The following is a 144,179-nucleotide window of genomic DNA, read 5'->3' on the forward strand; positions in this document are numbered from 1 at the left end:
ATGTGACACAGTGCATTATTGGATTTTAAACTGTATAGGCACTTATTTTTAATGTTTAACATAGCTATACCTTCAAAAGGGGCCAATGATCTGTCAGGACTTAATTTCTGCATGCCATGTGTTGCCAAGCCAAGTGTTATGGCAGATTGATGAATAAAACTTGAGGTTCAGTTCAATATAACAAGATAAGTATACTTAAAAATTACAGTTATTAGATTTTGAAAATTACAGTTACTTGGCTCATACAAATATTTATCCCTGTGTTAAAGCTTTGTGAATCAAGCCTATGGTCCTGATACAATATATGTAGACAAGAAAATACACTCTATTGCCAAAAGTGTTGGGACATCCCTCCGAATCATTAGATTCAGGTGTTCCAATCACATCCATGGACACAGATGGATAAACTCAAGCACCTAGGCATGCAGACTGCTTCTAGAAACATTTGGAAAAGAATGGGTCACTCTCAGGAGCTCAGTGAATTCAAGCGTGGTACTGTGATAGGTTGCCACCTGTGCAATAAGTCCATCCATGAAATTTCCTTGCTACTAAATATTCCACGGTCAACTGTTAGTGATATTATAACAAAGTGGAAGCAACTGGGAAAAACATCCACTCAGCCACAAAGTGATAGGCCACGTAAAATGACAGAGCGGGGCCAGCACGTGCTGAAGCGCACAGTGCGCAGAAGTTGCCAACTGTCTGCAGAGTCAATAGCTAAAGACCTCCAAACTTGGTGTGGCCTTCAGATTAGCACAACAATAGTGCGTAGAAAGCTTCATGGAATGGGTTTCCATGGCCGAGCAGCTGCATCCAAGCCTTACATTACCAAGTGCAATGCAAAGTGTTGGATGCAGCGGTGTAAAGCACGTTGCCACTGGACTCTAGAGCAGTGGAGATGTGTTCTCTGGAGTGACGAATCACGCTTCTCTGTATGCCAATCCGATGGACATGTCTGGGTTTGGTGGTTGCCAGGAGAACGGTACTTGCCTGACTGAATTGTGCCAAGTGTAAAGTTTGGTGGAGTGGGGATTATGGTGTGGGGTTGTTTTTCAGGGGTTGGGCTTGGCCCCTTATTTCCAGTGAAGGGAACTCTTAAGGCATCAGCATATCAAGATATTTTGAACAATTTCATGCTCCCAACTTTGTGGGAACAGTTTGGGGATGACCCCCTTCCTGTTCCAACATGACTGCACACCAGTGCACAAAGCAAAGTCCATAGAGACATGGATGAGTGAGTTTGGGGTGGAGTAACTTGACTGACCTGACCTCAACCCAATAGAACACCTTTGGGATGAATTAGAGTGGAGACTGCAAGCCAGGCCTTCTCGTCCAACATCACCTGACCTCACAAATGCACTTCTGGAAGAATGGTCAATCATTCCCATAGACAGACTCCTAAACCTTGTGGACAGCCTTCCCAGGAGAGTTGAAGCTGTTATAGCTGCAAAGGGTGGGCCAACTCAATATTGAACCCTACGGACTAAGACTGGGATGTCATTAAAGTTCATGTGTGTGTAAAGGCAGGCGTCTTTTGGCAATATAGTGTTTATTTTTGTAATTAATTCAGGCAAATAAAGTTCTGTTTCATTTTTGGTAAAAGCTATAACATAACTACAGCTATTGCAATCCTATTTCTTGTTTATCAGTTCAGATTATAGCAATGAAATATGATCGTTGTACATTCCAGTTTGCTTTATTTAAAAAAGCAGACACAATCTAAAGCTGGCCACATAATTTTCTGTCCAATTTCTGCCAAATTTCCTTTAGATTTACCGTCTACTATGTAGTGCAAGGCCCACCTAATTGGATACAACTGAAAATGTTGTTTAGGTTTGACCTATGGTTTTTGGTAAATCTAAAGCAAAATTCTCAAGAAAATTGTAATATGTATGGCCAGCCTTAGACTGGCCATACACTATACAATTTTCTTGAGATTTTTACTTTAGATTTACCAAAAACCGTATAATATGAGTGTAGCAATCGTACCCACAGAGATAGATGCGGTTCAACCATTTTGCTCCAACCTCCATCTTGGCAGAATTGTATATTTATATATATATTGGTTACATCTTTTTTCTGTAAATATTTTTATTGCACACTTTTGACTTTTTAGTAATAAATCCTACTTTCTGAAAGTGTTGAACTGTTTCTACAGCTCTTTATTGCAACTTACAAATTCTGTATAACCTGTCTGCGGTGACAGTGCTATACAGACAATTATCTCAACCATCATAGTGTTATTGCTGAAATTGCCGCGTTTCCTCTTTCTCTGTACAAAAAGGAGGTGGTGGCAGTGTGAAGGGTCAATTGCGTAATTAACCTTTCCCAGTAACAATCGCACCCAGGTTGCCGGTACATCGATTTGTGGTCCATTAGCTGGAAAATCGTTGTGCAGGGTGCAGCTGGGCGTGGCATTGTTACGCACGTGACATTGCAGTTTTAGATCGGCTAGTCCTTAGGTCACGACTTTGGTGAGAAGGGCTGGGGTCTGATGCGCAATCGTCACAATGAGGTCAAACATAAACAACACTTTCAATTGTATCCAATTAGGCAGGCCCTTGCACTACATAGTTGAAGATAAATCTAAAGGAAATTGGGTAGAAATTGGACAGAAAATTGTATAGTGTATACATTATACAATTTTCTTGAGATATTTGGTTTAGATTTACCAAAAACCATATAATATGAGGTCAAACTTATCAACACTTTCAATTGTATCCAATTAGGCAGGCTCTTGCACTACATAGTTGAAGGTAAATCTAAAGGAAATTGTGCAGAAATTGGAAAAGAATTTTGTATAAGATTTATTTGGAAAAGAAAATTGTATAGTGTATGGCCAGCCTTAGGGTCACAATATATGGGCACTGCATGCTTGGTTTGTACTCTAGAAAACAGTCTTTTGTTTTAAGAAGCGTGCATTCTTTTATTGTTGGAATGACAAAAATAAAATATCCAAATCTAATAACAGGACAAGTTATAGAAACTGTTCTGGCACTAGATTTAGTTTTCGTATGATGGGTTTTCCCTGCTGCAAAATGTGTAATTCAATTCTGAACATAATCAAAAATAACTTGTTTGTACAGTAGATCATTCCGCAGAATTCAGTATTGAATGGGTCAAAGAAGGCGACAGCTTGTAGTATAGAGAGGCCTCTGATGGGTCCTTTATTTGTAGCCATATTTTAATTTATTCTTTAGTATTGTCAGCGGCATGAGTCAGATGAGAGCTTCCCTGCTGTTTAGCCTCTGACAAATGTCTCCTGCCGGGTTGCTCCTTTGGATGCCTCCTTTATCAAGGCCGCAGGCGTTGTCCCTGCTTGTGATGCTGCGTTACCACGGAGACAGCTGGCACATCCCAGCATTACTGTCATGGCGAATAATGAGTGACCAGCTATATTAACCAGCCTTGCTACACCGCACTATACAGAGCATGGATTTTTGAGATGATGTTTTTCAATAGAACATATTTTATTTTACAGAATACAAAGCACATTTACATTTGCATTGTTATAGTGGATGTATATGTACAAATGCATCTGTGAATCAGAACATAATTGCATATATGCATACGCTACACGTAAAGAACTTAGGGAGAAACAATCCACTTTTCATATGTCAAATACCATTTATCTGAAATAGCGTACATTACCAGTCCTTAAAATACTTTTGTATGCCACATGTCTAATTAGATAGGGTAATGGATAAATCCTTTCACTAGATGCTTCAGCTGCTCAGCCTGGTTGCAGCCATGAGCTCTTCTATGCTGTAATGTCTATAGTTCCACCCTTGATTATTACTGTCACAGTTCTTCTTGATCTTCCTCTTTTGCTGCTTCTTATTATATACCGCTGGCAATTACACTGTATAATGAGGGAAATGTGTTCATATGAGTACATGCTATGCTGGATGCCGCTATCTACTGCTTTAATAATTTGGATCTCAAGGGGGGATTTTTTTTTTTTTTGTTCAGTCTCTGTTATCATCAATTACATTTTATTGCATTTGTATTATGTGTGCCCATTCATTTTTGGCTAAATGGTTTCTGGCCTTTGAGTGATTCAAACACTTTTAGTTTTCATTACTGAAGTCAGTGGCAGGAATTACGTTTCAATCAAACAACAATTTAGCCCAACATATTTTTTGTCAAGTTTGCCCTCTCATTAGAATTGAGCATGATGGGGACAAAGTATAAACTGATCATGGGGTGGGTGAGGGGATCATTCCGTGTGTGAAGTTATATCTGGAGCTGACAAAGGACCATAAAGATAGCAAGCAGAGGCAGAATAACGGATGAGCATGGATGAGTAGAGTGGAAGTTATTATTATTATACAGGATTGGCAATAGTTTGCTCAGCGCTTTACAATATAAAGGGAGACAATACAGCAACAATACACTTCAATGCAAGAGAGATAGGAGCAGGGGCGGACTGAAAACTCATGGGGCCCCCGGGCAATAGGGGATCATGGGACCCCTGTGTCCTTGTCCAAACTCAAAAAAGCCTATGAAAAAGGTACCAGGGGCATCTCATGGGGCCCCATACTGACCCCGGGCCCTCGGGCAGTGTCCAAGTTTCCAAATGGTCAGTCCGCCCCTGGTCTGTACACAACACATCTCCCAAAAGGATTTTGGCTTCCTCAGGTAAGTTTTGGCAAACTCCAATCTGGCTTTTTTATGTTTCTGTGTCAGCAGTGGGGTCCTCCTGGGTCTCCTACCATAGTGTCTCTTTTCATTCAGACTGTGACATACTGTAAGGTGCGAGCTGACAGTACAGATATCCCCCAAATGACCCCTTTTTGCAAAGTAGACAGTCCGACGTACTTCATAAGAGACATAGCGAGTTTTTTTAAGTTGTATTTTTTTGGTCAGAATGTTTTTTTGTTTCCCCGGAGTCAGAAAGTTGGGTCTCCGTCTGGGGTCATGGGTCTTACAGCAGGACAATGACCCAAAGAACATGTCAAAATGCACCCAAAAATGGTTTCAGACAAAGCGATGGAGAGTACTGAACTGGCCAAGAATGAGTCCAGATCTCAATCCCATAGAGCACCTGTGGAGAGATCTCAGAACAGCAGTTGGGAAAAGGAACTCTTCCAATCTGAGAGACCTGGAGCAGTTGGCAAAAGAAGAGTGGCTCGAAATTCTAGTAGAGAGGTATAAAAAAAATAATTGATGGTTACAGGAAGAGACTGATTAACTTATTTTTCCAAGGGGTGTGCTACCAAATGTTAAATTGAGAGTGTCAATAATTTTGTCCAGTCCACTTTTGGGGTTTTGGGTGGAATGTGTCAGATTTTGCTTTTTGTTTCTCCAGTTTTTTATGTCATACCAATACAAACAAAAGAAATAAACTTGAGAATGCCTAAACATATGTAATTGCAACAATTTTCTGGGCGAAGTGGTGCATTATCTGACAGAAATGCAGGAGTGCCAATATTTTTGGCCATGACTGTAATCTACTCATGGCCCTTTGGAGCAGACGATGTGTGGGGTGAGAAGAGGCAGAGCGAGAGCTGAGTGTTGTTGAGGGGTGGAAGAGGAGGTGAACCCCCCAAAAAGGGAATCAGTGTGTGGTCAGCAGAGGCATCCATTAAATAAAGACGTGCTTCTTGATTTATTCTTTAAAAAACTTAGATAATTGCTGACATAGGTAATTGGTCATTGATGACCATACACCAATTCACTTTTTTGGGGGCTTACCTCCACTAACATCACAAATCTGAATCCTGACCACCAATTCGTAAGGGGACCTCTGGATAACCCAGATAACATCAGGTGTGACCTTCTACATTCTGCACGGGGACAATAATAATCCCCACATGAACCAGGTTGCTTGACCTAAGAACAGGTTTCCAGCAACCTCATTTATGTAAGTATACATTTTGTATATGCTCTTTGAACATACATCATTTTTCATCCATTGATATCCAATACTAGACTTAAAAGGATCTATCTCATGGCCTTTTTACCATCTTTTTCCCCTTCATTGTTTAATCTGCTATTCGCCTGGAGCATCTTTTTGATTCTTCTAGATACTTGCCTATGAATGGAACAGTAAAGTTGTTGAGGGGTGGAGGGGAGAAAGGAGCAGCAGCTGCTGGGAGAGGATGCAGAAGATGAATTGGTCATGGACTGAAGGGTGAAGAGAAAGGAGGCAGAGAAAGAGCTTATCATGGACTGGGACCAATGGCGTTGCATAAACTGCCATTTCTCTCTACTGAAGCAAGAATAGCAATTCAAATGATTTCTCATGATGTGTAGTATGTAGTGGTGAGACTCTTGGCACTAGACATAAAATGTTTATGGGTAGTTATCTTTAATACACAGCGATGTAATCCATTTTTCAGATCAACAGTACCTTCTTCTAACAACTGATAAATCATCCAATATTTTTATTAAATATGACCAATCCCATTCATACCCAGCAAAAAGTGTTCAAAAACAATGAGTTATACAGTCCTCCAGTGATTAACAAGTTCATCCAATACAAAGTGCTCTTTTCAAAATAGTTCTTAAGTGCTGTGTTGTGTTACATTCTATGCACTCTTCTTTGTGTTGCACTACCCTCTTAGGAATTGCAAAGCAATTTTGGGTCCCCCTATAGCTCTGCACAGCCAGGCAACACACATTTTCATGCAGGAGTCAGAAATCAGTCCTTGAGCTTTGTTTTTGTGATTTTATTAGGGGTATTTGAACTGGGATAGAGTTAGGGGTGTACAGGATGCCCAATGGAACCAATGAACTGAGGGCAACTTCCTGGAACTATAGTCAAGCCTCCACTGCAACACAGTCTCTGCAGGAGAGCAAGCCAGCATCTCCTAATGTACCACCCCAGACTCTAGATGAACTCCTGCTCCTTCTCCCAGCAATCTGGAGGTATCCCTGAACAGGGGATCCGGTGCTTGTTGCTTTAAGAAATAGACAGTCCGAAATAGGCGGCACATCTGGTTTCCCACCAGAGTGCTCCTTTCACACAGGGTGTTCAGGGTACTCAGATCCTCTCCTGTATCGCTGATGGGTTGGTGGCTGCTACCAGGCCTTCTAGCTGGGCCGCTCTTTCTCTGCTGCACAGCTGGTCCTTACTCTGGAGGCCAGTGAAGCTTTGGGCTTTCCTCCTTTCCAGCTCTGCTGCCTGAAGGTGAGCCCCTTTCTCCATCTAGATCCCCTCCCAGGCTCCTGTCTTCAGGCTCACATCTTCTCTGTCTTCCACCCGAACTCTCCTGCTGCTGAGCAGACTCAAACACTTTTAATTTTTGACCTGGCCCTTGCCAAGCCTCCTGTTGGAGATTCGCCAGGATCCTTTAAGAGTACAGACCAGCTACTCCCCAGATCCACCCACTGCTTCTAGACCTTTTCCCAAAGTTCTAGAGCAGGGGGAAATTCCAGAGGGGCTGACCTGCAGAGCCTCTCAGCTATGACCACAATTTGACCTCCAGACTATTGCACCCAGGCTGCTACTCAGCCATCCTCTCTAACAATCCAGACTCTAGCTCCCCCTAGCTAACTTCATGCAATAAAACCTGTGCTCTCCAATCACTCACCAGAAAACAATTGACCCTATTCTATACAGCAATGAGTCAAACTGCACTTGTGGATTTCACCCTCCCAGTTAATGATCTGTAATGGTCACCACATGTCACACTTTCTCCACTGCTAGAGTGGGTCTTCCTTTTCTCCAGCCACAGCAGTAGAATGCCCTCCTGGGGTCTTTATGTTTCTCAAATAAACAATAGGGGAACACAAGGGGGAACCACCATAGTGTAGTACTTTTTATTAGTTTAAAAACAAAGTTGCCATTACACTCACATAAATGAAGCAAAGGATTGCATGTAGACCTGGAAGAGCTGCGATGCGTGTGCTCCACGGGCCGGAAGTGATATCACCGGAAGTCCCGCCCAACACGTTTCGCCCATGCCAATCAATGTCTTTAGGAGCAACTGTTTTGATAAGAGCTCTTTATATTGGATGAATGGGACTTTTTTCGGGGGAAGACTGCATAATTCATTGTTTTTGAACACTTGTTTGTTTGGTATGAATGGGATTGGTCATATTTAATAAGAATATTGGATGATTTATCAGTTGTTGGAGGAAGATACTGTTGATTTGAAAGAGGGATGACAGCGCTGTGTATTAAAGATAACTACTAGATTCCAATGCCCAGTAGGTGGTTGATGAGCACTGGCAGTCATAGAAACATATTGGAGTTATTTTGAGCAAGGGAAAAACAGTATACCATAGTGCGGGTGTTTATATTCACATAAAATATTTATGACCAGGAGTGGAACATTGCCATTTTATGGGAAGGTCCAGGGCTTTTGACATGCAGGAGTGTTACATATTTAAAATACCAGACGGCATACATTTCTGCTTGGAAGTTGTGTCTCCACTATGGCAACCAGAGGACAGTGTGGACATTGTTTCGAGACAACATACCATGGAAAAGATAGCATTATGAATGGGGAGCACAGAATGCCAGAGATATTAGAACACAGAAGCAGTAGCCTTATTTTGTTATGTATCTGGATTTAATTCCTAGTACAGTATATGTTAGTACAGTATGTCTTTATGAACACTGCATGATACCACTTCTCTTGCATTTGATGTCAACATTCTACAGAAAACTGATAACATCATGCAATTCAATACAGCACAGAAAAATTTTATGAAAGTGGGGAAGAACAGAGAAGCTACCAGTGAGTGGTGTCTGGGTGGGTAAATGTGAGTATTTTGGATGGACGAGTGTGGGAGCGCCCAGAATATAGTATAGGGATGGGTTCTACCAGAGAAAATAGTATAGAAGTGGGAGGCTGCCAGAAAATGTAGTGTGGACAATAGCGGGAGAGGTGCAAGTCATTGTAATATGGAATGAGTTTGAGTGGGGGGGTTAAGAGAAGCTACAGAGGACATTGTGAGAAAATCTAGTGCAGCCAATAAGGTAGAGGTCCAGTTAAAGCTCCATTTACCCATGTGCTACTCAAAGTCACACGATTTCCAGTGCGACTTTAGAGTGCAACTCTTGGTGTGACTTTCATGTACATTTACAAATTCTGACCCTCCCGTAGCATGAAAGTAGTGCAGGAACCTATTCAAGGCCACTGTGATGTTAAGTCATGTAGATCCAAACGGGTACTGATGAAAACAATGGGCTTGCAACATGACAAATTCAACTTGTAATGCAACTTTAAGTGTCCAAAATCACATGACAAGAGTGAACAGAGCCTTAGTGTTTTGCAATGTGTCAACTGCTGTGGGAACAAAGTATAGTGGAGACACTACTGTTAAAAAAGGCTCTACTAGGGAGTGGGCCAAAGACTTGTCACTGTTGCAGTAAAAAACTCTGAAAGGGATCAGATCTGAGAGGTGGCTTGTGTGCTTTCGTGCTACAGTCATTGCTAATGGCAAAATCCTGCAGAAGTGCGAGTTGCAATCTCTTAATTTAGCTCATGTTGAAAGGGTTGCAACTTCCCTGTTCTGTAAATAGCTGGTTTTGGCTGGGAATTACCATGCATTGTAGGCAGCTTATCAAGGCTGAACGAATAGATCTGTGTTCTGCTCAACGAATAAAGCAATAAAAGATGTCTCATCCGCTTTTTAAATTTTTAATACCGATGGGATAGGAAGGATAGGATAGGCTATGGGATAGTATAGGAAGGATATAATGTAGCGTTGGTTACACACTGGGGTTGATTTACTAAAACTGCAGCACTCAGTATCTGGTGCAGATGTGCATGGTAGCTAATCAACTTCTAACTTCAGCTTGTTCAATTAAGCTTTGACAATAAAACCTGAAAGTTGATTGATTTCTGTGCACAGCTGCACCAGATTTTGCACTCTCCAGTTTTAATAAATCAACCCCCTGTCTCAGCTCCTGTTGCTGCTTCCAATCTTGTGGAACCTTGCCTCTAATTCATGGGATTCCATCTAAAGTGTTCCGCAGAAGTTTGCCATCTTGTGGCTTAAGTTTCTAACTGCTCTTGTATGTTCCACAGGTATGCACCCCTGATATCTAGTGCTTTGGACTATTACTATTCCTCACACCTGTGGATGGTTACCTTGAGTGCTATATGGGAAAATGCTCTGCTCCAACAAAACATTTGAGCAACCGGATCTGTCGAGACCTTGTTCCCAGGCTCATGATTTCTTGACCCAATTTCTGATTCTCATTGTTGCTCATTGTTACTACTGCTTGCCTCTCACATGACTCATGCCTGCTGCCCACCATAGCCTCTGACATGATTCATGCCTGCTGCCCACCATGACCGCTGTATGTTTTTGGCATCCCTGTTCACCACCATCTGACCTTTTCCTTGTGTAGACTGCAATCTTGTCTCCTCAATTTATAGAATAGAGAAAAACAAACAGAGGGCGCACCGGCCTAGTGCATTACCTTAAAAATGTTTAATGAATGTAAATAACAAGTATTATACACACAAATGATCAATAAATAAAAGGCACATCATAAAGGAACAACTCTGTCCAATTCACACTGCGTGTCTATCTGTAGTGAGAACTCTGGACATCCAAAAGGCTGACGTGTTTTGAGGACTAGCCTCTTCCACAGAACCCCTCAATTTATACCCTGTGTTAGCTGTTGCCTGTATGGGTGTATCCAAAAGCCTGAATCCAGGGGGCATGCACAGAAAAATATATCACTCCTTGCGAGGTGCATTAGTGATCACCTGGCGACTTTATAGGACGTTGTGGTGACGAAACGCGTAGGGCGGGGCCAGTTGGATGCTGACGTTCTGATACTCCTCCTGTGTCTGTCCGAGGGGATCTGCGGTGAGCGGTGCCAGTGATTTATGCCTATGCCTTTGATGCTGGTGTCGGTCTAGACACCTTGTTTGCAAGTGTGTTATTACATTAAAGTATGTTTTGATTTTAAAACACTATTATGCCTTTTTCTTTGCCTTTGAATATGGTCCTAATGCCTATGGAGAATTGAATACTCATCTAGGAGAGAGTGGTCATGGAAGATCTGGAATCAGTCCATGATAGAGTGGCGTTTCTTTTACATCCAAAGGGATTCAATACTGCAGAGTATTGCACCCATTACCTGGAATTGAATACTCGTTGCTCCCAGAGCAATAGCACTGATGCTGGTCTATGAATTGATCAGCATGTAGCTCTGGTGAGTGATTTCATTTATTCCGTGGTGGATTGTGCACGGTGTTTCCATTTTACTTTTACTTTTATCCTTTGGGACTTCCTAAAAGTGTTTGGACTTTCACATATTGTTTTATGGACACTTTAATGGTTTATTTTTATCAGATTTTTTGTGCTTAGTTCATAATGGTCTGATTTTTTCACATATTGATTCATGAACACTATATATTTTTTATGATATTTTTTATTTATGAGCGCATTCCTATAATTTATCTATTTTGGACCAAGATATATGATTTGGGTTTAGAGTTGCTGCTATATTAATTAAGGGTGTGGCGCTTTTATAGATAATACTCTGATTATTATTATCATGCCTTCTCAGTCACTAAATATTGTTCAACCATTGAGCAAAATGGGTGGATTACTGGCAGATGTATTGGGCATACTCTGTAAGGCATATACCAAGTACAGAACCTATAGCAACCAATTAGAACACAATAAATATGCACAAATTTGCACATTATTTTTCCAGGTGTCGGTTAGCTAGTGCTCGTCTCTTTTCAGAACTAGCTGAGAGTGGCCCCATACCAGTACTCATCAGTTCACACCGATCATATCACTTCCTGTTACAACATTAGAGATTAGGAGGCACCCACTTACTAAGAATAGCCCCTCGGGCTTTACAAGAGATTCCTCTCTAATATACTCTTAAAGGCTTCAATTGTCCCTTTTATTTTTAAGACGCCTTTGCAACTGCGCTTGTTACAAAGTATGATATGATGCCACTAATGTGTATGTAGGACATGTGTTACCAGATCTGGCATAAGGCTGAGATACAGTACATATGGCTTTAGCAATACTTGCTCTGCCATATCTACTTCTTTCTGATGTGGGACGCAATGGGGTTTATTTACTAAAGCTGGAACGTGCAAAATCAGGCTCACCTCTGCATAGAAACCAATCAGCTTCCAGGCTTTATTGCCACAAAGCTTAATTGAGCAAGCTGAGGTTAGAAGCTGATTGACTACAATGTACAGCGGTACCAGATTCTGAGTGCACAAATTTTAGTAAATCTACTCCAGTGAGCCCAGTCATCTATTGGTGGATCATCAACCATGGACTCTGAAACTGCTTACCTGAGTGTCAACTGTGGAGTTGTACTAATTGTTGCAACTTTGGAACTGCCAGACAACAGTGTCATTCCTAATGTGACTTAAATGAGCTGGTAGCATAGGAATCAGAGTATCCATTACTGCTTTAGGTAAACCACTGAAGACCAATAAATGGTGGTATTTAGACATGTGAAATTCGTTTTGGTCCAAATCTAAATTTTGACTAATGTTTGGTTATTTGGAGATTCAGATATATTGGAATCTCCAAATGGCAATAGTAACAAATTTCATTGAAATTCATTTAATTTTTGTTTTGTTTATTTGTTTATTAATGATTTACAAATTGTCAGAAGGATTAGAATTTGAATCGATCAAAAATTGATCAACTGATCTGAATTCTGTGTGAAGAATAGCTGGTTGTTAAGGATCGGGCTGGCAAGCCAGCTGCCGTGTCCTTAAAGCAGAGTTCCAGTTGGATAAAAAATAAATAAATAAAAGTCAGCAGCTCCAAAAACTGTAGCTGCTGACTTTTAAAATACAGACAGTTACCTGTCCCTTGGTGCAGCAATGTCCTCACCACCGCTGGTTTTACCAACCGTCTTCTCTCCCTGGCGCCGGCATCTTCCGTGTTTGCATCTGGCCGTGATAAGGCTTCACACCTGGGTGCCCATTGCACATGCGTGAGTAGTGATGCGTTTTGTGAATGGTCCCGTAGTCTTCTGGAACCTGTCACGTGTCCCAGAGGACTATGGGGAGGGAGGACAACTTCCTGTCAAATTCGGGTACCTGCTTCCCTGCTCCCCAAAGGTGCCAATCCTCAATGGGGAATGGGGGACAAAGCCTTAAAGCGGAACTTCCCCAATGACTCATCAGCTGCCATCAGGTTTCCCCATTGATGGCTGAATGTAAACAAAAGAATTGCTAGCAATTAAACATTCAGAAAAAAACAGTGTGGAGTCCCCCCTTAATGTTTGGTATGGATTTTAAGGGGAACCCCATGCCAAAATTAAAAAAATGGTGTAGGTCCCCCCAAAATTCATAGCAAACCCTTATGTGAGCATGCAGGAAGGGGGGAGATGAGCGAGTGCACCCTCCCTCCTGAACTATACCAGACCACATGCCCTCAACATAAGGAGGGTGCTTTGGAGCGGGGGGCAGGCCCAAATCACCTTTTACCCATGTTGATGAGGACAAGGGCCTCTTCCCCACAACCCGTGGCGGTGGTTGTGGGGGTCTGCGGGCAGGGGGCTTATCAGAATCTGTACAAGGGCCCCCACAGATCACGCCCCCCCCCATGTGAATGAGTATGGGGTACATAGTACCACAAAAAAGTCAAAGCTGGTTACATAGTTACGTAGTTAGTCTGGCTGAAAAACAAAGTCCATCCAGTTCAGCCATTAAAAAAAAAGTTATAATCCTATACCCACAGTTGACCCAGAGGAAGGCAATAAAACCCAGTAAAGCATGGTTCAATTTGCTCCAGCAGGGGAAAAAATTCCTTCCTGATCCCCCGAGAGGCAATTGGATATTCCCTGGATCAACTTTACTTATAAATATTAGTATCCAGTTATATTCTGTGTATCTAGGAAAGAATCCAGGCCTTTTTTGAAGCAATCTACTGAACTGGCCAGAACCAACTCTTGAGGGAGTCTATTCCACATTTTCACAGCTCTTCCTGTGAAGAAACCTTTCTGTGTTTGGAGATTACATTTCTTTTCCTCCAGACATAAAGGGTGCCCCCTTGTCCTCTGTGATGACCTCAGGGTGAATAACTCTACACAGAGTTCACTATATGAACCACTGATGTATTTATACATGTTGATCATATCCCCCCTTAATCTCTTCTAAATTCAGTTCCTCTAATCTTTCCTCATAGCTGATCTCCTCCATGCCTCTTATCAGTTTGGTTGCCCTTCTCTGTACTTTCTCCAGTTCCCCAATGTTCTTTTTGTGAATTGGTGCCCAAAACTGAGCTGCATATTCCAAATGAGGACTTACTAATGATTTGTACCGGGGTAATATGATATCTCTCTCTCTGGAGTCTATACCTCTTTTAATACAAGAGAGGATTTTGCTCTCTTTAGAAACCTCAGCTTGGCATTGCATGCCATTATTAAGCTTGTGATCTACCAGAACTCCCAGATCCTTCTCCACCATTGATTCCCCCAGTTGTACCCCCCCTAGTATGTATGATGCATGCATATTCTTAGCCCCCAAGTGCATAACCTTACATTTATCAACATTAAACCTCATTTGCCACATAGTTGCCTAAGTAAACAGTGCATTGAGGTCGGCTTGTAAATTGGAGACATCATGTAAGGACATTATTCCACTGCACAGCTTGGTGTCATCTGCAAAGACTGAAAAGGTATATTTAATCCCAGACCCTATATCGTTTATAAGTATATTAAAAAGTAAGGGTCCCAACACTGAACCACCCCTCTGTCCAAGTATACCACATCCACCGCCACCCCTCTGTCCAAGTATACCACGTCCACCACCACCCCTCTGTCCAAGGTCTTGCTCACCTCCTCATAAAAAGAAATCAGATTTGTTTGACAACTTCTGTCTTTCATGAATCCATGTTGTCTGTTGCTTAAAATATTTTTTTCCAGCCTCAGCTCATCTATGTGGTCTTTTATTAAACTCTCCAGTATCTTCCAAACTATAGAAGTTAAACTAACAGGTGTATAATTACTTGCTAAAAATTTTGACCACTTTTTAAATATTGGCACCACATTGGCCTATGCCAATCCAGTGGTACTATGCCAGTCATTAAAGAGTCCCTAAAAATGAGAAACAATGGCTTTGAAATGACAGAGCTCTATTCTTTAAGGACCCGTGGGTGTATGCCATCCGGTCCAGGTGCTTTATTCACCTTTATTCTGTCTAAATATTTTTGGATCATATCAGTTGCGAGCCAATGTGGATCATTGGTAAAAGCACAATAAAAGTTTTATATTAAAAATACTGAAAAAAAAACGCCACCCACCGAGCTCAACTGTTCCCATCCAGGGACACAGCCATCTGACAGATAAACATGGGGGTGGGGTTACCAAGTGACATCATCAGGTGACCCCCTCCCCATGTCTACCTCTCATTGCTGTCAAGTGACATTATGGGGCAGGGTCACTCAGTGACATCACCGGGTAACTTCCACTTCTATATTTACCTGTCAAATGGCTCTGTCTCTGGATGGGAACAGTCGTGTTTGGCGAGCAGTGTTATTTTTTTCTTTTCGTTTGTCCTACGGGTCTGGTATGGATTTTGGAGGGGACCCCATGCAATTAAAAAAAAATTGGCATGGGGTTCCCCTTAAAATCCTTGCCAGAGCCAAAGGACCTGGTATGGATAGGTGGGACCCCCACGCTGTTTTTTTTTTTAAACCGGCATTTGCTTAATTTACATTCTGCTGTCAGCAGGGAATCCTGCTGACAGCAGATGAGCCATTATTGTTAAGGATGCTGGTGGCTACCCACTCCTTAACAACCAGCTATTCTGAATATACAAAAGGAATGAATTCCAAAAAAGAACTGATCCAATATTGAGTCATTGGACCAATTTGTTTTCCGAAGTTTGGAATTTGTTTTGTAGCATTGTTTATGAAAAAGAGCATTAAAAAAAAAACAGCGTGGGGTCCCCCCCTATCCTTACCAGGTCTTTTGAATCTAGTATTGTCTTTTAAGGTGAATCCTATGCCCAAATAAATAAAAAAATTGCGTGGGCCCCTACCAAAATCCATACCAGACCCTTATCCAAGCATGCAGCCCAGCAGGCTTGGAAATGAGCGAGCGCCCCCCTTCCTCCTGAACCATACCAGGCCACATGCCCTCAACATGAGGGGGTGTTTTTTCCACACCTACTGCCTGAATTCTAAAGTAACATGGCACATAGAAAATACATTGCTTTTTATGTACCCTTGTAGAAACATGCTGATCTGTGCACAAGTGTGAACTGGCCCTTAGGCTAGGTTCACACCTATGCAGGTTGTGTTTGATCCGTTTCTGCATTGCGTATTGAGTTGCGTTTTGCATGGGTTTCCATGGCTGAGCAGCTGCATCCAAGTCTTACATCACCAAGTGCAATGTAAAGTGTTGGATGCAGTGGTGTAAAGCACACCGCCACTGGACTCTAGAGCAGTGGAGGCGTGTTCTCTGGAGTGACGAATCATTCTTCTCTATCTGGCAATCTGATGGGTTTGGCGGTTGCCAGGAGAACGGTACTTGCCTGACTGCATTGTGCCAAGTGTAAAGTTTGGTGGAGGGGGGATTATGGTGTGGGGTTTCTCAGGGGTTGGGCTTGGCCCCTTAGTTCCAGTGAAGGGAACTCTTAAGGCCCCAGCATACCAAGATATTTTGGACAATTTCATACTCCCATCTTTGTGGGAATAGTTTGGGGTATGGCCCCTTCCTGTTCAAACACGACTGAGCACCAGGGCACAAAGCAAGGTCCATAAAAACATGGATGAGCGAGTTTGGGGTGGAGGAACTTGACTGGCCTGCACAGAGTCCTGACCTCAACCCAACAGAACACCTTTGGGATGAATTAAAGTGGAGACTGTGAGCCAGGCCTTTTCATCCGACATCAGTGCCTGACCTCACAAATGCGCTTCTGGAAGAATGGTCAAACATTCCCATAGACACACTCCTAAACCTTGTGGACAGCCTTCCCAGAAAAACTGAAGCTGTTATAGCTGCAAAGGGTGGGCCAACCCTACGGACTAAGACTGGGATACCATTAAAGTTCATGAGTGTGTAAAGGCAGGCGTCCCAATACTTTTGGCAATATAGTGTATGTTGTGTGAATTGTCAATGAGTGGATAGAGACATAGTAATTGCTGAGGTACACAATAGCTTTTGTGGAGTTTGTAGTCTAAACCAGGCTTTCATTTTAATATTTTTCATGTTACAGATAGTACTGCTGACTCCTCCACACAGTTTTTTCTATATGTTTGAGCTTTGAGGTTTTAATTTTTTTCTTTGCCACATAGAGAACACAATTAAATGGATACACTTAAAGCTGGACTCCAGGAATCTGAAAAAAGCAACCCTTGAATCGACCCCTCCCCTTCCCTGGCATTGCAAGTGTTAATTGCTTTTATTTTAGAGGCATACAGATAAAGAGAAATACTTACCGTACTCCTGGCTCTGCCAGGCTCTATCAATCTGTGGCTGCGGTTGCATGCTCACCTCCACCATGCATAATGCAGGTTTAATAGCTCTATATTGTACATGACGATGCCAAGGCCCCATCCACAGGCCTGAGCTTCAGGTAGAGGAGGACAGCACCAAAGCCATCTGGAATGAGGAATTAGATATGTAGTAATGCAGGTTCAGCTTCCTTTAGACCAGCCATTCTCAACCAGGGTTCCTCCAGTGGTTGCCTGGGGTTCCTTGAGCTGTGGCTGATTGAACTCCCTCCCCATATGGAGGAAAAACATATTTGAAATATATTTTAAAAATATTCTTCCCAAATATATTTGAAATGCTACAATTTTGGCCATATTCAATATATTTCAAAATATATTTCAATAAATATATATTATATATATATACTACATGTTGAAATGCATCTTTATTACAAAATATATGAAAAATATTTTTAAAAATACATTTCAAATATACTGTATGTCTTTAAAAATACAAATATACATTTTTGGAATGCATTTACAAATATACCGTATGTAAAAATATATATAAATGACTTTTGTATGTTAAAAAAAAATCTGAAGAATATATTTAAAAAATATATATTTTTAATAATATTTTTCAGATATTTTGTAATATATAAAAAAAGCATTTCAACATGCAGTATATATATTGTGGCAGTGCGGTATCCTGCCACGGTGGAAATCACGGTGGTGACCCAGGATTCTCAACCATATAGGTTGAGGGGCTCCAGGCAGTTCTCATAATGCAGAGGAAACTGGTTTATTGGTTTCCTCTTTTGTTGGTAAAGCCTGCTTGGGACCTGTGGCCTGGAGATTTCTAAGAGATTTGGGAGGGATGAAATCTCCAATCCTGGGCCCATATTTTAAGAGCAGGCGGCGCGCTGATTTCACAGGTGTGTGCAGGCCTTTTTGTGGAGGCCAGGCCATGATTCTGGGCTCCACCCCGGCAGACAGATGGAAGAGAGATGGAAGCCAAAATAGCTGTCTGCTAGAGGTTAGCTGTGTGCAAAAATAACCTTTTGGAAGGAGTCTGTAGGAGACAGACATAAAGCAGTGTACCTGAGAGAGCCAGAAGGCTGAATGTCATTTGCATTGGTTTGATGGTAGATACCCCTGCGTGGGAAGCATTTTTGTTGAATTTTTTCTTTTAAATAAAATTGGGCAAAAAGGCCCTTAAAGAAGCGAGTTGCTGTGTGCTTTGACAAGAAAAGCTCTACCACTTTGAAGCAAGTTCCCACAATATATATATATATATATATATATATATAAATAAATATATTTGAAATATATTGAATATGCCCAAAATCATAGCATTTCAAATATATGTCAATATATTTGGGAAGACTATTTTTAAAATATATTTCAAATATATTTTTCTTTCATGTAGGTGCCTGCATAGTCCCAGGTCCAACAGCACTTGCAAGAGCCAACGGCATGACATTAGTCTTTTTTTTTTAGCTGACTGTAAGGGTGATATTTTGGCAACCACTATAAGGGGGTCATTCTTCCAACTGACCACCAATGTAAGGAGCATTATCAAAATGCTCCCTGATAGACTAATCATAGTAGGGGTTCCCTGAGACCAGAAAATTATTTCAAGGGTTCCTCTGAGATAAAAAAGATGGAGAAAGGCTGCCCTAGACTAAACAAGCCCACTGCAGTGGTTGTTTTTGTTACATTCCTGAAGTTCAGCTTTGACAGCAATTCAGTTTTTCCTTTTATTGATTAGCTTAATTTACTTTAAAAAATTCAGCTGCGTTTATGTATTTTTGTTTGGTGTGGTTTGAAATAAATGTAATAGAATAGCATGTATATGGATATGTACTCTCACAAGCCTCTTAGGAGCAGTTCATAATTTCAGGAGAACTCATACTTCAGCCAAGCAGCTACGCCAAAAGTGATTTCACCTATTTGAACTGCAAAGCATCCGTAGTCATTATGACAGGGTGAAAAAGTTATGAGGGGAACTCCTTTATCCGCAATAACCATGCACTAATTCTAAGTCAAAAGTACTTATATTAGCAGCTTTCAAATAATATTAAAACAGATAATTTCTTATAAAAATATAAATGTACGTAAATAGTATTTCCCAAGTTCCAAAACATTATGTCTGGATATAATAGCTTGTAAATTTCTCAAGAGATCTTCAGATAACAAAACTATAACAAGACTCACTAGTTTAGAGACAGGAAAAATGCTAGAAGTGTGCAGAAAGAAAAAAATTATTTAGTTTCTGATCAATCCATTAAGTTACTAATTGAAGTTAGTTTTGTTTGTTCATTTTCAACTAGATTCAAATGTTTTCCAATGGATTTGAAGTGTTCTAGTCACATTCAAACTGAAAATATTGAATCCATTCGAATTCATTGTGAAGAAAAGCTGGTTGTCAAGCAGCAGAGCTGCCTGCCAGCTATGATATCCTTAACCACTCGCCCTCCTGAGGATTTACCCCCCTTCCTGACCAGGCCATTTTTTGCGTTACGGTGCTGCATTAATTTAACTGACAGTTGTGCGGTCATGCAACGCTGCACCCAAATGAAATTTACATCCTTTTTTCCCACGAATTGAGATTTCTTTCAGTGGTATTTGATTGCCTGTGCAGTTTTAATTTTTTGCGTTATAATAAAGAAGTCCGAAAATTTTCAGAAAAAAACAATATTTTTGACTTTTTTGATATTAAACATGTCCAGTAAAAAAAATTAAAAAATCAAATTTTGTCATAAATTTACATCAAAATGTATTTTGCTACATGTCTTTGCTAAAAAAAATCCTAATCCATGCAAATTAATTGGTTTATGTGAAAGTTATAGCGTTTACAAATGGCGATATAGATACTGTATTTTTTTTAATACTAGTAATGGCGGAGATCAGTGACTTATAGCAGGCATTCTGACACTGGGGTTAACTGACTTGGTGTCACTGACATCCCCAGTGACACCAATACAGTGATCAGTGCTAAAAAAAAGCAATGACACCGTACTAATGGCACTGGGCAGGAAGGGGTTAACACAAGGGGTGATCAAAGGGTTAACTGTGTGTTGGGAGTGTTTTACTGTGTTGGTGCTTCACTGTAAGCAGTGCCTAGCAGAGCAATACAAAGCAGCATGCTCACATACTAAAACATACACAGGCCACATAGTAACCCTTTGATCGCCCCAGATGTTAACCTCTTCCTGCCCAGTGTCATTAGTACAGTGATAATGCTTTTTATTAGTACTGATCACTGTATTAGTGTCACTGGGGATGTCAGTGGCAGTCAGTTCCCCTCCCCCCAGTGTCAGAATGCCCGCCGCAGTCTCGCTATAATTTGCTGATCGCTGCCATTAATAGTATAAAAAAACAAATAGCAGTATATATACCGCCATATGCAAACGCTATACCTTTCACGTAAACCAATTAATTTCTACGTACTGGGATTTGTTTTAGCAAAGACATGTAGCAGAATACATTTTGGCCTAAATTTATGACGAAATTTGACAAAAATGACTAAATGTAGCAGAGGGGGTTGTTAATCAGTTTCACCTGCTTTGGTGTTAAAGAAATTAATAACAGGTGCACTAGATGGACAACAATGAGACAACCCCCAAAACAGGAATGGTTTTACAGGTGGAAGCCACTGACATTTTTTTCCCTACTCATATTTTCTGACTGTTTTTCACTAGTTTTGCATTTGGCTAGGGTCAGTGTCACTGCTGGTAGCATGAGGTGATACCTGGACCCTACAGAGGCTGCACAGGCTGTACAACTCTTCCAGGATGGCACATCAATATGTACCATTGCCAGAAGGTTTGCTTTGTCTCCCAGCACAGCCTCAAGAGCATGGCAGAGATTTCAGGAGACAGGCAGTTACTGTAGGAGAGCTGGACAGGGCCATAGAAAGTCCTTAACCCATCAGCAGGACCAGTATCTGCTCCTTTGTGCAAGGAGGAACAGGATGAGCACTGCCAGAGCCCTACAAAAATACCTCCAGCAGGCCACTGGTGTGAATGTCTCTGACCAAACAATCAGAAACAGACTTCATGAGGGTGGCCTGAGGGCCCAATGTCCTCTAGTGGCCCTGGTGCTCACTGCCCGGCACCATAGAGCTCGATTGGCATTTGCCATTGAACACCAGAATTGGCAGGTCCACCACTGGCGCCCTGTGCTTTTCACAGATGAGAGCAGGTTCACCCTGAGCACATGTGACAGACGGGAAAGGGTCTGGAGAAGCCATGGAGAACATTATGCTGCGTTCAGCATGACCATTTTGGTGGTGAGTCAATGATGGTCTGGGGAGGCATATCCGTGGAGGGACGCACAGACCTCTACAGGCTAGACCAGCAATGGGCAAACTACGGCCCGGCGGACCTTTTAATCCGGCCCACGGAGCGTGATCAAAAAAAAAAAACAGCCAGGGCAGGCAAACATTGGCTGTCAGGATGTGTGTAGGCGGGGCAGCGTGACGAACGTGAGGGGAGCTAGGCTCCTCTCACAGTCCGCCCTGAAGACCGGAACGGCACGGGAACACGGCGAGAGGAACGCGCGGAGCAAAGGTAAGTAAATTGACACAGGGGGGACTTGGCTTACTACTTGGGGGGGAATAGTACTATGGGGGATGAAATACTATATGAGGGATGAATTAATATGGGGGATGAATTAATATGGGGAATGAATTACTATATGGGGGATGAATTACTATAGGGGGGATGAATTACTATAGGGGGGATGAATTACTATATGGGGGATGAATTACTATATGGGGGATGAATTACTATGGGGGATGAATTACTATATGGGGGATGAATTACTATATGGGGGATGAATTACTATATGGGGGATTAATTACTATGCTTACTATGGAGGAATATTACTATACTTACTATGGATGACATGGTAGTGGCTGGGCCGGCCAGCAGCTAGTGGGGGGCATAAAAGTTTTGTAAAATAACTCTTTTTATGCTTTTCTACCTTAAATTAATCTAAACATTTAATGTTACAAATTTTTTTTGGTCCGGCCCCCGGGTCCAATATATGAACCCATTGCGGCCCTCAAGTCAAAAAGTTTGCCCACCCCTGGGCTAGACAATGGCACCCTGACTGCCATTAGTTATCAGGAAACCTGACCTAAATTCAATAGAACACCTCTGGGATATCATGTTTCGGTCCATCCGACACTGCCATATTGCACCTCAGACTGTCCAGGAGCTCAGTGATGCCCTGGTCCAGACCTGGCAGGAAATACCCCAGGACACCATCCGTTGTCTCATTAGGAGCATGCCCCGACGTTGTCAGGTATGCATACAAGCACGTGGGGGGCATACAAACTACTGAGTACCATTTTGAGTTGCTGCAATGAAATTTCAGCAAAGTGGATTAGCCTGCTGCATCATTTTTTCACTTTGATTTTTCGGGTGTCTGAATTCAGTCCTCTGTAGGACTTTAATTTCTATCAAACAATGTGGCATCCTTACATTCCTAACACATTCCCCAGTCCATATCAGTATAGATATCCAGTAGGATATTTTTCCCCTTTGAGATCTGATGTGTTTTCAAAGTGTTTCTTTAATTTTTTTGAACAGTGTATATAACCTTGATGGGTTTTTCTTAACCAAAGATATGTAGCAGAATACATTTCCCCTAAATTTATAAAGAAAGATTTATTTGCAAAGTTTTATAACAGAAACTAAGGGAAATAAATTTTTTCAACATTTCCCTTAGTATATAAAAAAAAACAGTGGTGAATAAATACCACCAAAAGTAAGCTGTCTGTCTAAAAAAAATATCAAATTCTATTAAATAATAATTGTTAATCAGTGCATTACAATGCCGAAAACTGAAAAATGGCCTGGACAGGACAGGTTTAAAGTGTAATTAAGCCCCGGATCAGGGGCGGACTGACAACTTATGGGGCCCCTGGGCAATAGGGGATCATGGGGCCCCTGTGTCCTTGCCCAAACTCAAAAAAGCCTATGAAAAAGGTACCAGGGGCATCTCATGGGGCCCCCTACTGACCCCGGGCCCTCGGGCAGTGCCCAAGTTTCCAAATGGTCAGTCCACCCCTTCCCCGGATCACACTGGATCCAACTTTGGAATCGTGCAACTTCACTTGAAGTCTTACGATTTCAAAGTCAGATTGCAGAGTGACTTCAGGTGTGACGTGATAGACATCTGTACAACTTCATGCGCGGATGTCTATGTAAATCGCACCTGATATCGGCAAAAGTAGTGCAGGAACTACTTTTACTTTTTTACCCAAAAGATGTTCATGGTCCAGTTCAACTGCAATCTGTAGACATCCTTGATATTTTTTCATAATTTCCATCAGGATATATTTGGAATGTTTTACACCCCCATCGTTAATTGTTGAGGACTGCACACTGCTTGACATCTCAGTTGCCCCAAAGAAATGAGAGGTGCAGTAGCTAGTTTTTTTTGATGAGTCACTAGTAAGACACGTGGGACCTACCTATTAAAGTCTATAAACAATATGGAAAAAGGACGGAGGCGTGATGACGTCAGATCCGGCGTGGACGGCAGCCGCCATCTTGCTACACCCATCCAAGTACACCCTGAGTGTTCTATGCTGATTTTAAAGCTTGTGGGTCTGCAGACCCTTTTTATTTATTATAAGTGCGTATTTGGCATTTGTTACCTGTAATAAATTGTTAAACTTACTACACTATGGAAGTCCATTTCTCTTACCTCTTTATGGGGATCGTTTGAAAGGCTATCCGATTTACCATCGCTAGGAGGGGGATACCACCACTGTTCCTGGATTACTGGAACGGTTACTATACGGTTCCTGGATTACTGCCAAAAGCCCAAATAGCATTTAGAACACTCTGCGGAGCGCTGGTTTGATGTGTTTTGGCCCTTAGGGGTCACAGCACGGAGGTGAGCGGGCATGCTAGCCTTGTTAAGTTGATAGAGAGAAAACAGGTGGCGCACACACCTAGTGCATTATCCAAGGTTTATTGTAGGAATGAAATAATAAAAACATACTCACAGACGAAGCATGTATCTAAAAAGCATAGAAAAATGCCAGGCATCAACAGCGAGTCTCTTTCTGTCCATACACCATACATCAGCATCAGAGGCTGGTCATTAGCTCTGAGGAAAGGGATTCATCCCCGAAACGCGTCAGCCATTTGACCGCACTGACAGTGAGAACACCTTGCCTGCCGTTGTGGCCATTGTCATTTTTCTATGCTTTTTAGATACATGCTTCGTCTGTGAGTATGTTTTTATGATTTCATTCCTACAATAAACCTTGGATAATGCACTAGGTGTGTGCGCCACCTGTTTTCTCTCTATCCAGTGGCTGATTTCCCCGTCTGAGGAGGGCTGCACCCCTGGAACATTTCCTTTGGTTGTCGCTGTCCTGGTACCCTTGGCTTCCCTTTTGGCTGTGCATATCCTGAGGCGCTGGAGAGTACATACGATATCCGGTTCGGTTGTTAAGTTGATCACTGTATCTATCACCTATCAAGGTGTACACGGAATCATTTTTTGGATCTTTCACGGAATTATTTTGGACTCTACACCTTTATGTCAGTTTTCACTGTTTTGTTTGTCACTTTTTTATACGTTGGTTTTATGTTATTTCTTTCACTCTTCCCATTTGTTGTTATTTACCCACTTTATTGCCCATCACATTTTGGTTTTTGTCCGATGTGTTTCTGGATGCATTTATGATTATGTTTTTTTCTGTTACAATTTCACGTTTATGATTCCATGTGATTTTATATTTATTTGTTCACCTGTGTTTCTTTCACAGTTCTCTGTTTTTTACCATTTGTATATAAGTAGTGCAGCACCCTATTTATTCAGTTTTTCATTATTGCTTAGTTGGGTGTTCCCCCATCATGTTTCACATGACTGTTATATGCCTTTAAGTGTTCTTTGTATTTTGTCTTTGCTCCTCCCTTTCCTTTGGTTTAGTTCATGCTGTATAGATAGCCCCACTTTTTTGTTCATTTTCCCAGTAATGCACCTCAGCTTCAAGCCTCATGTCATGAAGTAGAGCACATTATGATCTTTTGACCTATCCAATGATTATTGTTGTAAGCTTCTCTCAGTTTATGGAAAAAACTTCACAAGATCTAAAATTCAAAACATTAACAATAACATATAAAGTCATTTATAACTCTGCCCCAAATTACATAACCAATCTTGTCTCCAAATATCACCCAAACCGTCCTCTCCGCTCCTCCCACGGCCTCCTGCTCTCTAGCTCCCTTGTCTCCTCCTCCCATGCTCATCTCAAGGACTTCTCCAGAGCTTCCCCCATCCTCTGGCACTCTCTACCCCAATTTAACAGACTATTGCCTACTCTGCTCACTTTTAGGCTATTTCTGAAAACCTATCTCTTCAGGGAAGCCTATCCTGCCCTCAGCTAATAATGGCATCTTCTATTCCTTCTACCAGTCCATCCCCCACAGTTACTACCTTTTGTACCACTAGCCCCTCCCTCCTAGATTGTAAGCTCCGAGGAGCAGGACCCTCAAATCCCTCTTATATTGAACTGTATTGTTGCTGTATTGTCTCCCGTTATATTGTAAAGCGCTGAGCAAACTGTTGGCGCTATATAAGTCCTGTATAATAATAATAATAATAAGGTGTTGTCTGGATCGAGTCACTGCCTGTGTTATTCAACTAAGATTGGAGTTATTGCTATTTCATCACTCATCACAACTGTAAGTTACAGAGATCACACTTTCAATGCTTAGATTGGAAAGACAGAACACTCCCTCTTTTTTATTTCATCCCACCTAGGAGTCTTGTGATATATTTTCGGATTCATGATCACATATTTGTTGACACATCTTTCTTCCGCATTCATGTTTTTCACCTTCATTTTTTTGGTTTGTTTTTGTGTGGACTAATATTATTTGGCATTTTTTATTTATACATAGGGTTAACGCAGCACTTTTTTTTCTATTGGTTTCACTATCTGGTATATAGTCAGGTGCTAGCAGCCAGTCCTGGGTTTTGTTTTTTTTGGGGGGTTTAGTGGAAACTCAGGAGGCTCTTTGTGTTCAATGTGGAGAAATAGTCCTTCCACCCTTGCTTGAACTATTTTAGAGGTGTTTGATACAGAAACATACCCTCTCTCTGTGTACGAGGCTGCCATTGCAGAGCTTCCTAAAAACCATAAGGATCTGCTCAACACAGTCTCATATTGTCCCATCTCATTATTTCCTAGTTAAAATTCTCGCAAAAGTTCTAGTTAACACATTATATATGGTTATTCCCTCCATGCTACACCTAGAGCACACACTTTTTTATACCTAAGCTCCTCACCACATTAACCTCCACAAAGTATTTCTCAATATGCAAACCCTGGTGGATGTCACCAAGGATTTTTCAGAATTTAATGGCAATATGTCTGGGCTGTTATGGAAAGATTTGGGTTTGGTGAATGTTTCTATAAACTGGTCCGGCTATTACAGGGGTGTCAAACTGGCGGCCCTCCAACTGTTGCAAAACTACAAGTCCCATCATGCCTCTGCTTTTGGGAGTCATGCTTGTAACTCTCAATTTTACAATGCCTCATGGGACTTGTAGTTTGGCAACAGCTGGAGGGCCGCCAGTTTGACACCAATGGACTATTATATGCTTGACCAGTAGCCTCACTTAGAGTTAAAGGGTTGCAGTCCTCTATAGAGAGTGCAGGGAATCTCTGGGCATGCTGTTATTTGCTCATTTGGAAATGTCCTGAACTCAACAAATTAGAGTGTACCTTTTTTGGAAGCTTGCAGGTATACTTAACATGGAGCACTTATCTCTGAATGGCTACTTGAAAACCTTCCAGCAGCAATCTGAATTTGGCCTTCATTCCAACATATTATTTCGCAAGTATGACACATGCTGTTAGCACAACATGGCACTATCTCTCTACCTATATCGGCCACACCTCTGTTCAATTCCCTGACCCCAAGTGCCTCCACACAGAGACCTATACACACTTACTGACCCCACATCTGCATACATTTCCTCAAAATTGGGAAAAAGATGTGAGACCTATGCCTGGTGAAATCTGCGAAACAATTTTACAATCTGTTCAACTGACATCACTTTCCCCCACACATACAGTCAGGTCCATATATATTGGGACATCAACACAATTCTAACATTTTTGGCTCTATACACCACCACAATGGATTTGAAATGAAACAAACAAGATGTGCTTTAACTGCAGACTGTCAGCTTTAATTTGAGGGTATTTACATCCAAATCAGGTGAACGGTGTAGGAATTACAACAGTTTGCATATGTGCCTCCCACTTGTTAAGGGACCAAAAGTAATGGGACAGAATAATAATCATAAATCAAACTTTCACTTTTTAATACTTGGTTGCAAATCCTTTGCAGTCAATTACAGCCTGAAGTCTGGAACGCATAGACATCACCAGACGCTGGGTTTCATCCCTGGTGATGCTCTGCCAGGCCTCTACTGCAACTGTCTTCAGTTCCTGCTTGTTCTTGGGGCATTTTCCCTTCAGTTTTGTCTTCAGCAAGTGAAATGCATGCTCAATCGGATTCAGGTCAGGTGATTGACTTGGCCATTGCATAACATTCCACTTCTTTCCCTTAAAAAACTCTTTGGTTGCTTTTGCGGTATGCTTTGGGTCATTGTCCATCTGCACTGTGAAGCGGCGTCCAATGAGTTCTGAAGCATTTGCCTGAATATGAGCAGATAATATTGCCCAAAACACTTCAGAATTCATCTTGCTGCTTTTGTCAGCAGTCACATCATCAATAAATACAAGAGAACCAGTTCCATTGGCAGCCATACATGCCCACGCCATGACACTACCACCACCATGCTTCACTGATGAGGTGGTATGCTTAGGATCATGAGCAGTTCCTTTCCTTCTCCATACTCTTCTCTTCCCATCACTCTGGTACAAGTTTATCTTGGTCTCATCTGTCCATAGGATGTTGTTCCAGAGCTGTGAAGGCTTTTTTAGATATCGTTTGGCAAACTCTAATCTGGCCTTCCTGTTTTTGAGGCTCACCAACGGTTTACATCTTGTGGTGAACCCTCTGTATTCACTCTGGTGAAGTTTTCTCTTGATTGTTGACTTTGACACACATACACCTACCTCCTGGAGAGTGTTCTTGATCTGGCCAACTGTTGTGAAGGGTGTTTTCTTCACCAGGGAAAGAATTCTTCGGTCATCCACCACAGTTGTTTTCCGTGGTCTTCCGGGTCTTTTGGTGTTGCTGAGCTCACCGGTGCATTCCTTCTTTTTAAGAATGTTCCAAACAGTTGTTTTAGCCACGCCTAATGTTTTTGCTATCTCTCTGATGGGTTTGTTTTGTTTTTTCAGCCTAATGATGACTTGCTCTCTGAAAGTGACAGCTCTTTGGATCTCATCTTGAGAGTTGACAGCAACAGATTCTAAATGCAAAAAGCACACTTGAAATGAACTCTGGAACTTTTATCTGCTCATTGTAATTGGGATAATGAGGAAATAACACACACCTGGCCATGGAACAGCTGAGAAGCCAATTGTCCCATTACTTTTGGTCCCTTAACAAGTGGGAGGCACATATGCAAACTGTTTTAATTCCTACACCGTTCACCTGATTTGGATGTAAATACCCTCAAATTAAAGCTGACAGTCTGCAGTTAAAGCACATCTTGTTTGTTTCATTTCAAATCCATTGCGGTGGTGTATAGAGTCAAAAATGTTAGAATTGTGTCGATGTCCCAATATTTATGGACCTGACTGTAGGCTGACTTAAAGGAGTTATAAAGGTTCGATTTATTTTCCTTTAAAATAGTAAACACATTTATTTATTTCAGGTACTTATATAGCGCCGTCAATTTACACAGCGCTTTACATATATATTGTACATTCACATCAATCCCTAACCCTCAAGGAGCGTACAATCTAAGGAGCCTAATTGTTAGGGATCCGGGTATGACCAGAAATGTGTGGACTGACACAGGGAAATGCAGACTTCAGGTATAGTGTGAATAAGGCAATTTATTAAGACTAAACAAAACATAAATGCAGTGCAAGACTAAACAAAAACACAGTGCAAACAAACCAACCCAAACCTCCAACAGATAACAATAGAAACAATACTAAGCGTAGTCGGGCGGGCCAGGTCGGTAGCAAACGGGCAGGCAGGGCACAAGGAGCAGGCGGAAGAGTAGTCAGGATTAGCCGAGGTCAGGACAGGCGGAGTTCATTTGGAGTCAGGGATCGAAGCAGATTCTGGATCAGGCAGAAAGTAGACAGGATGCAGGTACAGGGGCCCATGAGAAACATACACCAAGGCCCTGATCACAGGCCTGGCCATTCCTTAAATACACCTGCTGTAATTAGCCTCAGGTGATGGCTCATTGCAGAAGTGATCCTCTGGTTTCTGAGAGCACCCGCTGGCCAGCCCTGGTACTGCAGCCCACAAGGCAGGTGAGTCCCACCACCACTGGCAAGTCCATTCCTGACACTAATGTCCCGTACACATGATAAGAAAATCGTACAAAATATTTCATTGAACCACTGATCGAATGATTTTCTCTTCATTGATGAGCAGGATGTTTTAACCACTAACAATATTATGAACGAAAAAATCCAGTTGGACAACAGTGAAAATATTTTTCGTTTCGCATACAAACGACCGATTTTTTTATGCGGTGGTATGGCGGTCGTATGAAAAAAATCTATCAAGCGCTATCACACATGAGCGGAAACAGAAGATGACCCAGATGTTTATGTCCAAGGAATCTTCGTAAACATGAACAAAAAATCCAAATGTGAAAAGTAGATTGGCCTAATGAGATAATGAAAGCAGAATTCTGCAGATTATATTTTATGTATCACTATTGATGTATATAGGTCATGTAATAAACGATATTATACTCATTGCTGGTAATTGTTGTGTATATCACCTGTTCTGGCCAGAAGGGTGTGGCTACAAGGTCACATGCACACCGCATCACTTCCACTTGTGCGGAAGACATCAACACTACGTATTGCATGACGAACAATTTTTTTCGTTTGGTTAATGTGGGCCACGATTTTGACCAACGAACGAACACCTCTTGGTTGTCAGATGTCCGATCAGTTGATTTTCTAATTGTGTATTCCCACCTTTACTCACATTCATACATACACATACTAGGGCCAATTTAGACAGGATCCAAATAACCTGCCAGCATGTCTTTGGAGTGTGAGAGGAAACCGGAGAACCCAAAGGAAACCCATGCAGGCACAGGTAGAACATGCAAACTCCAGGCAGGTGGTGCTGTGGTTGAGATTCAAACCGATGCCTCTAGTACTGACAGGTGGAAGTGCTAACCACTTAGCCACTGTGCTGCCCACACACATCATACTTACCTGCCCCTCCCATGTCCCAATTGTCTTAAGAGCATGCTGCTTGCTCTGCGGAAACTTGTGCATGCTCGCTCGAGTGCCACCCAGTGTAACACACAGAGCATGGCTAAGTTTTCTCCCATTCCCTCTTCACTGGCTTGATAGCAGCTGGATCCAATGGCAGGAGGAGAGACCCGGGAGAGCAGCTACCCCCTGGATCGAGATCAGACTCAGGTAAGTATTGATGGGGCGCCAAGGGACAGCCGCATTTTATTCCCACCATGACTGTACATCACTTGCCATATTGAGATTCCTATTTGTAGCCCACATGATAATTGAACTTAAAAAAATAGTGTTCTTTAGCAAGAAACATGCATAACACATTAATGATTATGCTACCAAAATGAGTGTATGCTGTAAATGTAGGCTTTTCTTTTACAAAAGGTGATCTTATCATTCAATGCAACGCTGTGTTTCTACCTGGATCTGCTTTGGTAGGGCCATCTTAATAACATCATTGGCCCCTAGTAGTGGGGTTACCTACCAGCCTGCCCCAATTTACATACCTGCTCTCAAGAATTAAAGTATATATAGCTGGTAGAACTAAACATATTTAATAGTACTCTCAATAAAATTGATTTTAAATAATAAGAAAACATGCCATAAATCAAAGACTAATCAACACATGGGGTACAGTATGGGAGAAGGGGGGCAGAAGGAATCAGTACCAGAGGGAGGGGGGGTTACAATACTGGAATCAGTAGGGCAACGGTTCTGAGACGCTGCCGGAGCCACTCTGGGACAGCTTAGTAAAAAGCGTGACTGTCCCTACAAATCCTGGACAGTATGATGTAATGCAAGATTACCATGTGGCCTTCATGCACTTAGGGCCCCTGGGCTGCGCATTAAGACAGCCCTGGCTCTGGAGTATGATTTCTATGTTTTGTTTGCATGACAAAGATATTTGGAAAACAAAAAAAATGTCTGATTAAATCTTGGCAATGTTTGTTTTCAAAGATCTGAATTTGAGGGTTGCCAGGTTATTGAACTGTACAGACATGTGTTGTTGGTATTATACACTGCTGTTCACTTATAGCAGAGTAAAGGGAGCCCCCATGTTTTAATTGCTTCCGCGCTGCCCTATAACAGAAATACTGCTACAGGGCAGCATGGGTGCGCAAAAATGTCATATTTGCGGGTAGGGGGTGCGCAAGCCCTACCGAGCCACCATTTTCGGCCGCTGCTGTCAATCTCCGGGTCCCGGTTGGTTAATAATCACTGGGGATTTCTGAGGCTCTCTGATGGGGAGGAGAACTGTTTTATTTACTAACAGTTCTCCCTGTCAGCTCGGGCACACTGCTTTGGATGGCTGTGCACAGCACAGCCATCCAAAGCAGTACGATTGCAGTGAAGCACACAGACACCGCCCCCTAGTAACACTCCCAGCACACAGTTAACCCTTTGATCACACCTCATGTTAACCCCTTCCTTCCCAGGGCCACTAGTACAGTGTCATTGCTTTTTTTAGCACCAATCACTGTATTGGTGTCACTGGGGATGTCAGTGACACCAAGTAAGTTCCCCCCAGTGTCAGAATGTCCGCCGCAGTCCCGCTATAAGTTGCTGATCGCCGCCATTATTACTAAAAATAAAAAATCCCAGTATCTATGCCCCCATTTGTAAATGCTATAACTTTCATGTAAACCAATTAATTTACACGTATTGGGATTTTTGTTTAGCAAAGACATGTCGCAGAATACATTTTGGCCTAAATATATGACCAAATTTGATTTTTTTTAATTTTCTACTGGATATGTTTAATAACAAAAAGTCTAATATATTGTTTTTTTCTCAAAATTGTTGGTCTTTTTTTTTTCTTATATAGTGCAACAAATAAAAAACGCAAAGGTGATCAAATACCACCGAAAGAAAGCTCTATTCGTGGGGAAAAAAGGAAGCAAATTTTATTTGGGTGCAATGTTGCATGACCACGCAATTGTCAGTTAAAGTAATAAAGTGCCGTAATGCAAAAAATGGTCAGGAAGGGAGGTAAATTCTCAGGAGGGCAAGCGGTTAATAATATGTGTTGGTTTGGCTTTTATTATCCCATGTTTTTGTTTTTGTACTGGTCCCCTAGTGGTTATAATTGAAACTTCTTTTTATCTTGAACTGTTATAGGACCAGACTCATTAGTTATGGGACAAGCCTCAGTTGAGGTTGTCAACAAACACACCGGCTACCAGGGGCGGACTGACAACTCATGGGGCCCCCGGGCAATAGGGGATCATGGGGCCCCTGTGTCCTTGCCCAAACTCAAAAAAGCCTATGAAAAAGGTACCAGGGGCATCTCATGGGGTCCCCTACTGACCCCGGGCCCTCAGGTAGTTGCCAAATGGTCAGTCCACCCCTGCCAGCTACATACTATGAAAGAACAATAAACAATGACGTCTTTTTTTCAAATTTGCAATCGTTTTTAACATTTGCCAAGCAGCTCGGTGCTGCCTGCCGCTAAATTATTTTTTACATGATTTCCACAGTTGTTCTTCAGCCCTGGTTCACGCTGATGCGGTGCGGAATTCGCAGCGTTTTCTGTGAAATTCCGCACCGCGTCAACATCGCACCCCGTTTATGCGAACCGCTGTGGGTGTGTATGTTAAGTTAACAACACCCCGTAAGCGGTCCGCAAAGCATGGTGTGATGTGCAGAATCGGATCACATAGGTGTGAATACCCATGCGATCTGATTCTAAAGCAGACCAAAAAAAGGATCCTGCGCCTTTTAGGTGCTTGTGCGGTGCGATCAGAGCCAGAGTATGGCTCCAATCACACCGCACACAAATCGCATGTGATTTGCACAAGAATGCAGTGCGGTTCCTGTGCGAATCACATGCGATTTACCACACCGCATATATGTGACCTCAGGCTCAAAGAACAGCACCAACACAATTTTGTGCCCTGGTGACAACCTGTCATAACTTACAATCTAACAAAAGTTTAGTAAAAGTTGAGCAAAAAGGCTAAATATACAATTGAAATACATACTGTATATAATAATTGTTTTGCCTTTCCTTGGGATTTCCTTGGTCACCTGACTACATCCTGGACAGAGGTAATGATGTTGATTTAGCCACTGGTCACACCGCCGTGATTTCAGGTGCAATTTGGGAATTGAAGTCGTACCTGAAATCGGATCTAATGAATGTGAGTGTCTTAACATATGCGATTTGCTGCAGTGCGATTTCTAAAGTAGTTCTTATATTACTTTTTCGGCACTTTGTTGCAATTTCACATGGACTACAATAGAAATTACGCAAAGGAATACGCAAGAAATCGTTGGGAAATCTTCAGAAAATGCAGCAAAGAAAATGTGCAATTTTTAATCGCATCTAGTGCAAACCAAGGCATAGTCTCCAGTCCCACCGATGCGATTTTAAATGGTGTGATTTGCGTGCAATTTCAGGTGCGCTTGCTTAAGATTTTATTGCTACGTGTGAAGATTTTCAGCGATTTATTGCAATTTGCAGTGCAATTTTCATGTCTAGGTATGTCAAATCGCAAAAAAACTTTAGAAAAAGTAATGCAAGAACTACATCAGAAATCGTGCTGCAACAAATCGCACATGTTAAGACACTGACATTCATTAGATGCAATTCACGTGCGATTTTCATGATATTCTATGTATGTGAAATCGCAACAAATCTGTAGAAAAAGTAATGCAAGAACTACATCAGAAATCGCGCTGCAGCAAATTGCACAGGATAAGACACTAACATTCATTAGATGCAATTTCAGTGCGATTTCCATGATATTCTATGTATATGAAACCAAAACAAAACTACAGAAAAAGTAATGCAAGAACTACATCAGAAATCGCACTGCAGCAAATCTTAAGACATCGACATTCACAATCATTAGATGTGATTTCAGGTGCAATTTGGGAATTGAAATTATACCTGAAATCGAATCTAATGAATGTGAATGTCAGTGTCTTAACATAAGCGATTTGCTGCAGTGCGATTTCAAAAGTAGTTCTTGCATTACTTTTTCTGCACTTTGTTGCAATTTCACATAGACTACAATAGAAATTGCACTGCAAAACGCAAAGGAAAACGGAAGAAATCGCTGGGAAAATTCAGAAAACTTGGCAAACAAAATGCGTGATTTTAAATCACATCCAGTGTGAACCAAGGCTTAGTCACCAGTTGCACCTATGTGATTTAAAATTGTATGATTTGCGTGCAGTTTCAGCGCAATTTCAGGTGCGATTTTGTTACGACTTTATTGCTACTTGTGAAGATTTTCAGCAATTTCTTGCAATTAGCAGTGCTATTTCCATGATATTCTATGTATGTGAAATTGCAACAAAACTGCAGAAAAAGTAATGCAAGAACTACATCAGAAATCGCGCTGCAACAAATTGCACAGGTTAAGACACTGACATTCATTAGATGCAATTCCAATGTGATGTCCATGATATTCTATGTATGGGAAATCGCAACAAAACTGCAGAAAAAGTAATGCAAGAACAGGGGCGGACTGACAACTCATGGGGCCCCCGGGCAATAGGGGATCATGGGGCCCCTGTGTCCTTGCCCAAACTCAAAAAAGCCTATGAAAAAGGTACCAGGGGCATCTCATGGGGCCCCCTACTGACCCCGGGCCCTCGGGCAGTGCCCGAGTTTCCAAATGGTCAGTCCGCCACTGTGCAAGAACTACATCAGAAATCACGCTGCAGCAAATGTTAAGACACCGACATTCACAATCATTAGATGCAATTTCAGGTACGATTTGGGAATTGAAATCATACCTGAAATCGGATCTAATGAATGTCAATGTGAGTGTCTTAACATACACGATTTGCTGCAGTGCGATTTCAAAAGTAGTTCTTGCATTACTTTTTCTGCACTTTGTTGCGATTTCACATAGACTACAATAGAAATTGCACTGCAAAACGCAAAGGAAAACGGAAGAAATCGCTGGGAAATCTTCAGAAAACGTGGCAAACAAAATGCGCAATTTTAAATCACATCCAGTGCGAACCAAGGCTTAGTCACCAGTCACACCTATGTGATTTAAAATTGAGTGATTTGCGTGCAATTTCAGCACAATTTCAGGTGCGATTTTTGAAGACTTTATTGCTACGTGTGAAGATTTTCAGTGATTTTTTGCAATTAGCAGTGTGATTTCCATGATATTCTATGTATGTGAAATTGCTACAAAACTGCAGAAAAAGTAATGCAAGAAATACATCAGAAATCGTGCTGAAACAAATCGCACATGTTAAGACACTGACATTCATTAGACGCAATTTCAGGTGCGATTTCAATTTTCAAATCGCACCGGTGTGACCAGACACTTACTGTATTGTTCAGTGAGAGTACTGGAAGAGGGGAGAAGTGATACTAAAAACGTCAAATCAGAAACAACCCTCCTGGTCAGGGGCGGACTGACCATTTGGAAACGGTGTCAGTAGGGGGCCCCATGAGATTCCCCTGGTACCTTTTTCATAGGCTTTTTTGAGTTTGGGCAAGGACACAGGGCCCCATGATCCCTTATTGCCCGGGGGGCCCCATGAGTTGTCAGTCCTCCCCTGCTCCTGGTTATACTGCGTAACAGAAGTGAGCGCATTACAAGACTGAGGTCCCCCCCATTCAAAATTGCATGTAATGTGGGAGAGGAGTGAAATCTGCTGTCCTCCCGTCGGAATGTAAGTCACAACCAAAGATATGTGTACGTGATATTTCCTTCTGTCTGAACCTAATCTTTTCTTACAACCCATCCCCCATTCCCTCTTATCAAAATGTAATGCAACAAACAGAAGAAAATTCCAAGCTTGCAACAATCTATTTCCACTGTAACAATAACAATTGCTCCAAGAATGTGAAACCTTCATCCACACAGCACATCGCTGGCTTGATAACATCACGTGAATATAATAAACTAAAGCAGGCTATACACTGATCCCAGGTTCTTATGATGTGATTTCGGCTATAAAGCTGGCTGGGTAATCATTTTAAAGTTAGGCTCTGAGGAAGAACGATTTACCTTTGAAACGCGTCAGTCTTCAGCCCTGGTTTACGCTGATGTGGTGCGGAATTCGCCGCATTTTCAGTACGAATTCCGCATCGCATTAGAATTGCACCCCGTTCATGTGAACCGCTGCGTGTGTGTATGTTAAGTTAACACCCCCCCCCCCCCGAAAGCGGTCTGCAAAATGCAGTGTGATGTGCAGAATCAGATCACATAGGTGTGAATACCCATGCGATCCGATTCTAGTGCGGACCAAAAAAAGGGTCTTGCACCTTTTTGGTGCAGGTCCAGTGCGATTAGAGCTATACAAAATGCATGGCTCCAATCCAGGGGTGGACTGACAACTCATGGGGTCCCCGGGCAATTGGGGATCATGGGGCCCCTGTGTCCTTGCCCACACTCAAAACGCACCCAAAAAAGCCTATAAAAGGGTACCATGGGCATTTTATGGGGCCCCCTACTGACCCTGGGCCCTCGGGCAGTGCCCTAGTGCTCGAATGGTCAGTCCACCCCTGTTCCAATCACACCGCACACAAATTGCATGTGATTTGCACAGAAATGCGGTACGGTTCCTGTGCAAATCACATGCGATGTACTGCACCGCATAAATGTGAACCCCAAGATGGCTCCCCTGTGCCCGGGATATGGTTCCATTTGGCCACGGAAGCGTGGCTTGATGTATGTGTTATTCTTCTATGCTTGTGAATAGTTTTTATTTGGTGGTGGATATATATATTTATTTATTTTTTTGATTTAATTTAGGATTGCGCTATTATTTGTGGTTATTTGGTTTATCACATTTATTATGATAAAATCTGAGGCCCTAAGAGCACAGTCACAGTTCATACAGCAACTTCTGGCATCTCACCCTCAACCCCTTTACGCCGATGTAACACAAATATGAGGCCTCACATGAAACGGCACAAAGACCGCGGTGTCTAACGATCTGGACCCAGAACTCCCTATTCTGGGTCACCTGATCGCTGTGATAGCCTCTGGCTATCATAGTGATCAGTCACTGTACAGCCCAGCCCCCTCGTTTTCTTTCCTCTCTATTAATGGAGGAGAGGGATACCTTGTATCTCTCTAACTCCTGGCATAGAGGGGGAAAAAATGTTTGTAAAAAAAAAAAAAAGAAAAGATAAATAAAGAAATATTAAAAAACAAAGAAAAAATAACTAGATCAAGGTTTGATCTAGTTCAGTGCCAGAGTAAGTGTTTGGGTCAAGGTCAGGGTCAAAGGTGAAGGTCAAAAGGTCAGGGTCAAAGGTCAGGATTAAAAAAGAAATTGGTATCAGTGTCAGTGTGTTTTCGGTAAAAACAAAAACAAAATGTGCACTATTGTTTCTGGGTTGTACTACGGGTACAAACAACAAATAACATACACATATATGGTATCACTGCGATTGTCAAGAGCTGGAAAATTTATTTTGGGTTGTTATTTGGTGGTAGGTTATGGTAGTAACAAGAAACACACAGCTAAATTTAAAAAAAAGATTTTTTTTATTACTATTTTGGGCCAGTTTTCCTTTGATAATAAAAAAAAAATCAGGAGATATCCTTTACCATTTACCACCAAATGAAAGCCCAATTTGTCCTGTAAAAAACACAGTATAATTCACCTGGATGTACAAAGTAGTTGTGATGATATGTACGGTTTTACTAACACGAGTCAAAGTTGCAAAATTGTGCTTAGGCGTTAAGATTTGTTTTACCCTTAGGATGAAGGGGTTAAGAAGTACTTCCACACCTGGAGCTTCAAGCGAAAGGCACCCACCTGTCCAGCAGAGCTTTCACAGGTAAGGCCGGCCATACATGGGTCCTAAGAATAATCGGTTGATTTTTGCTCTGTTAGTGGGGCAATGGCACTGCCCGATTTTCGTGGTTCCTCCCCATTTCGTTTATTGGGCATGCTGGAAAAATGCATGAAAATGATTTTCGAAATCATTGGTGGCACCATCAGATTACAGAACGAACAATGTTTTCGATTTTCGATCGAAAAATTGTTCGGAATTCGACCCATGTATGGCCTGCTTAAGTTTCTTTCAGGTAAGAATTATATCAGGCCCTCAGCCCATAGCACATGCTGAGGCCTGTTAGCAGTAGTTTTCTAGAACACACACAGGCTCCGTTCCAGAGGGAAATCCTCAGGGGAAGAGAGCTATGATTACATGTGATTAGATCCTCCCAAACATTTCTCTTTTCTCCAGCCACACCTACTGGGCCAGCCTCCCAGGAATTGGCCAAGGCCAGATAACTACTCATAATCCAGGGACTGATCCTCCCATACTATTTCCGGAATATTCTTCCAAAAGCAGCCAGAAGCAATTAGCCACCAGGTTTACGGAGAAACCTGATCAGACCTAAAAAAGTAAATGGCAGCCCAGCTGGCTACAGCAATGAACTAAATATCACCAGTCCAGTGCAGGGGGCGCTAGATTTATTTTGCATGGCAAACACTTGAGGCATATTTAACACGGTGCTGACAGGTATCTGATTTATGTGATTACAGACCCACTAAATGATATATTTTTCAATCCCATGATGAGCTGGACCATCAGAGAATGATTCAAGGATCAACATCACTAAATCTGCTTGAATAGTACGTTATGTATTTTTGTTGAATAACGTATTTTATTGCCAGTTCTAACCAGCAAAATGAAATTCATGTTGGGGCCAGTTTAGATGGGGTCTTGTTTGCTTTATTATTATTATTGTTATTATATTATTATTATTATACAGTATTTATAAAGCACCAATGGTTCGCTCAGCGCTGTACATTACAAAGGGGGACAGAACATGTGACAGAACAATAACAATACAATGCAAAACATGAGGGGATTGAGGGCCCTGCTCTTTCGAGCTTACAATCTACGAAGCAGGGGATGGTGGCACAGGAGGAGATAGCTGTGGGGGATGGAGTGGTAGGAAGAGTGGAGGAGGTCAGCAGGTTAGCAGGGGGTGGGGTAGGCTTCCCTGAAGAGATGGGTTTTCAGGGTGCGCCTAAAGGAGAGGAGAGTAGGTGATATTCTGATGGGTTGGGGCAGGGAGTTCCAGAGGATGGGTGACACCCTGGAGAAGTCCTGGAGATGGGCATGGGAGGAGGAGACCAGGGAACTAGAGAGAAGGGGGTCTTGTGAGGAGTAGAGTGTGCGTGCTAGGCGGTACTTGGATATTAGGTCAGTGATGTAGTTCGGGGCAGTATGGTGGACGGCTTTGTACGTCAGTGTTAGGATTTTGAATTTGATCCGTTGCGCAATCGGAAGCCAGTGGAGGGATTGGCAGAGGGGGGTGGTGGAAACGGAGCAGTTGGAAAGGTGAATGAGACTGGCAGCCGTATTCAGGATCGACTGAAGCAGGGATAGCCAGTGGCGAGGCAGGCCAGTGAGGAGGGAGTTGCACTAATCGAGTCGTGATATGATGAGGGAGTGGATGAGCTGTTTAGTGGTTTCTGGGGTTAGGAACGTGCGTATTTTGGCGATGTTGCAGAAGTGGAGTCTGCACGAGTTAGTTAAAGATTGGACTTGGGGCTGGAAGGATAGGTTGGAGTCCAGAATGACACCAAGTACTCTGGCCTGCGGGGCATGTTTGATGGTGGCGTTGTTGGACATGATGGAGAAGTCAATGGGGGGTGGGGTCTGGGCTGGGGGAAGACCAGAAACTCTCCCCATGCAAGTCTAAAGTAGGGCTGCCACCTCGTCCCTTTAAAAACGAACACTTGCCCTCCAGAGGATTTACCACCCTACCTGGTCAGGCCATTTTTTGCATTATGGCGCTGCCTTTAACTGACAATTACGTGGTCATGCAACACTGCACCCAAATGAAATTTACTTCCTTTTTCCCACAAATTGAGCTTTCTTTCAGTGGTAGTTGACCACCTGTGCGTTTTTTATTTTTTGCGCTATAAAAAAAAAGACTGACAATTTTGATTAAAAACAATATTTTGGACGTTTTGCTATTAAACATGTCCAGTAAAAAAATGTTAAAAATCTAATTCCGTCATAAATTTAGGCCAAAATGTATTCTGCTACATGTCTTTACTAAAAAAAAAATCCCAATACGTGTAAATTAATTGGTTTACGTGAAAACTATAGTGTTTTCAAATGATAGTATAGATAATGGGATTTTTTTTTTTCCACTAGTAATGGCGGCGATCAGTGACTTTTACTGCGGCATTCTGTCACTGGGGGGAAATAACTTGCTGTCACTGACATCCCCAGTGACACCAATACAGTGATCAGTGCTAAAAAAAGCACTGACACTGTACTAATGGCACTGGGCAGGAAGGGGTTAATGTGAATTCAAGCGTGGTACCATGATAGGTTGCCAGCTGTGCAATAAGTCCATGAAATTTCCTTGCTACTAAATATTCCACGGTGAGCTGTTAGCGGTAATATAACAAAGTGGAAGCAACTGGGAACAACAGCAACTCAGCCATGAAGCGGTAGGCCATGTAAATAAATAATTTTCTTTATTATACAAAGCACATGGGGACACACCTTTTTTCAAGATACATGCCTAACCTTAAATACATGATCCCCCCATTATGAATAGAACCCAGGGGCAGACTGACCATTTGGGAATTCGGGCACTGCCCGAGGGCTCGGGGTCAGTAGGGGGCTCCATGAGATGCCCCTGGTACTTTTCATAGGCTTTTTTGGGTGTGATTTGAGTGTGGGCGAGGACACAGGGGCCCATGATCCCCTATTGCCCGGGGGCCCCATGAGTTGTCAGTCCGCCCCTGAGAGAACCTACATATCACCCATCACAGATTACAGTCAGATATTGGACAGTTTATTTGCGTCAAGAATTGTAAGACTGACATCTACACAAACTATCCTCAGCTGCTGGACCCAAGCAACTACATTTACAAACATACAATAGAGCTATTATTACAAGAGCACCCACACACAAATTCACAACCAAAATTTCAGCTTTCATGGCAAGAATCTGGCCCAATTGTGTCCTTTGACTAGCTATCAAATCACATTGGTGGTGCTGTGGACATGCTAGATGTCCTCACGAGTACATGCCATATAGTCCTTATACTATCTAGGGGCATAGACATAGGATTTACACACCCTTTTGGATCATGGCTTACCCCTCCTACTCCTGATGAATGTACACCTTACAACAACAGGTCATAGAAAGGGACATGGCTAGTTAAGCTGGCCATACATTATACACTTTTTAAAATAAAATTTACATGAGATTTACCCAAAATATATATGAGGTCAAATAAACACCTGCAATTTATATGCAATCAGGCAGACCCTTGTGCTACATCTTTGAAGGTAAATGTCAATGAAATTGAAGAAAACTGGATACTGTATGGCCATTCTAGACCCTAGTCCAGCAGTGCCTAACGCCAGTGTCTCTAGAATTGTCAATAGCTCTAATGCCATTGTACATGACATCAATTGTTGTTGTAGGGTCCTAATACCAGAGAAATCCTTTCACACACCTTATGAGATACATGCATGACTGCATTCAATACAGTTAGTCAGAATTTGATCTTTTTCAGCTTTTTATTGTACTTTGAAATAAAGGGGTATGTTCAAATCAGACTGAGTCCATCTGAACTAGCTATAAAGCATCAAATGTCCTGATTGCCTTAGGAGCACAACAGAGGTCATCTTTATGTTCCACAAAATGTTAAACCCAAAGCTGGACTGAATTAAACAAAATAGGAACTTGCATGGAACAGATTCAACCAGGACATTTATTTATTTATGTCAGGTACTTATATAGCACCGTCAATTTACGCAGCGCTTTACATATATATTGTACATTCACATCAGTCCCTAACCCTCAAGGGGCGTACAATCTAAAGTCCCTAACTTACATTCATACATACACATACTAGGGCCAATTTAGACAGGATCCAATTCACCTTCCAGCATGTCTTTGGAGTGTGGAAGGAAACCAGAGTACCCAGAGGAAACCCACGCAAGCACAGGGAGAACATGCAAACTCCAGGCAGGTGGTGCCGTGGCTGGGATTCGAACCAACGACCCTAGTACTGCCAGGCAGAAGTGCTAACCCTTTAGCCACTGTGCTGCCCATAATTCCCATAATGACCATAAAAATGCTGGACATAATTGCATATGTGTCCAGTAGAGAAGGAGAATCCCCCCCCCACAAAAAAAAGCCCTGCTCTTCGCTAACACATGGCACCTCCACATTTGGAAAGCATGGGGACTCCAATATCCATGCCAGATTGTTGTTGAAGAGGGAAGCAATTATGCACCCCCACCCAGCAACATAGAGAAGAGGGATGGTGAAATAGCTGTGCTTCTTCCAAACTATCTCTGACATGCCAGGGTGTTTATACTGGTCCTTGATGCCAGTTCTTGCCTTGCACCACAACAGATCCACTGGCCACAAATGAAGGTGAGTAGAGGACATGAAGATGGCTTTCTTCCACCTGCACCCGCAAGCAGTACCACTCCTGTAAAATGACATAAAAATATAAGTGACATTTCATCCTGACTTTGTCAGAACTTTAGCTCTGAGAAAATAATCAGTATATAATTTCTGAAAACAGATGAGGAACTGGAATTAAGAAGATTCCCTACTGAGGGGCCTGACCATGGAGCCGACAGGATGCACAGGATAGGTGCTTCTCGGATCCCCCTTGAAGGGAAATGTATGTTCCTCGCCCTACATTCTGTCTTTTTTATATATACTCCATTTTGCTTCTCTATTTTATATTTTGTCTAGATAATCAAATGTATAGTTTGCTCAAGGCATGAAAAGTAACCAATTATTTATTTGTACTAACAGCACCTGCTTCTGCTATGTTATAGTTAAAAGTTAACCACTTTTGCTTTAAGTGAAAATACCGTTGGTTTATTGTAATTGATTCAAGATCTGTGCGATATGAATTGTAATTGATTCAAGATCTGTGCGATATGAATTGTTACAGATGTCACGTACATAGCCTTAACAAATTACTCAGTGAAATTCCATTCCATGTTCTCCTGTTACAACTCACTGTATATAAGGAGGAAATTGTGAATAAAAAAATCAGATTGCTCTCTGGAAGACCTGGCGTGCATGTGTATTTTTCTTTCTCCCAGAGAGCAGCCTCATAGATCCAACAGGGCCTAAACCTGCCAGTGGTCAATAAAGAAAAATCCCTTTCACCACTGAAGGGAGAAATGCCTGGGGATAATTGCATCTGAGTAAATTCAGTCCCCTGCCCTTCCTTATCCCACAGCTTGAGAAGCATATTGCTGGCCCTTGGTTCGGCTCGGAGCTGGAGGCTCCGGCGGTGTGTACCGGGAGGAGAGGAGCGCTTGAGCGGCTGTGTAGCAGGACGGAGGAGAGCAGCACTGGTGCACGCTGGGAGCGGCCATGTGACAACACCAGGAAACCTGGCGAGCTGCCGCTGTATGAGCAGAGGGAGCCGGCAAAGGACGTCAGGCAGAGATCTCCACGGAGGTGACCTCCCCCTGCATGTGAGTCCACCCCAAACAGAATTGACAGGCGGAGGAGCAGCCAGAAAGGCGAGCTGAAGGAGGAACGATCTGTTTGCACGAAGGGAGGCTGGAGGTGTTGAGTCACTGCTGAAGCAAGGAACACACAAAGACTGTTTTGTATTGAATTTTGTGGATGCTATAAACTGTTGCCCCCACTGAGGCAAATGTTTTGATGGGGGGAGAGTTAGTAGAAAGTGGGGGTCACCCAGTGGAGACAGAAGAAAAGGAGAGGAGGAAAAGTCATATGCCTAACTGTGCACTTATAAGGCTTAGCAAATCTTGTGAATATAGTGTATTTATTTGTTAAAGCAAGAAATAAATTGAATAAAATGAAGAACAAATCTGTGAAAAGTGGAGGAGTCAAAACAACACAAATAAGTATAAGCACAATTAGAAAATACATACCACCTCAAGAGAAAAGCCCTGAGGATCAAACTCCAGAGAGGCAGCAGGGAGCAAATGGAAGAAGTGATCTGGGAAAAAATAAAGACCAATCCAGACTGCCATTGGGAACTTTGAACTTGAACCAGGAAGAATCCTTAATTATGGAAAATGAAAGGGAAATAGAAAATTCAGAAGAACAAGGAGTAGGTGCGCAGATGCCCACGAAAACGGAGATCGCAGAAATGTTCATAAAACTAGAACATTCAATAAAAAATGAAATGGAGATATTACATAATGACTTGAGACAAGTTTTAACACGAGTAGAGGAAACAGAAATACAAAAAGAACATAGGAATATGAATAGGAATAGGAATAGAGATATAACATAAGATAACCCAAAAAAGGGAAGAGTTAAAAGATCTAATCTAATGGAATATGAAACGAGAAGAGTTTTCAATATGGTAGCTAAAGCGATATCAGTGAGGGAATAACAATGAAATCGCTAAAACATTCCAACAATATTATAGTAATCTATATGAAATTAAATCCAAAAAAAATAAGTTGGAAGAAGAAAGGAAGAGTAAAATACAGGCATATCTAAAAGAGGTGGGATTGCCTAGACTAGAAGAAGGGAAATTAACAGTTCTGGATAAGCCTATTATGCAGAAATAAATTTATACAGCTAATAAAAGTACAGCAATAGGAAAGAGCCCAGGACCAGATGGATATACGCTGAAATATTATAAAAAATGTAAGGACCTACTTATACCTAAGATGCGTGTATACATGAACAGAGTAATTGCAGGCATATATTACAATTTTACCGAAAGAAGGGAAAGATTTGTCCCAATGTACTAGCTACAGGCCCATATCGCTATTAAATATAGATACAAAATCATATGCAAAGGTATTAGCAAACAGAATGAAGGAGTTGATGCCAGAATGGATTCATACAGATCAAGTGGGTTTTGTTCCAATGACAGAAGGAACAGATAATGGTCTAAGAACATTATTGCTTTTGCAAAAAAGTAAGAAAGAAAATCAATCGGTGATTGTTTTATCAATTGATGCCGAGAAAGCTTTTGATAGTGTAAATTGGGGACTTATGTTTAATACATTGGAAGTCTTGGCTATTGGAGCTAAGATGATGCAATGGATTAAAGCATTATACAGCTCCCCAACTGTGCCGGTCAAGGTAAACAGCATGTTGTCGCAATTTTTTAAAATGCATAATGGAACTAGACAAGGATTCCCAATCTCTCCATTACTCTATGTGATATCATTAGAACCATTATTGGCAACCGTTCAAAGCAATATAGATGTAAAAGGAATTGGGATAGGGGATGTAGAGGATAAAGTAGCGGCATATGCAGACGACATGCTGTTCTACATGGTGAATCCTAGAGTAACCTTACCCAATTTAATTAAAACTTTTAAATTTTATGGCGATCTATCAATCTTGAAAATGAATCCCACGAAGTCAGAGATACTAAATATTAATGTTTCAAAGACAGAAAAACAGGTTTTACAGGAAGCTTGAGGGAGGGAGAAGGAAATGAGTTATTTAGGTGTAAAATTAACCCCCGATGATAGGAATATTTATAAGGCAAATTATATCCCATTAATAAATGAACTGAAGGAAGAACTGAAGAAAATAGCCAATGGAACAATCTCATAGATTGGCCCTATAAATTTGGTAAAAATGACAACAGTCCCCAAGGTATTGTATAAATTCCAAATTCTCCCAATATATTTACCAGGGTCATTCTTTGAGATAATAAAAAAGATGATACTAAAATATATATGGGCAAATATAAAAGTCAGCTATGAGGTATTGTGTAGGGATAAAACCAATGGGGACCTGAACGTACCACATTTTAAAAGATATTCTTATACAGTTTTGCTTTCATCAATAGCAGACTGGATATTTAATTCACAGAGGAAAAGTTGGGTAAAGATGGAAAGTACACTTAGTGAGACACAGTTAAACAAGATTATATGGCTTCCACAACAGTTTGGAATATTATGAAATAATACAAGCACTTTAACAGATAATGTTTTTAGGATTTGGAATAGAATTTATACACAAATGGGGCGGGAATATAATTCATTGATTGGCAGGCTCAGGAAGTCCCTAAAATTACGGACTGGATAAATAGAAAATAATTTATATATAGGATGGAGGAGTTATAATACAGGGGAGAGAATAAAATTGATAAATTCAAGATTACCTGGGACAGATGGGTATTCTTTAAAACATCAAGGAGATATTCAGAACTGACTAATGCAAATATCAAAAGGGAAGGATAAAGGCAGGGGCAAATAATAGCTGTGGAATAGAATAGAAAAGTGGAATAGGAAGAAAGAGGCGTAGAAATAGGGGATGACCACTGGGAAGAGGAGGGGAGGTTAAGGGAGGGAAATGGGTATATGTTTATATATATGTTGATTTGGAAAATGCAAGATTGAATAAATGGAAAATTGTTATATTAATATTGATGATAAAATTAATAAAAATAAAATAAAAAAAAAAGAAGATTCCCTACTAATTTTCATAAATCAACAGATAATTCGAGTTCTTTATTTGCGCTAATTTGAAGAAGAAATAAAAGCAATAGTGTGCAAAAATATATACTTATTAATGATAAAAATCAGTACAAAATGGTAATGAACTCTAATAGGTGATGATAAATAATATACAATTCAAAATAGCAATACAATGATCTAATCAAAAATAATGGTTAGAAATTCAAACCAGCAATTATTTTCAAATATTAATGAATTCGAATCAACTGTCTAGAAATGCAGCGTAGGAAACTATCAGTAATTTAGCAGCATATGACAACGGCTAAGCAAATCGACTACGCGATCTCTCTACAACCAGACATTCAAAGCTCAACGTATACCTTGGCATGAATTGATTTAGAATACCATGCACAGGCCAATCCAATAAACTGAGAATCTATCAAGCTCAAGAACAAATGTTCCACTAAATTGTCTACTTTGTCATATATACCCAGCTAAACCATTGACTAGAAGCTGGAATTAGCTTAGGGATTTTTAAAAGAGAATTCTCTCCCCAAAGAATTGAAATGGAAATAATTTATACTAAAGTTAAGTTATACTAAAGTTAAGTTATAAAGTTACTAAAGTTAAGTTATAAAGTTAAGTTATACTAAAGCCCTTCCCTCCTCCTACCACTCCATTCCCCACAGCCATTTCCTCCTGTACCACTACCCCCTCCCTCCTAGATTGTAAGCTCGAAAGAGTAGGGCCCTCTTACCCCTCGTGTGCTGTTTGATGTTACTGTACTGTTTCATGTATTGTCCCCCCCCCCTCTATTGTACAGCGCTGAGCAAACCCTTTGGCGCTATATAAACTAGATAAATAAATAAATAATAAATAAATTTCACATCAACTCCAGTGCTAACCATAACCGAGATCAGACTAAACAGTTTAACTGAAGATATAAGACTCGTACAAGTTGTACCAATATAGATTCTATGGTGTCAGCTTTCAGTCAGCTCACTTCAGTGTGTGTCTGTGTCCATCTCTTGTTTTATTGTCCCCTTTCTTGTCCTTGTCTCGCTCCGTCCTCTTTTATCACCCCAAAAATCCTAGGCGTGCACAGCTTATCTCGCCTAATTATGACATCACACTAGGTGTTATTTTTTATTCCTAATTACCCGAAGGGGGCAGTATAGGATTAGGAATAATCTTGGATTCTTCCTTAAAACTTCTGGGCCTTGTCAAAAGTTGATCTATGATCTACAGCTTGTAAGAAGTCTCTAAATTTAAAAGCTAGCTGCTTTTCTGACAGGACTGGTTAGACAGGCTGGGACCAGTGTCACTGAAAATAATATATTACCTAAGTAATTCTGGAGAAAAAAAAATTCTACCTATACATCTAACAGACATTCGTTGAGGTCCTTTGTACTGAGATTACTTAATTATCTAACCTCTTCTGTAGCATACAGACATTGTGAAATAATGGACTCAAACAAATTATTTATAATGTTGAAAACATAATATCCACAATATATACCAATCTGTATTAATTGTTAAAAAACAATTAATATAGATTATATATATACCTGTGTGTATTGTGACAGTAGGCAGGTGAAATCACCTGGTTGCGTCCTAGATGGACGATACATTTGTCCGAGGTTCAGGCTTTATGGGGATTTGTTCCACTAGAGGGAAGTGCTGAGTCCTTCTGCACGGAGGTAATGAGCCCAGATGAAGGTAGTGGGCTCATTAAGACCTGTATAAAACTTCCCAGAGTGCTTAGGGAGTTGCTCCAACCTGGAACCAGATCTGTGTCTGAACTGACTGGGGAGCTGACATCTTATCTGTGTGCAGAGAGACCAAAGTCTGTGTGGCTAGCCTCCAAGTACTAGCAACTAGGTATAGCAGCAGGCTGTACCTAGTGGGTAGCTAGGGAAAGCTGTTGTTGCAGTAAGTAGCCAAGTTGGCCAGGATTTATTTTGATGTTTCTTTTTGGTTTACCATTTTTCTGTAATTATTGTAAATAAATTGCACCTGTTTGTTTTCACCTCCACTGTTGTTGTGCTGTGCCTGTCTTTTTGTGTTGTGCACCCATCCAGGGGGTCACACACACCCGCTGCCGAGCTAACCCCGTTACATATGGTGGAGGACCGCGGGCAGTTGTGGTAACTAAAGGCCAGCATGGAGGAGATAATAAGGCAGTTGGCTCTGGCAAATGCCAATCAACAGCAGGCAAATGCCAATCAACAGCAGGCAAATGCAAGTTTCCAGCAGAGCATTGCAGCCCAGCAGAAGGCCTTGGAACAAGCAGAGGTCCGCCATAGGGAATTGCTGGTGCAACAGGACCAGAAACACCAGCAACAAATTGAGGCTGTTTTGAAGCAGCTCCAGCAGAGGCAGCAGACTGAGGCTGGTGATGATTCTGGTAAAACACCATCATTTTTTGTGGGCCGTTTATTGCCAAAAATGACTGGAGAGGATGATCCGGAGGTGTTTCTAACCACCTTTGAAAGGACTGCTGAAAGGGAAAAGTGGCCTAAAGAACAATGGGCTGGATTGATGGCCCCATTATTAACTGGAGAGTCGCAAAAAGCTTACTATGACCTGGAGCCGGACCAGGCCAAAAACTATGATGTGCTAAAGGCGGAAATTTTGGCCCGATTGGGTGTTACCCTCGCTGTCCGTGCTCAGTGGGTACATAATTGGACTTTTCGGCTTGGGAAACCTCCCAGGTCACAGATGTATGATCTCATTCACCTGAGCAGGAAGTGGCTGCAGCCAGAGACTTTGACCGCCCCAAAAATTGTGGAACGTGTCGTCATGGATCGGTTCCTAAGGTCTCTGCCTATTGCTATTCAAAAGTGGGTCAGCCATGGAGACCCAGAGACCGCAGACAAGCTGGTGGATCTAGTGGAGAGATACTTGGCTACGGAGAACCTGACCTCCTCTTCCAGAGACTCACGGACTTTCCACCCTAAGACCAGACCATCCCCAGCGGCGGGTAAGATGATTCCATGGGGTGGGGGTGGAGAGAGTGAGAGGGTGGGAGTATTACCCAATGTCTGGCAAGAGCAGCCAGGAAGGCCAAGGCCGCAAGAAGCGGCGAAAAAAATTATTTGTTACCGCTGCCGGCAAGAGGGACATATTGCAGCTAATTGCCCAGTGGTGGATGAGCCTATGCAGTGTGACTTTCTGAGCAATAGATGTCAGTCGCTGTTTGCGACAGTGGTATGCACGGCCAGCCCGGGCACTGAGAAACATTTGTGCAAGATGACTGTTAATGGAAATAATATTGTGGGGTTACTGGATTCAGGTAGCCTGGTAACCTTGATAAGAGAGGAGATGGTCACTACAAAGGTCTCTGGGCATAAAAAGGTGGCGGTGATTTGTGTGCATGGGGACACTAGGGAGTATCCCGTTCGGGTTACAGAATGCACCGGCCACCTTTCAGCGCAAAATGGATCAGATTCTTCGTCCCCATCAGAAGTATGCTGCAGCGTACTTGGACGATGTGATTGTCCATAGTGCAGATTGGGCCTCACATTTGCCAAAAGTTCAGGCTGTGCTAGACTCAATACGGAAAGCTGGGTTTACGGCCAACACAAAGAAGTGTACGATTGGACAGGAGGAGGCCAGGTACCTGGGGTACACTATTGGGAGCGGGGTAATAAAACCTCAGATAAACAAAGTGGAAGCAATACAGAATTGGCCACGCCCAAATAACAAGAAGCAGGTACGGGCTTTTCTAGGAATTGCTGGCTACTATCGGCGATTCATTCCCCATTTTGCTTCTATGGCAGTACCCCTAACCAACCTGACAAAAGGGAAGGAGTCGGTCATGGTTAAGTGGTCCCCTGACGCTGAAGCAGCCTTCCAGTCTTTAAAAAGGGCCTTATGTAGCCAGCCAGTCCTATACTCACCAGACTTCTCAAAAGACTTTGTGGTCCAGACGGATGCATCCAATGTTGGCTTAGGAGCAGTGCTGTCCCAGATTTGGCAGGGGGAGGAGCACCCAGTAATCTATCTCAGCCGAAAGCTAAAGTCTCACGAGGAAAATTACGCCACGATTGAGAAGGAGTGTTTAGCGGTAAACTGGGCCCTAGATTCCCTTCGGTACTATCTGCTGGGCAGACATTTTGACCTGATCACAGATCACGCTCCCCTGAAATGGATGGCTCAAAATAAGGAGACCAATAGAAGGGTAAATAGGTGGTTTCTGGCCCTACAGGAATTTACCTTCACGGTGAAGCATCGCCCTGGTGTTCAGATGGGAAATGTGGATGCTTTATCCCGGGTACATGCCTGCCTGGCTACTGGTGTTACAACCCCAAGGTTGAAACAAGAGGGGGGGGGGTATGTGACAGTAGGCAGGTGAAATCACCTGGTTGCGTCCTGGATGGACGATACATTTGTCCGAGGTTCAGGCTTTATGGGGATTTGTTCCACTAGAGGGAAGTGCTGAGTCCTTCTGCATGGAGGTAATGAGCCCAGATGAAGGTAATGGGCTCATTAAGACCTGTATAAAACTTCCCAGAGTGCTTAGGGAGTTGCTCCACCCTGGAACCAGATCTGTGCCTGAACTGTCTGGGGAGCTGACCTGTTATCTGTGTGCAGAGAGACCAAAGCCTGTGTGGCTAGCCTCCAAGTACTAGCAACTAGGTATAGCAGCAGGCTGTACCTAGTGGGTAGCTAGGGAAAGCTGTTGTTGCAGTAAGTAGCCAAGTTAGCCAGGATTTATTTTGATGTTTCTTTTTGGTTTACCATTTTTCTGTAAATATTGTAAATAAATTGCACCTGTTTGTTTTCACCTCCACTGTTGTTGTGCTGTGCCTGTCTTTTTGTGTTGTGCACCCATCCAGGGGGTCACACACACCCGCTGCCGAGCTAACCTCGTTACTGTATATATATATATATATATATATAATATAATAATATAAAACACAAATTACTTAATTATGCAAGTCTTCACTACCCCTACACTGCTCCGCCCCTAGTTCTGCCCCTAAACATGCCCTCGGAAATTATCTCATGAAATGACACTGTTAAATGTTACCCACATTACATCAGGGTCCCCAGAGTCCCCCCACATTACATCAGGGTCCCCAGAGTCCCCCCATATTACATCAGTGCCTCCAATGTTCCCCTAAGCACTACATCATACTTAGACCATGCACCGCATACAACCATAATCTCTCACTCACCAAACCATAACTCTACCAACCATATCCTACCTTCTATCCAACCTAGCAGTACCTGAAATGCCCCATCCTCTAACACCCATAATAACCACATCATTCTGAACCTGACCAAACCAGCCATACATGTATGCTTAAACACACACATACAGACACATGTACACACTCACATACACACACACACACACACACACACACACACACACACACAGAAACATGTACACACATGTACATACACATAAACATATACACACACACAGACACATGTACACACACACATGTACAAACACATACACACACACGTACATACACACACGTACATACACACACACATGTACATACACACAGTCCTATAACAAGTTGCAGTACAGTACTTTGCCTTCACGCACAGATCCGGGTATTGCACTCTTGGGGGAGGCAGAGAGCACAGCATACACTCCTTCCTTTGCTTTCACTTTGCTCAACTATTGAGCAGTCTGACGGCTCCCAGTGCGAGTGACGGAGCCAGCCCTGAGTTCCAAGCCTGCTCAGCAAGACGGCCCTGGGGGACACACTCACTCCCACCATAATTTCCACTCGCCAATGTGAGGAGGCGAGTGGAAATTTCAAGGCCTGGTTTAGCACATTTGTTTCCTCCTTTTTTCAGAATTTCTTTTCATTTGGCTGCCTTCACTCCAGAGTTGCACCTTCCTCTTGAGATTCCCCCCATTTTGTGTTGAAAGTGAGTACTTCTACCTTCACCTATAGGTGGCATGGTGCATTTCTGTTCATCCAAGACTGTTTAGCACATGTGTTTCCTCTTTTTCAGAATTTTTTTTCATTTGGCTGCCTTCTCTCCAGAGTTGCACCTTCTTGGGTTTCCCCTGCCTCTTGTTTTGAAAGTAACTACCTTTACCCCAAAGATGGCACGTGTGTTTACATTCATCCCATCACATTTTTCAACACGCGTTCTCTCTCTTTTCAGAATCTTTTGGCCTGCCTACTCCTTTTCCCACCATCCACAACACTTGGCTGCTGCTGCCTTATCAATACTTGCCTGCTGCTGCAAGCACCACTAGGCCAGACCACTTGCCTCCATTTTTTTTTGCCATGGCCCCCACAAGAAGGTCCAGGGGTTGCAAGATGTCTGGGCATGGTGGGAGAGGGACTTCAGCTGTAGGTGGGAGGGGACAGTCTTCCTCCAGAAGACATTTAGACAGGGTTGGAGTTCTGGATCCCGATTGCCACCATTCTCCTGTGAAGAAAACAGGGTCCTGGTATCGACACATCTGTTGCGTTGGCTCTTCCCACTGGGGAGCTCATCAGAGAGAGCTGTTGTGGGAGAAGATCACAGTGGCTTTAAATGCAGTGGAAGGAAGGGTTCGCCACGAAGCAGACAAAATTCAAAAGCATGTGAATGATTTAGTGCGATGCATCAAGAATTTGCTGACTCAGTGGGCTCATGCTGGGTATGTGACCACTAAAGGTGTGGCTCCATCCCATTTGAGACTCCTGAAGGATCATGAATGGGCACTGCTGGATATCATCAGTTTGAATAATATTTTTGGAGTGGATTAGCGGGATGACACTGATGATATCCAGCATGGTATGTAACAATTACATGGACCAATTACTATTTATTTGAAGATTGCTCAATTTTCCTAAATTAGAAGAAAATGTAAATTTAAATTGATGAAAGTTCTAGCACTTTTTAACCTTTTATTGTAGCCTGTTCATAGATTCCTGCTTCCTCTGCCCCTATCAACCCCCTGGACCAGGAGCAATATGCTGAGGTTGTGCCTCCCGCACATGCTGAGGTGGAATCTGTGTTTCCTCCTGGTATTCATTCAATGTCTGTGTCCTAATGTAGATATGTAAAGATAATGGCAACAACAACCATGATGTACATTTTATATTCCCAGCACTACACCAGCAGGAAGAGGAGGCGGCAAGACCCGAACCACTGTCGAGAAGCCTGGAGGAAGATATACACTGGCCACTCTACCTGTTCAATTGCTTGGTAGCACAATTTGCTAATCAAATGGCAGAAACTCAATGTATTTAGACATCTTGACGTGGTGAAGATGACTTGTTGAAGTTCAAACCGAGCATTAGAATGGGGAAAAAAGGGAATTTAGGTGACTTTGAACGTGGCATGGTTGTTGGTGCCAGAAGGGCTGGTCTGAGTATGTAAAAAACTGCTGATCTACTGGGATTTTCATGCATAACTATCTCTAGAGTTTACAGAGAATGGTCAGAAAAAGAGAAAATATCCAGTGAGCGGCAGTTGTGTGGACGAAAATCCCTTGTTGACGTCAGCGGTCAGAGGAGAATGGGCAGACTGATTCGAGATGATAAAAAGGCAACAGTAACTCAAATAACCACTTGTTACAACCAAGGTATGCAGAATACCATCTCTGAATGCACAGCACATCGAACCTTGAAGCAGATGGGCTACAGCAGTGAACACCACACCGGGTGCAACTCCTGTCAGCTAAGAAAAGGAAACGGGGGCTACAATTTGCACAGGCTCACAAAAATTGAACAATAGAAGACTGGAAAAATGTTGCCTAGTCTGATAAGACCTGATTTCAGCTGCGACATTCAGATGGTAGGGTCAGGATTTGGCATAAACAACATGAGAGTACTGATCCATCTTGCCTGTTTCATGGTTCATGGATGTGCAGCTGACAAATCTACAGCAACTGCATGATGCTATCATGTCAATATGGACAAAATTCTCAGAGGAATATTTCCAACACCTTGTTGAATCTATGCCACAAAGAATTAAGGCAGTCCTGAAGGCAAAAGGGAGTCCAATCAGGTGCTAGTACGGTGTACCTAATAAAGTGGTTGGTGAGTGTAGGTATGATGTGCTCAATTTTTCTAAAGGTTTTGGGATATATACTCTGGATTATGCAAAAAGAAACCTTTTGCAATGTTGTCCTCATTAAAATATAACAATCATAGTTGTTGTTGTGGGAACCCCATGCTCAATACTGCCAGAATGAAAACAGAAAACGCCCCATATGCTTCTTGATGGACACGAATGGGGGGGAGGGTGGAGTAATGTGTATGCCCCCTGCTTCTGAGCCATACTAGGCCACATGGCTTCTACACTAGGATGTACCACTGGCAAGACCACCTTGACAAAGTACATTGTTCTCATGTTTAGGGCAAAGGCCTCTTTCGAAAACCCAGGTCTGCTAGTGGTGGGCTGTAAGTGGGACACTTGTCATGCTAAACATGGGCCAAACTAGTTCAAATTCAGTTGTTTGTCCACATGCTTATTACACACATGCTTGTTACCAAAAATGGCATCTTTTCTTTACCCAGTTTAACCTATAGCAGTTTTACTGCTACAGGGCAGATTCCCTGCATAAAATCACATATATGTACGTGATCCGCACTCCCGCCTTGTCCCCAAGCCGTAGGCATCTAGGCGGTGATGTGATTCAGTACAGCACCAATCACTCACCAGATCCAGGCCAATGATGGACCTGCTGATCGGTTGTACCGAATCAGAGCTCTTTCTTTGCCTGTGTTTACAGAACACAGGCACAGGAAATGATGCAGTCTTCCCTCTCTGGAGCTCATTCCATTCCAAAAAAGAAGAAAGCAGAACTATTGTGAGAACAAGCAGCACACTGACACTAAAACACACTGATATCACTATATTAGTGTCACAGGCGACTTCAGATAGCGTTAGCAACAGTTAGCGTCCCTCCCAGATAGTGTCAGATTGCCCATCACCATAACCATCACATTTATCCCTTTGATTGCCATTAACACGCTCACTTACACAATATAAACCTCCATTGTTAGTATAGTGTCTGAACGGATCAATATCTTTGATCAGATCAAAAGAATATCAGCGTTCACAATAGTATAGTGTCCTTAAAAATGCAGCTTTAGCAGGATCAGCCCCGACACTTGTTAGCACCTGCGTTTAGCACCTCAGCCCCCCTCCCCAGCAAGTGTAGTGTCAGTAGATCACTGTCACTTCACACATTATACACTAAACTGCAGCTTTAGCAAGATCAGGTCTGATCTCTGCTAGCACTTGCAGGTAAAATTTTTTATACTGTTCAAGTAGTTCCTGACAGCCTGTTTCACTAGGTACCTATAAATTTAGTGGCCAAAATGTCCAACAAAAGGTACACCAGTGAAGAGGCCTACAGGATTCAGAGTATGTCCAATGCGAGCAAAGAGAAAACCTCACTGACAGAATCAGGCTCAGAATATGAACCTGTAGAGAGCAGCGGCACCCTGACAGATAGCTCAGATGATGGAGAAGAGGTCCCTGATGAGGTCAGGCGTACCCGGCCCCATGCCCAGGTTGCTGAGGTGTTATAAATGCATGATGATTCTCATATGCAGCAGAGTGCCAGTCCTAGTGCCGCACTACCTTTTGATGAACTGGCAAGCACCAGTCGCCTAGTACATCCTGGTCTTTTACACACCAGCACTGCAGTATCACTAGGTGAAGTGGCAAGTCCCATAAGTGCAGTACAAGCTGGTGTGGTTGGGAGCACAAGTAGTGTCTGGCAACCACCAAGAATTCGAACACAGGCCTATAGAGCCCATAATGTCCTTCCAGATGTGCTTGCAAACCCTAATTGACAGCCCACAAATTCTGCAGCACCTATACTTCACCCATTCACTGCCCAACCCAGAATTCAGGTGGAAACAGCTAATTTAAGTACTCCATTTGATTTTTTTGGAGCTGTTTTTTACAGAATATTTGTAAAGATTGTGGACCAAAGCAACTTATACGTACAGCAATATATCGCCGCAAACCCAAATTCAAACCTTGCCAGAACTTTTGCATGGAAACCTATTATGGTTTCTGAATGTAAAGTTTTTTTGGGCCTAACACTCAACATGGGCATTACTAAAAAAAATGACTTGCAGTCATATTGGTCCTCCGACCCAATTCATCATATGCCTCTCTGCTGACATAGCCAGGCATAGATACTGTATGAGAATATAATACGATTTATTCATTTCAGTAACAATACATTCTGTTGTGCTCGGTGTGACCCTTAGAATGATAGGCTCTACAAAATTCAGTCCCTCGTAAATCACCTTAACCAGAAATTTACATATGTGTATATGCCCCAGCAAAACATCTGCATTATTGAGTCCCTCATTCATTTTTTTGGCCGCCTTGTATTCAGTTTCCCCCCAGCAAGCGTGCCAGATATGGGGTCAAAATGAATAAGCTCTGTGAGAGGGCAACAGGCTTTACATGTAATTTTTAGATTTTTGAGGGAAAAGATAGTCATGTGGAGCCCCCCAGATGTCCAGACTACATGGGGAGGAGTGGCAAGATAGTTTTGAACTTGGTGTCACCCTTTTTCCATATGGGGTATCACATATATGTGTACAATTTTTATACAAGCGTGCCACTATTTAGACATTTGTGCAAGCTTGAAATTGCCTCATGTGTCACCCTGTGACCTAATTGCCGGAGCTTCCCCCAACAGCTTGTAAATACCCAATCTAGAAAGGGGGAGAAAGCTTGCCTGAATGATGAATTGCTCACAGTGAAGTGGAAGGAGAAACAGGATGCTTTTATTGGACACGACAATCCAAATTTGCACGGCAACTGGTGTTGAGAAGCCCCTCTATGTTCACGACTATAACCTTAACATGGGAGGGATGGACTTCAACTACAAGATGATAAATCCATACTTAGTTTCCCATTAAGCCAGATGCTGGTACAAAAAAGCGTCTGTATATTTATTTCAGTTGGCTCTGTATAATGCTATTGTGCTTTACAAAGCAACTGGATGAAGTGGATCCTTCCTACAATTTTAGCAAGAGATCATCATAATCCTTTTGTATCCAGAAGGTGCTGTGGCCCCAAACCTCGAATCCAGATGCAGTGAGCCGGGTGCATGAGCAGCATTTCCTGGATGTCCCCTCTAGTACCCCAACCCAAAGATCACCCCAAAGAAGATGTTGTGTCTGTAGCAGACACATAATTATATGTGACACCCGCTTTTATTGTGCCTCTTGTCGTTGACAACCTGGTCTCTGCCTCATGAACTGCTTGCGTTGCTACCACACACTAGTGGAGTATTAGTATAGGGTACAGCATAGCACAGTCTAGGGTACACATTTACACAGGGTTTTGAAAGATGTTAGATGGTCAGGAAACTGGCTATTGCATTTTGAGAGACTTTGCAATCACAGTTTGCAATGTTACAATTTAAGTTTCCCCAAAAAAAAATTTTAAAGTTTAAAAAACCCAAAAAAGAAAAAGAAAAAAAAACCCACACATGCTGCTCCTTTGCTTCAGCATATATATTTTTCATATTTTTGACACAGATTTCTTCATCCACATCGATCGATGTGAATGGAAGAATCTGTTCAGTATATGTTGTTGGTGGGCATACCACACACTTTTTTGCCAGAGATTTCTTCTCTTTTTTTATTCATCCCATGGGCTGCATAAAAAAAGAACAGCATATACAGTATGCCCAACAAGGACCAGTGACGTACTGGCACATCACTGGACTTTGAGTGGTTATATCAGGATGATGCCTGCAGCTCCAGACATCATTCTGGTATGGCTTTTTCAGCCAGTGGTCGGTTTTCATGTAAAAGCAATCCTAGCAGCTAATTAGTGTCTCAGATAGTCCTGTCCCATCGGAGAACCTGAGAATGCAGCTGGCATTTCTGCCAGCTGACCATAGAGCTTATTTGTGGACTGCAATGGCTCCATTCATCTTCATAGTCTAAGAAACTGGAAACTACAAGCATTTTATCACTACGGTTTTGCCTGATATCAACAGCGCCATGTTAAAATTGGGAAAGCATCTGATCACATCAATCTTGTTGTGATCAGATAATTTTAGGGCAGAGGTGAGATCTAGAGTCTAATAGACACCAGATTCCTCAGAAAAGAGTACCTGTCACTGCCTATTGCTATCACAGGGGATATTTACATTCCCTGTGAAAACAATAAAAGTGTAAAAAAAAATTAAAGGGATAGTGTAAAAAAAAAAATTAAAGCACCATGCATGTCAATCACCACAAACGTCAGATTGATGGCAGTAATTCTAGCATTAGACCCCCTGTGAAAAAAAGTGGTAGTCTGTAAAGGCTTTTAAAATGTCGCCTATGGATATTTAAAATGTATGTGGTTTGTCACCATTGCACAGGGGAGCACAGTTTTAAAGCTTGTCATGTTTGGTACTTATTTACCCAGCATAACATCATCTTTTATATGTTACCAAACAATTGGCCAATATATTGTGTTTTTGTGCAATAAAATTCAAAAAAGTATCTTTTCCAAACAATTTGTGTTTACAAAATCGCTGTGTAAGTACTGTGTGACATAAATAATTGTGTCACCCACCATTTTATTCCCTAGAGCCTCTGCTTTAAAACAATATATAATGTTTGATGGTTCAAAGTAATTGTCCAGCAAAAATACTGATTTTGTTATCATGTGAACAAAGAGTGTCATAAAAGGCCTGGTCTTCAAGTGGTCTTCAAGAGTGGGTGATGTATGGCAACCCCCCCAAAATGACCCCTTTTTGGAAAGTAGACCCCCCCAAACTATTTCCCGAGAGGCATGTTGTGTCAATAGAAGAATTTATTTTTTACAACAAATTTTTGGAAAATTTCCCAAAATATTTTTTTTACAGAAAGTTGTCACTTAAATGATATATCACTCACACATGTCATGGATATATGTGGAATTGACCCCAAAATGTGAGAGACTTGGTAGAGATGGTTGAGAGTAAGTTCTGCGCATGTTAGAAATTTGCAGTTTAGCACGGAACTTTTACAAAATCCAGGAGCTGCATTTTCTTAGTCTGAGATCATGCCCAAAAGTAGTAAGAAAATGTTCAGCCATCTTTCTCTTTGTCATATAAATGTAATGTAAATGCCTCCTCTACTAAGTGGCCACGCCCTAGCAATATGAACATGGTCTAGTACTTTGGGAAACACCACCCACCTCTCCTACTGTGTGTGTGTGCAGCCTTATAAACTCACACACACACAGTAATTCATAATAATTCATTTTTCTTTTTCTTTCAGCCAACATTGGAGGCAGCTGGATCAGCACCCCTACCACCTGGATGCAGTAGACTTGCTGAAAGGACATGAGGTGGGGACGGCTCTTGCTGTAGCTCTTCCCCCTCCCCCTCCTCAACAGAACGTTCAGCTCAAGAAACTAAGAAAAAAGAACACCTTTAAAGTGATTGTAAAGTCTCCACTTTAATTTCTCAAAATAACAAATATGTCCTACTTAGCTGTTCTGTGACATACATTTGCACAGAGCAATCCCTATCCTTCACTTCTTGGATCCCCATCTGGCACTCCTGGCCCCTGTGGGCACTCATGCATACTTGCTCACAAGCTGGCTACAAAAGTCCATAAGAAACACAGATTGCAGCTTGGCCCCAACCCCTGCTCTCTACTCACTGGGTGTGTTTGAACCATTCAGGGGAGAGAGCCTCTGCTGTATAGGCTGCTGTATAGCACATTGCTGGATCCAGCTCAGTCTCTGCTCAGTATTTCTGTGAGCTGGGGGGTGAGCTGCTTAGTTTTGAACATCAGTGTTGAGAATACAGAAAAAAAAACCTTCTCCCTTTAGAACCACTTTCAAACAAAGCTACATACCCTACACACAAACTCAAGTAAATGCACATTACTTACATTCATTGTGAGGTGGGGGGCGTCTCCTGCTGCTCTTCCCCTTCCTGCAGCTCATTGTCCTCTACAGAGAGATCATAGAGAGTACGTATACAATATATACACTTTGCCAAAAATATTGGGACGCCTGCCTTTACACGCACATGAACTTTAATGACATCCCAGTCTTAGTCCATAGGGTTCAATATTGAGTTGGCCCCGCCCTTTGCAGCTATAACAGCTTCAACTCTTCTGGGAAGGCTGTCCACAAGGTTTAGGAGTGTATCTATGGGAATGTTTGACCATTCTTCCAGAAGCGCATCAGGCACTGATGTCAGACGAGAAGGCCTGGCTCACAGTCTCCACTCTAATTCATTCCAAAGGTGTTTTATCGGGTTGAGGACAGAACTCTGTCAAGACCAGTCAAATTCCTCCACCCCAAACTAGATCATCCATGTCTTTGTGGACCTTGCTTTGTGCACTGGTGCACAGTCATGTTGGAACAGGAAGGGGTCATCCCCAAACTGTTCCCACAAAGATGGGAGCATGAAATTGTCCAAAATGTCTTGGTATGCTGATGCCTTAAGAGTTTCCTTCACTGGAACTAAGGGGCCAAGCCCAACCAATGAAAAACAACCCCACACCATAACCCCCCTCCACCACACTTTACAGTTGTCACAATGCAGTCAGGCAAGTACCATTCTGCTGACAACCGGCAAACCCAGACACGTGCATCAGATTGCCAGACAGAGAAGCATGATTCGTCAATAAATAGAACATGTCTCCACTATAGAGTTCAGTGGTGGCGTACATTGCACCACTGCATCTGACGCTTTTCATTGCACTTGGTGATGTAAGGCTTGGATGCAGCTGCTTGGACACGGAAACCCATTCCATGAAGCTCTCTACGCACTGTTGTTGTGCTAATCTGAAGGCCACACAAAGTTTGGAGGTCTTTAGCTATTGACTCTGCAGACATTTGGTGACTTCTGTGCACTGTGTGCTTCAGCATGCTCTGACCCCGCTCCGTCATTTTACGTGGCCTATTACTTCATGGCTGAGTTGCTGTTGTTCCCAGTTGCTTCCACTTTGTTGTACTACCACTAACAGTTGACTGTGGAATATTTAGTAATAGGGAAATGTCACGGATGGACATATTGCACAGGTGACAACCTATCATGGTACCACGCTTGAATTCACTGAGCTCCTGAAAGCGACCCATTCTTTCACAAATGTTTGTAGAAGCAGTCTGTATGCCTAGGTACTTGATTTTATACACTGAGTGAGTATCTTATACCCATTTTCTTGATATGTATTCAGCGGGGAGGCTTTATGATTGAACAATACAGTAGAATTCTATCTTTTTGAGAGGGAGAGAATGTGGTGTGGAGTTCGGCTTCCTACTTAGACAAGAAGCTCGGTTCGCCTTGGCTACTGACCGGTACGGCTTCCTTGCAGTGTTTTTCAAATGGGGTAGGCAGTCTTAAACTTTGATAAACTGGAGATAATGATTTTAAACAGGAGCCTAATTGCAGGCAGCAGAAGACTTGAAAAATTTAACTTAAGAAACATTCAGCATTATTAAATCTCAGCTGCTATATTGTACATCTGAGATGTTTTAAGGCAGTTCAGAGTTCCTTAGGTTGGGTGCTTTTATTGTTAAACAAATAATCAGGCAACTCATTGAAAAAGGCATATATTTGTCTTATGGTTGAGATCAAGAATAAGGAAATGCGTTTTCTTACTGTTTCCTCATTCTTTCCCCTCTCCCACTGTGCTAATCTAATGCACTTTCCTTCACCTTTTGCTGCAGTGTTTACCTGTGGCTGGTGCGTTGTCTACTTCCTGTGTGTGTGCATTAGAGCCCCATAGACTTATATGGGACCAGGAAACTGATCTGTCTCCTGCTCCTATAAAAGTCTATTGGGTTTTATTATGAGTAGCACGAGCCCCTTTGGAGTTGCTGAAGTTTGGGTCCCTCTGTAGTCCTGCACAGCCAGGCAACACACATTTATTTTATTCAGGCTCGCATCCAGGAGACAGTAACCAGTCCTTGAACTTTGTTTTGAAGTTTTATTAGGGGATTGAACTTGGATAGGGTAAGGGCTGTATGGGATGCTCAAGGGAATGGCAACGGAGGACAAACTCCATAGTGACTACTGTATGTACAAGTTTTCACAGCAAAAATTCTCTTTCTTTTGGAGTGCTAGCAAGCAACTCCTGTTGTACCACCCCAGATGACTCCTCTCCTCATCCAGCTGTACTGTATAAATCCAGTGCCACTGCAGTGTGAAACAGTCCCGGGTAAGAAAGCCAATCCAGTTTCCCACTAGTGTGCTTCTTTCCCCTTGCTGGCCCAAGGGGTGCAGGACTACACACTCAGTACTTCTCCTGCGCTGCTGGTGGGTTGGTGGCTACTTCCCTGCTGCACAGTTGGTCCTCCCTCTAGGGGTTGGTGAAGTCCTGAGCTTTCCTCCCTTCAAGGTCCTCTGCCAGTAGGTGAAAAAAAAAAAAACCCTCTACATCTGGGCCCCCTCCCAGGCTCCTGCTCTCCAGCCTGACTTCTCATTCTTCCACCTAAGCTCTTCTACTGCTGAGCAGGCTCTGTCGCTTTTAGGGGCTGTCCTGGCCCCATGCCAAACCTCCTGTTGAGGATTCGCTAGGATCTCTTCAGAGTGCAGACTAGCCACTCCTTACCTTTGCCCACTGCTTCTAGAATTTTCTCCAAAATCCTAGAGCAGGGGGAAGTCTCAGAGAGCCAGTCTGCAGAGCCTCTCAGTCCCTGACCGAAATTTGACTCCCTGACTATTACACCAGGCTGCTACTCAGCCTCTGACTAACAATTAGAACTAGTGCTCCCCCTAGCTAACTAGGGGGTGCTACACATGCATATGTAGGCATTACATTATTTAGTAACAGTGCTGGTCTCCTTTAACTACCAGTAACCTCTGCATTTACTGCAATCAGCTTCCAGCACAGGAAGTCTAATAACTTATTTTCAGCTCTCCTTAGTAGATCATGTGTAGGAGCCACAATAAAGTTATTAATCATGAGAAACTTCCTGTGCTAAGAGCTGACTGTTGGTATTTGCAAAGATTACTGCAGGTTAAAGGAAATCAGCAGCCCTAAATGTTGGGTCTGCTGTGAGGGTAGTGTGGAGTCTTTGGGGTAACCCAAAGTGGAGCCAATGCCTGGTGCATATTCAGTAGCAGCAGGTAGGCAATAACATTGTGTCACTACAATGCAACATTTAAAGGTAGACCATACCCAGCAAGCACCCCCCTGCACCACACCAGCACACCAACCCCTACACTCACCATTGCCCCTGAATGGAAACAGGTGAAACAGCACTACCACCTTCTCAATCCACAGCTCCAAACTGGTGCTCAGACTGTGAGGCTTCCAGTGCCTCTGCAATGCATAATCCATAGGGGGATTACCAATGCATATTTTTGTGCTTTCTACCACTGCAGTCATGTAACCTTCTGTCCAGTCTGTTCAAGGAACAGGCACACTTTTGCTAGTTATTTTGTATAAGAAAATCTAATCATTACTTTTTTTTACACTTTGTAGAAACTTTCGAGACCTAGGTGGAAAAATAAGGTTGCTGTTCTGTATTTTTCTCTCTGGGTTTTTATAATTTCATGCCAGGTCAGTTAATTGAAACCAAATTGTAAGCAGTGCTAAAACCACTGAGAGACTATAATCAGAATCCAACCCCATAGTTCTGGGAGCGGTTTTTAGTGCTTTCTTGGACAGCTGCAAATACTGCGTATTCATATTGTAGTCTACTTTATTATTTAGATGATCCAAGTCTTCAATATAGCCAAGCAAGGTCAGCTAAAGTTTATTGGAATCAGACTGCAGAGATGTGAACTGATGGTGACTGCAAAGTTTCAAAAAACTTAAATGAAAAATTTAAACTGTCCTCTTGAAAAGTCAGGCACAGCCTGAGGGCTTTTTTTTTGTTAATTTGACCAGTGGAGTTAAAAAGTGAAAATACTACACAGTGTTTGATCATTGAGAAGTATTACAACTGAGTAATTTTTATTTACTGTACCTATTATGTAGACCAGCGTTTCTCAAACTTTTTTCAATCAAGGCACCCATTAAAATTCTGCAAAATCTTGAGGCATCCATTATAAAATGTAAAAAACTAAATGAATAGTTTTACAGAACGAAGCAACATCTGCACATGTGGGACATCCAACGTCAGAGGTGATTTATTTTTCCAAAGCTGGTAGACCTTTGCCAACTGGTACTGACTAGTATTCGATTGTTTCACTTTTCTCTCTGTTTCTCTCTCTCACTTAGCTAATGTGACCCCAGTGCTGATGGAGAGGGCTGGGGAAGGGGAAAGCAAGGATGCTGTGCAGTGGTCCAATGTCCTTCTTATCAGCTGATGACATCATTGGTTTTTTATGTCGTTGGCAGCTAGAAAGCTGTAATGGAGCACAATGAAAACCTGTGGCTTTGTGTAACAAACAGGCAGACTTGGTCCACCTGCTGGCTTGCATACAATTTTTAGGCAAATCTTAGGCATTTTGCCTAGGCACCCCTGAAGATACCTGAAGGCACCCCGGTTGAAAAAGACTGGTATAGACATACATTAATCAAGTAAACAGGAATTTGTAGATAGAACATTAGATCCATATAAACAATGGAAATAAAACATAGATACAAAAGTACAAAGGTTTGTTGAAACACACAATACATGATATGTTGTAGACTGAAATGCTTGAATGACAACCCCAGCCAAAAAAAATGTGACAGCCCTACCCCTGTAACCCTTTTGCTGCCAGGCCCTGTGCTCCACTTTTAATCTCTGGTGGCCAGAGCATTTTTGCAAATTTTCAATAGTTTTTTTTATTTTCCCTTACAGCTTTCAGAGTTTGTAAAAGACCCCCCCCACACACACACACACACACACACACACACACACACTTGAAAGCACATGATCTGTAGAATATAGTGGAGAAGCTACTGATTTTTTTAGGTCTCTTGATAGCTGCGCAAATGTTTATGAAAACAATACTTTTGCTAAAAATATACAAAAATCCTTCTTACCTGATGCAAACACAACAAAACTTACAAAATCCCTGCTAAATTCCTACTAAATATAAAAGCAAAAACTATACTGAGTTAGTACAAAGCAAATATTTGTAATATTTAAATTGTGCCTTTTTCATGAAATGGTGAAAACGGAAGGTAAGCAAAACTGTAAATAAACACAATTTACTCTAAAAATCTGAAGTTATTATTTTTTGTTTACAGCTTTCAGCAGTCGTAAAAGACCCCCAAACCATACATTTTCTGAAAGCACATGACTTGTCGACTTGTCGAATAAAAAATGTGCTACTGATCTTTTGATAGAGAGAGGTGCTGTGGGGATTAGTGGTGGGAAAGGGGTGTATTTTAAGTGACAGTGTTGGAGGAGGGGCACCTTTTTGGGGGAATAGCTCTGGTCAGCGGATCAGCAGTCCGGGCTTTTGGGGCCCCCCCCATGGGGCCCAGTCCCAAGTGCGACCTTTGTCCATGTAACCATGTACACTGGAGCTCTCCTTGAGTGAACATTTCTCAAACAAATGCCAGGCGACCTTTAATCCTCAATGGTCTCCCGCCAACCTGAAGAAATGGTCCAGTGCCACCTTTAGGTTGGAGAATATACTGCAGTTCACATCTTCCTACAGGGGCATTCTCTTTAGTCTTTGTTCTAAAGGGAGTTTGTTCCATTTAAATCCCTGCTCCGTCCATAAGCAGGAATGCATTTTTTCTTTGTTTTATATTTTTTTTTTTCTGACCCTGTCCCCCTGCATTCATTCTGGCCTAGACCAGAATGACATGTTCCTGGTCCTACAGCCTCCTGGGATACTTACATTGCATCTCCCAGGTGTCTGCAGGATCAAGCACACAGAGCAACCAGAGGGCAGGATCAGGGTGTTACCGGTAGCTGGCTGTTTGAACCCAGAAGAGGCAACCCTCTGAGCAGGACCCACACTATGTCAACAAAACAGTATATCGCAGCAGGACAGCTCTGAATTTAATGTAGTGGTGACTATGTGTTTTGAAAGTAATGCAGCTATATAGAGAAGAGGTGGAAGATGTTTCCTAGCCAAGCTTTGTGTTAAAAAAAAAACCACCAATGTGGTGTGGGAAAAGCTGTGAATCCTGTGCAATTCCAGCATTGCAGTCGTGTTCATGTGATCTGGTGTGGGTGTCAATGATAAATTAATGACATCCCAAAACAGATCACAAAATGCACTGCGATTGCCAGAAATTGCATTGCATGATTGAGGACACCTATGTGATGCGATTCTGGTGCCAATTTAAAAAACAGTCTAGTACCTTTTTGATGCCGATGTGATTTGAACCATACCAAATGTATGGCTCAAATCACACCGCACAGACATTTGCATGTACTTCACACAGGTATGACGCACTTCCAGCCTGGAACTTCTGGTGGTGTCAGATGCGCCTCCAAACCCCCCCCCCCCCCCGGAAGCACACATGGAAAATATGAAGAGATATCTTTTCTTTTCTTTCTATATACCTGCGGTATTATACCCAGCATATGGGCTTATAGATATAATTGATGATGGTTTAACATGAGTTGTTGTACATAGAAGGCAGTGTCTCATTAACAGAACTGCCTCCTCCTGTTTACCCCCCCCCCCATGGTATGCATGTAAATTATCCATTCAAGGGGTCAGAGTCCTGTGAGATACCAGCATAGCTCTGAAGAAGGGGAGCAGGTCCTCGAAACGTGTCAAGTGGTTCTGCCGTCGGTTTCCATTTGAAGGTGGAAAGGGATCCACATTGTGTGCTTTATGGAATACATGCTTGCAGCTCACTTTGGTTTGTGAGTATAGCCTTTGCTACATACAGTTTTAAATAGAGTTTGAAGATAGGGTGCACACGCCTAGCGTGATTGGTGTCAAAATTCCAATTTATTAATTGCACACACCTAGCGCATTTTCTATTTGTATGTTTTTTTAGTGTTGGATTTCCCTGGTTTGAGGAGGCTTGCACCTCCTGTTTTTCCATACCAATTCTTACTGTGGCTGTCAAAGGAACTCAGGACTATTGACCTTGGTTACGAGTGCCCCCCATCTACTTCAGAGCACCGTGATGTCAACTTTGTTTTTCGTCTGTCTTCAGAGCTCACAGGGTGTCTTTTAGGTCTTCCCCAACAGGGTGTCACCCTAGGTCTCTACTTATTAAAATGTTACACTATAAGGACAAGTTGACTATATTGCAGAAAACCAGGGAAATGAAGGGAACATTATATAATGGAGCCAGAATCTCTCTGTACCCAGAATTTTCCCCAGAGTTGCAGAAGAAAAGGACCAAATTTGTGGAGGTTAAACGCAGGCATCAGTAGTTGAAAGTGTCATATGCGATGTCATATCCTTCATGGTTATGGGTTGAAGCCTATGGGGAAAAAACACTTTTTTGGTGACCCAGCAGAAACCGTGGCATGGTTTGAGAAGGCTTTGAACAGGAAGGGACTAAATTTTTTTCAGAGCAGGAGTAGGGAGTATATGGTGGTAGAGAGAATGAGGTGTTTGTGTTCTCTCTGAGTTTTTTTGTGTTAATTTTTTTTTCTTTTGTAGTGTGTATTAAGGATACTTCTGAACGGTTACACATTAACAGAAGACTATATATCACATGGGCAAGTATTAGGGTCAACTTTAAATTCTGCTTCTTTAAGCCCAGGGAGGGCTAGGTAGTGTGTTAGTGTGAAAGAAAGGGGGTTGTTGTGGTTTTTTTTTTTTCTTTCTTTTTTATCCTTCTTTGTTTGTTTTTCTTCCTTTTACTTTGGATATTTATTGTGTGTGTTTCCTTTTCTTTTCTTTTTATATAGGCATTTTTTTTTGTTTGAGTCCTTCTTTAGGAGTTGCACAGTATCAATAGTAAAAGGTAGACTGGGGTATAAATGCTTTAAAAGATTACACTTGTTCACGGTTCTTTATAATGATATAGATATATCTACTAGATTAACTAGAAGGGAGAAAAAGGCACTGCTTGATTACTATTGTATTTTTATATTGTTGTTATATTATGGTTGGTTGAGTATTATTTTGAAAGAGAGGGAGAGGGAAAATACAGCCAGACATAATAAATATATACTTTTTTTTCTTTTTGTGTGGGGTAAATTATCCAATATCTACATATCGGTTCGAATCCCGACCACGGCACCACCTGCCTGGAGTTTGCGTGGAGTTCTCCCTGTGCCTGCATGGGTTTCCTCTGGGTACTTTGGTTTCCTCCTACACTCCAAAGACATGCTGGTAGGTGAATTGGATCCTGTCTACAAAAATTGGCCATAGTATGTGTACGTATGAATGGGACCTTAGATTGTACGCCCCTTGAGGGTTAGGGACTGATGTGAATGTACAATATATATGTAAAGAGCTGCGTAAATTGACGGCGCTATATAAGTACCTGAAATAAATAAATAAATATCTGAAATATACTCTATATTGCCAAAAGTATTGGGACGCCTGCCTTTACACTTCAACTCTTCTGGGAAGGCTGTCCACAAGGTTTAGGAGTGTATCTATGGGAATGTTTGACCATTCTTCCAGAAGCACATTTGTGAGGTCAGGCACTGATGTCAGATGAGAAGGCCTGGCTCGTTGTCTCTACTCTAATTCATCCCAAAGGTGTTCAATCAGGTTGAGGTCAGGACTCTGAGGGCCAGTCAAGTTCCTCCACCCCAAACTCACTCATCCATGTCTTTATAGACCTTTTCTTGGTAATGACTGCCCTCCAGTGCACAAAATAAGAAGAAAAATAAAGAGAGAGAGAGGAGAATGAACTCCTCACAAAAAAAAGGTGGACGGGACTTTAAGGGTGCCAAACATAAAACAATACTATAAGCTAAAATATACAATATTTATTGTCAAATCAGTATAAATTTGCTTTAAAATAAATACATTCAAGTATGACAACATTAATGGTAATACTTGTTCAAAAGCATATATCTGGTGCAATATTTCTCAGCATGTTTCGCCTATTTTAGGCTTCTTCAGAAAATATTTGATATAGCACCTACAACAACAAATTCATGTTGATTACACAATGTGCAAACAGATTAAATATTTTGAATACATTGGTCAAAAATAGAAGAAATATCAAATCAAATAAATGAATGTATCGGTATAATACTAGGTGATGACACAAAATAATAAACCAAAATGTAACAAATGAAAAACACCCTGATGCGAAAAACTACTTTCACCCCCGAAAGTGCAAAAACAGTCCAACTTTTATTCAGCGTCTCTGTGTAAAAATAACCAGTGATACTAATATTTTAGTGAATATTCTTCTTCATCAAGTGCCAAAGAATCCTCTTCCTCCTCTTAGTGTCCTCAAAAAAATATAAATCGCATATAGTGCATTATCTACAACGCATGATATTCAACATAGCAAAACGCATTTATAAAAATTGTGCCAATGTGTGCAAAATCCACTACACCGTCTGTACACCTTTAACCATCCGTCATCCTTACTCTTACCCTCTTGTAAATTAAAAAAACTTCCACACAATCTTCCTTTTGTGGTTAGGTTCCTAAATCCATCTGTCTTCACATAGGAAATATATCTCTAAAGGAATCACATATATTATTGTATCACAAAAAATACTTTCACTCTGCTCGTGCTCCCCTCTTGACAAACTCCCAGTGCTAGTGTGCACATTGATCGCCACCTCTAATTCTTATGCACTAGATGACAAGATCCGTATGCTTTTAGAAAAAGAGGGGGGCTCCTCTTGCTGTATAGATCACCCAGTTCTCAAATAGCATCAAAACGTGACAAAGTACAACCAACATAGTGTAGTGGGCAATAATAGGGACAAAGCTCCTTTTAATGATCAAATTGTGCTTACAGGAAAGATAAGGTGTCTCAGCATGTATAAGACTGGCAAACAGTGTAAAAAACCTTTTCCAAAATGGCCACTCCGCAACTTCCAGTTTACTTCTGACGTCATGTCCTGACATGTTTCGTCACTTCCGACTTCATCTGACACTTAAGGAATAGTGGATTAACAGAAGTGGGGGGAGGGGGGTTATATGTAGAGATTTGGTGATGACCTGTACTGGGCACAATACAGTGGTGGCATTAGAGGTGGAGTCTTTTTATTTTGAAGTGTCCTACGCTGATATTAGTAAAATTGTGACAGGTAGTTAAGGCACTAATAGGGTATGAGGGATTCACAGAATTCTCCCCAACTTGGGCTAATAAAAACCTGCAGGAGCTGTTTAGTATAGGAAGAATTAAGGAATGGGAAAACTGTGTGATAGTACATCTGGATCAGTTGTATAAGTCTAATTCACTGAAAACATTTTAAGAATTGAAAGATGAGTTTGCCATCCAGCATCAATCTTTCTACAGATATCTGCAGGTTGGGCGTGCCCTGCGGGAGCAGTTTAGAGGAAAGGATGGAGTGGGATACCCCTGTTACATAAGGTAATATTTGCATCATCTTCTAAGAGAATGATATCTGATGTTTATGCTGTGATACATATTGTGGCATTGGAGGGAAATGTTGATCTCCCATGTAGAAGTAGATGGGTGGGGGATGTCTTGGAAATTCGCTTTAACGAATTTCTCCTTACCGTGAGTACTTGCAGTTGGATGTGCAGAAATCCCCCATAAAGCTGTGCGAATCTCGCTTACCACGACTGCAGCTAAATTACACGATTCCTGCCCATCCAAATACTTTGGTTCTGTTGAAATGTGGGGGTGGAGCTCCGTTACCCTAGAATGATCAAACGACACTCAGGATGCTGTTGCAACTCACATAAGGGCTGATTTTAGACCCAGCTCTCTGTTTTATTAAAAATACACACATGCCCCCCACATGAATAAAGTCAATCCCTCCCACCGAACAATGCAATGGGGATTGCCTATACAGAGGATGTACATTCCAATTGGAGCATAGCCTTTGCTATTATCTATCACTGGTCCTCCCCCATGAGTCTTCTGAGGTCAGCAGACTTCCTCCCCTTCCCCCCTATGAGCCATCTGAGGTCATATTTCCTGTCCTACTAGCTTCTATTGGTATGCAAAATTCTCTGCACAAGCACTCCCTAAAAATATCAGTCTGTACCTGGATGGGCCCGATACGATCTTTATTAAAACACATCCATCCGAGATACAGTTCAGATTAGTAATGGGTTGTAAGATATGCATAAGCCTACACACGGAGTTCACACCGCTTGCGCATTGCGTTATGAAGCCCATGTGGTACCATGCTGCTGATATGCGGATACAGGCCCACGGTCTACTGACAGCAGCATTCGCATGGAATGCCGTGGTGGTATACACGCCGGTCTATAAGCGCAGATCTGCCATCTCATCCATTACCAAGCTGAGTACTGTAATACATACATTGTACATGCGCATGGCCCAATTGCAGCCTTCAGAGCTTTAATTAAGCCACACGAGAGACATATGAATAACACGAATATATGACACATTTAAAGTTCGACCAATAATACAAAATTTCCATGACATTCCCTCCTGTTTTATCATATTCTCCTCGTGTCCCTTCTTGATCTTCTTCAGCTTGATGGGTGTAGTCTCAAACTTCAAAGAGTTCCTGTAGTTGTCCCTGAGAATAAAGCTCCACGGGGTACCTGAAACAACAAGACCCGACGCAGACTCGACGCAAACAGGCTTGATTGAAGCGATGATCCTCAAGAGCGTTGGAACCTTCACTACAGGAAGGCTCTTGCAAAAACCACAAACAGACTTGTGGTATGAATAAAGCTTGTGATCCCACGGTGGTCTGGGGAGATCCAGCAATAGATTCTCAAATTGCCCCTGCAGACGGGGCCACACAAGGCTGGTCTCGACCCAGACAGTTTTCCAAATCGCAGACACAAACAATGATGAGGCTTGAAGCTTGCTTGAAGGTCTTGGAGAATGTGGTCTTCAGAGAGATAAATTAGAGGGAAGCCAGGACGTAATCTGTAGAGAAGGTGGTTGGTTGGTGAGGTCTTCCCCCGATCAGTCGTTGGAGTGGGATCCCCGGAGCGGGCATGGAGATGTGGTCGTCTGCCCGAGCTTGGCTTACACGGTCGATGAGGCAACAGGAACATCTCACCGCGGCATATAAAAGGCAGATGAAAAAGAGAAGCATCAGGATATACACTCCCACTTCCTTCAACCAAGATCCGATGGAGAACAGGAAATCTCCCAATCCTCCCAAACCCTTGAACGGATTCCAACCCTCACTAGCTATAGCTCTAGCTTTTCCCTGTAGTTCACTAACTTTGTCCATATGGGCCTGGACCTTGTCATCGGTGTCTTCTATCCAAGTACAACAATCCTCTCCGATGAACTCACAGAACCCCCCTTTGGCGGCTAAAAGATAATCAAGGGCCATCTTCTCCTGAAGCACTAAAATTCCCATCTGCCGTTGTTCTTGGGCAATTTCTCTGACAGCCTCTACGGTCTCGTTAAACATACTATCCACGATGACAGAAAAATTGTTCAGGCGCTTCATAAGTTCTATTCCCCATCCTGTCCATGAGGGGAACCAAGCCCATGCCTGGTCGCCCTCAGAGAACAGTTCCCTGCGAACTCTCCCTGCCATCCTTACCTTCTTGTGGACCATCAACTCTTCATGGTCCATCACTACATAGGATGCGGGGACTAGCTTTATGAGGGCACACGAACCTTTCGCGTTCTGGGGGAATGTTCTATAGGCTGCCGAACCACACAGAAAATAGTATGGACCTGTCAGAGCAGAGCAGGAAGAGTTCCTCGTTCGGCCTCTGGCACTGAGCAACAGTTGCACAGACTGGGGGATTGCTCCCTCAGTCTGCACATCACATCCGTCCTTCCAACACACGTGGTCTGGTCGGTCAGTGTGGTTACTCAGAAAGGAAGTCTGGTTAGTCAGATTGACAGTTATACCTCCCTCGCAGGTGGTAGTCCCAACAAACTTGTTACCTGTGCCAAAGCTGATGTTAAAGCACACCTGAGGGCTGCCTAGCTGTCCAGTTACCCATAATGGACTGACGAGGGTCCTACAGGAGCTAGAGCTAATATTGGTGCTGAAACTGATGTTACCTGCTAAAAATGTGTCATTAAGTTCTACCGACAAATGTCTACGTGGGGGCTGACCAGGGGTCCCTTGCTTTTTCATGCCGACGCGGATGTCATATAGGGCATGAACAGCGGCCATTGCGGACATGTGATGACTGGGTGGGGGCTTAGAGCATACCCAACAGTTGGTTTTGTTGGCGGTTCTGGCTAAACGCAGGTGCATTTTAAATAAAAGGTTGGGGTATCTGCCGTCTTTTCCTCCGTTCACACACATGTATGACATACAAACAAAAAGAAAAAGGAAAATGACACCCCTCATTCTCTGGTGTAGCTGAAAAGCTTCTTGTAGTGGCTTGCGTGCACCCAGTTGTCTCGTCCCTCGAGTTTGAGTGAGGTAGGTGTCGTCAGCTGGACTTGGTATGGTCCGGTGAACCGTGGCTCGAGTCCGGTTCTTTGATGTTTCTTTAGGACGACCCAATCACCTGGCTCAATAGAAAGAACACCTGTTATTGCATTTGGATCGGGGAGCGATTCGCGAACCCGATGGTGTATCTTCTGCAGCTCCCGTTGCAGAGATTGCACATAACCTGTAAGCTGTGAATGCAAAGACGACAACTGTTGAGGAAAGTACAACCCTGTTTTGGGAAGTCCCCCAAACAACACCTCGTAGGGTGACAGCCCATGTGGTTGCCGAGGGGCATTCCGGATGGAATAGGGGGCAATGGGGAGACACTCAGGCCAAGGTTTTTGGGTATCGGAAGACGTTCAACCTTACCGCTACTCTCGGGGTGATATGGGGTGTGTCGCCGCTGACTCCAGTTCCACCAAAGAAATGCAGTCGTGTCCTTTGGAAGAGAGATTAGTAGTGGACAAAGAAGACATGTTAGCAGAAGAGGTGTTAGTATTGTTAGTCGTGTTGCAAAATTCAGCACTGTCATTGCTGTCCTCCCCCCCCTTCTCATCTTCCGACACAGGAAGAAGAGAAGCTGGGTTAAGAATAGTGCATCGTTTGATAGTGAGGTTAGTAGGGGTTAGGAGGGCTTTCCCCTGAGAGGGGTACCTTGCCTTGGATGTCCTGTTTTCGCAGGACCGTTCTTGCTGCACCGGTGTCAGTGAGGCAAGGGAGGGGATATTTTAATTCCTCTAGAAAAAGATGGATCTGGGCCGACACCGATTTGTCAACTTCCTATGAGAATTCATAGGAGTTACTTACCATGGTGGTCATAGGGGCGGAGGACTCATCAGGAATGAACTGCCACCGACCTTTAGGTAATTGGGGACAGCTCCTCCTCATGTGCCCCGTTTGGTGGCACTGGAAGCACCTGGGTGGGGGCCTATCCTTCCTGTGACCCAGATCCCTTGGTTTTTCGTGTGGGGTCTGGGACATAAGAACTTTGGCCTTGTCTTGTTTTCTTCTATCCATTTCCCTCTCTATTGCCGCAAGAGTGGAAAGGATAGCAGGGATAGACATCTCATTATATTCGGGTCGGGCCAGAACCAGCCTTTCCCGAATTTTAGTATCGATGCCTTCCAAAAATTTGGCCCGCAACAGAATGTGCGTCGCGGTCACCTTTACCCCTTCAGTTGGAGCATCAGGTCCAACTTCCAGATCCGCATCCAGTGCCGTCTGCTTGAGACGGCGCCAGAAGCAGGCGCTTTCCTCATTAGGACCCTGGGTGAGCTTCATCATGTCCGTAGTAGAGGTAGCACCATACATTTCTGGAAGCTTTGCCTTTAGCTGTGTACAGAACTCTTTGCCCCCTGAAGTCATCTCCTCATGCGTGGTTATAGAGCACCCTGCAATCACTGTACTGGCCACTTCCATGCCCACCTTTGCCCGTAGGATCTGTGCACAATCTGACCCGCTCATACCATAGCTGAACTGGTTTTGTCCAAACATTCGAGCAAATCCTCTCGGATTGACTCGATAGTCCGGGAGCTCAGCCAGAATAGTGCGGATCTCTGCCGGGGTGAAGGGGACATGCCAAACTACCCGTTCCCCTAAAGTCCGTTCCCCCCGTGCATTGGGAGGACCTTCAAATTGCTGCACCCTGACTGGATAGGCCTCGGTCCGGGAAGAGTGCAAGGGCTGACCCAGCATCATCGGTGGGCTTAGATTAACCACCTCGCTTACTGCACCTTCAGGTTTGAGGTCTCTCAGATCAGGGTATAGCTGGGGGGCAGGGGTCTGATCAGTGGTTCGTAGCGCTTTGATGCAATCCGCCCTGTTTTTTTAACCGGGTGTCTATTCCCCTTGATTCACAGATAGTCTGCAAATCGGTTGTTGAGTAGGCTTCATAGTTGGAAACAGAAGGAGCTGGGGTGAAGCAGGGAGAAGGGAGAGGTAGAGGCAGAGGCTGAGGCATAGAGACAGAAGACACAGAAGGTATGTCAAGAGTGACGTCACTAACAGAAGAGACAGGTGCAGTTATACTTATCTCAGCCACTGTTGGTTGTTGGGGAACCCCAGCAGACCCTGATCCTGCCTGCCTTAGTAGAGTCAGCCCTGAAAGAGCTTCCTCCACCTCTGACACCGGATCTTCCTGTTTTATTCCCTCTGGAGGCCAGGTATACATCACCTGGTTCTTCCGGACAGACACCAGTTTATGTATGCCCTGCTTCCCTAATCGGATTGACCTGTGAAGCCATAGCTGTGCGATCTCTAGTTCTGACGCCTGCATCCGTGGTTCAAATTCAGAGATGAATTTTTCCCACCTCCATGCGTCAAATGTACCTTCCCGGGGAATTTCCCATCTGGTACCCTTCGACCATTTATTCCACCTTTTGAGGGGTTCTGTAGACTTCCCCCCCAAACTCACCTTCATCAGTTGTGCAGCTGTCCTTACCCTGAAGAGGGCTGGTTCCCCCTCTCTCTTCATGGACTGACTACTGCCCATCGTGACTAGTCACTGGTATATATCCCGCGTCCGGGTACCTGTTTACCCCCTGGAGCACTCGGTGGGATCCTACCGAGAGGCCTGATTCCACCACTTTCCCAGCACAGCGTAATTTATGTGATACTTATCGATCACCCGAAGCGCATCAAGTGGCGGTCAGACTGAGAGCACACCTCCCACTCCCACAGCGCAATTTGTGTGATCCTGACCACCCGAAGTGTTTGTGGTAACCAGGCTAAGTGTTACTTCCCTGGACCGCCCACTCGCACAGCGTAATTTATGTGGTTCTCATCACCCACTGTGTTTGGCAGGCCACACCGCACAATGATGAAAGTGGCTTTTCTCTCCCTGCACACAGTAGCTAACACAAGTCAAAACAAAAAGAGGGGTTCTTGGATGTTACTTAGGGGTCACTGGTTGGGCAGAAACCTGCTAACTGACCTTTAGGAAATTTGTGTAAAGAAAAAAACTTTCCTAATACACACAGAAAAACCCTTTTTCAACCTGAAAAACTGTTAAAAAGGACAAAGTGGATCCTTATGAAAAACACGGGACGTTTCACAGTAAAACAATTACACAGAGGTAAACCGAAAAACTGCGCCAAAAGTAACCTTGTTGCTGACGCAAAAATCACTCCTATCAGCACCGCTAAACGATCCACGTTATACACGCAATCTTTACTGCAACCACCTAGAACCGTTTACACAAAAAGTCTGCTGGACGTGAAACACGCGACACAGCAGCTTAAAACAAACCCGCTTTACAATAAGGAACTACTTTTAACAGGAAAAACACAAGAAAAACATAATCACTATACAAGAAATCTATGTGCAAAAACCCAGACTACACCGCGCTCATTAAATGTGGAACACGTGAAGGGAAAACTCGCTTAACACACTTTAAATTGGCTGGCAATACGCAAATTTAAAGCTAAAAGCAAACAAATGAAACTGTAAAAAATTTGGATTAAAAACACAATATGGGTCAAATGCATATAGGAAACTTCATGCACATTGCATAGAGATTACTGCACATATGGTAGCCAACAAAATGGCCACCAAACAAAAGGAGTCCATGTGGTTTAGTCAAGAAAATGACCCCCCACAGGGAAGCACATGGCAGATACTAGAATGACCCCCCACAGGGAAGCACATGGTGACACTAGAATGACCCCCCACAGGGAAACACACGGCAGACTCTAGCCTCAAAATTGCCTCTTACATAAAACAGACTTTTAGACAGAACATACACTGGACAATTACACAACAATATGAAGTACACATACAACACAATTTGGGCACAATCACAGAACGGACATAAAACACCAACATATCACACTAACATGCACATGTAACAGAAAGGACCCCCTGCTGCATGCTTGCTGGGAGCAGTAGTACCACAAAACATTGTACAGACCACATAACACAGATCTTACAACAGTTAACAATTAACCTAAGCCTTTCAGCACTGTAATAATTACCTCACGTGGAGGGGGGTAGAGCAATTACCACAGTACCTACAACCCACAAATACTTACCTAACACTATGCAACAACTTTTACCCACTAAAACATATACCCGTTTAATTTTTGGTTGGAAGATTTTTAAACTTGACCAAATCCAGCCAACCAAACCCACCCCCCCTGCTGCTCTCAGCAGAGACAAACCCTCGTCTTTTCACCCACAAATCAAGAGTTTAGGACAAAAAATGAGGTCCTTGCCAAGCGGTATTTCTTGTTAGCTAACAGAGAGCGAAATCAGCCACACGAACACGCAAAAAGCGATCCTCTTAATGGCAGAGAGACCTGAAATGTGCCGGCATACTTTTTGCTAGTTCATGATGGCCATTCCCCCCTCGTTCTAGGTTAGCTACGCAAGAATACGCGTTAGTATCCACCAGGCTCGCCAAACTGTCTTGGAAATTCGCTTTAACGAATTTCTCCTTACCGTGAGTACTTGCAGTTGGATGTGCAGAAATCCCCCATAAAGCTGTGCGAATCTCGCTTACCACGACTGCAGCTAAATTACACGATTCCTGCCCATCCAAATACTTTGGTTCTGTTGAAATGTGGGGGTGGAGCTCCGTTACCCTAGAATGATCAAACGACACTCAGGATGCTGTTGCAACTCACATAAGGGCTGATTTTAGACCCAGCTCTCTGTTTTATTAAAAATACACACATGCCCCCCACATGAATAAAGTCAATCCCTCCCACCGAACAATGCAATGGGGATTGCCTATACAGAGGATGTACATTCCAATTGGAGCATAGCCTTTGCTATTATCTATCACTGGTCCTCCCCCATGAGTCTTCTGAGGTCAGCAGACTTCCTCCCCTTCCCCCCTATGAGCCATCTGAGGTCATATTTCCTGTCCTACTAGCTTCTATTGGTATGCAAAATTCTCTGCACAAGCACTCCCTAAAAATATCAGTCTGTACCTGGATGGGCCCGATACGATCTTTATTAAAACACATCCATCCGAGATACAGTTCAGATTAGTAATGGGTTGTAAGATATGCATAAGCCTACACACGGAGTTCACACCGCTTGCGCATTGCGTTATGAAGCCCATGTGGTACCATGCTGCTGATATGCGGATACAGGCCCACGGTCTACTGACAGCAGCATTCGCATGGAATGCCGTGGTGGTATACACGCCGGTCTATAAGCGCAGATCTGCCATCTCATCCATTACCAAGCTGAGTACTGTAATACATACATTGTACATGCGCATGGCCCAATTGCAGCCTTCAGAGCTTTAATTAAGCCACACGAGAGACATATGAATAACACGAATATATGACACATTTAAAGTTCGACCAATAATACAAAATTTCCATGACATTCCCTCCTGTTTTATCATATTCTCCTCGTGTCCCTTCTTGATCTTCTTCAGCTTGATGGGTGTAGTCTCAAACTTCAAAGAGTTCCTGTAGTTGTCCCTGAGAATAAAGCTCCACGGGGTACCTGAAACAACAAGACCCGACGCAGACTCGACGCAAACAGGCTTGATTGAAGCGATGATCCTCAAGAGCGTTGGAACCTTCACTACAGGAAGGCTCTTGCAAAAACCACAAACAGACTTGTGGTATGAATAAAGCTTGTGATCCCACGGTGGTCTGGGGAGATCCAGCAATAGATTCTCAAATTGCCCCTGCAGACGGGGCCACACAAGGCTGGTCTCGACCCAGACAGTTTTCCAAATCGCAGACACAAACAATGATGAGGCTTGAAGCTTGCTTGAAGGTCTTGGAGAATGTGGTCTTCAGAGAGATAAATTAGAGGGAAGCCAGGACGTAATCTGTAGAGAAGGTGGTTGGTTGGTGAGGTCTTCCCCCGATCAGTCGTTGGAGTGGGATCCCCGGAGCGGGCATGGAGATGTGGTCGTCTGCCCGAGCTTGGCTTACACGGTCGATGAGGCAACAGGAACATCTCACCGCGGCATATAAAAGGCAGATGAAAAAGAGAAGCATCAGGATATACACTCCCACTTCCTTCAACCAAGATCCGATGGAGAACAGGAAATCTCCCAATCCTCCCAAACCCTTGAACGGATTCCAACCCTCACTAGCTATAGCTCTAGCTTTTCCCTGTAGTTCACTAACTTTGTCCATATGGGCCTGGACCTTGTCATCGGTGTCTTCTATCCAAGTACAACAATCCTCTCCGATGAACTCACAGAACCCCCCTTTGGCGGCTAAAAGATAATCAAGGGCCATCTTCTCCTGAAGCACTAAAATTCCCATCTGCCGTTGTTCTTGGGCAATTTCTCTGACAGCCTCTACGGTCTCGTTAAACATACTATCCACGATGACAGAAAAATTGTTCAGGCGCTTCATAAGTTCTATTCCCCATCCTGTCCATGAGGGGAACCAAGCCCATGCCTGGTCGCCCTCAGAGAACAGTTCCCTGCGAACTCTCCCTGCCATCCTTACCTTCTTGTGGACCATCAACTCTTCATGGTCCATCACTACATAGGATGCGGGGACTAGCTTTATGAGGGCACACGAACCTTTCGCGTTCTGGGGGAATGTTCTATAGGCTGCCGAACCACACAGAAAATAGTATGGACCTGTCAGAGCAGAGCAGGAAGAGTTCCTCGTTCGGCCTCTGGCACTGAGCAACAGTTGCACAGACTGGGGGATTGCTCCCTCAGTCTGCACATCACATCCGTCCTTCCAACACACGTGGTCTGGTCGGTCAGTGTGGTTACTCAGAAAGGAAGTCTGGTTAGTCAGATTGACAGTTATACCTCCCTCGCAGGTGGTAGTCCCAACAAACTTGTTACCTGTGCCAAAGCTGATGTTAAAGCACACCTGAGGGCTGCCTAGCTGTCCAGTTACCCATAATGGACTGACGAGGGTCCTACAGGAGCTAGAGCTAATATTGGTGCTGAAACTGATGTTACCTGCTAAAAATGTGTCATTAAGTTCTACCGACAAATGTCTACGTGGGGGCTGACCAGGGGTCCCTTGCTTTTTCATGCCGACGCGGATGTCATATAGGGCATGAACAGCGGCCATTGCGGACATGTGATGACTGGGTGGGGGCTTAGAGCATACCCAACAGTTGGTTTTGTTGGCGGTTCTGGCTAAACGCAGGTGCATTTTAAATAAAAGGTTGGGGTATCTGCCGTCTTTTCCTCCGTTCACACACATGTATGACATACAAACAAAAAGAAAAAGGAAAATGACACCCCTCATTCTCTGGTGTAGCTGAAAAGCTTCTTGTAGTGGCTTGCGTGCACCCAGTTGTCTCGTCCCTCGAGTTTGAGTGAGGTAGGTGTCGTCAGCTGGACTTGGTATGGTCCGGTGAACCGTGGCTCGAGTCCGGTTCTTTGATGTTTCTTTAGGACGACCCAATCACCTGGCTCAATAGAAAGAACACCTGTTATTGCATTTGGATCGGGGAGCGATTCGCGAACCCGATGGTGTATCTTCTGCAGCTCCCGTTGCAGAGATTGCACATAACCTGTAAGCTGTGAATGCAAAGACGACAACTGTTGAGGAAAGTACAACCCTGTTTTGGGAAGTCCCCCAAACAACACCTCGTAGGGTGACAGCCCATGTGGTTGCCGAGGGGCATTCCGGATGGAATAGGGGGCAATGGGGAGACACTCAGGCCAAGGTTTTTGGGTATCGGAAGACGTTCAACCTTACCGCTACTCTCGGGGTGATATGGGGTGTGTCGCCGCTGACTCCAGTTCCACCAAAGAAATGCAGTCGTGTCCTTTGGAAGAGAGATTAGTAGTGGACAAAGAAGACATGTTAGCAGAAGAGGTGTTAGTATTGTTAGTCGTGTTGCAAAATTCAGCACTGTCATTGCTGTCCTCCCCCCCCTTCTCATCTTCCGACACAGGAAGAAGAGAAGCTGGGTTAAGAATAGTGCATCGTTTGATAGTGAGGTTAGTAGGGGTTAGGAGGGCTTTCCCCTGAGAGGGGTACCTTGCCTTGGATGTCCTGTTTTCGCAGGACCGTTCTTGCTGCACCGGTGTCAGTGAGGCAAGGGAGGGGATATTTTAATTCCTCTAGAAAAAGATGGATCTGGGCCGACACCGATTTGTCAACTTCCTATGAGAATTCATAGGAGTTACTTACCATGGTGGTCATAGGGGCGGAGGACTCATCAGGAATGAACTGCCACCGACCTTTAGGTAATTGGGGACAGCTCCTCCTCATGTGCCCCGTTTGGTGGCACTGGAAGCACCTGGGTGGGGGCCTATCCTTCCTGTGACCCAGATCCCTTGGTTTTTCGTGTGGGGTCTGGGACATAAGAACTTTGGCCTTGTCTTGTTTTCTTCTATCCATTTCCCTCTCTATTGCCGCAAGAGTGGAAAGGATAGCAGGGATAGACATCTCATTATATTCGGGTCGGGCCAGAACCAGCCTTTCCCGAATTTTAGTATCGATGCCTTCCAAAAATTTGGCCCGCAACAGAATGTGCGTCGCGGTCACCTTTACCCCTTCAGTTGGAGCATCAGGTCCAACTTCCAGATCCGCATCCAGTGCCGTCTGCTTGAGACGGCGCCAGAAGCAGGCGCTTTCCTCATTAGGACCCTGGGTGAGCTTCATCATGTCCGTAGTAGAGGTAGCACCATACATTTCTGGAAGCTTTGCCTTTAGCTGTGTACAGAACTCTTTGCCCCCTGAAGTCATCTCCTCATGCGTGGTTATAGAGCACCCTGCAATCACTGTACTGGCCACTTCCATGCCCACCTTTGCCCGTAGGATCTGTGCACAATCTGACCCGCTCATACCATAGCTGAACTGGTTTTGTCCAAACATTCGAGCAAATCCTCTCGGATTGACTCGATAGTCCGGGAGCTCAGCCAGAATAGTGCGGATCTCTGCCGGGGTGAAGGGGACATGCCAAACTACCCGTTCCCCTAAAGTCCGTTCCCCCCGTGCATTGGGAGGACCTTCAAATTGCTGCACCCTGACTGGATAGGCCTCGGTCCGGGAAGAGTGCAAGGGCTGACCCAGCATCATCGGTGGGCTTAGATTAACCACCTCGCTTACTGCACCTTCAGGTTTGAGGTCTCTCAGATCAGGGTATAGCTGGGGGGCAGGGGTCTGATCAGTGGTTCGTAGCGCTTTGATGCAATCCGCCCTGTTTTTTTAACCGGGTGTCTATTCCCCTTGATTCACAGATAGTCTGCAAATCGGTTGTTGAGTAGGCTTCATAGTTGGAAACAGAAGGAGCTGGGGTGAAGCAGGGAGAAGGGAGAGGTAGAGGCAGAGGCTGAGGCATAGAGACAGAAGACACAGAAGGTATGTCAAGAGTGACGTCACTAACAGAAGAGACAGGTGCAGTTATACTTATCTCAGCCACTGTTGGTTGTTGGGGAACCCCAGCAGACCCTGATCCTGCCTGCCTTAGTAGAGTCAGCCCTGAAAGAGCTTCCTCCACCTCTGACACCGGATCTTCCTGTTTTATTCCCTCTGGAGGCCAGGTATACATCACCTGGTTCTTCCGGACAGACACCAGTTTATGTATGCCCTGCTTCCCTAATCGGATTGACCTGTGAAGCCATAGCTGTGCGATCTCTAGTTCTGACGCCTGCATCCGTGGTTCAAATTCAGAGATGAATTTTTCCCACCTCCATGCGTCAAATGTACCTTCCCGGGGAATTTCCCATCTGGTACCCTTCGACCATTTATTCCACCTTTTGAGGGGTTCTGTAGACTTCCCCCCCAAACTCACCTTCATCAGTTGTGCAGCTGTCCTTACCCTGAAGAGGGCTGGTTCCCCCTCTCTCTTCATGGACTGACTACTGCCCATCGTGACTAGTCACTGGTATATATCCCGCGTCCGGGTACCTGTTTACCCCCTGGAGCACTCGGTGGGATCCTACCGAGAGGCCTGATTCCACCACTTTCCCAGCACAGCGTAATTTATGTGATACTTATCGATCACCCGAAGCGCATCAAGTGGCGGTCAGACTGAGAGCACACCTCCCACTCCCACAGCGCAATTTGTGTGATCCTGACCACCCGAAGTGTTTGTGGTAACCAGGCTAAGTGTTACTTCCCTGGACCGCCCACTCGCACAGCGTAATTTATGTGGTTCTCATCACCCACTGTGTTTGGCAGGCCACACCGCACAATGATGAAAGTGGCTTTTCTCTCCCTGCACACAGTAGCTAACACAAGTCAAAACAAAAAGAGGGGTTCTTGGATGTTACTTAGGGGTCACTGGTTGGGCAGAAACCTGCTAACTGACCTTTAGGAAATTTGTGTAAAGAAAAAAACTTTCCTAATACACACAGAAAAACCCTTTTTCAACCTGAAAAACTGTTAAAAAGGACAAAGTGGATCCTTATGAAAAACACGGGACGTTTCACAGTAAAACAATTACACAGAGGTAAACCGAAAAACTGCGCCAAAAGTAACCTTGTTGCTGACGCAAAAATCACTCCTATCAGCACCGCTAAACGATCCACGTTATACACGCAATCTTTACTGCAACCACCTAGAACCGTTTACACAAAAAGTCTGCTGGACGTGAAACACGCGACACAGCAGCTTAAAACAAACCCGCTTTACAATAAGGAACTACTTTTAACAGGAAAAACACAAGAAAAACATAATCACTATACAAGAAATCTATGTGCAAAAACCCAGACTACACCGCGCTCATTAAATGTGGAACACGTGAAGGGAAAACTCGCTTAACACACTTTAAATTGGCTGGCAATACGCAAATTTAAAGCTAAAAGCAAACAAATGAAACTGTAAAAAATTTGGATTAAAAACACAATATGGGTCAAATGCATATAGGAAACTTCATGCACATTGCATAGAGATTACTGCACATATGGTAGCCAACAAAATGGCCACCAAACAAAAGGAGTCCATGTGGTTTAGTCAAGAAAATGACCCCCCACAGGGAAGCACATGGCAGATACTAGAATGACCCCCCACAGGGAAGCACATGGTGACACTAGAATGACCCCCCACAGGGAAACACACGGCAGACTCTAGCCTCAAAATTGCCTCTTACATAAAACAGACTTTTAGACAGAACATACACTGGACAATTACACAACAATATGAAGTACACATACAACACAATTTGGGCACAATCACAGAACGGACATAAAACACCAACATATCACACTAACATGCACATGTAACAGAAAGGACCCCCTGCTGCATGCTTGCTGGGAGCAGTAGTACCACAAAACATTGTACAGACCACATAACACAGATCTTACAACAGTTAACAATTAACCTAAGCCTTTCAGCACTGTAATAATTACCTCACGTGGAGGGGGGTAGAGCAATTACCACAGTACCTACAACCCACAAATACTTACCTAACACTATGCAACAACTTTTACCCACTAAAACATATACCCGTTTAATTTTTGGTTGGAAGATTTTTAAACTTGACCAAATCCAGCCAACCAAACCCACCCCCCCTGCTGCTCTCAGCAGAGACAAACCCTCGTCTTTTCACCCACAAATCAAGAGTTTAGGACAAAAAATGAGGTCCTTGCCAAGCGGTATTTCTTGTTAGCTAACAGAGAGCGAAATCAGCCACACGAACACGCAAAAAGCGATCCTCTTAATGGCAGAGAGACCTGAAATGTGCCGGCATACTTTTTGCTAGTTCATGATGGCCATTCCCCCCTCGTTCTAGGTTAGCTACGCAAGAATACGCGTTAGTATCCACCAGGCTCGCCAAACTGTCTTGGAAATTCGCTTTAACGAATTTCTCCTTACCGTGAGTACTTGCAGTTGGATGTGCAGAAATCCCCCATAAAGCTGTGCGAATCTCGCTTACCACGACTGCAGCTAAATTACACGATTCCTGCCCATCCAAATACTTTGGTTCTGTTGAAATGTGGGGGTGGAGCTCCGTTACCCTAGAATGATCAAACGACACTCAGGATGCTGTTGCAACTCACATAAGGGCTGATTTTAGACCCAGCTCTCTGTTTTATTAAAAATACACACATGCCCCCCACATGAATAAAGTCAATCCCTCCCACCGAACAATGCAATGGGGATTGCCTATACAGAGGATGTACATTCCAATTGGAGCATAGCCTTTGCTATTATCTATCACTGGTCCTCCCCCATGAGTCTTCTGAGGTCAGCAGACTTCCTCCCCTTCCCCCCTATGAGCCATCTGAGGTCATATTTCCTGTCCTACTAGCTTCTATTGGTATGCAAAATTCTCTGCACAAGCACTCCCTAAAAATATCAGTCTGTACCTGGATGGGCCCGATACGATCTTTATTAAAACACATCCATCCGAGATACAGTTCAGATTAGTAATGGGTTGTAAGATATGCATAAGCCTACACACGGAGTTCACACCGCTTGCGCATTGCGTTATGAAGCCCATGTGGTACCATGCTGCTGATATGCGGATACAGGCCCACGGTCTACTGACAGCAGCATTCGCATGGAATGCCGTGGTGGTATACACGCCGGTCTATAAGCGCAGATCTGCCATCTCATCCATTACCAAGCTGAGTACTGTAATACATACATTGTACATGCGCATGGCCCAATTGCAGCCTTCAGAGCTTTAATTAAGCCACACGAGAGACATATGAATAACACGAATATATGACACATTTAAAGTTCGACCAATAATACAAAATTTCCATGACAGGGATATAGGGAGTATTACAGACAAGGACCGGAAATATATATTGGGAGTCTTACCATTTGTGTCCATGTCCAGCTTGCAGAGGATTTCAAATGTATTTTTATTACATAGAACTTACCATACCCTGAACGGTTGTTTACATTTGGAAGACGTTCAGACGCTGCATGTCCATGATGTGGGGATCCAACTGGTGACCTCATCCATATGGTCTGGAATTGCCCCAAACTGAATAGGTATTGGTTAGATATTGTTGATGGCATAAATTCTGTGTTTGGGGTTTCACTAAGACTGGATCCTAAGTTTTGTATATTGGGCTATATGGATGAGGGGACTTTGTCATATAATACACAAATTGCGGTACTTAGGTGTTTATTTCAGGCTTGGAAGCTTATTGCACAGATGGCTGGCATTGGACCCTCCAACAACTATAGGATGGGTTAAAATAGAAAAAAAATACTATAAGTGAAAAACTTGTTTACACGAAAAGAAGCTGTCATAAGAAATTTTGAGAAACTGGAAATAAGAAATGAATGTATGTTATGTTTATATTTGGGAAAATGGCCTAATTGGCTTACAAATATGGATAAAAGAGTGATACACCAATGTATGTGTAGGAAATGGGGAGGGAGCAGGGGCGGACTGACAACTCATGGGGCCCCTGGGCAATAGGGGATCATGGGGCCCCTGTGTCCTTGCCCAAACTCAAAAAAAGCCTATGAAAAGGTACCAAGGGCATCTCATGGGGCCCCCTACTGACCCCGGGCCCTCGGGCAGTGCCTGAGTTCCCAAATGGTCAGTCCGCCCCTGGGGGTGAGTATGTTTTGTAATGTTGTTTGCATGTATGGAACATATGTATGTAGATGTAAAGTAAAAGCTTTATTCATATCATAATTTTTTATTGAAAATCGTCTAAGACTGGCTGACTCTGACCTTTGTACTCCCTCGTATACAGTTTAGAAAGTCAGAGTAAAGTCAAAGCTCCTGATCTGGGTGCTTGTTCCAGGTCATTGCCTCAAAAAACATTGAAGCTGTCAAATCTGTACAGGCTTCCTTTTAACTTCCCTTCAATATCTATTGAGCAAATAAATGGCAATTACAGGCGACAAGTGAAAGCAATGAGTGAACGAGTAATACCTATCTGCTCATTGTGTCTTTGCTTAGTTAATGCCTTCTAGGTTATCTAGATAGGTTTGTTGTTTTCTTTATTTAGAGAGCGGCTGAGTAGCAGCCTGGGAAGAGTCAGCCTGGGAGTGAGGCAGGAGTTCACCTCAGGAAAAATAATTGTGACGGATAAAATCATGAGCCTAACAATCGTAAAACATCATGGATAACATACACAGACATGTGTGTGCACATGTGAGCATCCAAAAATGCCTGCAAATTCACAAACATGCAATGAAATAAATGGATGATGAAGGGGAGTTCCTTTGACGCCCCTTTTCCTGGTAACCTGCTGGAGTATGTACAGTAGGGTAGCCTTGCCTATTGTGAGCAGCCTAACCTGAGCCAATGGACATCAATAAATGAATTTGGACTCTTATCTTTTGGTCTGGCGGTCCTTCCATATATTCACACTAATCCCTGTGGGAGACTGCACAGATGATTGCTGGGAAAGTGTATAAATAATCCAATACCTGGAACAGAAGTGTCTTGTCTCTTAGAAGGAGATCACAGCCTAGGGAGCTGTTTTACCCCAAGGCAAGCCTGCCATGTTTTTACTGGTCACAATTGTCCCAGCTGGGCTGGCTGGGGAGCTGATTTTGGTGAAAAGTGCTGAAGCTGTCTGAGGGGGCCTGTCGTCCAAGGATCTAGTCTGCCATCAATGGGAGAAACTGTCTTGAAGATATTGGAAGGAGGCAACCAATCATCCAAAGACATTAGTGAGTACAGAGTGGTGTGAGAGATACCAGAGTTCCTTAGAGTTAGCTGTGTTCAAGGGGGACATTTCATCTCATGTCCTGAAGAGTTTAGTCTATTTCATTTTTAGTGAAAGGACTCTGCTCAGATTTCTCAAGTTGCTACTACAAGGCATAGTCCACCATTTACTTGTGCAAGGACTTGGCTCATAGTTCTACTGAAGAAAGAGTGTCCTCCTGTTTGTACATAGTTTTGGAGTATCAGTTCCCTATCCTTATCCAAGATGGCCAAAAATAAAAACCCCAAAAATAGAATACCCTTGGACTGTTCATGGAGCCAAAGTAGTGACTGTGGGCTTGGCTTTGGGGCACATATTGGGAAAAGAATCCTGGGCATCTGTTTAGAGTCTCCTACGGCACTAGCGCTACATGTACAAGCTTTACTAAATATTCAGAATTTAATATTTTTTTTGGTGGTGTGTTGTACAAGACTGCACTAAAATTGCAGTCCTGGGAAACTTGTACTCCCTTTCCATCTCCTCACATGGAATGGAAAAGTATATTGTTTTGAACCACTTGCTGACCACACTTACACTTTCCTGCAGGTGAGTGGCGGCTGTAGGCTCGTTCAGCCTGGGACGTCTGCCCCGTCCCAATGATTAATGTCCGGGACCTGCTGATCGGCTGTATACAATTGCAGCCCAGAGCTCCTGTGCCTGTAAACAACACAGAGCTCTGAACCAAGTGAGCGATCTGTCAGTTTCTCATCCCTGCAAAGCAGAGATGAGAAACTGAGAGATCAGTTAGTAAAATCAGCACACTTTACACACATATTTAAACCTTTGATTACCTATATTTTAACCCTTTCCCAGCCAGTGTCATTAGTATAGCGACAGTGTATAGTATTATCAGTGATCACTGTAATAATGTCTTTGGTGATGTCAGTGTCCGTTAGCCAGTTCCCACCAGCATTAGTTAGTGTCAGATTGCCCTCCACAGTATCGTACTCCAATTTTAAATTGCTGATCACCACTATAAGTAGTATAAAAATAATACGTTCCAGTATTTATACCATTAGACATGCAAAATGAAAAAAATTTATCGAGTTCGTTTCGATTCGTTATTTGACTAATTTAGTTTAGTTTGATCAGTTAAATTTGTTCAATTCATTTTTCGGAATTAGTTTTGTTCGAATTCAAATTTTCTAACGGATTTGAAAATAATTGTAATGGATTCAAAAACAATTTCAATGTTACAATCCATATTCCACATTCCATATGTGTTTTTGATGGTATATGGGGCTATATGAGGATTTGCGTGGCCATATTGGAAATTTCAATTTCAGCAAAATTTTCAGTGCCTTTGTTGATCACTACTCACATTACCATAGCACAGCTCACAATTTTTTGTAAAGTATTTTAGTCTTTTCTAATCTATTCTTTTCTGTTCTATTCTAATGTATTCTGTTCAAATTCATTCTATTCAAAATTCAAATTTCGGATGGCAGTTATATTCTATTTTATTCTATTCTATTGTTTTTCTATATTATTCTATTCTTTGCTATTCTATTCTAATCTTTTCTATTCTATTCTAATTGATACTATTCCTTTATTTTCTGTTCTATTTTGCTTTGCGTTACTCTATTATTTTCTATTCTATTCTTTGATTTTCTTTTCTAATCTTTTCTATTCTAATTGATTCTATTCTTTTCTATTCCTTTATTCTCTATTCTATTTTTTGTTCTGCTTTACTCTAATATTTTCTACTGTATTCTGTTCTTTTCTATTCTGTTCTTTTTTTCTCTATTCTTTTCTATTCTATTTTTATTCTATTATTTTCTATTTCTTTATTTTCTGTTCTATTTTATTCTATTCTTGTTTTCAAATTTGAATTGGTTTTCAAATTTGTTTTTTCATTTGTTTTCGAATGTGTTTTCAAAATTCAAATCAATTCGAATTTCGGCTGAATTTCGTTTTGTTATTTCAGATTTATTTAAATTTGTTACTATTGTAATTTGGATACACCTGAATCTCAAAATAATGGAAAATGTGTCTGAATTTCGATTCAGGAACGAAACAAACTGCACATGTATACCATAGTTTGTAGGTGCTATAATGTTCACGCAAACCAATCAGTTTACACTTAATGAGATTTTTTTTAAATCAAAAAAATGTAGCAGAATACATTTTTGGCCAAAATTTATGAAGAAATTTGTTTTTTAATTGATATGTTTTATAGCAGAAAGTAAAAAATATTGGGGTTTTTTCATATTTTTATTTTTTTTACCTGTTTATAGCTCAAACAATAAGAAAAAACCCAGTGCTGATCAAATACTACCCGAAGAAAACTCTATTTATGTGAAAAAAAACCCAAATAAACCTTGTTTGGGCACAGCGTTGCATGACCGCATAATTGTCAGTTAAAGTAACACAGTTCCGAATAGCAAAAAATTGGGCTGGTCATGAAGGAGGTAAAATCTTCCACATGAAGTGGTTAAATGGGACATTGTAATCACTAAATATAGATTATAAAGAAACAGTACTTTTTACATACTAGAAAAAAACTGTGACGAACCACTTGGCACTTTGCTTGAGTACTTCCATCCACAAACTGCTTCCTCACCTCTGGGACACAGGAACAAGGTATTATAGCTGGGCATTGCACCTGAGACTAGGCGACACTGGCTTAGGTGCAAAAACTGGAACTGTTTATTGAACAGAAATACAGGTTTTTATACACTTCAGAATTAGGGGCAGTCCCCACATGAACAATGAAAACAAATATTACACATTGGGATAAACATCCCACACTGATTAGCTAAGAGCTTGATCACATTATCCTAAACAGTGCAAACGGTAAACAGTACAGCCAACAGTGATCTAATTAACAGTAAGCTAATCAACAGCCAGGCACCCAGACAGTCCGGCACCTCCAACCCTGAATACGCAAAGTACATTACATATGCTGTATTTCACAGATTCTTTAATAAATGCACAAAATATAACTGGATACTAATACTTACAGGTAAAATTGACCCAGGGAATATCCGATTGCATCTTGGGGGATCAGGAAGGAATTTTTCCCCCTCACTGGAGAAAAAATTGGATCACGCTTTGTTTTTGTTTTTTTTAGCCATCCTCTGGATCAACTGTGCATATGGGATAGTGTATATGGAGGTTTTTTTAATGTGTGTTTTCTCTGTGGGTTGAATTGGATGGACTTGTGTCTTTTTTCAACCAGACTGAATGAAGAAACCGAGATGTGTTATTTGAGTTTGTTTTAATTTGCACAATACTGTCATTGTGAGATTGGAGCTGATGAAATACAATGGATCCATGGAGATGTTGAAACCAGCCTTGGAATATCACTAAATACTATAAGACCTTCTTTTTTTATGAGGTCCTAATACCGTGTCTGGTGAGCATAGTGTCCAGGTGGGGGTGGGTGGATGGCAAAAATTTATTATCACAGCAATATATTTATTTGTCTTTGATCCCAGGGAAATGTTTGAGGCACTAGTTTTGATGAATAGACATTTAACAACATTTATGGATTGTTTATGCATTAAAAGATTTTGTGATTTTATGTTGTTGCACTTTTTCAGTTAAGGATTGAGTAATTGTTAGCACCACAAGTGTGTGTATATGTATATATATATATATATATATATATATATATATATATATATATATATACAGTATATTTAAACTATTGGTATAGGAAGCAGCTATAGACTTTGACCCTGGTTTACTAAACGAATAGACATGTTCACTGTCAAGTTAAATGTTTATTTTGCAAAGTGAATTCACTTAGTGAATGATGTGGGGGGAAAAGTGAAAATTCACTTTACAAAGAGAAAATTCAGGTAGCTTAGTCAATGAGGTGAAGCTATGCTCACTACAATTATCCTGTTTTTTTTTTAACCACATGCTGCCCCATCACAGTCTACTGTGACAATAGCAGCTGCAGGCTCAGCAGTGTAAATGAACGTTGTGAGCTGGCTTCCTGGGTTGGGAGTCATGGACACTCCCCCTGAGAACCCGAACGGTGGTTTGACATAGCAGGATTTTATCAGCAAGTCAGAGCCAATGATTTATAGCTGAAACCTGCTGATTGGCTGTGTCCAATCACAGCACGGAGCCCTGTGTTTACAAACAACAAACCCCTACATGTTAACCCCCTTCTCAACCAGTGCCATTACTACAGTGGTAGTGTACTGATCACTATATTAGGGTCACTATTAATGTCAGTGTCAGTCAGCTAGTGTACCTCCCAACCAGTGTCAGCTAGCACCAGATTGTCCGCCACAATATCACAGTCCCACTATAAGTCGCTAACAAATGCCATTGCCAGTATAGATTCATAGCTGCGTAAATTCCAGTATATGTACTATTGTTTTTAGACTATAACTTTTGGACAAACTAATAAATATACACTTATTAGGGTTTTTTTATTTTTACTAAAGACATGTAGCAGAATATATTTTTGGCAAAATTTATGAAGAAATTAGATTTTGTTTTGCTTTTTTGGTATTTTTGTTTATATAATAAAAAAACCCAGTGGTGATTAAATACCACCACAATGGAGCTCTATTTGTGTGGAAAAAAATTAAAATGACAAAAATTTCATGTGGTAGAGTGTTTTGCTTGATCAAGCAATTGCCATTTAAAGTAGCACAGTGTTGAATAGCACACAAATGCCCTGGTTATTAACCACTTGACCTCCAGAGGATTTACCCCCCTTTTTGCTACTCGGCGCGTCACTAATTCAACTGATAATTGTGCAGTCATGCAATGCTGCACCCAAACGAAATTTACGTCCTTTTTTTCACACAAATAGAGTTTTCTTTCGGTGATATTTGATCACCTGTGCGCTTTTTATTTTTCACGCTATAAACAAAAAAAGGCCAAAAATTTTGAAGAAAAACAATATTTTTTACTTTCAGCTATAAAAAATATATAGTAAACTCAAAGTTAGTTATAAATTTAGGCCAAAATGTATTCTGCTACATGTTTTTGGTAAAAAAAAATCCCAATAAGTGTATATTGATTGCTTTGTGTGAAAGTTATAGCTTCTACAAACTATGGTATAGATACTGAAATTTACGCCATTTTTTTGCTATCCAGCGCTGTGCTAGTTTAACGGACAATTGCGCGGTCATGCAAAACGGTACATAAATCAAATTTACATCCTTTTTTTTCCCACAAATTGAGCTTTCTTTCGGTGTTATTTGATCGCCTGTGCGGTTTTTATTTTTTGCGCTATAAAAAAAAAGGCTGACAATTTTGAGGAAAAAAAACAATATTTTGGACTTTTTGCTATAAAACATGTCCAGTAAAAAAAAATGTAAAAATCAAATTTAGTCATAAATTTCTGCCAAAATGCATTCTGCGACATGTCTTTGCTAAAAAAAACCCAATACATGTCAATTAATTGGTTTACGTGAAAGTTATAGCGTTTACAAATGGTGGGAAAAATACTGGGATTTTTAGTTTTTTTTATACTAATAATGGCAGCGATCAGCGACTTATGGCGGGACTGCGGCTGACATTCTGACATTGGGGGGTACTGACTTGGGGTCACTGACATCCCCAGTGACACCAATACAGTGATCAGTGCAAAAAAAAAAACAACACTGACACTGTACTAATGGCACTGGGGAGAAAGGGGTTAAGTTTATTATTCAGGGAAAGGGTTAACTGTGTGAGGGGGAGTGTTTTACTAAGGGGCGGGGGTGTGTACTGCAGGGAACAACGCTGATCGGGAGAGAGAAACTCTTCTGTCCCAATCAGCGTGTCCTGGAGCTGTCAGGGAACTGACAGAAAGCACAGCTACTGTAGCTGTGCTCTCTGTCAGCGATTGGCGCCGATCGCCGGGACATAGCCGGTAACGACCGCCTGTGATGACATCTGCGGCTGTGATCGGCGGGACAGGTAGGGCGGCGGCGCGCCTACCTGTTTTAAAAACACACGTTTTAAAACGTGGTTTTGCCCAGCTAAATGCACCATAATCCAGGAAGCCCCACTGCTAGTCTTTGGGGCAGCTTTTTGCATTGCTAACAGCCTTGTCTGGGGTCTGCTAGGTTCATGTAAAGTAAGCAGCGGTGTCAGCCAAGTCTTCGCTAGGCATGAGTGCCCATGCTTTGCCAGTGTTTGCAGTCAGACAGAGGAGGTTGGGTGAGCTAAATTTAAAAATAAGTGCCATTATGCCAACCCCTTCAAAAGACCAGCATTCCCAGAGAAGGAAGAGGAGTCATCTGTGAATGAATACTGTAGCCAGCCATTGCCTGTTGGAGTATAGGACATCCTTTTATATTTGTTCGTGCTCTTCAGTTTCTCAGCCAAAAAAGGTCTTTATGACATCAACAATTTCATTGCGTGGTTTGTGTAAATTGCAGAATATTATTGTAATTCTTTTGCAGTTTCAATCCTTTTTGTTGCTCTTCTGAAAAAAGAAGTTGGGTTTCTGGACTATTGGCAGCCAGAGGGCCTAGGTCAGAAGATATGGATTACTCCCTGTATAAAAGCATGCCTAAACCTGTGGTTGGAGAATCAAAATCTTCTGCGATGTCATTCCTATCTGATGACTTAGTGGCTGGAGGTGCAGTCGGACACCAGCAAAGTAGTTGGAGATCCCTAATTCAGAAACAATGGGCTCAGGACCAATAGCCTTTTTCTTTTACCAAAGATTTTATTAAGCATGTTGAAAGAAACATACAAACCATTACAAGTCATATCATACAAAGTGACAACAGACAACAAAGAAAAGGGAAACATCATACAACAGACACAAAGAAACACATATAAGACCCACAGTAGGGTCTAAGTAACACTATGTAAGGCATAGGGCTAGTAGGCCCACAACCACATGCTGGGGGGGGGGGGGGAGCTGGGAGACACGATCCCCATATAAGGGGAATTAAGAGGCAAAACCCAACACATCAGAGATTAGTAAATTTCATGGTAAAGCAAGAAACCGGATGATAATCCACCCATGGTTGCCAAACAGAGGAATTTATCATGTTTATCCTCCAACACCGCCATCAATTTTTCATTGATGAAGAAACCTTGGATTCTGGACCTGACCTTCTCAAATTGCAGAGTAGGGGATTTCCGAGAACCGGCAATAGTCTGCTTAGTAGCCGTAAAAAAAAATTAACCAATGAGCAAGGTTTGCGAGGTAAGCCACAAAGTGGCTTAAAAAGTAAGGCCTCAATAGGATCGTTTTCAGGTTAATGGACGTAACTGAATAAATCAACTTATAAACTCTAGTCCACAAGCGAGAGGCCACTGGACAGGACCACCAAATGTGGAGCATCGTACCCTCTAGAGAGCAGCCTCTAAAAGACTAAGAGTCATAAGCCATTATAAATTTAGCTAATCAAGATGGGGTCAAATACCATCTCAAAATCACTTTATAGGAATTCTCTAATGCCGGTATGTTACGAGAGCATCTGGAAACCCCTTTCCACATAGACTCCCAATCCTCAGCAGAAACTCCGTTGGAAGTTCCACATTCCATTGCGCACAATAAGCAGGTAGAGGTTCAGCCATGTGATTCCAGAACGATAAATAAATTTGGGATAGGGCACCCTTAGTGGAAGCCGACGTCTTACAAAGCAACTCAAAACCAGAAAAGGTGCGGAGGGAATCCCGTCTACGAAGTAAAGGTACAACAAAATTATGCAATTGCAAGTAACGAAATAACTCAGAGGGAGGAATAGAATGACTCTCTTGAAGCTGCGCAAACGTACGCATACCTCGACCCGTGATCAACAAGTGAACCGTCAAAAAACCATGAGTTATGCACCAATGAAAGGCTATCTTATCAGATTCCCCTGGGAGAAAAAAGCAGACAGTCGAATAAGTGTAAGAAAGGTAAATGCAGAGAAAGTAGACCTGCCAAATACTTACACGAGTCCCAAATTTTTAGAGCGTGGGTCAGAACAGGATTTAACAATTTAGGCCACGAGGACGGAGGAAGCCAAGGCAAGGCTGAAGGCAGAAGGGGATGAGTGTACAAAGTATCTATCAGTGCCCATAAAGGTAAGGCCATGAGGGAAAATAGCTGAATAAGGGGAGTAATTTGGGCCACAATATAATAATGTTGCATGTTCGGAAGACCAAGACCACCCCAAATATGTGGGCGGTATAGTAACTGCTTGGATAAGCGAGGACGTCACGAAGCCCATACATAGAGTAGCTTGGGAAGATAAGTCATTTTAATTGCCTGAGCCCTGCCAATCCAGGACAGGGACATGGACTGCCACCAATAGCCTTTTTCAAGGGTCCAAGATGGTGTCCAATATCCTGGAGTTGAAGGTTCTTCTAGCTTTCAGTTACCTCATCTGGGGTGGACCTGTTCTGGTGAACTTAGCACAATAACTGGTCTACATCTCGAAAGAAGGGGGCACTCAGTCTCTCTCTCCTGAAGGAGGTTTCTCTGATTCTACAGTTGGCCCAAGTCAATATTCTGCAGCTGTCTGTGGCCTATCTGCCCCTTCAGAAGAATCTTTAGGCAAACTATTTGTCCAGGACAATCCTGGACGACAATGAATGGTCCAGACTGCCACAAGTCTTTCGAGAACCAACAGTTTGGTAATTTCAACCAGATGTAAACCTGTCCACATCCACAGTAAATACCCAGTTGCCAAAGTTCTATTCCAGGGTCCAGCATCCACAAGCAATCCAGGTGAAGGTGCTGATCGCAGAGTGGATTTCCACTTTCTCTAATTCTTAGCTTCCCGCTGAGGCTGTGGCAGGGAAAGGTGACAGTTCTGGTGGTGATCCCAGATTGGTCAAAGGGGCCTTGGTACTCTCTGCTCCTCTTCACAGGTCTGTCACATTCTGAGGTTTCTACAGGTGTGGCTTGGTTTAGGTTCAAGTATGCTATAGGCCCACATTTTGGTTATCTCTGCCTTCAGTGACGTACAGTGGGAATCCAACACTAAATTATACTGTTATTTAAGCTGAAATTTTGTTGAAACCCCTAAGGGGGGTGATTTCCCATTGGTGTTGGACTTTTTTGCATCAGATACCTTCAATCAAAGTGGCCACTTGTGGTACCTCTCACTGAAGACTACTTTCCCGTTGGCAATTACATCAGCCAGAAGAGTGTCTGTATTAGCTGTCTTAGGATTTAAGGAACCCTTTCTCATGTTCTTCCCGGACTTGGTGGTACTCTTACAGATACTCAAATTTAGAGTCCAAATCACACAAAAAGTTGTCCTTCCTTACCTCCCTCTTGGGCAGTACCCAAGAAGTTAGCCCATCAGATGTGGGCCAAGCTTAAAAATGTTACATCAAGGTGACATCTGGCATCAGGAAGGTGGAGCGGTTGTTTGTCATTCCAGGTGGAGCTTGTAAAGATTTCATGGCTTCCAACAAGATGATTGCTTCTTGGTTGGTGAAGCTCATCTCCTTGGCCTACAAGTTGAAAGGGTTGGCTGTGCCAAGGGGATCTTGTCACTCTCCACCAGAAGGGTCTCGACCTTGTGAGCTGCAGCGAGCAGAGTGTTCCTAGACATGATCTGCACGGTAGCTACATGGGCATCAGTATATACGTTTATGACTCATTACTGTTGTCTTAATGACAGATGAGTTTGGCAGACGCATTCTGGCTTCTGCTTTTAGCCAGAATTAAGGGTAGTGTAGCATTATCCCTCCCTTGTGTGGCTAGCTTAGTTGCCAGCTGAGCTGACAAGGAGCCATCAGAAAAGTAGAAAATTACATGACAGATACTTAATGTAATTTTCCTATCCTGACAAGCTCTATATCAGCACAATTCTCACCCAGCTTCGTAGGAGTTAGGTCCTGGAAACATTGTTTAGTGGGGTCCTTTAGAAAGGAAAATTACGGTAAGTATCTGTCATTCAATTTTCCTTTCTTCCTTTCAGTGACACCACCGTGACAGTAATATTTATCCTTCAACACTTTTAGCCCTGTATTTATGCACCAATTTTAAACTTGCTGCAGTTTATCAAAATTATTGGTACTATTTCAGCGCATGCCACAAACATTGCATACATTTTTCTGCAAACACCACTGTTAGCCCCATCAGTAGGAGTGGGGTGCAGTTTACCATCTTGCCATCTGCATTTCATTTATTGAATAGTTTGTTGTATTGTAGTTGTTAAATGCATATCTATGAATAAAAGTTAACTGATCCTTTTAAAATACTGTATAAATTACTGAGAGAGCAATGACAATGAAGAAACAAATAAAGAATTATTTTTTTAACCTAGTTTAGAAGGAAGATAATGGTTACAGATGCAGATACGTACATTCTCACCATTCAGGGAGATTCACAATTGTCAGTCCAAGATAATGTTTTTTGAGACTTTCTATTGCTGCACTTCAAACAATGCTTTAGAGCTACTGATGACGTTCCTTTTAAAGTACATTTGCGTATGTTGACAAAGTGAGTTGAATTAATGGAACTTCCTACAGGAAATGAAAGCCATTTGTTTCTTTGCTTTTTAGCTGGATTTCTGAACAATTACATAAAAAGATGTCAGTGGCAAGTAAAGTGCAGCTTTTCTTCAGCTGAAATCAGATTATTTCTTTGAATCTTTCATGTACTGTAATTAGGTTTTGGTGATGTTCAAGACTTGCAAGTAAATCTGGTTTGTAAATTATTCACAAATATATGGTGTGCAAGCCTTGCATATAATTACAATGGGGATCATATTGGTTCTATGAATCATCTACATATTGTATTTAGCTCAGTGTGATCAATGCCTATTGTAAGTTTTCATAGCTGATTCACAGAGCATATCGGTTTGAAGCACCTTAATAGTTATAGTTTTGTTTTGTGGAGAGGAAAAGCCTCCAAAAGAACATGTTACATCACTTATATCTTTACTACCGGAACATTTCTAAAACCAATAAAAATAAATACTGCTATACAGTATATCTTACAGCTTGTACCCAGTGTATCATCCAGCCAATCTGAAAATCATATTTTGAATATAACAATTAATATCATGGAGCCTCCTAATAGCAAATATAACTGTGATGATTAAACTAACAAAATATTTCCAATTTACATAGTAGCAGCTGCCTCTTATTAGTGTGTGCACACAAATTAAGTACAAAAAATATTAAGTAAGGAGGCACTTACTTAACATAATATTGTAAACAATATATCAGAAAAAAGTCCAATAAGGTGCATCTGCCCACACCGTAAAAACAAATGAAAGTCTTTATAAGAGGATGCTGATTAATGCCTATTTTCCAAAACAATCTTCTTCACCACTGGTGTTAAGTTGTTAAATTCCATACTCACCAGATAATTTTGACCCCCTGTTAGGATGGTCAAACAGTGCTAGGTTCCCCAAGCATGTCCTCTCTTGGGGTAGATCTCCAGACTTCCCTTCAATCAACAATATCTCACAAATGGGCTCAATAAAACAAGATATCCATCAAAAAAAATCTCAGTGCAGTATTTATAAGATCCTTGGTACCAAACAAAATGTATTAAAATGTCACTCACATGATAAGGTGCCTAAAAATCCCGGCACCAGTTAATACAGCGTAGATTTGTAAGTGGAGAGGTCACCTCATCTCCTACACTAGCTGGCATGTGCTCCGAGCCTTGATCTGATGGGCCAGAAGTGACATCAGAGGGACCCGGAGTGACGTTGGAAGGACCACTAGGAAACTCTATCAGAATTGGTGAACATATCACCAATATTAAAAAAGGCTGTAGGAAACACAGTGTGTCCAATCATTTCAGATTGAAAGACGGATATGCGAAAGAAGGTTTCCCAAATAGAAACCAAATGGATTTATAAAATTACAAACCTTGGACACAATGGGGTTATACTTAGACATAGATTTAAATTGAGATAAACTCACTAAGTTACCGCTAGCGAGACATTTTGTAGAAAAGGGTCATACGGTTTCTCAACTCAGATTTATGGTCATTGATGGAATTCCTAGAAATAGATGTGGAGGTAACAGGGAATTACAACTTAGACAATGGGAGGTTCAATGGATCCATCGTTTGGACACATTAACCCCTAAAGAGTTAAATTCGGATTTTGATCTGTATTTATTTCTTTAAAATAATTATTTAGTTTTTTTTAATTTTTAATCTTTTGGCTTTTGTATATACAGTACGTGTGTGTGTATATGTATGTATGTATGTATGTATGTATGTGTGTGTGTGTGTGTATATGTATGTATATATATATATATATATATATATATATATATATATATGTGCATGTATATGTGTATATACTGTATATATATATATACACACGCACACACACAAAATATAATAACTACATACAAAATGAACACATGGGCAGGACAAGGTTGGGACAGGGACAGGAGACAAGGGGATCACCGGGAGTTGGAATCAGGATATATGGAGTAGGTCTAAGGGTCAGGTACATGGATCAGGATCAGGCAGAGACATGACTTGCAGGAAGAACACTGAAGCACTGAACCTCAGTTATAGGCAGGCTTAAATACCTCCCAGCAGTCCATGTCAGGTGCTGCCTAATTACTTGGAAAGCCTGGCTGCTGGGAGACACCCGCTGGTGGTCACAGGAACTGCAACCTTCAACTCCAGGAACAACAGTGCCACCAGCAGGTGACCCAAGTCCTGACAGCTTGTTGATAAATATTTCTGTCCCAACTGGAGGAGCTTCTCCAACCAAGTCTGCAAGAGGCCCACCATATTTCCTCTGACCATTAACCTGTACAAGATTAATAAATAAAGGAGTAATAGTGAGCGCTTGGTTATATAGCTGCTTGCATTAAGGTAAAACCTCTCACCCTCAAAACGAATAAATATATAAAATGCAGCGCTTGACATAACATAAAGTGACTGGCGTGAGAGCTTGATTGAGCTAAAAGTGATTTATAAGTATACAGTGAACCGTCATATATTGACGTATGGATAGTGAATCAATAAATGAATAAATAAAATGTGACTTTGGTGTTTGGTAAATAATTACATAAAATCAGCAAGATAAATAAAAGTTCAAAATTCATGTGATCCGTGTTGGTGAAATCCGTGACTGGAACTAGCAATATGATTGCACTCACCAGAAGCGCAAAAATAAAGCCCATGTATATATATTATCCCATTGTGGTCATCTGGGCACAGGTAAGGATGGTGGAATCATCAGGCACACAGTCAGCATACAAGGTGTAATGAACCGCCTGGTGGTACCTCTAGCAATCCATGGAAAAGGATTCCCAGAGCGTGGAGTCTAAGTCCCAGTCTGCTTGTTCACCAGGGCCCCTGATGGTGGGGATGGACTTGGAGCAGACAGAGACCAGGTCGCGGCCCCTGAGCACACCCACCCGTGGTAGAGGGATCCGCTAGAGGTATCTGCAGGATGAGAGCCTGATGTGAAGGGGCGGATGGGCCTGAGCAGGACGGATGGATGGCTGAGCAGAAGCGTGGTCAGACAGGCCGAGTCGGTAACCGTGAGGGCAGCGCGGTACAAGGCAGCAGGCAGAGAATGGGCGGGTCACACGCCGGGTCAAATCCAATGAGCGGCATCCAAGACAGAGGTCAGACAAGCCAGGGGTCAGAGCAAGAGAATACAGCACGGTCAGGAACAATCCGGGTCAGCAACGATCAAACAGCAAAGGACACAGGAGCAGGAACACAGGATAGACCAAACGGCAGACAGTGTCAGCGCAGAGCGGATTTAAATACCACGCCCTGCGCTGTCATTGGTGCCAGGCACGCACCCGCGGTCCTGAGTGCGCATGCGCGAGTTCCGTCTCCGCCGCGGCCGGCCAGGACCTAGTGCCCGCACAACAGTGCGAGTCGGCACACTGCGCCTGCACCGCGCCCCACACCGCGGCGACTCCTGACACAAGTCAACTCCAGACCTCTCTCACAGGACCCTCTCAGCATCCAGGGACAGCTCCATGGTGCTCTCACACCACCGGATAAAACATCTCAGAAAAACAGGAATCACTCCACCTTGGAGGCTCGTTAGTAACAAGCTTGTTACTAAGGAGCCTCCAAGGTGGAGAGATTATATACTCTATATAGTCTTTTCTACTCCAATCTCCCAAATTCTGAATAATTCCATTTAATGGTGCTTTTTCCTTTTTGGCATGAAGGTAAGATGGTAAGATCCTCCTAGCAAACAAATGTTGGTCTTTCAAATCCATACATATTATTTATGTGATGTTGAGCTTCCATGATTGAAAGAACTGAAATCTAATGAGTGAAAGAGGTGGGCTAAGGGCAATAAGGCTGGAAAGGAAGGGGTTAGATGTTGCTAAATGTCCTTCAGCCAGGAAATCAGGCAGGGGGCTCTATTTTACTTACATGCAGCTTCTACTGCATACTGTGAAAAGCTCTCATTGCTCAGTGAAATCAAGCTAAACTAGTACAGGATAGGAGTCTGTACAACTTTGCATGAATGAAGATGAAGCTGAAGATATACTGTCCTAAACCATAAACTGGTTACTTGGCTGGCTTGCTGAAGAGGATTAAGAAATGTGGCTAAAGTATTACAGAAAAGAACATCACTGGATTGTAGCACTAGCCTATTGGTGCAGTATGATACCAGTGTGAGGCTTCTAGTACTAAGGGTGCTCAAATTACCACTTGCCCTTCGGAAGATTTACCCCCATTCCTGACCAGGCCATTTTTTGCTATACTGCACTGCGTTACTTTAACTGACAGTTGAGTGGTCATGCAACACTGTACATAAATGAAATTGATATCCTTTTTTCCCATAAATAGAGCTTTCTTTTGGTGGTATTTGATCACCTCTGCGGTTGTTCCTTTTTGCGTTATAAAAAAAAATGACTGACAAATTAAAATTTAATTCCCTTATTTTATGTCTTTTCCATCTCTACTTCCTGATATGCTTTTATTCTTTTGTATAAATCTTTCCACTATGAGTTTATTCTGTTCTTCATAATCTTGGGGTTTACTGCAGATTCTTTTAATGCGCATAAATTGTCCCCTGGGGATGTTTGTAAGCCATGGTTTGAAATGGCAGCTATTAATGGGAATGTAGGCATTCCTATCTGTATTCTTGAAATACGTTTTAGTGTATAATGCATTCTCATCTCTATTGATTTCTAAATCCAAAAAGTGCATATTATATTGACTAATTTCCTAGCGCAATGTTATATTTTTGTTATTTCTGTTCAAATTAGTTAGGAAAACATTCAAAGATTTTTGTTTTCCTTCCCATGCTATGATTAGATCATCTATGAATCTCCTATACATAGCCATATGGAAGAAAAATAGATTTGAAATATATTTTAAAAATATTCTTCCCAAATATATTGACACATATTTGAAATGCTACAATTTTGACCATATTCAATATATTTCAAAATATATTTCAATAAATATATACTGCATGTTGAAATGCGTTTTTATTACAAAATATATTAAATATTTTTTAAAATACATTTAAAATATACCGTATGTCTTTAAAAATACAAATCTAAATTTTTGGAATGCATTTACAAATATATGTAAATATTTATGTTAAAATTACTTCTTTATATGTTAAAAAACATCTGAAGAATATATTTAAAAAAAAATATTTGTAAAAATATTTTTGATATATATTATAATATATAATATTTTATATATATATATATATATATATATATATATATATATATATATATATTCTAAAAATGTAGATTTATATTTTTAAAGAAATACAGTATATTTGAAATGTATTTTGAAAAATATTTTTCATATATTTTGTAATAAAGATGCATTTCAACATGCAGTGTGTGAATATGTGTGTGCGCGTATATATATATATATATATATATATATATATATATATATATTTATTTTTAAATATATTGAATATGGCCAAAATTGTAGCATTTCAAATATATGTCAATATATTTGGGAAGAATATTTTTAAAGTATATTTCAAATACATTTTTCTTCCATGTGGATAGTTATTTCTTTCCAAGTGTTTTAAAAAATAGTTTCCTCTCCCCATTTAGCCATGTATAAATTCGATATACTGGTAGCAAATTTTGCTCTCATGGATACTCCCACCATTTGTAAAATAGTAATCTCCATGGAATCTCACAGAAGTAATTGTGTTTAAGACAGAAATTTAGACATTTGATGATAAACTTTTGATGTTTATGTGTTAGCATTGAGTATTTTTTTCAATGCCCACTCTGCTGCCTTAATTGCATCTTCATGTTCTGTATTAGTATACAGTGCTGAGACACCAGCTGTACCTAGAGTGGTTTTCTGTGTTACCTTTATATTCTGTATTAGTTGTATAATATGCTTAGTATCCTTAAGGTATGCTGGTGTTTTCTGTACTAGTGGTTGTAAAAAACAATCCACATATTCCCCCATTCTAGCTGTTAGGGAATCTATCCCATTAGGGTCTCCCTAGTGGTTTTTTACTATCCTTATGAATTTTTGGGACCATATACTGTATATAACCAGTAGTTTACATAAAGATGGAATTAAATATTTTTCCTCTTTTTTATTAAGTATACCCTTTTTGCTTCCATATTTCACCATTTTTTCCAGTTCCTTTTTATATTGTTTAATAGGATTATTCTTCAGAATTGCATATGTATTTCTGTCTCCCAGCAATTTATTCCTGTTCATAGTAGTCCTTAGACAATATGACTATCCCTCCCCCTTTATCCACTGCATGGATTACTATATTTTTCCTCTTTTTTAATTTTTCAATACCCCTCTTAATTTCCTGTGTGTCTTTATGTTTTTTAATGGGTAATCTTTCTAAATCCTCTATAACTAGTTTTTTAATTATATCAATGTGTCTATAGTCCATAGCCACTGGGTAAAAAATGACCGGTTTCTAAGATTTGTGTGATACTCCCCCGAGCTTACATTGTTTGAGGTTAGATTAGGTTGTGGGTTTTGAGCATATTATTTCCTAATATTCAAATTTCTCACTAGTTTTTGAATACTTGCATATACAGTCAGATCCATAAATATTGGGACATCGACACAATTCTAACATTTTTGGCTCTATACACCACCACAATGGATTTGAAATGAAACAAACAAGATGTGCTTTAACCGCAGACTGTCAGCTTTAATTTGAGGGTATTTACATCCAAATCAGGTGAACGATGTAGGAATTACAACAGTTTGCATATGTGCCTCCCACTTTTTAAGGGACCAAAAGTAATGGGACAATTGGCTTCTCAGCTGTCCCATGGCCAGGTGTGTGTTATTCCTTCATTATCCCAATTACAACGAGCAGATAAAAGGTCCAGAGTTCATTTCAAGTGTGCTATTTGCATTTGGAATCTGTTGCTGTCAACTCTTGAGATAAGATCCAAAGAGCTGTCACCATCAGTGAAGCAAGCCATCATTAGGCTGAAAAAACAAAACAAACCCATCAGAGAGATAGCAAAAACATTAGGCGTGGCCAAAACAACTGTTTGGAACATTCTTAAAAAGAAGGAACGCACCGGTGAGCTCAGCAACACCAAAAGACCCGGAAGACCACGGAAAACAACTGTGGTGGATGACTGAAGAATTCTTTCCATGGTGAAGAAAACACCCTTCACAACAGTTGGCCAGATCAAGAACACCCTCCAGGAGGTAGGTGTATGTGTGTCAAAGTCACCAATCAAGAGAAGACTTCACCAGAGTGAATACAGAGGGTTCACCACAAGATGGAAACCATTGGTGAGCCTCAAAAACAGGAAGGCCAGATTAGAGTTTGCCAAACGACATCTAAAAAAGCCTTCACAGTTCTGGAACAACATCCTATGGACAGATGAGACCAAGATCAACTTGTACCAGAGTGATGGGAAGAGAAGAGTATGGAGAAGGAAAGGAACTGCTCATGATCCTAAGCATACCACCTCATCAGTGAAGCATGGTGGTGGTAGTGTCATGGCGTGGGCATGTATGGCTGCCAATGGAACTGCTTCTCTTGTATTTATTGATGATGTGACTGCTGACAGAAGCAGCAGGATGAATTCTGAAGTGTTTCGGGAATATTATCTGCTCATATTCAGCCAAATGCTTCACAAATCATTGGACGCCGCTTCACAGTGCAGATGGACAATGTCAGGGATCTCCTCGATCCCTGCCGCGATGGTCCCGGCGCAGGCGCAGTGCACCGCCCTGTGCAGGGACACGGGCACTAGGTCCAGGCCAGCCGCGGCGTTCGAGTTCACGCATGCGCAGTAGAAGCCGCGGCCGCCCGCTGGGCACCAATGGCAGCGCAGGGCGGGATATTTAAATGGCCCTGAGCTGTCATTCAGTGCCTTCTGGTCTTCCCTGCATCCTGTGAACCTGTGAACCTGTACCTTGTAAGTTTTGACCCGGATTGTACCTGACCTTGCTGCTTTCTCCTATTCTGACCCTTGCTTTGCCTGACCTCTCTCTTGAATGCCCCTGATTGGATTTGACCTGCTGTTGCTGACCTGGCATGTGACCCGACCATTCTATGCCCGCTGCCTTGTACCTTGCCGTCCTCTCTGTTACCGACCCGGCCCGCCTGACCTTGCTCATCCATCCCTTGCAGTGGGGTCTTCTGACCTCCTCACATCGGACTCTTCCCCGTGGGAGCCCTTGGCGCATACCACTACCACTGACGGACGCACCCGGTAGCCACGACCTGGTCTCGGGGGGCTCCAAGTCCATCCCCACCATCAGGGGCCCTGGTGAACAAGCACCCTGGGACTTAGATTCCGTGCGCTGGGGACGCCTATTCAGTGGAGTGCTAGTGGTACCGCCAGGCGGTCCCTTACAGTACCAGAAGGCCATGACTGAGTCTAGAGGAGGGCCCTCGCCGCTTGAGGAGATCTGCAGGCACCTGTCTAATTTGACACAGGCCGTATCGGCCCTGCAGGATAGATGTCAGCAGATTGAAACCCAATTCCAGACCTGCACTATATCCGTTCCTGCCCCACAGGCCACGGTCCCCGCACCCCCAGCCGTAGCAGCCCCTGTGCTGGTGTCTGGGGCATCCGCACCACTCCCGGCGGCCGAACCCCGAGTACCCTTACCGGAACGTTTCCACGGGGACCGCACACGCTTCAGATCATTCCGCGAGTCCTGTCTTCTCTATTTTGAGTTACAACCCCGGACCTTCGTGACTGAATCCGTGAAGGTGGGGTTCGTCATCTCCCTCCTGCAGGGTGAACCCCAAGACTGGGCCCACCGATTACGGGGAAAAAATGACCCTCACCTTAGTTCGGTTGACAATTTTTTTGATGCAATGGCCATCCTTTATGATGACCCACAGCGGGCAGCTTCTGCTGAAGCTACTTTGTACACGCTCCGGCAAGGCCGCCGAGCGGCGGAGGAGTACGCGTCTGAGTTTAGGCGCTGGATGGGGGACACACGCTGGAACGAGTTCGCACTCCTGCATCAGTTCCGTATAGGCCTATCAGAAGGCCTGAAAGATGAGCTCGCCCGGGTGGAGGTGCCTGAGACTTTAGAGGACTTAATAGCACTGACCATTAAAATTGACCGTAGACTGCGGGAACGCAGGTTTGAGAGGTCCGGCCAGGGTCATGGAAATCCCTGGGGGTCATTTCAAGGTCCCAGTCAAGCACCTAGGCCAAACATCCAGAACCGGCCACCTGGAGATATCCCTGAACCCATGCAACTCGGCCTGGCACGGCCTAAACTATCTCCAGAGGAACATCAGCGCAGACGATCCCAGAACCTGTGCCTCTACTGTGGTGAAGGTGGTCATATGGTACGATCCTGCCCGCAGAAACTGAGTAAGTGCACCTCTTCTTCCTTATCTATTGGCAATGTTGGTCCATCCCAATACTTAGTGGTACCCTTTCCTTTCAGCTTCCAGAAAGGACCGTGGAAGTATCGGCCATAATTGATTCGGGGGCATGCAGCTGCTTCTTGGACATTAATTTTGCTCACCAGCAGGGTATTCCTCTCCAATTTAAACAGAAGGGGTTCAATATTTATTTGGCCGACGGTTCCCGAATAAAATCGGGGGTAGTGAACCAGGAAACCCCCTCCATCACCACTGTCATTGCCGGCCAGCACCAGGAACTCCTCCGCCTGGATGCTATAGCTTCACCCCTCTTCCCAGTCATTCTGGGGCTCCCATGGTTACGGACCCATAACCCCCAGATTGACTGGGAGACCGGAGTAATCTCGTTCCCTTCCCCATACTGTCGGGTATACTGCCGCACTTCGGGCCCGGGGGTCCCCCAAATCCTCCTGTGCTCTGAGGGGGAAGCTGAATTAAAACAAGTAATCCCTGCAGTCTACCATGAGTTTCTAGATGTGTTCAGCAAACGGGGAGCCGATACTCTACCCCCCCACCGCCCTTATGACTGTCCCGTTGACCTGTTACCCGGCTCAGAAATTCCTTTTGGGCGAATCTTCCCCCTTTCAGAGCTCGAATTGGGGGCCCTAAAGGAATATATCGAGGACAGCCTCCAGAAGGGGTTCATCCGCCCCTCCACTTCACCGGCGGGGGCGGGAATTTTCTTTGTTGAAAAGAAAGACAAAACCTTAAGGCCGTGTATCGATTACAGGGAATTGAACAGGGTCACGATAAAGAACCGTTACCCACTACCGTTAGTACCAGAGTTGTTCCAAAGTTTAAAGACAGCAGTGGTTTTTACAAAGCTGGATCTGAGGGGGGCGTACAACTTGATTTGCATAAGGGAGGGGGACGAGTGGAAGACGGCCTTCCGCACCCGCTTCGGCCATTTTGAATATTTGGTCATGCCGTTCGGGTTGTGTAATGCTCCGGCCACGTTTCAACACTTTGTGAATGATATTTTTAGGGACTTTCTGGATGTCTTTGTTATCGTTTATTTAGATGACATTCTGATTTTCTCCCCGTCTTTGGGGGAACACAGAATACATGTAGCAAAGGTATTGGGGCGATTGCGGCAGCATGGGTTGTACGCCAAGGCAGAGAAATGTTGTTTTGAACAATCCAGCATTGCCTTCTTGGGCCTGATTATCTCCACTGCGGGGGTCGCGATGGATCCCCAGAAAGTCGCTGCAATACTGGATTGGCCTGAACCCACAGACAGGAAAGGCGTCCAACGATTCATCGGTTTTGCAAATTTTTACCGGAAGTTCATCAAGAACTTCTCGGGTCTGGTCTCCCCCATTACTCAGCTAACCAAGCTGGGAACCCTGTTCAGATGGACACCAGAGGCGCAGGAAGCTTTTGAAGCCTTGAAGAAGCTGTTCCCCTCGGCACCCATTTTGGGTCACCCAGACGCCGCCCTGCCCTATATCTTGGAAGTAGATGCATCGGAGAATGCGGTAGGTTCCATCCTCTCCCAGCGGAAAGGCACCAAGGAACTGCTCCATCCTGTAGCATTCTTCTCACGGAAGCTTACCCCAGCGGAGAAGAATTATGATATCGGTGATCGAGAGCTACTGGCGATCAAAACGGCGTTAGAGGAATGGAGGTACCTGCTGGAAGGTGCGGTGCACCCCATCTTAATATTTACTGACCACAAGAACTTAGAATATCTGAGAACCGCCAAGCGTCTACGCCCGCGACAGGCAAGATGGGCACTATTCTTTTCAAGATTCAACTTCCACATTACGTACCGGCCTGGATCAAAGAACACTAAGCCGGATGCGTTATCACGTATGTACGAGGACGCCAAGGAGATCCCAGTACCCGACACCATCCTGCCCTCGGGCAGCTTCTTGGCCCTTCAGTCGGACCTTCGTTCCAAGCTAATGGAGGCATCCACAACCTTCTCTACCCCAGGCGGAGGGCCGCTCCAGAACAAGGGGGGACTCCTATGGAGGGAAGATCGAATTGTGGTGCCGGAGGAAGCCCGAACCCTGGTCTTGGGGCATTGCCATGACCACCCGATGGCGGGGCACTTTGGCCCAGAAAAGACCCTGGAACTTCTCCGACGCTCATTCTGGTGGCCAGACATGGCTAAAGATTGTAAGGACTATGCAAGGTCCTGTATCACCTGCCAGAAGAACAAGCCAGCAAGAAACAAAGTTTGGGGTCTGCTGCGACCCTTACCTATTCCTGAACGGCCTTGGCAAAAGATCTCATTAGATTTTATAGTCGAGCTTCCGCCATCACTAGACCACACGCCAATCCTGGTGGTCGTGGACCGCTTGTCCAAGATGGCCCACTTCATCCCGTTGAAGAAAACCCCCTCGGCGGCCGAGACCGCGCGAGTCTTCATTCGTGAGGTAGTAAGGCTGCATGGGGTCCCCGAAGACATTGTCTCGGACCGGGGGGTCCAGTTCACGTCAAGATTTTGGAGAGCACTGTGCAAAGCCCTGGACATCAAATTGTCTCTCTCCTCTGCGTTCCACCCTCAAACTAACGGTCAAACCGAAAGGACCAATCAGACCCTAGAGCAATACTTAAGATGCTATACTTCGTTTACTCAAGATGACTGGATGCCACTTCTACCTCTAGCGGAATTTGCGGTCAACAACGCCCGCCACTCAGCGACGGGACAGTCCCCGTTCTTTGCCAACTATGGCTTTCACCCAGTCTTCCTCCCGGATTTGGTCTCGGAATGCCCAGTACCAGCAACGCAAGATGTGGTAACGGTTTTCTCCGCGAACAATAAGAAGCTTCAAGAGGCCATCAGTCGGGCCCAGGAAGACTACAGGAAGGCATTCAACAGGAAACGGAGAGGAGATCTGGTGTTGCGGCCTGGGGAGAAGGTTTGGCTAGCGACGTCCAATTTAAAGATGCTTTGCCCGTCAAAGAAATTGGGACCCAAATTTATAGGCCCCTTCTGCATTAAACGGATGGTTAATGAAGTGGCCTACGAACTCGTCCTCCCTGACACGCTCAAGATCCACCCAGTCTTCCATGTGTCCCTGCTGAAGCCAGTGGTCCCAGATGCCTTCCCTGACCGGGAATCTAGACCCCCGGAAGCCATAACGGTCGAGGGAGAAGAAGAATTTGAGGTTGAAACAATCCTGAAGTGTCGAAGGAGGGGAGGCCAGACCCAATTCCTTATCAAATGGAAGGGCTATGGCCCTGAGGACAATTCTTGGGAACCAGCCCATACCCAGACTTGTCCGGAGGTTTTTTCGCGATCACCCGTGGTGGAGAGATCGGGTGGGCTTCCGGAGGCTGCCCGTAGGGGGGGGGGCAATGTCAGGGATCTCCTCGATCCCTGCCGCGATGGTCCCGGCGCAGGCGCAGTGCACCGCCCTGTGCAGGGACATGGGCACTAGGTCCGGGCCGGCCGCGGCGTTCGAGTTCGCGCATGCGCAGTAGAAGCCGCGGCCGCCCGCTGGGCACCAATGGCAGCGCAGGGCGGGATATTTAAATGGCCCTGAGCTGTCATTCAGTGCCTTCTGGTCTTCCCTGCATCCTGTGAACCTGTGAACCTGTACCTTGTAAGTTTTGACCCGGATTGTACCTGACCTTGCTGCTTTCTCCTATTCTGACCCTTGCTTTGCCTGGCGTCTCTCTTGAATGCCCCTGATTGGATTTGACCTGCTGTTGCTGACCTGGCGTGTGACCCGACCATTCTATGCCCGCTGCCTTGTACCTTGCCGTCCTCTCTGTTACCGACCCAGCCCGTCTGACCTTGCTCATCCATCCATCCCTTGCAGTGGGGTCTTCTGACCTCCTCACATCGGACTCTTCCCCGTGGGAGCCCTTGGTGCATACCACTACCACTGACGGACGCACCCGGTAGCCACGACCTGGTCTCGGGGGGCTCCAAGTCCATCCCCACCATCAGGGGCCCTGGTGAACAAGCACCCTGGGACTTAGATTCCGTGCGCTGGGGACGCCTATTCAGTGGAGTGCTAGTGGTACCGCCAGGCGGTCCCTTACAGACAATGACCCAAAGCATACTGCAAAAGCAACCAAAGAGTTCTTTAAGGGAAAGAAGTGGAATGTTCTGCAATGGCCAAGCCAATCACCTGACCTGAATCCGATTGAGCATGCATTTCACTTGCTGAAGACAAAACTGAAGGGAAAATGCCCCAAGAACAAGCAGGAACTGAAGACAGTTGCAGTAGAGGCCTGGCAGAGCATCACCAGGGATGAAACCCAGCGTCTGGGGATGTCTATGCATTCCAAGCTTCAGGCTGTCATTGACTGCAAAGGATTTGCAACCAAGTATTAAAAAGTGAAAGTTTGATTTATGATTATTATTCTGTCCCATTACTTTTGGTCCCTTAATAAGTGGGAGGCACATATGCAAACTGTTGTAATTCCTACACCGTTCACCTGATTTGGATGTAAATACCCTCAAATTAAAGCTGGCAGTCTGCAGTTAAAGCACATCTTGTTCGTTTTATTTCAAATCCATTGTGGTGGTGTATAGAGCCAAAAATGTTAGAATTGTGTCGATGTCCCAATATTTATGGACCTGACTGTAGTTCAAATTTATTTAAACCTTTTATAGGGGCAAAGGTGAATCCTCTGTCAAGAACTTATACCTCTTCCCTAGTGAGTTCTACCCCTCTAAGGTTGAACATACCTTCTCCTATTGTTCCCTCCTTTTTTTGTTGTGTTCTTCTCCCTCCCCTATATCCTCTTTCTACTTTCTCTGTAGTCCATCCTTCCTTGTGGTTGGCTCCATCCTAAAAAAACGGATTGGAGCAGTGTACTCTGGTTCCTCATAATCCAATGGTGTATATTTATTTTGTGTGGGGATTTGATAAGGTCTGTAGGGTTTTTTTTTATAAATTTAGGTCTTTGAGGTTTGGGATGTTGGTATCCATAACTTTAATGGGGTCTGTGGATTACATCTATACTGGATCCTTTGTGGTTGCTTACCTCCCCGTGGCTTAAAATGTGGTGGTGTACTTTGTGGAAACTGCAGGAGTTTATGGTATTGCTCTCCCTGACTATTCATATACTGTATGAGGTATCCTTCTCCTGATGTTCTCTATTATAATTCACTACTCTTCTAGGGGTGTATTGTTCCGGGGTTTTAAAGCCCACACTTTTTCCCTTGAGGTGTCACCATCTCTGGTGTTGAGTCGGCGGAGTGTAATCCATTATTAGGCAATTTTATTTGCCACTTGAAGACCTGCTTATGTTGGAACTCATTCAATACTTGGTTAGCACTTCTGCCTGGCAGTACTAGGGTCATTGGTTTCAAATCCCAGCCACAGCACCATCTTCCTGGAGTTTGCTTGTTCTCCCTGTGCCTGCATGGGTTTCCTACGGGTGCTCCGGTTTCCAACACTCCAAAGACATGGTGGTAGGTTAATTGGATCCTGTCTAAATTGGACCTAGTTTGTTTATGTATGAATGTAAGTTAGGGACCTAACAAATTATGCACTGATTTGCATGTTCTTGAGGGAAATAAGTATTTGATCCCCTATCATTCAGCAGTATTTCTGGCTACCAGGTGTCTTTCGTACAGGTAACAAGCTGAGATTAGAAGCAGTCTCTTAAAGGGAGTGCTGCTAATCTTATTTTGTTACCTGTATAAAAGACACCTGTCCACAGGAGCAATCAAACAAACAGATTCCAAACTCTCCACCATGGCAAAGATCAAAGAGCTGTCCAAGGATGTCAGGAACAAGATTGTAGACCTACACATGCTGGACTGGGCTACAAAACTATCGCCAAGCAGCTTGGTGAGAAGGTGACAACAGTTGGTGCAATCATTCGTAAATGGAAGAAACACAAAACAACTGTCAGTCTCCCTAGATCTGGTGCACCATGCAAGATCTCACCTCGTGGAGTGTCAATGATCATGAGAACAGTGAGGAATCATCCCAGAACTACACGTGAGAATCTTGTCAATGATCTCAAGGCAGCTGAAACCACAGTTACCAAGAAAACAATTGGTAACACACTACGCCGACAAGCATTGAAATTCTTCAGTATCTGCAAGGTCCCTCTGCTCAAGAAAGAACATGTCCAGGCCCGTCTGAAGTTTGCCAGTGAACATCTGAATGATATAGAGGAGGATTGGTTGAATGTGTTGTGGTCAGATGAGACCAAAATCGAGCTCTTTGGCATCAACTCAACTCGCCATGTTTGGAGGAGGAATGCTGCCTATGACCCCAAGAACACCATCTCAGCTGTCAAACATGGTGGTGGAAACATTCTGCTTTGGGGGTGTTTTTCTGCTAAATGGACAGGACAACTGCACACCATCAAAGGGACGATGGACGGGACAATGTACCGTCAAATCTTGGGTGAGAACCTTGCTCCCTCAGCCAGGGCACTGAAAATGGGTCATGGATGTGTGTTCCAGCATGACAATGACCCAAAACACATGGTCAAGGCAACAAAGGAGTGGCTCACGAAGAAGCACATTAAGGTCCTGGAGTGGCCTAGCCAGTCTCCAGACCTAAATCCGATTGAAAATCTGTGGAGGGAGCTGAAAGTTCGAGTTGCCAAACGTCAGCCACCAAACCTCAAGGACTTGGAGAGGATCTGCCAAGAGGAGTGGGCCTAAATCCCTCCTGAGATATGTGCACACCTGGTGGCCAACTACAGGAAACGTCTGACCTCTGTGATTGCCAACAAGGGATTTGCCACCAAGTACTAAGTCATGTTTTGTGAAGGGGATCAAATACTTATTTCCCTCATGAACATGCAAATCAGTGCATACTTTATTAGACATGCATTTCTTTTGCATTTTTAGTTGCTATCCTGCCTCAGTGTTACAATACACCTACCATTCGATTTTTAGACTGATCATTTCTTTAGGAGTAGGCAAACATTCAAAATCAGCAGGGGATCAAATACTTATTTCCTTCTCTGTAGTTTGAATAGAAATAACAAAAATATAAAACTGAGCTGGGAAATTAGTCAATATAATATAAATTTTTGGATTTAGAAATCAATAGAGATGAGAATGCATTATACACTAAAACGTATTTCAAGAATACAGATAGGAATGCCCACATTCCCATTAATAGCTGCCATTTCTAAACATGGCTTTCAAACATCCCCAGGGGACAATTTATGCGCATTAAAAGAAACTGCAGTAAACCCCAAGATTATGAAGAACAGAATAAACTCATAGCGGAGAGATTTATACAAAAAAGGATATCAGGAAGTAGAGATGGAGAAGGAAAGACATAAAATAAGGGAATTAAATAGAAATGAATTAATAAAAGACAAGAACAAATTAAAAGAAAAAGGAATATGTGCTTGTACCGGTAGTGTTGGAACACATAATCCGCAAGCACTTGAAAACTATCCTACCAACATAACCCAGGTTTGCATACAAAAAAAGTTCCAAAGGGATACGTTGGTAAAAAATATTATTGAACCCCCCCAAGAACAATATAAACTGTTTTTTCATAGGTATAATATTCTCTGCATGTGGCAGATGCTACAGTTGCAGTAGGGTTAATAGTAACCAGAAAAGGAGATCCTTATTTGTAAACCTATTAACGGGTATGGAATGTAAAATTAAGCAATTTATATCATGTGCTAATAAAGGGGTAGTGCCCACGGAATATGATTTATGTGGGTAAAGCTAAAAGAGCTTTGAAAGATAGACTGAAGGAACATGTTTATAATATTAATAGAGGATTTAAACACAACATTTATCACATCATTTTCGTATAAAACACAATAAAGATGCTAATCAGTTACAATTTTGGGGCATCGAGAGACATATCAACCACTGAAGGGGAGACAATAAGACTAGAGAACTTAGCAAAAAAGAATCTCAGTGGATTTATGAATTGAAGAGCTTAGCCCCCACAGGTTTGAATAAAAATTTTGATTTAACTTGTTTTATTAGTAATTTTGCATTGTTAGTACAGTTTAACCAGTTGCCGACCAGCCACAGTATATACTGTATACTGCAGCAGGGCGGCACCGCTGCGCAAAATCATGTATGTATATGTGATTTTGCATATCGGGTAGGGGCGCACGCCCACCCTACCCGCACAGCTGATCGCGGCTGTGGGTGTCAATCACCGGATCTTGGCCGGTGATTTCCCACCGGGTCCCGGCAATTGCCAGCAAACACGGACACGGAGCACAGCTGCATTGTTTTCAATGCAGCTCTGCTCCCTGTCAGTGTCCAGCACACTGTTCCGGAGAGCGGAGTTTAGCTTTCCGGGACAGTGTGTTCCTGTGAAGCACACACCCCCCGCCCCCTAGTAAAACACTCCCCTCACACAGTTAACCCTTTGATTGCCTAAAAATGTTAACCCCTTCCTCCCCAGTGCCACTAGTACACTGTCAATGTTTTTTTTTTTGCACTGATCACTGTACTGGTGTCACTGGGGATGTCAGTGACCCCAAGTCAGTTCCCCCCCAGTGTCAAAGAAATTAAAAATCCAGCATCTATACTGCCATTTGTAAACACTAACTGTCACATAAACCAATTAATTTGCATGTGTTGGGATTTTTTTTTAGCAAAGACATGTCACAGAATACATTTTGGTCAAAATTTCTAACAAAATTTGATTTTTAAATTTTTTTACTGGACATGTTTTATAGCAAGAAGTCCAAAATATTTTTTTTTCTCAAAATTGGCAGTCTTTTTTTATAGCGCAAAAAAAATAAAAAACGCACAGGCGATCAAATACCACCAAAAGAAATCTAAATTCGTGGGGAAAAAAGGATGTAAATTTCATTTTGGTGCAGCGTTGCATGTCCGTGCATTTGTCAAATAACGCAGCGACGTAACACAAGCAGCTTCTGTAACCGCTTCCTGACCACCCTATAGCAGAAATACTGCTACACAGCGGCACGAGTGCGCAAAATCACATATGTATACATGACTCTCGCTCCCGTGGTTTTCACGCCCCTCCCAGATAGCATCAGATTGCCCGTCAGTACATCAGTCATCATATTTAACCCCTCGATTGCCAGGAAGACACTCATGCACAATAAACCTCCATTGCTAGTATACTGAACGGATCAATATCTTTGGTCAGATCAGCACTATACCAGCGTTCACATTAGTATAGTGTCCCCAAAATGGGAGCATTAGCAGGATCAGCCCTCGGCACCTGCCAGGATGGCCCCTATGCTTACCCCCCCCCCCTTCTCCCACAGCAAGTGCAGTGTCAGTAGGTCACTGTCACTTGATACATTGCACACAAAACCGCAGTGTTGGCAGAATCAGGCCTGATCTTTGGTAAATTTTGATGACTCTCATATGCAGCAGAGCGCCAGTACTAGTGCCGCGCTACCTTTTGGTGAACTGACGAGCACCAGCAGCTTAGTACATCTTGGTCTTTCACACATCTCTTAAATTGTAAGCTCCCAGGATCAGGCCCTCCTAACCCTCTTGTATTGTTGCTGTATTATCTCCCGTTATATTGTAAAGCACTGAGCAAACTGTTGGCGCTATATAAATCCTGTATAATAATAATAATACATGCACTGCAGTATCACTTGGTGACGTGGCGAATCCCATAAGTGCAGTACAAGCTGGTGCGGTGGTGAGCACAAGTATTGTCCCGCAGCCACCAAGAATTCGCACACAGGCCCATAGAGCCCCTAGTATCCTTGCGGATGTGCTAGCAAATCCCGAATGGCAGCCCACAAATTCTGCAGCACCTGTACTTCCCCCATTCACTGCCCAACCCAGAATTCAGGTGGAAACAGCAAATTTAACTACTCCCCTTGATTTTTTTGGAGCAGGCATAGATATGAGAGTATAATGTGTTTTATGCATTTCAACGACAATACACTCTGTTGTCCTCGAGGTGACCCTGAATTTGATCGGCTCCACAAAATTCAGCTCCTCGTAAATCACCTTAACCAAAAGTTAGCAGATATCTATACTCCCCAGCAAAACATCTGCGTTGATAAGTCCCTCATTAATTTTTCTGGCCGCCTTGCATTAAAACAAATTCTTCCCAGCAAGCGTGCCAGATATGGGGTCAAGATGTATAAGACCTGTGAGAGGACAACAGGCTATACTTATAAGTTTCGGATTTACGAGGGAAAAGATAGTCACGTGGCGCTCCCCGGATGCCCAGACTACATGGGAAGCAGTGGCAAGATAGTTTGGGACTTGGTGCCATCCTTTTTCCATATGGGGTACCACTTATACGTGGACAATTTTTATTCAAGCGTGCCACTATTTAGACATTTGTACAATCTTGGAACTGGTGCATGTGGCACTGTGTGACCTAATGTTTACCCACCATTAGAAGTGGGTGGATGGAGGGCGGTATATTCTAATGGTGGGCATACCACACACTTTTTCGGGCAGAGATTTCTTCTCTTTTTTTCATTCAGTCCACAGGCTGCATACAAAAAAAAAAGAACATAAGATATAAACCCAACAAGGACCAGCAATGTACTGGTACATCACTGGACTTTGAATGGTTATACCAGGATGATGCCTACAGCTGCAGGCATCATCCTGGTATCATTTCAGCTGGCAATCAGCTTTCATGCAAAAGCAATCCTAGTGTCAAATTAGCTACAGAATTGCTTTTACAAGCAGCGGGAGATGATGCCCCCCCTCCCCCGCTGCCTTCCACGGCCTTCTCGGGCAGTCCCTTGCCATCGGGGGAACCTGAGAATGCAGCCGGTGTTTCTGCCAGCTGACCATAGAGCTGATTGGAGACCAGAATGGTGCCAATCATCTCTATAGTCTAAGAAATCGGAAGCTACAAGCATTTCATCACTTCAGTTTCGCAGGATATAAACAGCGCCATTTGTAAATTGGGAAAGCATCTGATCACACCGATTTTAGTTTGATTAGATAATGTAAGGGCAGAGGAGATATCTAGAGTCTGATAGACCCCAGATTTCTCAAAAAAGAATACATGACAGTGCCCATTGAAGTAAGAGGGGATATTTGCATTCCCTGTGATAGCATTAAAAGTGATTAAAAAAAATATGAAATTGACAGTGTAAAAGTAATTAAAAAAATCAAAGTAACTTAAAAAAAAATTATTTTTCTTCAAAACTTTTTTTGTTTATAGCTCCAAAAATAAAAAGCGCACAGGTGATCAAATACCACCAAAAGAAAGCTTTTTTTTGTGTGAAAAAAGTACATAAATTTAATTTATGTACCACATTGCATGACCGCGCAATTGTCTATTAAACTAGTGCAGCGCTGTCTAGCAAAAAAATGGCGTAAATTGCAGTATCTGTACCATAGTTTGTAGACACTATAACTTTCACACAAAGCAATCAATATACTCTTATTGGGATTTTTTTTACCAAAAACATGTAGCAGAATAAATTTTGGTCTAAATTTATAACTAACTTTGAGTTGACTATATACTTTTTATACCCGAAAGTAAAACAATTTCATTTTTCTTCAAAATTTTCGGTCTTTCGGAAATACACAGCAGTATGTTTCCCTAGTAAAACACACACAACATACACAGTAAAACAGCACACAATTAACCCTTTGATCACCCCCAGATGTTAACCCGTTCCTGCCCAGTGCCATTAGTACAGTGTCAGTGCTTTTTATTAGCACTGATCACTGTATTAGTGTCAGTGGCAGTTAGTCAGTTCCCCCCCAGTGTCAGAAAGCCCGCCACAGTACAGCTAAAAGTTGCTCATTGCTGCCATTACTATTATTAAAAAAAGTTAAATTTCAGTGTATATATACTGCCATTTGTAGACATTATAACTTTCACATAAATCAATTAATAATGCAGAATACATTTTGGCCTAAATTTATGATGAAAGTTGATTTTTTTTTTTTTTTTTTTTTTTACTGGATATGTTTTTCTTTTCCAAAATTGTCGGCCTTTTTTGTTTATAGTACAAAAAATAAAAACCGCACTGATCAAATACCACCAAAAGAAAGCTCTATTTGTGGGAAAAAAAGAACTTAAATTTCATTTATGCACAGCGTTGAATGACTGCGCAATTGTCAGTTAAAGTAACGCAGCGTTGTATCACAAAAAATAGCCTGGTCAGTAAGTCCTCTGGAGGGCAAGTGGTTAAGGGCTTGTGATAAAGCCACACTTACTTCTTACACAGGTGGTCAGGCACTATAGCTGGCTTCTGTGTTCTTTACCTATAGCAACCCCCTTTCCCAATAAGCAAGCAGGCCTACCGGTACTCTATTGCTCCCAGGACGTGAAGACAAAGATTGAGCTCTGCAGTCACTTTCACAGCAGTTGTTGTCGTATTCCGAGCATGTCCTTTTGTCTCTTTCAGTTAGTTGACCATGTCGACTGCGCTTATGCTTATCAGATGATGTTTTCCTGGCAACTGTATATGCTGTCATAACCTTTGATACTGTACCTCGTGACAACGCAAATAAATTGGCAACTTTAGTCACAAGGCCCGGACTGGCAATAGGGCATACTGGGCATTTCACAACAATAAAGCAAAAGCAAGCCACCAAAAATGACACGAATTACTGATGTCATTAGCATATCTCCGACTCACTTGTATAAGTGTGGATACATAAACCCAAAGAACAGCATACTAAGCAATATGATAGTGTGACAAGGACACACCTATCTGAAAAAGAAGGTTTCTAGATGATCCACGCGGAGTAATATGAATTCAAAGGAATTTTAACAATACTTTATTTGATCACATAGATCATAGGGAGGTTAAACATGAGCACGGTGTACATATGAAAAAAATAAAATCATGTTAAAAAACACTTAGCGTCTTCAGTTTAGGGTCATCTTAGCCAACAGAGCACCATATAAGGCAGAGTTGTGTAATGATGAAATAGTTATCCTGGGTTTCCGTAGGTTTCCCGCTTTATATTTGAGTGAACCATGTATTCAGTGGGTGTGTTCCCAGTATATGTCAGGGACCTCCTGGAATGTACAAGCTGGAACACAAAAATACATAGTATATGTATAGAAATATGGAAACCAAATCACATCCAAAATTTACCAGGCCTCCCTCCACAATAGTCAATGGATACTGCTGTTACCTTCTCAATAGTGAGACTATCATACCCGCTTCTCAAGTGTACACTTGAGAAGCGGGTATGATAGTCTCACTATTGAGAAGGTAACAGCAGTATCCATTGACTATTGTGGAGGGAGGCCTGGTAAATTTTGGATGTGATTTGGTTTCCATATTTCTATACATATACTATGTATTTTTGTGTTCCAGCTTGTACATTCCAGGAGGTCCCTGACATATACTGGGAACACACCCACTGAATACATGGTTCACTCAAATATAAAGCGGGAAACCTACGGAAACCCAGGATAACTATTTCATCATTACACAACTCTGCCTTATATGGTGCTCTGTTGGCTAAGATGACCCTAAACTGAAGACGCTAAGTGTTTTTTAACATGATTTTATTTTTTTCATATGTACACCGTGCTCATGTTTAACCTCCCTATGATCTACGTGATCAAATAAAGTATTGTTAAAATTCCTTTGAATTCATATTACTCCGCGTGGATCATCTAGAAACCTTCTTTTTCAGATAGGTGTGTCCTTGTCACACTATCATATTGCTTAGCATACTGGGCATTTGCCTTTTGGGCCAGAGCTGCCAGACCGCATGTCCCAGGGCCAGGACCAGGGCGGACTTTAATGCAGAGTGATGAACATTCATAAACCTCCTGGCAGACCAATAATTTTGGGCTGTGGGGGACGTACAGAGAATGCTAGTACATTTGTTGATATCCATCTAAGACCACATTTCACAAGCTTACCATCATACCCAAAAGACACAATTCACTTACTGCAAATTATTGAAGATCTAGAGGTTCCAATCAATACACTCTTAGTGGCCCTGGATGTGGAAGCTCTTTACACTAGTATCCCTCACAAGAAAGGGTTAGAACTTTTGACAGTTCCCATTTCCTCCAGGTGCAAGGTGTGGCTATGTCGACCAGTTGTGCCCCCTCATATGCCAACTTGTACCTGGGGAGAGGAGAACGACAACGTTTTGGAGATGAATCTCTCTCAATGTACCTGTGCCACATATTTTCGTGGCACAGGTACATTGATGACATCCTCATACTCTCGGATGGTACCAGGGAACTCCTTGATGCTACATCTACATCTTCTACATCTGGGTACCAACGATTTCAATTTGTCCTTCACAATGACATGTGACTATAGACTAATCTCCTTAGACATGGAGATCTTCATCAAGGAGGATCACACATTGGGGTCCACTTTGTATCGCAAAACCACAGCTGGCAAAACAATACTTCAAGCTAATAGGGGTCATCCACACAGCTTGATCAGGTCTATACCGTACAGCCAATATCTGCTCCTTAGATGTATTTGTTCGAACCAGGAAAACTATAAACGGGAAGCTGATGCTCTGAGATTGAGACTTCTAGCTTGTGGATATTCTAACAAAATATTGAAGAAAGCCTACTCTCGGGCAAATGAACATCTTCACACAGATCTTGTCTTTCAGGTATCAAATAGCAATTTAAAAAAGGACCTCCACTACAACTAGATTAGTTATGAGATATAACAAACAACAACAAATGCGTCACATTGTCAGCAAATATTGGTATTTGCTGCAGGCGGATCCTAATGTAGCTACTTTGGGAAGACGCAACCGGAAATCACATACCATAGGAGATCTATTAAAGATGAACTGGTACAGAACCACTTTACGAGACCAAGTAAACCAGTTTCATGTCTGTATAAAGCAACTTTTATACGTGGCAATTGTGCTTATTGTCAGTTATCTCCCAGGGTCACAATCATACTCTACCAAATGGGGACATCCACAGGGCATGACACTATACCAACTGCCAAATGGCAGGGGTGGTATATATGATGATATGCGAATGTGGAAGTTTCTACATAATCAAAACCAAACAGCGATTCTGGAAAAGGATCTATGATCATGTCTCCGCTATTCAGTTGGGAGACATGGTACTTGGTATCATGCCAAAAACACACAGTGTGTAAAGTTTTTTTTGCCCTGGAGAGAGTCCCTCTGGATCCAAAAGGTGGTGATTGGGACCATTGTATCCTTGAAAAAGAGGCACGGTGGATACATAACCTGGCAGCTACTCAGTCCCCAGGTTTAAATGATTCTCTGAGTTTCAAACCTTTTTTGTCCTAAATTTGTCTGGTTTTGCCATTGTACATAAAACATATATATCTACAGATACATATACGTGCCGCGCTCCATAATATTCTTAAAAACTCATATACTGGTGATTATTAAAATAATAATGTGAACAAAGTTACTGTGCTTCAAACCAGTGCAACATATAGTGCATTCCAAAGTAATGTTCATCCAATATACAAAGCAATTACATACACAGTCCTCTTTGTGCTTCTATGATATTTCAGTGATAAGTGAGGTGTTTTGTGCCACACTCCCCGTGCTCTGTAGATAGGTGTACGCTCACCTCCTTATTTAGCCAGACAAGCTGGCTAAAAACACTTTTTGTCCTATCAGGACAAGGTGGGAATCTTCACTCTATATGCGTGTTTCCATCCGTATTTGTGGATTGCTTTATTTCTGCCACCAGGGGTCTCCCTCCTTCCACACTTTAGCCTCAATGGGTGTTTTTAGAGATGGTTTAGATGGTATTTCCTCCTCCCAGTAAACCATGAAAGAAAGAGCCACAATAGTGCCTTATCCTTTGTGAGGTTCAACCTTTTTATTAGTAAGTAAAATCGCCACTCACATTTTGTTCAGCAGTACTGTATTCAGCTGATATGTGCCCAGATCCTGTGTTTGTAAGTGCCGCTCTCCCTGGGGGAGGGGCTCTGACGTCACGACGCCGCGGTGGACGAGCGGCACTTACAAACACAGGATCTGGGCACATATCAGCTGAATACAGTACTGCTGAACAAAATGTGAGTGGCGATTTTACTTACTAATAAAAAGGTTGAACCTCACAAAGGATAAGGCACTATTGTGGCTCTTTCTTACATGGTTTACTGGGAGGAGGAAATACCATCTAAACCAGTGTTTTTCAACCTTTTTTGTGCAAAGGCACACTTTTTTCATGAAAAAAATCACGAGGCACACCACCATTAGAAAATGTTAAAAAAATGTATTGAAAAACTTTTTGACTTGAGGGCCGCAATGGGTTCATATATTGGACCCGGGGGCCGGACCAAGAGTAGATGAATGATGTGTATGTGTCATCCATAGTAAGTATAGTAATATTCCCCCATAGTAAGCATAGTAATTAATCCCCCATATAGTAATTCATCCCCCATAGTAATTCATCCCCCATATAGTAATTCATCCCCCATAGTAATTCATCCCCCATAGTAATTAATCCCCCATATAGTAATTCATCCCCCATAGTAATTAATCCTCCATAGTAATTAATCCCCCATATAGTAATTCATCCCCCATAGTAATTCATCCCCCATATAGTAATTCATCCCCCATAGTAATTCATCCCCCATAGTAATTAATCCCCCATATAGTAATTCATCCCCCATAGTAATTCATCCCCCATAGTAATTAATCCCCCATATAGTAATTCATCCCCCATAGTAATTAATCCCCCATATAGTAATTCATCCCCCATAGTAATTCATCCCCTATATAGTAATTCACCCCCCATAGTAATTCATCCCCCATAGTAATTCATCCCCCATATAGTAATTAATCCCCCATAGTAATTCATCCCCCATATAGTAATTCATCCCCCATAGTAATTCATCCCCCATAGTAATTCACCCCCCATATAGTAATTCATCCCCCCTATAGTAATTCATCCCCCATATAGTAATTCATCCCCCATATAGTAATTCATCCCCCATAGTAATTCATCCCCCATATAGTAATTCATCCCCCATAGTAATTCATCCCCCTTATAGTAATTCATCCCCCATATAGTAATTCATCCCCCCTATAGTAATTAATCCGCCATATAGTAATTCATCCCCCATAGTAATTCATCCCCCATATAGTAATTCATCCCCCATAGTAATTCATCCCCCCTATAGTAATTCATCCCCCATAGTAATTCATCCCCCATATTAATTCATCCCCCATATTAAGTCCCCAAGCCCCCCCTGTGTCAATTCACTTACCTTTGCTCCGCGCGTTCCTCTCGCCGTTCCGGTGTAGCATGAAAATCTGTCTCCTATGAAGATCTGTCCCCCTCGACGTATCTGCGCATGTGCCAGTTTCAGGCATTAGCAGCCGATCGGCGATCTCCGGCACATGCGCAGATACGCATCACGCTCCGCGGGCCGGATTAAAAGGTCCGCCGGGCCGTAGTTTGCCCATTGCTGTTCTAATGATTGGTCTATTTGTGAGCCGAGGCCACATGTTACGGATGAAATTGCAATTTTTCCCACGGCACACCAGACAATATCTCACGGCACACTAGTGTGCCGCAGCACAGTGGTTGAAAAACGCTGATCTAAACAATCTCTAAAAACACCCATTGAGGCTAAAGTGTGGAAGGAGGGAGACCCCTGGTGGCAGAAATAAGGCAATCCACAAATACGGATGGAAACACGCATATAGAGTGAAGATTCCCACCTTGTCCTGATAGGGCAAAAAGTGTTTTTAGCCAGCTTGTCTGGCTAAATAAGGAGGTGAGCGTACACCTATCTACAGAGCACGGGGAGTGTGGCACAAAACACCTCACTTATCACTGAAATATCATAGAAGCACAAAGAGGACTGTGTATGTAATTGCTTTGTATATTGGATGAACATTACTTTGGAATGCACTATATGTTGCACTGGTTTGAAGCACAGTAACTTTGTTCACATTATTATTTTAATAATCACCAGTATATGAGTTTTTAAGAATATTATGGAGCGCGGCACGTATATGTATCTGTAGATATATATGTTTTATGTACAGTCTATGTTTTTGCACAGATAATGAGTATTGTGTAAAGTGTCGATGCACCATTATTTGATATATATGATTTTAGTTAATTATTCATCACATTAGGGGAATATCACATTTTGGCTCACGAGTATTATTCATTATATTTTGCCATTGTACAGCCCTCTTTTTTATTTTTATATTAATTTTATATTATTTTCCTTTTTTTCTGGGGTTTCCGTTTTTGTTTTCTTGTTTTTTTTCTCTTCTTTTGACAATTTCCGTATACAATTTGATATATGTAAATAGTTTTTTGACTTATGATGATTTTGGATCTGTTATTTATATATATATATATATATATATATATATATATATATATATATATATTGTTTTTGTGTTCCAATTACTACAAAATATAGCACTCCGTAATACCAGCTGATGATATAAACCTCTCAGATGCTCTTTGTACTTTTTAGCATATATTCTTGCTTTTAGGATCATTTTGCCAACATTTTTTTGTTTAATGGGTTCTAAACAATGGCCATGTTTGGTCATGCTCTATAAAGGTTGTTTCCTTTTATTGATTTCCTGTTTGATTTACAGGGCCATGTCTTGACCATGTTCTACTAAGATTGTTTCCCCGTATTGACTTTGTCTTTTTTATAGTCATTTATCTCTTCACTGGGCGTCCTTAAGATGGCTGTGACGTTTTTTGATGTTTTGCATCATGTTGCGTGATGTGATGACGTTGGACGTCATGGCGTCATCATCGTGCGTCACTGACGTCACCACACATGTGAAGTATACCCCTAATGCTACCATTTTGCCACCAATTAACCTCTATTTAAACCCTGGAGCCTTGATTCAATTCAGGACTACACAGGGGGAAGAGGGGTTGAGGTTTTCTCTCCCCCTCTTTCGATAGGAAACTATCTTAGTCTCTTTTGTTTTTTCTCCTATTGATGGGAAACAATCTGAGCCCTACGGTACTTTGTTTTCTGGAGCATTTGGCCAAGAGATCTCTAATTGTATGGTATGTATTTGGATGGATTTTGGCTTGCACACCTATAGATATGTCTGCACTCGGTCACTTATTTATCCTAGTTGCATATGATTTGGGGATCTGACCAATATTTATCACTTACAATAATTCCTTCCCCCCCTCGCTCTTTGAAGGTTTGGACTTATGACCAATTTGGGGAGTACGGGTGTAGCTGGGACTGTATGTGGGGGGGATTCATTACTATTTTTTGATTAATGTATTTTATGATTGCCTAGAATGACAATTCTTTTGTTTTACAAGTCTACAAGTGGACATAGATCCTTTCTTGATCGATGATCATTATTTATGGTTGCTGGAGGCCCCCCACTTTCCATCCAGATACGCTTGACCTATATTTTGCATGAACCATCTGGGAATGTGCTGGTATCATCAACTGGTAATTGCTGTTAAACCCTTTATTTATTTTTGTTGTTTTTTGTATAATCTTGCAAGACTACATACTGATTATATGTTTCTGGTTCTGTTTTTGCTTGCTGTAGGAATTTGTGCTTTGTTTTTTCCCTGAAGAAGCGGGCTCTGTCCTGCGAAACGCACTGGAATCTTAAAACAAAGTACCTACTCATGGTTCCAAGTGGAAATTACATGTCTATATATTCATCAACAGCTATAGTATATGTTTAGCTGTTCTATACTAACCTATATATAAGTAAATGTTTCTATTGTTAGCCATGAACCATCATGTCCATTTTTGTTTACAGCTTAGCCTTCATGTCCTGAGGCTATAGCTGTTGGTTGTTTGTGGCTGATGCCTGTGACGCCTTTTGTGTCTAGAACATCAGTAACAATTACTGTGGTCAGGTCTCATTTATTGTATTTTATTTTATGATTTTCTACAATGTAATTTCCTGAATTTTTTTTTTTAATTCTGTCTCTCAGAGTGGGAATGCACCTACAATGTGAATTTCAGATCCCTCCATGATTTCTAAGTGGGAGAACTTGCAAAATCGCAGGGTGTTCAAATACTTCTGTTCCTCACTGTATATGTCTGCTCCATGATCCATGATCATACTCTACCTGTTGGTGGTTTTTTAACCTAATAAAAGGTGTTCAACTGTCCTTACATTTTTGTTTAATTTATGTTTATTGATATGGTTTGGTACCACTAAAGCCCCACTAGTGTTTCTTGGTTAGGGTCTTTTTCTGCAGGGTGATGTGCTGTGAGTGCCAAGCGGTGAGGCAGGAGGTGCTGGAGTGAACTGCAAGGCCAGAGCAGTGAAACTGTGAGGATGTATTGGACAGGAGCAGGAGAAGAACAGTGATCATTTACAGCAGGGATCACAATGGGTGTTCAGTGGACATTTTGGCTGTGAGTGCTGGAGGAGAGTTGGGATCATATCTGGAGGAAAGGAGATCTTGGCTGGAGGAGAGTGAGCGGGGATTGCAGCTAGAGCTTGGTGGACATCTCTCCATTGCATTGGCATAGAGGAGGTGGTGGAGAAGACATCACCTCAACAGGTGAGTGCAGCCGGAGTTGGTTGATGCAGCAGACAGCTGTAGTGGTCGCACCGGTGCAGTGGGTGTAGTGACCAGGCCCGGAGTGACCATAGAGCCACTGGGCTACATAACAAAAGCTGGCTAATGCAGGGGTCCCCAACCCCTGAGCTGCCGACTGCTACCGGTCCATGGTCTGTTGATGACTTCCATCGTTTATTTGTCCGGTTTCTTTATCTACAACATCTTTGGGCTTGATTATCATTTAAAGCTTGTAAATGACTGTCTTTTTAAGTGAATAAAGGAGCTGTTTTGCACTGCACTATTGGGGTTCTTTTGTGCTTTGTCTTATTTCATGACCACCTGAGAGATGATTACAAAAGAGGAAGGAGGTTGGCTATACATCATTCTCAGCACATTTATGCCAATTATCAAACAATTTATGTAATGTCACCTGTGTATCTTGAAAAGAGGGATATCTTGGTGAATCGGAGGAAGTGGTTGTCATGGAGTGGGAGTTGATCTTCTTCTCGTTGGATAAACATCTTTAAGCGATTTAACCAACCATGAGAATGGGAGGCATAGCTATGTGGTGAGAGCACACCCAAAAGGGGGACACTATATATTTTACACATGTTGTGATTTGTCTTGGAGAATTTGAAGAATTATGGGTCTATTAAGGACTTTTTTGAACTTTTTTCACTGTATAATTTTCACTTTGAGATTTATGTTTGTTATCTTGTGCTACTGAATCACTTTGATGTTTTTTTAAGTAAGGAGCGACTGCAGTCCAGACAAGTCTAATACAGACTAAGGTTACTGCCACTGCCTGCTATGCAGACATGCCTGTATCTCCTCTCCTGAATCTCCTGCCCCACCAATGATGTCATCCTATTGGCAGAGCAGGGGCGGGAGGAGCTGGCGATCTGCACAGTGAGTGGGAGTCTTTTCCTGTTAACAAGTGGGTAGTCACCCATTTGTTAATAGGATCCAGATCTGCAGTTCCTCCTGCCCCCTGCTGCTAGGATGACATCGCCAATAGGGTGGGAGACCCTGGAGAGGACAAACAAGCTGAAATCTGCATCTGCCCTGCCGAAGGTAGGACTGTGCAGGGGAGGAAGAGAGCAAAATGGGGCACTGTGATTGCAGAGAAAAGGGAGGCATGACTGCAAGGGGCACTGTGATGGGGGTCTGTCATTGCTATGGGCACTGTGATATAAATGGGACTGCACTGTAAAGGGGTACTGAAGTCATTACAGTTTCCATTTACATTACAGTGCAGAGGACCAACTCCATGAATATCCCGTCACCAACCGCCTCTCAAACTCCAGCCCTCTCCCCCAGTCCCTGGAATAATTGACTGTACAGTCTAAAATGCCCAGGCCTATTTTTTACCCTCTTTTAAGCTCAGTAAGCTCTGACATGACTCCACATCACTAGCATAGCACTCAGTGAGGCTTCCCACCTGTTCGCTAGGTGTCTCATCACACAGCAGAAGCAAAAGAATGTTAGTAGTGTAGTGTTTCTATATTTTTGTCTAACCAGTTTGTGTATATATGTGTGTGTGTATATATATATATATTTATTACAGACATTTTGATATTTGCAAAACTCCCACAAGCCAGTCCACTGATTGCTTTGGGATTGGGACTGAGGAGTCTTGACAAGAGTACTGAGAAGGGGTGCTGTGACGGTTCTCCGAAAGCTATGTACAGTCTCTCCCATCAGCCATAATCTGCCTGCATTGCACAGAGAAACCAAAATGAGATGACTGGGTTTGGAATATGGTGTTTAATAAAAATGTAAAGGTTTTATTTAAATATTAGCATGCTGGTGAGCTTTTTACATACAAAAATCCTGATTTAGGCTTCTACATTTCCCGCATGCTTCAACTATAACTATCTACCCAATTCTATAGAACAGGCATCACTAAATGGTGGACCGGGGTCCGGATGCGGACCGGGTCACTATCCCATCTGAACCCATGCAGTCCTGCCATTTAGTAGCCTTTTCTTCACCCAGCCTTCTCATGATCATCCTCACAGAGCTGACAGCGGGAGATAGGACAGTTCTGGATGGAGGGCGGGAGCTGCCTGTAGCAATATGTTATATGCTGTGTATGGCCTCTAGGGGTCTCACTACTTAGATACTGGTACAACTGTGTTATTGCCTCTCTTTGGTTGTAGTTCTAGGGCAGACACATGTATAATGGCAGCTAGAAGCACCTAATAAAATGTCTCCTGTTAACTACAGTGTGTGAGCATCTGAGCAGGATCGACTAACAGAACATGGTGGCAGCTGGGTACTGAACCTCTGAATAGCAAGTCTTCTGTCTACAAATACAGATTGTGTGACACTGGAACTGTACAGAGAATCAGCAACTGTAAGTACAGAGTCCCTATCAGACTGCACTATGGAGAGTGGCCTGAAACCCCCTCAGAGACTGGATGTCACTTCTTCCAATCTCTCACAGACATGGAGACACTGGAAGGAAGAGTTTACTCTGTATGTGGACCTGACAGTGGCACCCAGAGATGAGCAGAGGGAAGTAAAGCTGTTTTATTACTTGATTGGGGAAAAAGGCAGAGAACTAGCCGAGACCCTGCTCACAGACAGCATGGCACTGACAGACATACTGCAAGCATTTGATAAGCACTGTGACCCCAAAAAGAATGAGACGGTGGAGAGATACAAGTTCTTCTCAAGGAATCAGGAGATTGGGGACAGTGTGGACAGATATGTGACAGAGCTGAGGAGACTGGCTGCAACCTGTGGATTTGGGGACATCAGGGACTCCCTTATCCGAGACAGGATAGTGTGTGGCATCAGAGACTCTCACCTCAGAGAAAGATTACTGAGGGAGGAAGAGCTGGCGCTGGAGAAATGTATACAAATCTGCAGGGCTGCAGAGCTGACTAAAGACAGGCTGAAGATGATGGAGGGCACCAGTGATGCCTCAGTACATGCAGTATCTGTGAAAGGCAGAGCAAGGTCCAGGCTCCCTGTGAGCTCAGTCCAGTGTAAATACTGTGGCAAAAGACATGAAAGAGACAAAGAGAAATGTCCAGCGTATGGGGAGTCCTGCAGGACTTGTGGCAAGATGAACCACTTTTCAGCTGTGTGCAGATTCAAAACCAGCAAACAGTACAGACAAGTCCACACAGTGACCCAGGACACAGACGAGGACAGCACAGAGGGCATCACATGGCTGCAGCTGCAGTCTGCAACAGAGAACGTCAATGTAGTCAAACAGCCAGTAGCCAATGGTGCAAAGCAGCTCTTTGCCATATTTATGATGGATGAACAGCCCATAAGATTTCAGCTGGATTGTGGAGCAAGTTGCAATGTCATTCCATTTACTCTGCTTAACAAACAGGTTCCCATTGAGCCCACTGATAAGGTACTGGTCATGTACAACAAAAGTGTTCTGAAACCCATGGGAACATGCAAGCTAAAATTAAGAAATCCACGTAACAGAAAGAGCTACAGAGTGGAGTTTACTGTGTTGCAGGAGGACGATCACATTCCTTTGCTGGGAGTTAAAGCAGTTCAGGCTATGGACTTATTAAAGGTGCAGTCCCATAACATCATGGCTCTGGAAGTTTCTGACAATACTCAAAATCCTACACAAAAGGCAGAATACATTTTGGATTTTCACCACATAAAAACAGAGTATGCTGATTTATTTGAAGGTGATGGGTGCCTGGAAGGTAAATACAAACTAGAAATTGATCACACAATACAGCCTACCAGACTGCCTACAAGAAGAGTACCTGTAGCCTTAATGCAACCGCTTAAAGAGGAACTGCAGGATTTGCACAGCAGAGGTATGATAGCACCAGTACAGGAAAGCACAGACTGGATAAGCAGTTTGGTGATAGTGAAAAAACCATCAGGCAAGTTAAGAATATGCATTGATCCTAAGCCACTGAACAAGGCCCTGAAAAGAAATCACTATCCAATGCCAACAATAGAAGATATTCTACCAGATCTATCAAAGGCTAAAATATTTTCGGTATGTGATGTGAAAAATGGGTTCTGGCACGTGGAACTGGATAAAGAATCAAGTTTATTAACAGCATTTTCTTCCCCATTTGGACGCTATAAGTGGCTTAGAATGCCAATGGGAGTAAGCCCAGCTCCAGAAGTGTTCCAACAAAAATTGATGCAAGCTTTGGAAGGACTGTCTGGAGTAAAAATAATAGCAGACGATATACTAATAGTTGGGGAAGGTGATGATCTAGAATCCGCAACAAAGGATCACAATAAAAAGATGATACAATTCTTAGACAGATGTAGAAAAAAACAAATCAAACTGAACCTGGAAAAATTCAAACTAAAAATGACAGAAGTACCATATATTGGACATCTTCTTACCTCAAATGGTGTTAAAGTCGATCCAGAGAATGTGAGGGCGATACAGGACATGCCGACACCTACAGATATACGTGGAGTACAACGATTCCTGGGCATGGTGAATTATCTTTCCAAATTTTGCAAGCATTTATCAGACATGTGTGAGCCACTGAGACAGCTAACTCACAAAGACGTACTCTGGGAATGGACAGAAAGCCATGAAACTGCTTTTCAGTCAGTGAAAAATGCTATTGCAGACGCAGCAACGCTAAAATATTTTGATCCAGATCAAGCAGTGGTAGTACAATGTGATGCCTCAGAAACCGGCCTTGGAGCCACACTAATGCAGGATAAACAGCCAATCACATATGCAAGCAGAGCGTTAACTCTAACAGAGCAAGGATATGCTCAAATCGAGAAGGAACTACTAGCGGTAGTATTTGGGTTAGAGAAATTTCACCAGTACACCTACGGTCAACAAGTGGTGGTGCATTCAGATCACAAGCCTTTAGAAAGTATTACAAAGAAGCCACTACTGAATGCCCCAAAAAGACTGCAGCGTATGCTGTTAAGGCTTCAGAAATATGATTTTAACATTTGTTACTGTCCAGGGAAGGATTTACTGATTGCAGATGCCCTAAGCAGAGCTTACTTACCCATCACAAATGAAGAAGAAAAAGACATTGAAAGCATCAATATGTGTGAATATCTGTCTGTCTCAAAAGACAGACTGAAACAAATACAGACCTGCACAGCGGAAGATAAAACTCTACAGATCCTATCGACTGTCATCTTGAAGGGATGGCCAAAACACAAGCAGCATGCTCCAATGGAGGTTTCTCCATTTTTTCACATAAGAGATGAACTCTCTGTGCAGCATGGAATCATCTTTAAAGGAGAAAGAGCTGTCATACCACAATCACTTAGAAGAGACATTATAGAAAGATTGCACTCGACTCACTTAGGTGTAGAAGGATGTCTACGTCGTGCACGAGAATATGTTTATTGGCCTGGAATGAATGACCACATAAAAAACTTTATAGCACAGTGTGAAATATGTGCATCGTGCAATGATAAGCAACCGAAAGAGACATTGCAACCACATACAATTCCAAACAGACCATGGTCAAAAGTAGGAACAGATCTGTTCACGTGGAACGACAAGGAATATCTGGTAACTGTGGACTATTTTTCCAACTTCTGGGAGATAGACTACTTACAGGACACAAGGGCCAAAACAGTAATTAAAAAACTCAAGGCCCATTTTGCCAGATATGGCATTCCGGATATTGTGTTCTCTGACAACGCCGCTCAATTTACATCGGAAGAATTCAAAAAATTCAGGGAGAGGTGGGAATTTGAGCACCAGACATCATCTCCTGGATATCCGCAGAGTAATGGTAAAGCCGAGTCAGCAGTAAAAACAGCCAAAAGACTCATGCAAAAGGCAAAACAGGCAGGTACAGAGATATACCTGTCTATACTGGACCACAGAAACACACCCACACAAGGCCTAGACACCAGTCCAGCACAGCGGCTTATGAGTAGACGTACAAGGACTCTCCTACCAACTGCAGGTCAACTACTAAAGCCAATGCTTGTGGGCAATGTTAAAGCCAAACTAACGAAGAATCAAGATAGGCAAGCTTTCTATTATAATAAATCTGCAAAAGATCTGCCTGTTCTCCAGAGCAATGACAATGTACGGATTCAGCCAATAGGGAAATATGACAAACACTGGAAAAAAGCGAAGGTTGTACAGAAATTGGGACCACGGTCCTATGAAATTATAACAGAGGAAGGAAGAAGATGGAGGAGAAATCGGAGACATCTGAGAAAAACACAAGAAGGAGATGATACAGGGCCCTGGGAACAGTATATGGACACTCAAAGCGATGAGACTATGAATACCAGCAACAAAGAAACAGGAACTGCTGAGGAGCATAGGGAGGTCTCTAGGCAGAGAGAGACAGTCAAAGAAAATAGACTGCCAGAATCAGAAGAAACCTCATATGTTACGCGAGCTGGCAGAACAATCAGAAAGCCGGCTCACCTCAAGGATTATATCTAATTTATAGCTATGTTCTACTTCACCATTTTGTGTTTGTTATATTTCATTGTTCTTTTATTTAAAAGAGAAAGGATGTAGCAATATGTTATATGCTGTGTATGGCCTCTAGGGGTCTCACTACTTAGATACTGGTACAACTGTGTTATTGCCTCTCTTTGGTTGTAGTTCTAGGGCGGACACATGTATAATGGCAGCTAGAAGCACCTAATAAAATGTCTCCTGTTAACTACAGTGTGTGAGCATCTGAGCAGGATCCACTAACAGAACACTGCCCAAGGTTAACAAGCAGGTGATTGGTTGCTAGGATTAAAGGCAGTCTTAGCAATCAATCACTGTCTGTGTAAATTAGGAGTGTGTGTGTGTGGAGGGGGGGCAAAGTTAAAGGGGCTAAGGACATTAGAGTAAAGGGGGTTGATGTGAAAAGGAGGCAAAGACTGAATGTGGGTGGACTGAGAACTGAATGTGGGGGGCTTAGAACAGTAATGTTGGGGGAGAGAGGCAGTAGTGTGACGGGGGGGGACATTAAAATTAAAGTGGAGGAGCTGAGAATTGAAATGTGGGGGGGGGGCTGAAAGCACAAAAGTGTGTGTGGGGGGCTGAGGACAGTAATGTAGGGGGCTAAGGACTGTGGTGTGTGGGGCTGAGGACATTAAAGTGGGGTGGGGGTACTGAACAGTAATGTGGGCTGGACAGCAGTAATGTGAGGTGGCTGAGGACAATAAAGTGTGCGGGGGGGCTGAGAACTGTAATGTAGGGGCTGAGGACAGTAATATGCAGGGGCGCACTGACAACTCATGGGGCCCCCGGGCAATAGGGGATCATGGGGCCCCTGTGTCCTTGCCCAAACTCAGAAAAGCTTATGAAAAGGGTACCAGGGGCATCTCATGGGGCCCCCTACTGACCCCGGGCCCTCGGGCAGTGCCCGAGTTTCCAAATGGTCAGTCCGCCCCTGGTAATGTGTGTGGGGGGGGGCTCTGAGGACAGTAATGTGGGGGGATGATATTAAAAGGGGCAGAGTACTCTTCAGTGAGGGGGTAGAGGACAGTACTGTTGGGGGGGTTGATGTCAGGAAGTGAGAACTCTACTGTGAAAGGGATGGAGGGGGTGATGTAAAGGGGGAGCTGAGGACACTCAAGAGGGGAATTTGCTGTGAATGAGGAGGGGACTGCGATATGCAGTGGGGATTGAGGACACTGATGTAAGAACAGGCTCAGATCTGCATATGTGGATTTGATGCACACGTCATGGGTAGGTCAGCCCATTTATTTTCATGGGCTGCATTACCTGCGAGAAACACGAAGAAGTCCCCCACCACTTTTTTTAAATTGCACCGCAGCAACATGTGGATTGGTGCACATGAAAATGTACCACAGGGGCCTACATGAGATTCTGACCTCTGATGGATAAAAATTTTACTGCCCGGACCTCGGTGAATTTTAATTCAATACCTCTGCTATAGAACATTTAGTCAGCAGATGTACAGTATAATAGTTTGTGCAGTGGCACTGTGATAGTTTGACATACTTGATGTTGCCAGCACATATCTAATCTAGCAGAATCAGTGAGCAGATGTCTAATAACAGGTTAATTCTCAGTTATGAGTAGGAAAGTGAACATGTGGACATAACCTTTCATTAACCGATGATGATATTTATCTTTGCATGGCATTTGTACAGCACATTTTATCCTGGAATCCTATCTCCTAGCTTAACATGGATATTATACGTTGAACTTGCAACATATTTCCTATACCATAGAGATTTGACGGTCTGACTCATCTTGGCATGCTTTCAGGGGAAATCAATAAAGCACATACAATACTTTTCTGGTATGGTCCTCCAAAATAGACTGCACCCATAGGTGTGCAAGACAAAAGAACAGAGTGCACAACTGCCCTAGTGTAACTCCATTTATTGAGATAAATATCATAAAACCATTTTGCACTCACATGGTACAGTAACTACAAAAATAGGAATACGTACAAATGTACATTATTTAAATCAATACTCTTCAACTAGAAAGAAGAAACCTGAGGATATCTGACAGGGCCCCCTTTGATCTCACCCCTGGCCCCTCCCCTGAACCCGTCTGGAAACAAAATGCAGCTTTGTCTTGTATGCAGTAGAAGGGGGAGCAGTTACAAATAGAGGTGTAAATGAGGCCTAAGGCTAGGGGACTAAGGGCTTTTATTCTCAGAAAATAGGTGCAGGAACTCTTATGCCCCCATCGCATCACTGCCTATCAACATCACAATACCCTTTTGCCAGTGTGCTATATACAAAAAGCAGAATTCAGGATTGGGCTACATACAGAGTGCAGGGTTCAGGATTGGGCTACGTACATAGTGCAGGGTTCAGGATTGGGCTACGTACAGAGTGCAGGGTTCAGGATTGGGCTACGTGCAGAGTGCAGGGTTCAGGATTGGGCTACGTGCAGAGTGCAGGGTTCAGGATTGGGCTACGTGCAGAGTGCAGGGTTCAGGATTGGGCTACGTGCAGAGTGCAGGGTTCAGGATTGGGCTACGTGCAGAGTGCAGGGTTCAGGATTGGGCTACGTGCAGAGTGCAGGGTTCAGGATTGGGCTACGTGCAGAGTGCAGGGTTCAGGATTGGGCTACGTGCAGAGTGCAGGGTTCAGGATTGGGCTACGTACAGAGTGCAGGGTTCAGGATTGGGCTACGTACAGAGCGCAGGGTTCAGGATTGGGCTACGTACAGAGTGCAGGGTTCAGGATTGGGCTACGTACAGAGCGCAGGGTTCAGGATTGGGCTACGTGCAGAGTGCAGGGTTCAGGATTGGGCTACGTGCAGAGTGCAGGGTTCAGGATTGGGCTACGTGCAGAGTGTAGGGTTCAGGATTGGGCTACGTGCAGAGTGCAGGGTTCAGGATTGGGCTACGTGCAGAGTGCAGGGTTCAGGATTGGGCTACGTGCAGAGTGTAGGGTTCAGGATTGGGCTACGTACAGAGTGCAGGGTTCAGGATTGGGCTACGTACAGAGTGCAGGGTTCAGGATTGGGCTACGTACAGAATGCAGGGTTCAGGATTGGGCTACGTGCAGAGTGAAGGGTTCAGGATTGGGCTACGTGCAGAGTGCAGGGTTCAGGATTGGGCTACGTGCAGAGTGCAGGGTTCAGGATTGGGCTACGTAGAGAGTGCAGGGTTCAGGATTGGGCTACCTACAGCGTGCAGGGTTCAGGATTGGGCTACGTGCAGAGTGTAGGGTTCAGGATTGGGCTACGTACAGAGTGCAGGGTTCAGGATTGGGCTACGTGCAGAGTGCAGGGTTCAGGATTGGGCTACGTGCAGAGTGTAGGGTTCAGGATTGGGCTACGTACAGAGTGCAGGGTTCAGGATTGGACTATGTACAGAGTGAGGGGTTCAGGATTGGGCTAGGTACAGAATGTGGGGTTCAGGATTGAGCAAAGTACGTGGTGCGGGGTTCAAGACTGGGCTACTTACAGAGCGCAGAGTTCAGGATTGGGCTACGTACAGAGCATAGGGTTCAAGATTGGGCTATGTACAGAGCATGGGGCTCAGGAGTGCACTATTACAGAGTGCAGAGTTCAACAGTGCGCTACATTCACAGTGCAGGATTCAGGGGTGTGTTACATTCAGGATTGGGCTACATGCAGAGTGTAGGGTTCAGGATTGGGCTAGGTACAGAGTGGGGGGTTCCGCATTGGGCAAAGTTAATTAATGAAAAAGAGTTTGGATACCCAGAACACCACACAGAGGAATCAGTCTAAATATAGCACCAAAAAAGCAAAAAATGCCATAACATAGCAATTAGCACATATATGTCAAAACATTTCAGGGAGCCTATATATCATTAACTGTTCTGCCCATCATTTCTCCATCAGTCAGTTTGTCAAAAGCACCAACAGGTAGTCAGTCAGTTCCTAAGGATCATAAAAAGCAATTAAGGCTTAGCTGTTCATTAAGCCTCTTTGGGGCCAAGGTTAGTAATTTATAGACCCGTTGGCTATATATATATATATTCATATACTGCTCAAAAAAAATAAAGGAACACTTTGAAAACACATCAGACCTCAATGGGGAACAATCTCATGCTGGATATCTATACTGATATGGACTGGGTAATGTGTTAGGAACATAAGGATGCCCCATCATTTGATGGAAATGAAAATTATCAACCTACAGAAGACTGATTTCAAAGACACCACGAAAATCAAAGTGAAAAAAATGATGCAGCAGGCTAGTCCATTTTGCTAAAATTTCATTGCAGCAACTCAAAATGGTACTCAGTAGTATGTATGGCCCCCATGTGCTTGTATGCATGCCTGACAACGTTGGGGCATGCTCATAATGAGACAACGGATGGTGTCCTGGGGTATTTCCTCCCAGATCTGGACCAGGGCATCACTGAGCTTCTGGACAGTCTGAGGTGCAACATGGTGGTGTCGGATGGACCAAAACATGATATCCCAGAGGTGTTCTATTGGATTTAGGTCAGGCGAGCGTGGGGGCCATTCAATGGTATCAATCCCTTCATCCTCCAGGAACTGCCTGCATACTCTCGCCACATGAAGCCGGGCATTGTCGTGCACCAGGAGGAACCCAGAACCCACTGCACCAGCGTAAGGTCTGACAATGGGTCCAAGGATTTCATCCCGATACCTAATGGCAGTCAGGGTGCCATTGTCTAGCCTGTAGAGGTCTGTGCGTCCCTCCATGGATATGCCTCCTCAGACCATCACTGACCCACCACCAAAACGGTCATGCTGAACGATGTTGCAGGCAGCATAACATTCTCCAAGGCTTCTCCAGACCCTTTACGTCTGTCACATGTGCTCAGGGTGAACCTGCTCTCATCTGTGAAAAACACAGAGCGCCAGTGGTGGACCTGCCAATTGTGGTGTTCAATGCCAAATGTCAATCAAGTTCTATTATGCCAGGCAGTGAGCACAGGGCCACAGGACATCAGGCCACCCTCATGAAGTCTGTTTCTGATTGGTCAGAGACATTCACACCAGTAGCCTGCTGGAGATCATTTTGTAGGGCTCTGGAAGTGCTCATCCAGTTCCTCCTTGCACAAAAGGAGCAGATACCGATCCTGCTGATGGGTTAAGGACCTTCTACGGCCTTGTCCAGCTCTCCTAGAGTACCTACCTGTCCCCTGGAATCTCCTCCATGCACTTGAGACTGTGCTGGGAGACACAGCAAACCTTCTGGCAATGGCACATATTGATGTGCCTTCCTGGAGGAGTTGGATTGCCTGTGGAACCTCTGTAGGGTCCAGGTATCGCCCTCATGCTACCAGTAGTGACACTGACCCTAGCCAAATGTAAAACTAGTGGAAAAACAGTCAGAAAAGATAAGTATGAAAAAAAAGGTCAGTGGCCTCCACCTGTAAAACCATTCCTGTTTTGGGGGTCGTCTCATTGTTGTCGATCTAGAGCACCTGTGGCCAATCACAGCAGATCACATGGCAATTGTATACAATGGATGGTTTCCTTTCATGCCATCCATTGTATACCATTGTGCTGTTAGTTGTGATTGATTAAAGCAGTCACATGGTACAGACAGGACAATCACAGCCCATCTGTATCATGTGATGAGCTTTGCCGAATCACAGCAGATCACAATAAAAGAATGAATAAATCAGTTTCATTCAGTAACAATGGCTGCAAATATCAATGAAATACATTAGCAATCATAATGTGTAAAAAAAAAAAAAAAAAATCCTGATCGCTTTCCCAGAAAACATGTAATAAAAAAGATTTTTTTTTTATATATATATATTTTTTTTTTTTACATACTGTCCCCAGTCAGTGTCCCTGATCACCACCACACCAGATACTATATAATAACGCTGTACTGGACTGGTGACAATTAGAGATGAGCGAATTATTCAAAAATTCAATTCGGCTGATTCGCCGAATTTGAGGAAGATATTCGATTCGATGCGAATATATTCGCTACGAATTCAACTTATAAAAAGGGTTTCTAGGCTTCAGAGAGCCTTTATATTAGTGCAGAACACTGTACCTTTAATTTAAATGCCCTTGGAGATGAGGAAGGAGAAGGAGAAGGAGAAGGATGAGAAGAAGGAGAAGGAGAAGGATGAGAAGAAGGAGAAGGATGAGAAGAAGGAGAAGGAGAAGGATGAGAAGAAGGAGAAGGAGAAGGAGAAGGATGAGAAGAAGAAGGATGAGAAGAAGGAGAAGGAGAAGGATGAGAAGAAGGAGAAGGAGAAGGATGAGAAGAAGGAGAAGGATGAGAAGAAGGAGAAGGAGAAGGATGAGAAGAAGGAGAAGGATGAGAAGAAGGATGAGAAGAAGGAGAAGGATGAGAAGAAGGATGAGAAGAAGGAGAAGGATGAGAAGAAGGATGAGAAGAAGGAGAAGGATGAGAAGAAGAAGGATGAGAAGAAGAAGAAGGATGAGAAGAAGGAGAAGGATGAGAAGAAGAAGAAGGATGAGAAGAAGAAGAAGGAGAAGGAGAAGGAGAAGGATGAGAAGAAGGAGAAGGATGAGAAGAAGGAGAAGGATGAGAAGAAGGAGAAGGATGAGAAGAAGGAGAAGGATGAGAAGAAGCAGAAGGATGAGAAGAAGGAGAAGGAGAAGGATGAGAAGAAGGAGAAGGATGAGAAGAAGGAGAAGGAGAAGGATGAGAAGAAGGAGAAGGAGAAGGATGAGAAGAAGGAGAAGGAGAAGGATGAGAAGAAGGAGAAGGATGAGAAGAAGGAGAAGGAGAAGGATGAGAAGAAGGAGAAGGATGAGAAGAAGGAGAAGGATGAGAAGAAGGATGAGAAGAAGGAGAAGGATGAGAAGAAGGATGAGAAGAAGGAGAAGGATGAGAAGAAGAAGAAGGATGAGAAGAAGAAGAAGGATGAGAAGAAGGAGAAGGATGAGAAGAAGAAGAAGGATGAGAAGAAGAAGAAGGATGAGAAGAAGAAGAAGGATGAGAAGAAGGAGAAGGATGAGAAGAAGAAGAAGGATGAGAAGAAGAAGAAGGATGAGAAGAAGGAGAAGGATGAGAAGAAGAAGAAGGATGAGAAGAAGAAGAAGGATGAGAAGAAGAAGAAGGATGAGAAGAAGGAGAAGGATGAGAAGAAGAAGGATGAGAAGAAGAAGAAGAAGGATGAGAAGAAGGAAAAGGATGAGAAGAAGAAGAAGGATGAGAAGAAGAAGAAGGATGAGAAGAAGGAGAATTCCAAGCCGGCAAAAAGTGTATCTGCAGAGCTCCGCTATTTCTTAGCGGAGCTCTGCAGATACACTTAGCGGAGCTCTGCAGATACACTTTTTGCCGGCTTGGAATTCTTCTTATTTTTATCCTACTTCTTCTTCTTCTTCTTCTTCTTCTTCTTCCTCATCCTCAGAAGAAGAAGAAGAGGATGAGGATGAGGATGAAGAAGAAGAAGAAGAAGAAGAAGTAGGATGAAAATAAGAAGAATTCCAAGCCGGCAAAAAGTGTATCTGCAGAGCTCCGCTAAGTGTATCTGCAGAGCTCCGCTATTTCTGACAGTTCTCTGACATTCACTCCATACAGCGGTTGAAACATTGTATCTATTTGTTTCCATAAATATCTTAAATATCTTAAAGAAGGCCTCTGGAATTTTAATTGGTACCATTTGGAATCTATACAATATTTTAGGCATAATTACCATTTTGACTAGGTTTATACGTCCTATCCAGGATGGGTTTCCTCCTTCTAGTCTTTTTAAATCTTCCCTGATCTCGTTTATCAAAGAAATATAGTTTAGTCTATACAAATGCTTAGATGAGGCAGTGAGTTTTATTCCTAGGTATTTTATCTCTTTTTCTCTCCATATAAAGGGGAATTCTTTTTGTAGTTTTTCTTTTTCCTTCTTTGATATATTAATATTCAAGATCTCTGTTTTTGTTGGGTTAATTGTTAGATTTGATAGTTCACCGTACTCCTTCAAGATCTTCATTATATTTGGGAGAGTTATTTGGGGGTTCCCCACATAGAACAATAAGTCGTCCGCAAAGGCCGCTACTTTATGTTCTGTAGTTTCTATCTGAATTCCCTTTACCGCTCCACTGTTCCTTATTATTGACAACAGAGGTTCGAGTGACAACACATATAGTAAAGGGGACAGTGGGCAGCCCTGTCTTGTTCCATTAGACATTCCAATGGGTTCTGATCTCTCCCCATTTACCGTGATGATTGCAGTAGGCTCCCTATATAATTTACTTATCCACTCACGCATTCTATCACCTATCCCCAGCACTTTTAAGTTGTCTATCATAAAGCCCCAGTCCACTCTATCAAATGCCTTCTCTGCATCAATTGACAAGAGCACCACCGGGGCTTTCCCTTTTCTACTTTTCTGAATAGGCATCAGGGTTCTCAGGCTGTTATCTCTACCCTCTCTCCCAGGTACGAAGCCCACCTGATCTCCATGGATCCATTCAGGCATTAGATCTTTCAACCTGTTTGCTAAAACCTTTGCATACAGTTTGGTATCTGTATTCAATAATGAAATAGGTCTATAGCTGGAGCACTGAGATGGGTCTTTTCCCTCCTTGTGAATAAGTACTACGTGGGCCTGTAAAGATTCTCTCCTCACTTCCATCCCACCTCCCAAAGCATTCATATATTTTTCCAGTTTGGGTAACAGCACTTCACTAAATTTCTTATAGTACTTAACTGTATAGCCATCCGGGCCTGGGCCTGGGCCTGGGCCTGGGCTTCCCCCCCCCCCCCCCCGTGCTTCTTAATGCTGTTTTAATTTCTTCCTGGGAAATTTCCACGTCCAAGGAGTTCAACTGTGCTTCACTTAGTTTTGGTAATCCCGCGTTTTTTAAATATATCAT

Source organism: Staurois parvus, unplaced genomic scaffold, assembly GCF_062004578.1.
Source record: "Staurois parvus isolate SC_StPar_1 unplaced genomic scaffold, SC_StPar_1.0 ptg000442l, whole genome shotgun sequence".
Taxonomy (NCBI): domain Eukaryota; kingdom Metazoa; phylum Chordata; class Amphibia; order Anura; family Ranidae; genus Staurois; species Staurois parvus.